Source organism: Lepidochelys kempii, chromosome 4 (assembly GCF_965140265.1).
Source record: "Lepidochelys kempii isolate rLepKem1 chromosome 4, rLepKem1.hap2, whole genome shotgun sequence".
In the NCBI taxonomy this organism is placed as follows: domain Eukaryota; kingdom Metazoa; phylum Chordata; order Testudines; family Cheloniidae; genus Lepidochelys; species Lepidochelys kempii.
The window spans coordinates 59700148-59819516 of record NC_133259.1 but is presented as its reverse complement, the minus strand read 5'-3'; the positions used below and the strand labels follow the sequence as shown (position 1 = coordinate 59819516).

At 40.3% G+C, this 119369-nt stretch overlaps 4 protein-coding genes across 8 annotated transcripts; 3 read left to right on the top strand and 1 right to left on the bottom strand.

Annotated features, from left to right (window-relative positions):
• The first annotated feature begins 12856 nt into the window (after window positions 1-12856).
• Window positions 12857-20435, top strand: FGG (fibrinogen gamma chain). Its single transcript, XM_073340071.1, has 10 exons — window positions 12857-12925; window positions 13020-13064; window positions 13571-13754; window positions 13857-13950; window positions 16206-16336; window positions 17138-17271; window positions 17399-17583; window positions 18397-18677; window positions 19693-19913; window positions 20244-20435. Exons 1-9 carry the CDS (start codon window positions 12857-12859, stop codon window positions 19893-19895), a joined length of 1326 nt encoding a protein of 441 aa, XP_073196172.1. The 3' UTR covers window positions 19896-19913; window positions 20244-20435.
• A 9895-nt stretch (window positions 20436-30330) lies between these two features.
• FGA (fibrinogen alpha chain) lies at window positions 30331-39207 on the top strand. Its single transcript, XM_073340070.1, has 6 exons — window positions 30331-30413; window positions 31910-32038; window positions 33540-33723; window positions 34828-34973; window positions 36919-38038; window positions 38421-39207. Exons 1-6 carry the CDS (start codon window positions 30363-30365, stop codon window positions 39128-39130), a joined length of 2340 nt encoding a protein of 779 aa, XP_073196171.1. The 5' UTR covers window positions 30331-30362; the 3' UTR covers window positions 39131-39207.
• A 5327-nt stretch (window positions 39208-44534) lies between these two features.
• FGB (fibrinogen beta chain) lies at window positions 44535-57383 on the bottom strand. Of its 2 annotated transcripts, XM_073341415.1 has the most exons (9): window positions 56627-57383; window positions 56338-56358; window positions 54884-55087; window positions 52736-52919; window positions 51738-51965; window positions 51067-51180; window positions 48398-48520; window positions 47924-48209; window positions 44535-45093 (listed from the first exon to the last, which is right to left on the bottom strand). In XM_073341415.1, exons 1-9 carry the CDS (start codon window positions 56699-56701, stop codon window positions 44865-44867), a joined length of 1464 nt encoding a protein of 487 aa, XP_073197516.1. In that variant the 5' UTR covers window positions 56702-57383; the 3' UTR covers window positions 44535-44864. The 2 variants fall into 2 exon arrangements, with proteins under 2 accessions (XP_073197516.1, XP_073197517.1); XM_073341416.1 differs by lacking the exons at window positions 54884-55087; window positions 56338-56358; window positions 56627-57383 and adding an exon at window positions 54748-54801.
• Window positions 57384-68038: 10655 nt separating this feature from the next.
• Window positions 68039-95734, top strand: PLRG1 (pleiotropic regulator 1). 4 transcript variants are annotated; one of them, XM_073341411.1, is made up of 15 exons: window positions 68159-68249; window positions 70672-70778; window positions 71878-72020; window positions 73140-73193; window positions 75019-75112; window positions 78622-78712; window positions 78964-79065; window positions 84599-84691; window positions 85542-85691; window positions 85781-85882; window positions 86693-86795; window positions 87810-87918; window positions 89727-89866; window positions 94149-94342; window positions 95533-95734. In XM_073341411.1, exons 1-15 carry the CDS (start codon window positions 68241-68243, stop codon window positions 95590-95592), a joined length of 1551 nt encoding a protein of 516 aa, XP_073197512.1. In that variant the 5' UTR covers window positions 68159-68240; the 3' UTR covers window positions 95593-95734. The 4 variants fall into 4 exon arrangements, with proteins under 4 accessions (XP_073197515.1, XP_073197512.1, XP_073197513.1 ...); XM_073341412.1 differs by lacking the exon at window positions 68159-68249 and adding an exon at window positions 68260-68429; XM_073341413.1 differs by lacking the exon at window positions 68159-68249 and adding an exon at window positions 68471-68606.
• The last annotated feature ends 23635 nt before the right edge of the window (window positions 95735-119369 follow it).

Sequence of the window (119369 nt, the reverse complement as noted above, 5' to 3'; positions counted from 1 at the left end):
CCTGTATGGGCATAGGATAGTGAGTTTTCCTTATTGCTGAAGAAAGTATGAGAAAATATCTTTTCAACATGTTTTGCTGGGTTTTTTGTTTAGCATGCAATTAAAAATCACAATTGCTAAAATGTTGTAACACAGTGTTCCACAAGCCAAACTCTCCTATCCAGTAATAAATTTTGCTATGTTGCCATTAGTGTTATTATCTGTCTGTTCCTTTCTGAAAGTACTACATCAATAGCTACAAACCTATAGTTCTGTTTATTGTACACCCTGGCCTCAGCTAATTACAAAATATTTAGCAAATATTTGAATTGATTTCTTATCTTATCATTACAAATTAGTGCACATTTGTGTTTAACAAATGGAGTTCACTACTCTTCTACTCAAGGTAAAGTATACAATGTAATCTCTCTTTTGAAGATACTCTGAAAATTAACCTCTTCTAAATGAACCAACCATCTAAACTGTTCTTTGTAAATAAGTAAAAAGCTGGAATTTGCAATGCAGCATTTTATAGAAAAACATTGTGTCACAAACTCCCAAAAGCAGCATACTTCAATGCTAATGCTCAAGTTGTTCCCAGCAAATCCTGTTGTGTTTAGGAATTTTAGCATATACAAATTTAACATTGTCACATGCTCTGTGACCCAGACGAACCCCAGCTATAACAGAGCAAAATAATAACATACAGTCTTTTGTAAGCACAAACTATATTACTCTTGTTGCCTTGTATCACATTTCCATTGTTATTAAAGCTATCTCCTCTCTTAATTGCTTGGGATTTGAATGGTACTTAAACAAAATCACTAGTGTTATTTATCATGTAAATGTGCAACTGGTTAAAAATGAATATGAGGAGACTTTTCAAAAGATTGATAATTCCTTCAAATCATCATGTTATTAAAAACCTGTTCCTAAGTTCTTTTATGCCTTTAGGATAAAATTTGCAAAAGTACTTTAGTAATTTAGGAGCTTAAGCCCCATTGATTTTCAGGCTCTTAAACCATTAGCTGCTTCTGAAAATTGTACTTCTAATACTTTTTAATGTCAAAAGGAGTATTGGTCATTGAAGGAGTACAGGACTGGGCATGTAGAAATCTTTATAATCTTCTTCCAAAAAATTGTAGGTACTCTTTAAGGGCCTGTTATGTAACTCTGTACAATTTTCAAAACATACTCTGCAGAGAAACTGTAGTTCTGTAGTATGCAGGAAAAGGCAAGTGAGTCCAGACATAGATTGTGGGCCAAATTCTGACCTGACTTACACCAGGGCAACTTCATTGACTTTAGTTGACTTCAAGGGGCATTGCACAGGTAAAATTGAGTTAGGAGCAAACCTACTCCTACCTCTCTGGCTGCAGAGGATTCCATCCTTGATAACATAATTGATGTGCTTGCACTGCCAAAGGGGGACAATGTTTTTGGAGGTCAACACTGAGGGGCACACCCATTGCACATCATGGAGCTCAGTTCCATGGTGGTTTTCTGTGTGTCAATATGCAGTGGTTGAATATGAGAGCAGAGACTAGAAGGGTCTCAGGGTCATAGGAGCTGCTGCTACCTGAATCCTTCCATCCTCTTTCCCCAGGGAGAAGATGTAGAAGCTATCTCAGACAGGCAACAACTTAGTGTTGAGTCTGCTGTCAGCACTCTAAACGACAAGATTATCAATTTTTTAGATATAAATAGACATTGAAATAAATATATGGATTGGAGACAGACCCTGCCTGATTTAAACTGTAAATGTATTTATCAGAGAACGGATATGGGAACATTGCCCACAGGCAGATCCACATTCACAGAATTGTCTAAACTGGCAGTGCTTTTGCTGTGTAAGCTGTGCTGTCCTTGTAGGGCAGAGATACACCTACACTTTCTGCTTGTTTGCTCTTCTCAAACAAAAATTAAAACAATCCATGCCAGTACTGTCCTTAGTTCATGATGGACAAGGTGTGTAGGGTACTATCTTTTATTGGACCAACTTCTGGTGGTGAGAGAGACAAGCTTTCAAGCTTACACAGAGCTCTTCTTCATGTCTGGGAAACTTACTCAGCATCACAGCTAAATACAAACTGGAACAGATTGTTTACCATAAGTAGTTAACACATATTCTAAGGCAGTGGTTCTCAACCAGGGGTCTGAGGTCCTCTGGGGGGGCCGCGAGCAGGTTTCAGGGGGACTGCCAAGCAGGGCCAGGCCAGAAAGCCAAAGGCCCGAAGCCCTTCCACGTGGGGTTGGAGCCCAGGCCCTGCACTCTTCCACCCAGGGCTGAAGCTGAAGCCTGAGCAATGTAGCTTTCCAGGGGCCCCTGTGGCATGAGGCCCCAGGCAATTGCCCTGCTTGCTACCCCCTAACATCAGCCCTGACTTGTATATGCTGAAAAGTAGTTATTGTGACATAGGTGGGCTTTGGGGTTTTTATAGCATGTTCAGGGGGGCTCAGAAAGAAAAAGGTTAAAACCCCCTGTTCTAAGGGACCATTCAAGGTGAAGTGGTCTCACAAACACCAACTTTCCAATATGCCGGGGGGTGCTTGACCCCCGGCTCTGCCTCAGGCCTTGCCCTCACTCCACATCTTCCCCCAAGGCCCCACTCCCGCCCCACCTCTTCCTGCCCCATTCCACCCCATCCCCTGAGCATGCCGCATCCTTGCTCCTCCCCTCCAGAGACTCCTGCACACCATGAAACAGTTGATCATGGCGGGCGGGAGGTGCAGGATGGGGAGGTACTGATCCACGGGACCCACCGTTGCGCAGGAGATGCTAAGGGGTGTGTGGGACCTGATGGGGGGCTGCCGGTGGGTGCTCAGCACCCACCATTTTTTGCCCGTGGGTACTCCAGCCCTGGAGCACCCACAGAGTTGGTGCCTATGAGTGGTCTGTTAACACCTCTGCAGTCATGGGACAAAAATAGGTGATTGAGTGAGTTACAGATTGTTGTAAAAAACCAATAGATCTAGTGTCTTTATTAAGACCATGATTTTAAGTGTCTAGCAAAGTTATGAATTTAAGCTCCCAGGGTAGTGTTGTGAAGGTTTTATTCAGGTTTCATTAAGAATGAGCACTGAGGGCAAATATGGCACGATCATTTTGTGAAAAGTGTTCCCACATGTTATATGGTGTTTTTGTCCTTTATAACTTTTCTGTGACAGTTCATTCAATTAAGTAGTGATTATCTGGCTTTGCCCACATAGTTTTTATTGAGACATTTAGGGTACTGGAGGAGGTACACCACATGTTGTGAGAAGCATGCGTAGAATCCATAGATCTTGCAAAGTGTGATGATATTTATGATTAGTTCATGATGGAATTCCTGTTAATGGCACTTAGATTTGCTTCCACAGATGGTGATACAACCCTTAGGCTCTGATCCTTGATTTCAGTGAATATATAGATATAGATATAGTCTTAAGAGATTTGAAAATATCTTTAACTAGTAATTTTTGTAACTTAGGTATATGCAGCTAAATGTATTATAAACTCTTTAAAAATGGACCAAACAGAAGCTGTCCAATGGCATTAAGCTAAGAAGTTTCACACTTTTAAAAATTTTATTTCAGACATAAATTTCCTATCTGAGTTTGAATGGAAGGGCACATATGCCATGCAGTCAATGTCTATTTGTAACATAAAGGGAGGTAACAGTTTCTTATTAGTAAGAAAGAGAAACATTTGACATCACCCATGGAGCCATGCTAACAGTTATTTGCTGATTCACAAATATTTCACATATTTTATTTCAGGAGACATGGGGCAGCATGTCTTCTGCAGGGAATGGACTATTGAATTATTTCACATATTTTATTTCAGGAGACATGTGGCAGCATGTCTTCTGCAGGGAATGGACTATTGAATTGGCAAGGAAATGTTGCTTTTTACTGCTTTCCCCTGATTTACATATTGAAACAGAAAGGGTACATTGGTGAAGTGACTCAGGAAACTTTTTTCATTTTCACTTTTTGTTGTATCAACCAGGCAAGATACTAACAAGCTTCAACAGGACTTTATTTTCAAAGTGGAAACCTCTTTACCAAGCTGCTGCTACACCCTCTGTAGCTCTCTCCATGCCTCTCAACTCCTCCCCACTCCTTCCTGTTTCCTGACCTTTCAGACTCCCAACAGCCAGTGCTCCCAATTCTAATAATTACAAGCAACATCTGAACACCACATTCCCTCCTCTCTTAAGAAACTCTCCCAATTAAAATAAACATTATTGTTCTAACCACAGGAACAAATATGAAACAAGTCACTATATTGTTGGCAGAAATATTACACTGAAAACACTGTAGATACTACATAACATAGTCTCTAGTCCAGGCAGGTGGTCATCTGGGTCTGACAGGCCATCTCTCAAGCCCCAGTTCCAGTGCAATGTCTTGTTGTGTTGGTACTATGGTGAAGTCATCCAGTGCAGCCTGGGTGTTGCCATAATCTCCTCTTGGTGCATAGGCAGGTGCAAGATAAGAAGCATTCCATACCTGCCCATCAGAAAGTCAATAGGTGTAAAGTCCCTTCTTCTCTGTGATTTTAAAAGGAGCTGTGAATTTATTTGGTAAGTGACCCAGGATTTTATGAGTGCTTCAGTCTGAGAGTCCATCCCTGGCCACCAATACAGATCCCATAGTAGTTGTTTGGTTCTGACAGTTCTGACAATCATGTGCCAGGTGTATGAGTTTTGACTGTAATTCTTCTGGCACAAGGAGCCGGTGTGTACCTCGTAGCACACAGCCATCAAACAAAGAAAGTTCATTCCGAACTCTAAAATAAGGCAGCAAAACTGGGTCAAGGTTTTTAGGGTGACTGGGCCATGTGTTTGTCAGAAATTCCCGTAATTTTTGTTGAATTGGACACGCTGAACAAATTTGAAATTGTTCTCTTGTAACTGCAGCGAGAGTGCTTGTAATAAGCACAACCACTACATCCTCATCCTCCGGTGGACCATCTGGTGAAGGCAAAGGCAGGCGAGAAAAGCAATCAGCGACCACATTTTGGTTTCCAGGCTTATATTCCAGTTCATAATTGAAAGAGAGTAGTCTTGCAGACCATCGAGCAATATGGTATCCTGCTCTTCCGAGTCCTTTCGAGGTGAGCAACGTCGTCAAAGGGCTGTGGTCTGTGCACAGCTTGAACGTGCGGCCCCACAGGTAAGTTCTCCATTTTTCAGTAGCCCAGACACAAGTAAGTGCTTCTCTTTTGACTGTAGAATATTTTCTCTCAGCATTACTTGAAGCAAATGCAACAGTCCTCTCTGTGTTGTCTTCATGCAGTTGTGTGAGAGCAGCCCCAAGTCCGTAATCAGAAGCATCAGTGGTTACAATTGTGGGCAATGCAGGACTGAATAGTGCAAGTACTGGACTATGTACAATCAAGTCTTTCACCATTTCGAAACTAGCTTGTGCATCCATTGTCCACACTAAGGTTGAACTTCTCCATAGTAATTCCCATAACGGTTCAATGACAGAAGCATAATTGGGAATGAATTTTGCATACCTGGAGGTAAGACCCAAGAAGGAGCATAAGGTTTGCAAATCTGTTGGAGGAGGAGCATTTGAAATTGCCAGGATATGATCTGGATCAGGTTTTAGTCCAGCCTGTGAAATTGTATGCCCCAGAAAGGAGAGTTCAGTTTGTCTAAATTTGCATTTGGACCTATTGAGCTGGAGGCCTGCTGTGCTGATGCAGTTTAGTACAGACAGCAGGTTATTGTCTTGCTCCTCAGAAGTATTTTCAAACACCATAATATCATCCAGATAGCACTGAACTCCATGTTGATTCTTCAGAATCAATGACATCATTTTTTGAAAGGCACTTGGGGCAGATGCGAGACTGTATGGAACACATTTCAAATGAAATAGTCCCTCTTGTGTAATAAATGCTGTGAGGTCTCTGCTATCTTCATGCAACATAAGCTGGTGGTATGCACTCTGCAAATCAAGAGTAGAAAACATCTTAGCTCCACAGAGTTCTGCAAATACTTCTTCTATGTGAGGAAGAGGATGGCTGTCAATCACAATTGCTTTATTTGGCTCCCTTAAGTCCACACAAAGGCAAATGCCTCCACTCTTCTTCTGTGTCACTACTGTAGGTGAAACCCATTCCAAGGAGTTGCTCTCTTCAATAATGTCCTTTTGAACAAGTTTTCTAAGTTCCTCTGAAACAGCTCCCCTCTCTGAAAATGGTAAGCGCCATAACTTCTGTCGTACAGGCATCACATTATTCCGCATTTTAACTTTATGCAGAAACTCATAAGCACAGCCGAGTTTCTCCTCAACCTGGTGTTGGGTCCCAGCTGAAACTGGTGTATGTACTGCAAAAGTGCTTTGCTGAGGAAGATCAATTCATCCATTAACTACCCTGAGATTTAAAGCAGCCAATAAATCTCTGCCAAGGATAGGAGTGCCTTTGTGGACAATGTAGAACTCTGCAGTTACACAGCAATCACCAAAAGTAACTATAACTGGCAGGCAGAAATATGGTTTTTCAAATAGCACAACAAGTGAAGTTTGGGTTCAGTAAGAGGCACATCTTTAAAGTAAGGCAGATAGATGGAATCAGGTAGTATAGATACCGCTGAGCCAGTGTCCAACATTAGCTGAAGAGAGTGTGGTTTGCCTGAGGGTATGGAGGAAATGTTTACAGTGCACTTTATCTGTTCTGGAATATGTGCAGTAGTGATTTTGTCCACACTCAGCACAGTAACATCTGGTATTGTAACAGCATGCACCTGTTGATTGAACTGGCTACTGCAAGATACGTTATTTAGCAAAATGTCCAATCTTTTTGCAATGATTGCACTGAGCTACTTTTGCCGGACATCCTGTGTAGCTTGCAAGGTGTTGTGGGGATCTACAGCAAAAGCATACTTTTACTGTATTTTGAATTTGCTGATTCGGTCATTTTTCATTAGTTTTCCTCTTGCAATTGTGTGTCTGCAGTGGTAGTGAACTTTTCTGCAAAGGAGTCACAGCCTGGACTGTGCCTCCTGTATCCATGCTCATTATTTTGGCTTCAGCTTTAGCTGACTCAATCTGAGTAGTAATGGTTATTGCTTTTTCTAGTGTAAGTTGTGGTTCTAGAAGTAAGCGTTCTCTTACATGAAGCATGGTTGTTTTCTCAATGAGCTGGTCTCTAATCATCTCATCTGCCATGTTCCCAAAGTCACAACTTACAATCAGACTCCCCAGGGAAGCAATATACTGCATTATAGTTTCTCCTGGTTTCTGCTCACGCTGGTGAAATCTGTAGCAATTAGCTACTACATCAACTTTTGGCACAAAAAAATCTTTAATGCAGTGCGTGCAGTCTCATATTTATCATCTGCAAGGGGAAAAGTGTAAAATATACGCTGCCCTTCTGCCCCAAGGCAGTGGATTAGCAGTTCTTTCTTTCTTACTTCAGAAATCTCTGTAGCACTGATTGCAAGCAGATAAGTCTCAAACATATGGATCCAGGTAGTAAAAGCAATTGGAGGCTCACCTGGGCTTTGCAGAAAGGGTGCAGGTGGTTTCAGAGGCAGAAGATCCATCCTCATTGCCAAAATGTTGTATCAACCAGGCAAGGTACTAACAAGCTTTAACAGGACTTTATTTTCAAAGTGGAAACCTCTTTACCAAGCTGCTGCTGCACCCTCTGTAGCTCTCACCGCCTCTCAACTCCTCCCCACTCCTTCCTGTTTCCTGTCCTTTCAGACTCCCAACAGCCAGTGCTCCCAATTCTAATAATTACAAGCAACATCCAAACACCACACTTTTAAATCGCTATTTATAAACAAAGTACTGTAACAGTTCAAATAAATAGGTCTGTAATACCCTGACTCAGCTTTGCTATTATGCAGTACTTAAATGACAGTCAATTAATTTTTAAAATCATCTTTACTTCTTGTCCCTATTACCAGTCTACACAGGTATCCAATTCTGCCATGTAGTAACTTTGACTTGGGACTTATGCACCCTTATTAGTACAAATTATTTGTGCTTCAAGCAGGAATCATGTATATTGTTGAGTGGTTGTGGGGTCAGAGGCAAAGTTTGCCAATCAAAGGGCCAGATTCTGGTATCCATTACAACAATGTGACTCTGAAATAACTACACTGATTTAATCTGAGTGCACTTAGTCTGGATTTACATGAGTGTGAAATCAGAATCTACCCCAAAATGTGGGCATAAAATAATACTGCTTCTGCACATTAATATGTGCCCACTTAAGTATATTTGCTTTTATGTTTGGTAGGAAGCTACAAATAGGCCTTTTGTAATGTGATGAGTGCAGCAATGATTAGATACTACAGCGATAAATGCTATGTAAAAAAATCTAAGAGAGATAGATAAGTAGAAGCTAGTTTAATTATTCCCAAAAGAAATTAAAATAATGTTCTAGATATTAGCAACTATTTCACAGTCATAGACACGGTTCATGGTTTTATTTTGTTCTTCTGAACATAAGGATTTATCACCAATAACAGGAAAGTGTTGGATAGCTTTCCAATGATCCTTTGACAAAACACACACACAAGAAAAAAGCCTCACAATTGAATTAAAGCTGTGTTTGCATAACAAATGTACCCAAATTCTGTCTGTCACCTTATCTGATTAATAAGTATTGAACTAGATTAGCAATCCTCCTTTAACTACATACTGATTCACCTTTGCTCAAAAAATAAACTCCATGGCAAAAGTAAACTGAATTTAAGAAATCTTCCTTCTGTCTGCATTACATTAATCATTCATCATTTCTTGGCAAATCAGTAAATAAACCACAGGAAAGGTAAAACTGCTCAAAAATCGATATAGGCAAGTTAAATTGGACACATAGTAGAGCACAAATAGATCTCCAAAAACATGAATCATCCATTCTCTAAGAGAACATTCAGTTTATAAATGGATTAACTCTGCTGGGGCCACAAGTAACACAAAGAAAGTGTCTCTTTAGGGAGGGAGTAAAACACCATAAATCCTTTATGCTAAGAACACATCTCATTTTCAAGTTTGGAGCCAGCAGAAAGCCAGGAATAAATAATTTCCAGGTTTATGCAAAATGAAAGCTCAAGAGGAGAGTGTAGGAAGTGGAGATACAATAGAGTTAGATCCAGATCCTCAACCATATTTAGGCACTTAATTCCCATTGGGCTAGATCATGACCACAGAAACAGTTGCAAAGCACAGAAAGGATGCATATTTCATGAGGTATAAAACCTGAAGCTCCTGTTGAGAGGGAAACTAGGTGCTAGTTGGGGATGGAAAATAGCAACATTTAAAAATGAAAGCGATACTTGACAATAATTATACAGATGGGCCAGTTGTTCTCTCCATCCATTTTAACTCCATAGACCTAATAATATCACAGTTGTATAATACAAGCAACTCACCACAAATTTGGTTCCCAAATATTCTGTGCTAGTTCTTGTGATATCATGTGCAGAACCCAACTTACCTATTATCTATGACAGTCAAACTCTTAGCAGTGGATGGTTCCTTAGTAAGGGTAGCAGAGGCTAGTTACTTCATTAAGAATTATTGCATTACCCTCAAAACCATTTTCAAGCCAAATGTTCTGGAAATAATACCTATACCCCCAAGGGGTACTAGTAGTTATCATCACCAATCGAGACTCAATATTTTTTTCTGAACCCTGAAACTTCCGCATAGAATAAATAACTCCTCCCACACGCTTGTCACTAATGGCTCCTTTGGGGGCCTCAAGCCTGGATAAAATCCCTTCTGTGGAGGAGAGAAGGGCACTTTCTCTAGTCCTGACAAAGTACAGAATATATCTATAGTTTGTTATATGGCTCACCCATCATACAGATAGAGCTTGAGCAGGAGGAGATATGGGTCAGGAGGCTTCTCCTGTCATCAAGTCCGTTTGTGAGTGCACAGTTATGACTCAAGTTAGTCCAGTTACTTTTCATAGGTGTTTTCAGTTTATACTGCCTAGGCATTGAACCACTCTGTTCAGTCTAATGGAAACATTGTAATCTGTGTTGTCTGCAAGCATTGAAACAGTGCTTTCTAGATGCCCCTGGACCCTGCATTAGTCTCATTCCAGGAGATCACCATGGCTTACAAATGATGTGCACCTGATGAAGCAGCAAGGGAGCATGTTGGAGCAGTAATGGTAGGAGACTCACTGCAAGACAAATGGAACGTATTATAGGCAAGATTCATATTCATATACCATAGCTGTTGTCTGCTTGACCATTTCTGTGTGAACAGTGCCAGTGAGGTGGTAGGGGAATACATAAGTCCTGCTTGGCTTTTACCCATTTTTATTTACACAACTTTAGGCGTCTAGAGAACAGAACAAATTAACTATAAGCTGGAGCCATATCTTTCATAACTTATTAAAGCCAGCAGAGTCAATTATTGATGAAGATGGCTAATGCCATTCTTTGGAAGCGAGAGCTGCCAGTCACTTGGCTGGCATTTTCAAATGAGCCCAAGGGAGTTAGGCTCCCAACTCTAATTGAATTTCAGTGCAACCCCTAGAAAGATGATCCCCCCCCACCTATGTACACAACTTTTATACCATCTTGTTGATGTCCCTCTCAGCTTGATTGATGGTATCATGGATTTATATATTATATTATTTATGTATTCCCTGCTAATTTTTGTGTATGGTAGGATCCATGCTGGGCAAGACCAATGTAAAATACATCATCAATACATAAAACTTTATCAGGATACAAACAAGATTTGATATTTACCTGCCTACAGTTATATTAGATAGGATAAAAATATAAAGGCTATAAACCCTCATGTTTTGGAGCATATTAGCACTGATATCTAGCATAATTTGTCCATAGATCTTGAAGCATGTCTCAAAGAAGGTAAGTGTCATTATCCCCATTTTACTGAGGTGCAAAGAGGTGAAGTGAGTTGCCCAAGGTCAAATAGTAGGCCAGTAGCAGAGCTAGATATAGAACCCAGAACTCCTAAGTCCCAGCTGAATGGGCCACATTGCCTCTCATCAACTAGTCAATTAATAATTGTACCTAGAGGCCACAGCCAAGATAAGGGCCCCAGAATGCTAAGCACTGTACAAAAACATAGTGAGAGACAGTCCTTCTAACATAAGATTTACAATCCTAATAGAAGAGATAAGCAAAGAGTGTAAAATAGCTATATTATTATCCCTATTTTACAGATTGGAAACTGAGGCACAGAGCAGTGAAATGGCTTGCTGCTGGTTATACAGGAAGGGGTAGATCAACAAAGGACTTAGGAGCCTACCTGCCATGTTAGGTGCCTAGGTCTAACATTTAAGCAACATCAAGAGCTTCAAAATCCCTGCTCAGGTGCCACACATCCTGGAACTGCCTAAACTCTGTAAGTGCCTAAATTTCCACCAGTAAAGACCCCTGGGCATCTAAGTTTCTGCTGGTGGGCATGTGCAAAACCACCTAAACCCTGATGCCCCCAAGCCACTCCATGCTTTAGCTCACACCTAAGCCCTGGCAAGAGTCTTAAATTAGGCGTTCCCCTGCCTGTCTCATCTGTGGGGCCCAAACAGGCCGCACACAAAAGACAGCTGAGGGCAACCTGACTGGGAATTTTGGGGGCTACCTGATATGAGTGTGTGTCCCAGAATACCCAATAGCTAGGGCACTCATCTGGGATGTGAGAGACAAAACTCATGTCCTTGCTTCTATGAATATTGAAAACACGTCCCCTAGGCGAGTGCCCGAACCAGTCGGCTATTGGCCATAGAGAGGTTCATTCTTTCTGTGGTTTTTCATGAGAAAGGGCTGACCTGGCTTCTATGCCTAACTCCAGGAGAGGGCACAAGCCTGTGAATCTCGAGCAGAGATAGGCAATTCCCTCTGGCCCGGAGTTAATCACCTAACTACCTTTGGCTGGCATTGCCCACTGGTTATCTTAGATGGCACCCTGCTAAATTGCTGGCTTTTGAGGATTCCTTCTTTAAGCACCAATCTTTCCCCATGCATTGTATAGGAAGCCTGGATATCTAACCTGGGGCTGTGAATTCTACTCGGGGGCAGGGCACCTAAAAAGTGGGTCCTGCAATGCTGAGGACTGGAACACCTAAGTGCTTTGCGGATCTAGACTGAAATCTGTAGCAGAGCTGGGAATGGAGCCTAGAGTCCTTGTTCAATGTCCGAACCACAAGATTGTCCTTTCTCTAGCCCTATTGGGCAAGGCACTGTACAAACATAACAAACAAGAGAGTCCTTGCCCCTAAGAGCATACAATCTTGCTTACAGCAGCAATGCGCTTTTCAAAGCATGGGTTCTGAACCAGTGGTGACTAGAAAGGAAAACACTTTGATTCTACAACTGACACATACAATTCCCCAGAATGGAATCTGTGGATTGTAAGAACATAAGTGCTTGAAAAATAGCAGCCTGTTGTTATTGAATAACCTGTGCCTCTTACATATAGTCCCTGAGAGTAATTGGGGCTTCTCCTTGAACTAAAGAACTAGGGCTCATCTCAGGCAGCATTCCAACATTGTCCAGAATCATATGTTAGTTTTATTACTCCAGTGTTACTGAAAGCATGGCTCTATGCCTCCCCTTACCTTTCTCCAGATCCTAACACTGCCCTGGCTGCAAAGGACATAATGTGGGCGAATGGGAAACTGGTACTAAAAGTGGGAGGAGCAGGAGTTTCAGTGCAAATTCTGGGAATCCAGGACAAAGGGACTGAGAAGTTGTTCTTCCACCACTGTCCCACCCCTACACATTGCATCACGGTGCCCACCCCCAGGTTCAGCCAGCTCCCTTAAACTGCTGCTGTGAAGTGCAGGAGAGTCAGGGAAGATTCCAGCAGCCCGTACAGCTGAATCTCTCAGTCACTGACTCTGCACACACTCTAGCTGGGAGCACACTTTGTTATAGACACAATGGTGCTGAATTTACATAGCTGGGCTACTGTGCATCTCCTGTCCTTACTCTTTTCAGCTTGCATGGCAGTAAGTGAAATTGTACAAACGGACCATTACTATGCCCCAAAAATACCATAAGGAGAAAAATAACTAAAAAATAATGTTGTTTTCTCCCTTTCAGTATATTGCTACCAGAGAAAACTGCTGCATCTTAGATGAACGATTTGTAAGTAGATGTGTGATTCCTTTCTTCTAAATTAAGGAGCTGAAGAAAATATTGTTCCACGTATAGTTAACAATCATTATTATTTTGTTTTAACATGCATTGTTATTTTCAATATCTATTGTTATTAAATGTAATATTATGCTTTACAGGCACTCTTAATAACAGCATTCATTGTTCTAAAATGTACTGTAAATTCCATTAATAACGCCATGTATTATTCTAAAGTATGCTATTATCAATAACATATGTTGTTATTTTTAATATTTAATAACAATATGCATTATCAGGACTGTCTCTACAGATTCTGCTTCTGCAGGCAAAGTAGCAAATACCCAGTCCTACCTGTCCACAATTACCTACATAAATGCTTATTGAATGTTGGGCTGCCCTTAATATTTTCCTGCCCTAAGTGACCATCTCTTTTGCCTCACTGTAGAACCTGGATTGGGCCTTTATTAATTAATTATTACTATTATTGTTATGTTTAATTATTCTTTTCCCTTTAGGGTAACTATTGCCCAACTACATGCGGCATTGCAGACTTCTTGAATAAATACCACCCTGATGTGGATAAGCAGCTGCAGGTCCTTGAAAATCTCTTGCAGCAGATCACTAACTCTTCTGTTGTAACGGAACAGTTGATCCGCCAAATCCGAATCCTCAGCCCCCCAGAGAAACAGACTCAGCCAAGTGAGAACATAAAGACAATTACAAAATTGAGAAAAATATGCATTAATTTGGTTTTCTTACTTTTACATGTAATTGCATTAATATATTATACCTGTTCTACAGATGTGATCGACGGTTTTACTCAAAAAACCAGGAAAATAATTGATGAAATTATCAGATATGAAAACACTATTGTGGAACATGAACATACTATACAGTAGGTATTTCCCACTTTTGATATTGTCTAACTATGCAGCTCTGTTCCTTTATTTTATTTTACCAGCTGCAATTTAATTTTTTTCACAGCACTTCATTTCTGCATATAAAGACCATTTTGGGGTCTTTTCACTCATAACTGCAGAATTAGGATCTGATCTTGCATTTCTTGAATACCCACATCTCCCACTGAAATACAAGATCTGGCTGAAAGAACATGGGAAAGTTTAACTGTTCTTTTTTTTTTCAATCAGTATTTTTGTTTAAGTAATTGTTCAAAATGTTTCTATTCATTATTCTTAGACTTCAGAGATTTTAGTAACATGAAACTGTAACATGGATCTAACCAAAGACTTGTTTAGCTAGCTGATACTTTTTTATTGGTTTTGCTGAACACCCATCATGAACACCAATTTCTACTCTCTGTTTTATTGGAGCGAATCCAGAATCGCTATTAAACTCAAAGGTGTTCATCTTAAGTCTATACTATTCTATATATTTGAAAACATATTTAACTTATCTAAATTTTAATAATGAATAATTATTTATAAATTGTAATTGTACTATTTAACTTTAAATGCCAAAGTCGCTCCTGTGATAACATTACGCCAGGAATCACTCATAATTGGTTAATATACAGTAAATCTCAGTTTTAGACATTTAGAATTAATGTAACTATATTTTATCTTAAATGCCTTTGACTCACCTGGCCTGAGAGCATTTTTTATTTAACCACCCACTGATGACAGATTTTAATTTTCATATTAGATTTAGGTTTATATTGTTTTTAATTAATATACTCTATATAATATTAGAATGAATTTCTCTCAAATGTATTTACTCTTTTATGCAAATATGCAATAGTTAATTTTCATAATATGTAGGGCTATGGATGCAGACTCCTGTTATTTTTTCACGGTATTTCAAGTTCTCATGATTTTACAAACTCCCAGTTTTATGAAGATTTCAAGAGTCCTCCAAACCTTCATAAAATCAGGTTTCTATTGTACTTTCTTGTACCTTACTATATACTTTACCTCCAGAACTCAGACCTGCAATTCTCACAAAAGAAAAATTCCCATAGAGCTTTGTCCATGTACTGACTGCAGGAATGGGCTTCACTGCGTAACGAGATACTGGTCCAAGTAAAACATGTCCAAGTTAAGCATGTGCTTCAGTGCTTTCCTGAATCAGACAATGAACCTGCTCAAAATTAAACGTGCATGTAAACACTTTGTTGGATTAGTGTCAGAGTGCTCAGTACATTGGAGGACTGACAAGGCAAAAGACATTCAAACAACAGGGAGGTAGTGAAGGGATAAGATCTGGAATGGTCATGTAAATACAATTTCAGCTCTGGATACATGTAATAAACATTGCATCAAAGCCAACATTCTAGAAAACATGTATATACATGGAAGCCCTAATAGGTATTTACAAAGGGCTGGAATGTGGCTGGCCCTTATGCAACAGCATAGTGAAAATGAGAGCGCAGAGGGAGACTACCCGCCTTGTACAGCCTTCCTATGGGCTACCCAGAACAGTAGTATTTGCTCTTAGGAGAGTGCAAAAGCTGCTGCCAAGTTGCTCCCACTCAAAAGCAACTTGCAATAAAGGGGGCAGATAGAGAAGAGGAGTAGGCAGAATCTTGGCTCCATGTTTTTGTGCACCAGCCGGCACTGACTGTAGCAAATTATTGTCCTCCTAGTGCAAATGGTTAGCTCTGGAAAGCAAAATGCCCAAATGCTTGTATGGGGTTGGGGCAGATCTGCACTGCCCCTAGTGTAGGACTGTAGCTAAATACCACACTGTAGCCAAAATGATTTACAATGTCTCATTAAATAAAAGCGGCAAAGAGTCCTGTGGCACTTTATAGACTAACAGACGTATTGGAGCATAAGCTTTCGTGGGTGAATACCTACTTCATCAGATGCATGTAGTGGAAATTTCCAGAGGCAGGTATAATTGCTTGCATATTTATTCCTGCCTCTGGAAATTTCTACTACATGCATCTGACGAAGTGGGTATTCACCCACGAAAGCTTATGCTCCAATACGTTTGTTAGTCTATAAGGTGCCACAGGACTCTTTGCCGATTTTACAGATCCAGACTAACACGGCTACCCCCTGATCATTAAATAAAGCAACACATTTTATATTAGTACATTAGATATGTAAGGCATATTTCAGGGATATATGTATTGTTCTCATTAAGAAAAACTGGCATAACAGGTCGTTTTTATGTTTTTATCTCTAGGCAACTGACAGATATGTTGATATTAAACACGAACAAGATTTCACAACTAAAACAGAAGACTAATCAGCTTGCATCACAATGTCAGGAGCCATGCAGAGACACAGTTCAAATACTGGATACAACCGGAAGAGGTACCTGAAATGCTTATTGTGTGGCTTAGATTAATTCTTAAGTGTTATCTGTCAACAATATAGTGGTGAGGGCCATCTGAGTACTTAAATGGGTGGTCCTGCAAAATTTCATTACAGGAGTTATTCTTAATCACATGATCTATTGATTTCTCTAAGAATTACCCCTGGGAATAAGGGACTCAGCATCATGACCAATATAATGAATGCTTTTCCATTTTATATTTTGTTACTGCTATTTTTATGGCTGTTTGTTTGGTGGCCAGTGCTTCATTTAACAGAAATACTCGATAGGTGTTCTGCATATAGGAAGTTGTGGAACAAATCTTATTTTCTCATTTGGTCATGATTAGCCAAGATTTGATTTTTCTCAGTAAACCCTATCTTTATTGTAGTCCATAGACCAGGCAAGTGCTTTTTGGAGTTATAAGAACAGAAAGGATACTATATTATAATATTTCTGCTCAGCCACACAGAGATAATTAATCTAATACATTAGACCTAAAAATGCCCTTTTTATGACTACAGAAACAAATAAAACTATTGTATTTTACATTCAGGTTATGCTACCTAGATATTTACTAATAGCAAAATCCTGCTCATCCCTATACAAGTCCTGTTAACTTCAATAGGACTTCCTGTGTGATGAAGACCTAGCCTACAGAGATAACTTTGCCATAGTAATTATTATATGTATTGTGTATGTTGCACTGTACTAGAAAATGATCAGATACTTTTAAAACCATGTTTAAAACAAGATAAGACTGTAGCCAAAATACAAACAATGGTGTTTGTTTATTGCAGATTGTCAAGACATTGCACATAAAGGTGCCAGACACAGTGGTCTTTACTTCATCAAACCTCTAGGAGCTAAGCAACAGTTCCTAGTCTATTGTGAGATTGACACATTTGGCAATGGATGGACAGTGTTCCAGAGAGTATGTAATTTGTAAATTCAGGTCATGAATAATTCTGATTATATAACAGTATTTCATTTACAAGGGCACATTGCTTTGGTTGACTTTCTTTCTTTCTTTCTTTCTTTCTTTCTTTCTTTGCTACCAGAGACTTGATGGGAGCGTGGACTTCAAGAAAAGCTGGGTTCAGTACAAAGAAGGATTTGGACACCTGTCACCAGATGATCAGACAGAGTACTGGCTGGGAAATGAAAAGATTCATTTAATAACCACTCAGTCTACTATTCCATATGCTTTAAGGATAGAACTGGAAGACTGGGAGAATAAAAGAAGGTATTTAACGAATGAGCCTTCTAAAAAAGTCAACTTAAAATACATACCTGTCATGTGTACTGATATTTTTGGTACAGCTACAGATATCTGTCTCTACTACCAGATATCAGACACCTGTCTCCACTACCAGATCAGTTTGTACAACTTTCAGAAGAATGGATGATGCACAGTCATCAACCTATTTGTTTCAAACTACCTTCTCTATCGGTTTATAAAACCATGAATATATTTGCAGTTGAATTTTCTCTCACTACCTGCAACTTTGTGACCAAAAAGGAAGCAGTATATGCTCATGAAAGCTCCATGTTGGCATCTTCCTTGGAAAATATAATTTACTCTGTAGACTGCTAGAAATCAGATGAGATTCCATTCAGAACCTGTTGTTGTCATACTTCACTATTCCGTAGAAAGAGATAGGTATTGAGTGGTGCAAGCCATTTTCTCCTTCCAGGAGCAATTTGCTCTCACCATCCCCATTTCATGCCAGCATGGACAATTGGAGACTGTGATTATTTATCTAACTCAGACCTCCTGAAAGCCATCACAAAGCACTACTCTAAGGCCACTGAGATGACCCACTTTACCTGTCTTTGACTACCTAAAATTGGGGGGGCAGAGGTATAGAAGGCTTCATTATGGTACATTAAAGTGACATATTATAACCTGGCAAGGAAATATCTAATTAGTTATTAGATATGTCTTCTAATTAGACATAGAGTGACACAGGAACCGACTCTAAAATGCTGTCATTTATAGTCTAATTGTGTATGTTTGGGGAATCCAGTGTACACAAATTCACCATTTTTTTAACAGTACTGCAGACTATGCTGTGTTCAAAGTGGGACCTGAAGCAGACAAGTACCGACTGACCTATGCCTATTTTGTTGCTGGCGGTGAAGCTGGGAATGCCCTCGATGGTTTTGATTTTGGAGATGATCCCAGTGACAAATATTTTACATCCCATAATGGCATGCAGTTCAGTACCTATGATAGTGACAATGATAAATTTGAGGGCAATTGTGCTGAACAGGATGGAGCAGGATGGTGGATGAATAGATGTCATGCTGGTAACCTCAATGGAAAATATTATACAGGTAATACATGCTTTGGGTACCTACTTCATATAAAAATAACTTCATGGCTTTACAACAAATTCCAGTGATGGAGAAAAACATTGTGTAGATTTTAGCTGTTTATTTATTTTTGGCCATCCCATTCCTTACACTTCACAGCTGATCTTTGCTGCTGAGCAACACAAGTTGATACTCTACCTGCCCTTATTTGTTACTCCAGGTAGCTTCTGCTGAGCCTGGGGGGAAGCATTGTATGCAAGAGCTAAAGCACAGGTGCTGTCTTCCACTGCTGCTAGAGGCAAACACAAGAAGTTTCTCCCTTTTGCTTTCCAGTTACAAAAGTATTGTCTCCAGCAGCAGAGTCCCAATCATAATCCCGTTGCAGGAGGACAGGCAAAAAACCCCAAGGCAAGGTGGAAAGATAAGGAAAAAAGGGTGAGGGATGGGGAATTCAGGAGAGAAATAGACCTGATAGTTCAGAAGTTTGTATGAATGGAAAAGAGGAGAGGGAATCTGCAATAGCAGTGTGTTTGGGATATATACATGATGATATGATGTAGTAGAAAGAGTTTAGAATAAGTTTGTGGTGGCTACATTACTCATAAATCATGTAGCCATGAAGGAGTTATGGAGGTCATGTCCATCAAGTACCAATAAAAACTTTATTCCACACCATACCATCATGGATTCTTGGCTGATCTTGAGATTTCAGACCTTAAACCTGTCACTCACGCAGGACTGAATATTGGCTATCTGTACTTAAGACCAGTGTAATTTGAGGGGAAATCTACATTTGGAGAGGAGAAGGAAACATTTTTCTGGCAGGCTGACATTTTTTTATCATGACAGCAGTTTGAAGCTGCTCAGAGATTTGAAATGTTAGAATAAATCCTGGGGGAGATAGATTAGTAGGTAGAGCCAGTCAATGGTGCATGGTAAGTATAGTTTAGCACAGGGATTTCATTACTACAGACACGCATGTGCATATAAATTATTTTACAAACAATTATATATTCTGCTGCAATTTATATTTTAGGAGGCACTTACTCAGCAAAAGAGGTTGGTCCAGCTGGATATGACAATGGGATTATCTGGGCAACCTGGCGTTCTCGGTGGTATTCCATGAAGAAAACTACGATGAAAGTCATCCCATTCAATAGACTTTCAATAGGAGAAGGACAGCAGCACAACTTAGGTGGCTCCAAACAGATTGGATCAGATGGCCGAGGCGATATTTAGAAAGATAACAGACAGCAGGTATAGTTCAAACAATACTATATTTATAGCTCCTCTCAGCATTCCAGGATAGCCTATGGAAGTTATCACTGTGCAGCATTTTCTCAGAAAACCATTTTTACTTTTATGTTAGTATATTTGTACAATTGTTATTTCAACTGACTGACAAATAAAGGGATATGCTCTTGTCATCAGAAATGACTCTTTGCCTTTATATATTCTGAGCACTGTCCCTTTTGAAATTCAACTAGTATAAATATGCATGACCACTATAAACATACCATCATAACCATACATAGTTCATCCTTTGGCAGAGGATATTACAATACTTTCTTTTTTCTTCTGTTGCAGGTTGGAGACATTTAAAGAGACAGTTTAACAAAGATTTATCTGGACAGGAAAACAAAATCTTTTACCTCTGGGACACTGACTTCATCTAAACTTGTTCAGTTCAGCTCTGGCTGTTAATTGATGCCCACTATTAAAACAAAATCATTCAATGCCCAAGCCTTTTTGTGTGAGTAAGGTACTGTGTCTGCTCTGTGTGGGGTTATTCTTCTGTATACACTTTCAATAAAATTGGACTACAAACAACACATAAAACTTGTCATTAATGATCCAGTAGCAAGCAAACAAATCGAAACAAACATTACAGAAGTTGTTGTAAAAATCTGTTTCAGTTCACCCATCCCAGGTTTATACACTGGTACTTTTCTGCTATTCATTTAGAGGCAAGCCACATGCAAACCATTAACTGTTTTTCTCACATTGTTATGGATTCCTCATATGCTGCCTTAACACATTTTTAACTCCTCGGGTACCTGTCAGAGGCAGGTACAGCCCACCCAGGATTTGGTTACACATGGTGTTTGTGATCCCATGAGTCATTGTTATTACTGTCCATTCCTCATCTGGTGACAGATTGCTGTAAAGCATGATGCCATCTCTCTTCTCCCTGAGTCAAGCCCAGTTTTTCCTCATTGTTTTTAATGAGATTTTTTGTCATGGTAAATTGTAGTTTGAGGAGTATCTTTCTTAAATTCTCTCATATTGTACAGGGTATTTGTGTGGCCTAGTGGATAGCACAGTGAACTGGGACTTGCATTGGGTTCTATTCCTGGCTCTGTCAAAGGTCTGCTGGGTGACCTTTCGCAAGTCACTTCATCCCTCTGTGCCTCAGTTTCTTATCTGTGAAATGGGGATAATGATACTGATGTCCTTTGTAAAGCACTTGGAGATCTGTGGATGAAAAGTGCTATATAAGAGCTAATTATTATTATATTTTGGACATGGGAGTAGAGATTGTCTCATTTTGCCCTTGGTCACATTGACTCCACAGACAGTCTCCTCTGGGTTTAGATGGGGCTTTGTGTCTCCTGACTTACATCTGTAGTTTCTGGTTACAAATCTGTATTTGGTGAGAGTCTGCCTTAGTTATGTACATTTCACTGTGGTGAGGTAGGCTGACAGTGGATTGGTCTGTAGCAGTCCAGCTTGATGCTCTTTTTGAAGTGCTTTTCCCTGTGACTTGTATAGTGGTGTTTTAAGTGCTGGTCTAGCATTTTGATCATCTTTCAGTTTTGGTTGCAGGGCTGTCCAGAAATCATGTAACATATTTGTGGTGATTTTCAAGACCCACCCATCCCTTGTAACGCTTTGTAAAACTGCAAAGACTATATCTTAACGCAAACTCACAAAGGAGCCTTATGAAGATTGCACAGGCAATCTGAATGGTGGTTTTTCTTAATTAGTGAGTGCTTTGTCCTGCAGTCTTAGAGATCTTTGCACATAGTTTTTTTTTTATGTGCCATTTTATGTATACACCTCTGTCTTGTAGTCTCTTTGAGCCTAATCAGACCACACTGAAGACACTGGGAGACTTTCCATGGACCTCAATGGGTTTTGGATCAGACTCCTTTTAGTGTTTTCTTTTCCTGCCTTTAACCATTTTGCTTTTCTCTATGCCTTTTCTAGTGTTGTTATAACATTTTTGAAATAGAGGAAACAAAATTGAAGAGGATTCAAAGTGAGAGTGTGCCATCAATCATAGTATTGCTGAAGTTAGAAGCTAAGGTCCTGATTTTTAATGGTATTTAGGCATTGCTGTGCTCAGCATTGCAAAGCCTAATTGATTTCAGAGCCTAAATCTCATTTTCAGAAGGTGTTTAGGATCCAAAATCCCATTTATAGTCTGTGGGATTTACATCCCTAAGTGCCTATATTCCTTTTGAAAATACGAATTACAGTCCTTAATCAGTTAGATGTTGCAACACAGAACACCACAATGCCTAAATACCTATAAAAATCTGGACCTAAAGAGTCTATTTGTGAGACTGATTTAATCTGATACCATGCTTATACATGAGGAGCCTTACATACTCTTTTCTGATGTAATCTGCCAACACAGTCATAGACTGATCTGAAATTTATGAGAATGCAGTTTAGGGATCATTTTACACATCCACTGCTGAAGCTAGAAGAGACTATTGAATCATATTACTATTACCTACAGACTAGACTTCAATAGAAAATTTTACCAAATGTAGCCTTAGGAGACATCTACAGTGACTCCTCACTTAAAGTTGTCCCAGTTAACATTGTTTCATTGTTACCTTGCTGATCAATTAGGGAACATGCTTGTTTAAAGCTGTGCAATGCTCCACTCTTACGTTGTTTGGCTGCCTGCTTTCTCCACAGCTGGCAGCCTTCCCTACGCTGCCCCCCACAGCACCTCCCGCCCGCTAGCAAACCCCACGGGTCAGCACCTTCCGCCTCCTTCTGCCCGGGGCAATCAGCTGGCTTGTGGTGCTTTGAAGGTGGGGAAGAGGAGCGAGGATTTGGTGTGCAGGCTCCCCCTGCCTCCCCTGCCTCCCAAATGCGGCAAGCCAGCTGATTGCCCCAGGCAGGAGGGAGGGGGCAGGGGCGAGGACTCGGCATGCTTCCCCCCTCCCTCCCCTGCCTCCTGCCCACAGCAAACAGCTGGCTTGCCGCATTTAGAAGGGAGGGAGGAGGAGCCTGCATGCCAAGTCCTCGCTCCTCCCCCCCACCTTCAAAACTCCGCAAGCCAGTTGATTGCCGCAGGCAGGAGGCGGGGAGGGGGGAGGCGCGCCGACTCCTTTTGTCTGGCAAAAAACAATTTCCCTGGAACCTAACCCCCCCATTTATATTAATTCTTATGGGGAAATTGGATTCGCTGAACATGGTTTCACTTAAAGTCACATTTTTCAGGAACGTAACTACAAGGTTAAGTGAGGAGTTACTGTATTTTCAAAACAGAAAAAGACAAGGTCCCGGCCTCAATGAACTTAAAAATAATAAATCAAACAGAAAGCAGAAAGACAACAGTGGAAGGAGGAAGATGTTGGAGGGTTCGCCTCCCCACCCCCCGCCAGGGCACCCTCTTGTGGCCAACCATTGCAAAATAGGCAAGTCCTGCCTCCGTTTCCCCTTCATCTCTCCTCCTCCTAGGGATGATTGAGTTGCACAAGTTTTTCACCATGGATCAGCTTGATGGTCAACTTACTCACCCAGGAAAGGAGTGTTCTCCTTCTTGGAGTCCAAAACAAGGCCTGCTTCCAGGCATAATTTATTAGAAATATTTCAACCTTCAACAAGTTCTCAAAGTAAGACAATTCTTCAAACCCCTAAAGTAAAGCAGATTAAAATGCAGCAGCCATTCAGCCCCGCACTCCAGGGTCACCATCTCCAGGATGCCCACCCAACTGTCAACAATCCCTCTTGTCCAATTCCTGTGTCACTGTTTTAGGGACTCCACAACTCCGGCAATTCTCCATTCTTCTTGCCGCTCTTCTCCCACAGCCCTCAACTTACATCTTCTGGCCCCTGCAGTGTTCCAGTCCTGATTCCCCTTTTCCTGTGAATCCTACCCCTCCTCATTCAAACTTCCCTCCAAAATCAACCCTCTTGTTCATGGGCTCAGCCTGCCTCTCTGAGCTAGTTCTTCCCTTTTACTTAGGGGCCTTTTACTCAGCAGGGTTTTTCCAGTCTGGTCAGTTCTTCCTGATAATTTTCATCTGCAGCACTCTCCCAACAGCTCTCAGCAATTCTCTCTCAGTCTCATGACCCGCTTTCCTGGCAACTCTCACTGGTCCCTCTCACTGGCTGTTCCTTTCTGTTCCCCTTTCTCAACTGGTTCCTGGGTCTTTGGTAGGATTCTCAGACTAGGTGTTCCCCTGACTATCTCACCTGGGGCCCTGATTCAGTGGGTGTGCTCAGACCACACCTGCTGGATTGTATTTCTACCAGATCAGGCCCCAGCCAAGAGTGAGCAGGCCAGTAATTTTTGTGGCCGGGTGTGTGCCCCAGAATACCCAATAGCCCCATAGTTAGGGCACCTAAGTTCCATTGGGCTGGTGGCTTGAACCCTATCCCTTCCCTCTGCATTTCACTCCTGTCTAGCTTTGGCAACTCCCTGCTCAGCTTGCTGGCTTCTGAGAATCTGTTTGTTAGATGCCCAGCACTCCTCATGCGTTGTATGGGCTGCCCGGATGCCTAACTCAGGGCTGAGAATTCTACCAGGCAGCAGAGTTAGCATCACAAAACCAAAGTCCCCTGAATCTAGCCCTTTGTTGACAGTCATAGGAGCAGCATGAAATGGGGCATGAAGTTAAGAATGGAAGAAGGAGACAAAGGATTCAGTTCAACTCCCTTTATTTCACCAGGGATTGAATTGACCCTTGGGGGAACAATGAACAGGAGGAGAAGCAGAAGCATAAGAAGTGAGAGGGTGAGAAGGGGAACATGAAAGGACTGCTGGATCAGTTAGAAGCAGTTATTACAAATTAAATTTGTTGCATGCAGTTAGCAGTAAGTTTTAAAATGCTGCTACAGAATGGCACACAGATACAATGGTCCAGCTTCAGTGCGGTGGGGATGTTTCTGAATGCTAGTGTGGTGCAATTTTAAAAACACAAGAGAAAGTTTTATTCACTTTCTAAACTGCATAATCCAACATCTGCACATGCTAGATTTTGTTATTTTGGTGACACTTGTTGTTCCAAAAAAGAAACGCTGTCAAGTATTTGACAGGCAGTACAATATTTACTTCTTTCCCCCATCCTTAAAAATTCTACCTTTTGTTTTGAAATAGCTATCATCATCATCATCATCATCTTTGTTTTATATTCCAGTGGCACCCAGAACCACAGCTAGAAAGACATGATTCATATATAGAAGAGTTCACAGAATAAGGTCACATTCCAGCAAAGACACATGCATATGCTCTGCTCTTAAGTTATTATGGCAGCTAATAATGTTCTGTCTCTTAACTGAAAAAAACAGGTCATTGCCAAAGATGAGTGGAAAAGATAAATGGAATATACATAAGTGAAGGAGAAACTCTCCTACTATTTAAGGACAAATGCAAATCTGTTATCCAATCTGGACCCCATTCTTTAATCCAGTAGGAAAGGTTCAGCCAATGAAGTTTATAAATACCACAAGCACAGTATTTCACCAGCAGAGTTTATAAACTCTGCTAGTGTGTTGGACTTACAGTTAAAATATGCTCATGTCTCTCCTCAATAAACAACTTCATATGAACTGATGAACCATCGTTATTAATTCTGTAGCAATCTCCACATGGACCGGATCTTAATAACTTTGCCAGGAGTCCTATGTGATTTATAAACTCTATAAGATTCCAAAGCCGTAAGAAGCAAAATATAAAAAAGGTGAACCAGTAAAAGCATAAATTCTAAATGAATATATTTTCTTTTGTGTGACAGCCAAAGCACATTTAATAAGACAACAGCGCCTTCATAGACCAACATCTACTGAATAAACAGACATGTTGAAAGAAATTTTTGTGCCACCAGGTTATTCGTTAAATGGGTTTCCTTGGTATTATTACACATATTGATATGATTGCAATAGTCACCATATCACGTACTACAGGGATTTTAATGGGATGTATTAATTCTAAAAATATTTCTCCTATGCTAAAGCTTCCACTTCATTCAAAATATGAAACTATGCACTAGTAATAACTACATTGCCATTAAATCAGTGATATTAAATAAGACTGAACCAATCCCTATTTCCCTAGCAGAAAAAATGACTTGAGAGCACCTAACCCTATCTCATAATATAGGACTGTTTTTATATTTTCTGTTCTTCATACTTTCCTTTAGAAATGTCTGGATCTTAAAGTGTATGGTCTACATAAAAGTGGGTGTCATTAGGAGATAGCTTTATCCTCTGTATTTGTTCCCAGCCAGTCAGAGGTCCCAAGCTGCTGTACAATTGCTGTTTATAAATCAATGTTTATTTCAAAGGAATAAAGTGGAAAACATGAGACAGGGGACACTTGCTCAGGGAAGATTTGGTCAGCCATATACTGAATCTTGTATCTAGTAGTACCGGTTGAAAACAATGGGAAAAGTTTCATACCCAACTTCTTTTCTTTTCTTTTCTTTTCTTTTCTTTTCTTTTCTTTTCTTTTCTTTTCTTTTCTTAATTTAAATTATATTTTAGTAGCCAGATAAAATAAAGCACGGGGATATATGTATTCCATACTAAGTAAATAGAGTTTAATTATAAAAATGTGTAAACAGCTCACTTTTACAACTAGGGTCAGCTCTTCAGTCCTTATTTGATGTCAGTGGGAATTTTGTCTGAGTAAAGAGCACAGGATGAGACTGACCCAGAATTATGAAAATGGCAGAGTTGAGCATGGGACTTCCATAAAAACATCTTTCAGTAATTACATCGATGACCATATATATCCTGAATTAACATCTGACTATGATCTTGCTTCCTTTACTGCAGTAAGTAGCCCCGTTGACTTGAAGTCTGCAGAAGGTAATCATGAAGAATTAGTAGGGGAAGCAAAAGTGGATGGGAACCTGGGAGGCAGTGACCATGAGATAGTCGAGTTCAGGATCCTGACACAGGGAAGAAAGGAAAGCAGCAGAGTACGGACCCTGGACTTCAGAAAAGCAGACTTTGACAACCTCAGGGAACTGATGGGCAGGATCCCCTGGGAGAATAACATGAGGGGGAAAGGAGTCCAGGAGAGCTGGCTGTATTTTAAAGAATCCTTATTGAGGTTACAGGGACAAACTATCCTGATGTGTAGAAAGAATAGTAAATATGACAGGCGACCAGCTTGTCTTATCAGTGAAATCCTTGCTGATCTTAAACACAAAAAAGAAGCTTACAAGAAGTGGAAGATTGGACAAATGACCAGGGAAGAGTATAAAAATATTGCTTGGGCATGCAGGAGTGAAATCAGGAAGGCCAAATCACACCTGGAGGTGCAGCTAGCAAGAGATGTTAAGAGTAACAAGAAGGGATTCTTCAGGTATGTTAGCAACAAGAAGGAAGTCAAGGAAAGTGTGGGCCCCTTACTGAATGAGGGAGGCAACCTAGTGACGGAGGATGTGGAAAAAGCTAATGTACTCAATGCTTTTTTTGCCTCTGTCTTCACGAACAAGGTCAGCTCCCAGACTACTGCACTGGGCAGCACAGCATGGGGAGGAAGCGACCAGCCCTCTGTGGAGAAAGAAGTGGTTTGGGACTATTTAGAAAAGCTGGACGAGCACAAGTCATGGGGCCAGATGCGCTGCATCCGAGAGGGCTAAAGGAGTTGGCGGATGTGATTGCAGAGCCATTGGCAGTTATCTTTGAAAACTCATGGTGAATGGGGGAGGTCCCGGATGACTGGAAAAAGGCTAATGTAGTGCCTATCTTTAAAAAAGGGAAGAAGGAGGATCCTGGGAACTACAGGCCAGTCAGCCTCACCTCAGTACCTGGAAAAATCATGGAGCAGGTCCTCAAGGAATCAATTCTGAAGTACTTAGAGGAGAGGAAAGTGATCAGGAACAGTCAGCATGGATTCACCAAGGGCAAGTCATGCCTGACTAATCTAATTGCCTTCTATGATGAGATAACTGGCTCTGTGGATGAGGGGAAAGCAGTGGACATGTTGTTCCTTGACTTCAGCAAAGCTTTTGACACGGTCTCCAACAGCATTCTTGCCAGTAAGTTAAAGAAGTATGGGCTGGATAAATGTGACTATAAGGTGGATAGAAAGCTGGCTAGATTGTCGGGCTCAACGGGTTGTGATCAATGGCTTCATGTCTAGTTGGCAGCCGGTATCAAGTGGAGTGCCCCAAGGGTCGGTCCTCGGGCCAGTTTTGTTCAATATCTTCATTAATGATCTGGAGGATGGTGTGGATTGCACCCTCAGCAAGTTTGCAGATGACACTAAACTGGGAGGAGTGGCAGATACGCTAGAGGGTAGGGATAGGATACAGAGAGCCCTAGACAAATTAGAAGATTGGGCCAAAAGAAATCTGATGAGGTTCAACAAGGACAAGTGCAGAGTCCTGCACTTAGGATGGAAGAATCCCATGCACCGCTACAGACTAGGGACCGAATGGTTAGGCAGCAGTTCTTCAGAAAAGGAGCTAGGGGTTACAGTGGACGAGAAGCTGGATATGAGTCAACAGTGTGCCTTTGTTGCCATGAAGGCCAGTGGCATTTTGGGTTGTATAAGTGTTGGATCACATTAAAGAAGTTCTGTATCAAAATCACAAATGAGTTTGATTCCCCATAGTTTAAATTCCAGGGTATTACTAATTAAGAGGTCTCTTGGTTTTTGGTACTGTTTCTCTCCCTCTATGTGTGAAACTTGCAAGGTGCTAATTGTGTTAGTACATTCTAAGACAGAGTCTGTTCTCAAAGCAATTCACAGAGAGAGAGACTCAAAGCAATACTCTAACAACAGAAACAGCACCCAGAGACTCCCCACCCTTTTGTTGTATTAACAATTGTGATTAAAATAGAGATAGAGGATGTATGTGGATGGATGCTTGGTGTGGATAATAACTGAATGATCAGGGAGGTGCCAGCCTAAGAATCCAGCGTCCATCGGCTGAAGAAGGCGTCAAGTGGAAATAACCAGAGGACCCCCCCCCCCCCCGAGGGCAGACTGAAATCCACCCAACAGCCTCAAGGATGGGAGAAGCAAAGAACAAGATAACATCTTGGAGCCGTCAGGAATGTGCTATCTGCTGATTGATTCAGCAACAGCATGATGAAGCAATTCCCATAGACTGGCATAGGAAGAAATTCCTATAAAAATAGACTCTAAAAAGTGAGAACTTTGGGGTCTGATTCTACAAACCAACTTCCAGGAGCATCAGATGAGCATCTGACAAGGCCCTGCTCCCTCCTCATGTCCAGGCCACCTGGCCAGTGGCTTGGCATGAGCAACTCTAAGGCTGGTAACTATGACAACAACTTTGCAGAACCTGTCTGTGTGTGTGTGTGTGTGTGTGTGTGTGTGTGTGTAAATGAATGTGTGAATAAATATGAGATTGAATGGAATGTTATAGCTATAACTAACTGCTTACTATGTTTCTTTCTGTATTCACAATAAATGTGGTATTTTGCCTTTTTCCCTTTAATAAGATCCTGCTGGTTTTTATTTTACTGGTATAACATAAGTAGGGGCATTGCCAGCAGATTGAGGAACGTGATCATTCCCCTCTATTCGACATTGGTGAGGCCTCATCTGGAGTACTGTGTCCAGTTTTGGGCCCCACACTGCAAGAAGGATGTGGAAAAATTGGAAAACGTCCAGTGGAGGGTAACAAAAATGATTAGGGGACTGGAACACATGACTTATGAGGAGAGGCTGAGGGAACTGGGATTGTTTAGTCTGCAGAAGAGAAGAATGAGGGGGGATTTGATAGCTGCTTTCAACTCCCTGAAAGGGGGTTCCAAAGAGGGTGGATCTAGACTGTTCTCAGTGGTAGCAGATGACAGAACGAGGAGTAATGGTCTCAAGTTGCAGTGGGGGAGATTTAGGTTGGATATTAGGAAAAACTTTTTCACTAGGAGGGTGGTGAAACACTGGAATGTGTTACCTAGGGTTGTGGTGGAATCTTCTTCCTTAGAAGTTTTTAAGGTCAGGCTTGACAAAGCCCTGGCTGGGATGATTTAGTTGGGGATTGGTCCTGCTTTGAGCAGGGGGTTGGACTAGATGACCTCCTGAGGTCCCTTCCAACCCTGATATTCTAAGATTCTATGCAATTAGGGACAAATTTATGATTTTATGATTGCTTAATTATGCTATTTAAATACCAGATTTGCAGCATGAATATCTTCCAGTGGTTAAGTATTGTTGGCTAATTTACATACGCCTTATTCCAAAATTTAGTTACCAGAAACTAAGCTGTAGACAATTTCTTTCCTGGAATATGGGTTCTACACCTCCCTGCCCCCTGCCCCCAGGCTGGCATTGCACAAATTTATCTAGAGCAAACAAACTCAGGAGCTTGTGCAAGAGGCCTCAGGTATCCAACTGGGGGCGTGCTGCATGCAACTCTTCAAACAGAAGAGAGCATAATGATTAATCTAAGCAGTTCAGGAAGGTTTAAAATGAAGCAAAAAGCAAGTGGAAGGTATCCTTTCTGTCAGACTCCTCCTCAGCCACTGAAGATGATACTGCTGAGGATCTTGTGCACATGGCTGTGCCTCAGCGTCGTCTGGGTATGTTTTCACTTTATTTGACTCTTTCGATATTTTGGCTTTCTCTTTTGTAAAAAGGGCATTTTATTGAATGAATATTCAGGTAACAAACTAAAACAAATGCTCTTTGGTTATGACATAGCTTGAAAAAGACACAGACACACACGCACACAAACCTACCCTAACCACTTCATTACTGGCCCTTCCCTCTTGAGTCTCTTCTGCATTTTACTGCCGATCTGGTTCCTCAAGAAACCCTGGAGATGAATTTTGCCGAAAGTACCTGGCAAAGTAAAGAAGATAAATCACCAATAATTAGTAGATTCAGAGGTGAGGCTGTAAGTCCTTAACCTATTCCATTGCACTTAGGTACAGAAGTCTCCAAGCTGTGCAGGATTTTAAATGTTATTAGCCAAATTCTATTCTCAGTTGCATCCTTGGATCCCAGTTGCCGTCAGTGGGATTCTCTGGGTATACATGAGACAGAATTTGGTCCCATCTTTGCTGTAGTACATAGGCACAGAATAAGAACATTGCCATTGATTTCAGAGGCAGCATTATCAGGCTGAAGGGGAGCTAAGGAGTAATATCTTTTTCAATAAGAAGAGTGGTAGCCTTAACTCCCAGCTATGCTAATTTAACCCTGTTGTTGGCTATTTTAAGATTCCGCCTATAATACTCTGGTAAATTCTTATATACACATTTCCTTATTATTCTTTTTGAAAGAAATGAAGAAGTCAGAGTGTGCGGGGGTGATCTGATCGAACAGAAAGGGTCAATTTGAAGCTATTACAATCTATCATGTATTTGTGTGTAAAGTCAATTTTTAAAAGCCCATGGAACATATTTAGGAACTTAATTTTTTTTTCTCATTAGATTAAAGATATGCATGGGCCAGATCCTCAGCTGGTGTAAATCAGCAGTAGTCTGTTGATTCCAACAACTTTACCCCAATTAACACTAGCTGAGGAGCTGGCTCTGGAAGCTAAGATCTTCCTCATCTCTGAGTTAATTTTTATTCTACTTTGATAATTTTTAATGTGGTCAAAGGAGCCCAGTGACACCTAGTACCTCCCAAAGACATCTGTACCATCCGTTAGAGAAATAGAAATATTGCTGTGAGCACTTCCCTGAACAAAGATTAGTATGCATATTCAAAAATCCTTATGACATTTTGATTTAGAATTAGTTGGTGAACAAGGACTTTTTCCTCTTTCAGGATTAAACAAAATCTTGGTATGTTTATTTCCACCCTCAAACACTGTATTATTATTATTTTCCTGTGCTTTTAAAGCTATGCCTTCCATTAAAGAGTTATAAACTTGTAGTTAACATACGATTTTGACCCCTTCTAATTAAAAACCACCAGAAATAATAAAGAGAGCTCACCACATAGCTTTTCTATGCCCAGTTGTAGTCTGAAGTGTAGACTCAGTGACTTCAGTTTTATTACTTCATTGTACTGCCGTCTGTGAAACTAATCTCATGTTTGCTTTTTCCCCTGGTCTGTATGGCAGGCAACAAATGAAGAAAGCACATTTTTGAAGGAGGGAGGAGGTGTGCGTGGCCCTAGGGTGATGGAGCATGGAAGCCAATCTGAGTGCAAAGAGGAAAAGAGCTGGCCTTTCTGTGCAGATGATGACTGGGTAAGAAAAGAGGAGGGAAGCAGAAAGCTCAGCTAATCACTGCTACTCAAATGGACCTTAGGTGCACTACACTTCCTTGGTGCCATGAACTTTTTCTAAAGATATCTTAGATCCGACATGGTATATCTGTAATGCATCAGTTGTCACAGCTATTTTACCTGATTTTCAGGGAAAACTGCTTCATGGGTCTGCAAAGTACTTGTAAGAGCATCAGAGTTGTGTTCATAGTTACAGTCCCACCACCACACCACTAGAATCCACTATATCACCAATAGTTCATTCATTATTGTATCTTCAGAGCACCAGGATCCAGGCTCAGTGAGTGCTTCAGGGTTACCCTTTGCCATGTGCCAAGGGAATAGTGGCACAGAGCCTCCCACTTCCAAGAATTTTGCGTGGAGAGAGGGAAAAGGAGAAAAAGAGATAGAGCAGGGAGGGTGAGAAGATTACAGAGAAATTAAAAATGAGCCAGTGAAAGAGAGGGAGAAAGGAAAGGAAAAAAGAAATTGAAGTAAGTTTAGAGAAAGACAGAATCAGAAAAGTGCCTTAAAGAGAAAGAACAGATAAGAGTGGGAAATTTTCAAGAGTATTGATACCCAAAGACTAAAGGGGAGGAATATTTACTGGCAGGAAAGAAACATGGAAAGGAAGAACAAAAAAAGTTACTTTATAGAAAATCTGATGGCAAAATGTTCAGTAAAATGTACACACTGTTTGATTGACTGGATGTGTGTTTGTATAAGCACTCAGTCATAAGGGATCAGGTCCTACACCATCTGATGTCAATGGGAGTTTTGCCATTAACACCAATAAGAGCATGAGCATCATGTATAGTCATTGTTTCTTTGAAAATAGTAATTTGCACTCCTCTGAGTCCTCTCAATCTTAATCCTCCTCTGGACACTTGCCATTTGTACTTTGATGTGTTTCCAAATCTCCTTGGATTTGTAGGAACATTTCGCTTTCCTTAGGCAAACTTCTCTTATAGAGGGGCAAATTCTGCCACTTTTCCCCAGCTTGAATAATGAATTTAACCTCACAGCACCTCTGGGTTTTTTTTTTTGTCATTATCCCCATTTTACAGATGGGGAACTGAGACTGAAGGCCTGATTACCCACTCCATCACAGCAATTTTACACTGGTTGAACGCCAGTGATTTTGATGGAATTATACCATTGTAAACCCGATGTAACAGGATGAAGAATCAGCCCCACACTAATTTTTCCAAGGTCACAGAGGAAATCTGTAGCAAAGCTAGGGCCTGAAAGTAGGCCTTTTGAGTCCCTGTCCAGAGTCTTAACCACAAGACCATTCCTCATCTACTGAAAATAATTGAACTAATAGTGCAATGAGTAGACTATGTAAGATAAATGAGGGAATGAGGCAGAATCTGGCCCTGAGCTCATTAGTGGGTTTCCAGGCTTGTACAAAACTTGGTAGTCATAATATTAAAGAAATGTGTATCATTAAGATATTTATCTTTCATTTTTGCTCATTTTAGGGTAGCAAATGTCCTTCAGGCTGCAGGATGCAAGGGTTGATTGATGAAACTGATAAAGATTTTCATCACAGAATACAAAGAATTAGGAACCTGTTGTTAGATAACGAAAACAAGTACAAACAATCTAACGTGTTAACTGTGGAAACAATTAACTTTCTGAAAGGAAATCTGGTCAGTGCCCAGGGTAAGTAGCAACATGCGCTGTTTTAAAATATACACCAGTGTTATGTTAACTTCTGCTAACAGCAGCCAGTTGAAAGCAGGTTTACTTTGTCCTTCTTATAAGATCACCATGACTTAACGATATTGGGCCTGACTCTTCCCTGGATTGCACCAGTTTTATGTTAGTGTAACTACATAGAAATTGAATAATACATCTTAAGGACCTATACTTTATGCCTTTCCTGCAGTTAATGAGATTTTTGGGTGTGCGAGAAATGCAGGATCAGGCCCTAAATCTATATCTGAAAGAAATATTTCAAAAGCAGGCCTGAGAGGAGAGATAGCAGCTGTTGGCTATGGCAGGTGCAGAATTAGAACTACAGTAGTATTATACAGTAATGATCTTCAAACACAGCAATTTACATGGGGCTGAATCCTGTAATCCCTTTGAAAGAGAAACTCTCATTGATTTTTTAATGTTCCTTTACCATAGTTTTGAGACTATTGCTGCATCCCTGTAGAAGAGAATGCTTAATTATTTTTGAAAACATGGATGTTTCCTTTTCAGAATTATACTTTTGCAAGAAAAATATTTGTGCAAAAACAAGATATATTTGCATCTTGTATCTAATTTCACATATCTAAAATCTTCATGATTATAGTCCGTTTGTTTCAACCACATAAATTCCATGTTTATTGCAATATTTTCTTTTTAAAAAACGGTAATTCTGTCCTTAAAAAGGAATCAAAATGTGCTTGTTTTCTTTCCAGCATAGCTGGACTAATGTTTCCAAAACACACTAGGTTCCTTTCCTGCACTATTTTGCACAACCAATTAATATTTAATTAAAATATATATACTACAATACTGCTTATTATCAAAAAGGCAGATCAAACATAATAATGACACTCTTAGCTAAAATAAAATCTTGTGCTAATTTCTACCTATCCAATATTATGATATATATATATATATATATATATTTTAAATCCTAAATGGATCTTTTTCCATGTTAATTTGGATCCTTGTAAATGTATTGCTGATTTTTTTTTTTTTTTGTATCTGCTATTCTTGTGGGAGAAAGAAATCTCCCATGCAGCTGACAAGGACATTTTTCTGTTCCAGAGAGTGACAGTAAATATGGGCAAGTTTCAGAAGATCTGAGAAGGAGACTTGTGACATTAAAGCAGAAAGTTCTTGTCCAAGTAAACAGGATTAAATCACTGCAAAACAGTATCCGAGATCAGGTTGTAGAGATGAAGCGCTTGGAGGTAGGTGACTGTCACATACTTCTGTTATTTCCAAAGCACAACTACAAAAAACAGGAACTATCAGTCCTGACATCCAGAGAAATTCTGCAGCTGAAAAGAAAATGGACCAATAATCTCACAAGTTCTGTCTTCAAACCAAGCTTTGCCTATATGAGACAGATGTCCCCTCAGACTCTGACAGGCTTAGTTTCTGCTAAGTCAGGCTCAGATCCTCCCATGTGAGATTCAGATGCCCCTGTGGCCTCAGCAGGCTTGTTGGCACCCTCTGAGTTATTGTCTGTGTAGTTGTTCCTCTTGTGTTACTGGGAGAGCTTCTGCCTACTGCCCTCTCTCGGGCAGAAAACAAGAATAGTTAGTGCTGTGTTTCCCTACAACTGGCACTGATTTGCCTCAGTGAGTGATACTTCTCCTTCTCAAGGAGCTGCACGCAGTGACTGATGAAAGACTTGTGAGCAGCTAGGGTAGGAGGGAGCACCTATAAAGGTATCTAATTACTCTTCTGGGCTCTCACAGCTGGAGTATAGTCCATCTATATTTGTACTAAAAGCTTTGGCCTTTTGATGAGCTAGTTGCACTGATGACAACACAAGGTGGCTGTAAGGGAGCAGTAGGATAGGCTAAGGAGCAAAACCAAAATGATGGCCTGCCAAAAATGTCCTGGATCACCAAGCAGTGCGAGCAACATCATTTTGAACCCTGATCCAGAGGCTAATTCTTCTTTTCATCAGTCCCTCCTTTGAACCAGTTATTCTCACTCACCATTGTACATACCAGTAGAGTTAGGGCCTTACCAAATTCACGGTCCATTTTGGTCAATTTCACAGTCATAGGATTTTTAAAATTGGAAATTTCATGATTTCAGCTATTTAAATCTGAAATGTCACGGTGTTGTAATCGTAGGGGTCCTGACCCAAAAAGGATTTGTGGGGAAGTCACAAGGTTATTGCAGAGGGGATTGCGGTACTGCTACCGTTACTTCTGGGCTGCTGCTGGCGGCGGCTCTGCCTTCAGAGCTGGGCAGCTGGAAAGCAGCAACTGCTGGCCGGGATCCCAGCTCTGAAGGCAGAGCCGCTGCCGGCAGCAGCGCAGAAGGAAGGACGGCGTGGTCTGGTATTGCCACCCTTCCTTCTGCACTGCTGCCTGCAGAGCTGGGCCCTCAGTTACCAACTGCTGCTCTCCAGCCGCCCATCTCTGCAGGCAGCAGCACAGAAGTAAGGGGGTGGAATGGTTTGGTATTGCCACCCTTACTTCTGCACTTTTACTGGCACAGCCCAGCCAACAGCCGCTGCTCTCCAGCCACCCAGCTCTGAAGGCAGCGCAGAAGTAAGGGTGGCAATACCGCGACCTCCTCTGCAAAACTCTTTTGGGTCAGAACCCCCAATCTGAGAAATGCTGGTCTCCCCATGAAAACTGTATATTATTGGTTAAAAGCACACAAAAGACCAGATTTCATGGCGGAAGACCAGATTTCATGGTCTGTGACGTGTTTTTCATGGCTGTGAATTTGGTAGGGCTCTAAGTATAGGCATGTGATATTTTGACAGATACTGTAAGTTCCCCTTCTCTACTAAGGGCCCAGTTCTGCCACTCTGCCTTGCTCTAAGTAGAACCTTACTCCAGGAGACTCCTACAGAAATCAGTGGGACCATACTATTCAGTGTGAATAAGAATGGCAAAAATTGGGCCCTTGCAGGGATGATTCTAGGGCTCCAGTACTGCCAATTATAAATGCTGTAACCTTCAGTGGAGCTTTGGTGCTTCAGATTTAGACTGTAATTTGGAGTAGCCCAAGTTCAATTGTAGGCTGGAGCACAGACAGTTGAATGAGAGGCAGTGGGCTCTAGTGTAACCACCAGAGTTCTCACTCTGGTAAAAAGAGAGAGTTGTTTAGAAGAGTCAGGGATCACCATCTAAACAAATGTATTTCTCTCTATCTCTTGTAAAGGTGGACATTGATATTAAGATACGTTCCTGCAAAGGATCCTGTGCTAAAAGTTTCAATTACCAGGTGGACACAGAGAGCTATGAAAACATCCAGAAGCAGCTCACTCAGGCCAGTTCAATCAATCTGCAGTCTGAACTTGAAACTAGTTCCTTGAAGGTGCTGAAAATGAGGCCACTGAAGGACTCTGCTGTTCCTGGGCATTATAAAACTCTGCGCCTGCCAGAAACCCAAGAGCTCAACATTCTTGAGAATATTAAACAGGTTGTGATGACTCTAGAACGGCCAGAAGGAGAGGCACAAGGCTCCTCAGTAGAGATCTCACATGTTTCAGTAGGATCAGGTGTAGGTGGAGGACCACAAGATGGCAAAATAGTGACTTCTGCTCATGAAAAGGAATCTGTTGGTTTGGGAGAAAGACCTAGTTCCTCTGTAATCCACCTTACATGTACCAGAACTATTACCAAAAAAATTATCACTGGTCCTGGTGGCCCTAGAGAAGAGATTGTTGAAACAATGACTTCACCTGATGGTTCTGACTGCTCCCATTTTCAAGATTTAGGGAGGGAAGATGTAGCAGGGCATGGGGGCACCTTGAATGTCAGAGTGACCTCTCAGGGTGAGAGTGGGGACTTGCCTGGCTTTGATAGCTTACTCCACAGCTTTGAAAAAAAATTTCCCCCAGGGTTTGGGTCCACTGGTAGCAAATTACATACCACCTACACAAGCTCTAGTGGCACTGACCATGGAACTGGACATTTTAGCAGTGGTGGAACTGCTACTCACACTACAAGTTTTGGAGGGTCGGAGAGTTTCACAGATCTACGGGAGGGGGAAGAGGATATCTTTGATCATCACTTTGACCCATCTAGATTCCCTTCCAGCAACGTTCAGAGTGGCAGTTCGACTCATTCCAAGACAATAGTGTCCAGCAGCAGTAGCAGCTCCACTAGTTTCAACAAGGGTGGCTCCACTTTTGAAACCAAATCGCTAAAGAGCCGAGCAGTGACTGAGGAGTTAGGTGGGTTGCAGCACGATGACAGTGGAGAGGATACCCCAGACTTTCGGGCACGCAGCTTGAGAACAGGAGGAGAGAAGCTTGGGACAAGCTACACTGGGACAGGTATCCATCCACATGACTGAAAATAGATCCTGCGGTAGCAGAGCCAGATTCAGTCCACAATCAAACTGACATACTGGTTACACTGCAATCCATTTAATTTGATTATACAATACAAGCAATGTGTCTGTTTGTTGCCATCTAGGATAGGTAGAGACAAAATTTTATATCAATAATTGGAAGCTAAATGAATTGCACAGAGAATGTTATCTGCAATTTAAATTGCATGTAAACTCTATTTTTTAATGTTGCATGGCACATTTCTCAATGTAGACCAAAATATGGTTAGCAAGTTCCCCTCAACATTGTTACTGTTTGGATTTCCATAAGCCTAGGTAAAGTTTTACTGATAACTTCTGTCAACCAGATCAACTTTTTTTTTTAGACTGTGATGATATCCGCCAGAAACACACTTCTGGTGCCAAAAATGGCATTTTCAGAATCAAGCCAGCAGGATCCGATAAAGTTTTTTCAGTTTATTGCGACCAAGAGACCACTTTGGGAGGATGGCTTTTGATCCAACAGAGATTGGATGGATCAGTGAATTTTAACCGGACCTGGCAAGACTACAAGAAAGGTTTCGGCAGCATGGATGACAAAGGGAAAGGAGAGTTCTGGCTGGGCAATGAAAATATCCACTTACTGACCCAGAAGGACACTGTCCTTCGAGTCGAATTAGAGGACTGGGCTGGCAATGAAGCTTATGCGGAATATAATATACATGTAGGTTCTGAGTCAGAAGGCTATGTCCTCAGTGTCTCTGCTTATGAGGGGACAGCTGGGGATGCACTGATCATAGGCTCAGTGGAGGAAGGTAGTGAATACACAGCACATGATAACATGAAATTCAGCACCTTTGACAGGGACAGTGACCAATGGGAGGAGAACTGTGCTGAAGTGTATGGAGGGGGATGGTGGTACAACAACTGTCAAGCTGCTAATCTCAATGGCATTTACTACCGAGGAGGCCAGTATGACCCAAGGAACAATGTTCCTTATGAGATTGAAAATGGAGTGGTCTGGATACCATTTAAAGCCTCGGACTATTCTCTCAAAGTTGTTAAAATGAAAATCAGGCCCATAGAAACCCAGTAGCAAACCACAGTAAGACAGGTTATTTTATTTTTGTTTAATATACCTCAAAATACATGGTGTGTCTTTACCCAATCAAACTGAAGGCAACTAGATACATTTATGCTTTTAAAAAAATAAACATTGTTTAATTGTAAAAGTATTTCTTCTGTCTTCTTATTCACAACCAATACAGCTTGCAAAAAAATGTCAAGTTTTATAAATCTTTATAAAGGATAATAAAACTATGATATTATAGTAAGGACAGCTATGATTTCACGAACCATATATTTCTGATGGGGAAAGTGTTTCTCCGCTGAATTTTGTTAAGTATTTTCACAAATTAAGCAAATACAGACACTTAAGATGATAAAGTCAAATAATGATTATAGCTTGCTGGTCTCTTCTACTCAATTACCGATCATAGAGTCATAGAATCATAGAATATGAGGGTTGGAAGGGACCTCAGGAGGTCATCTAGTCCAACCCCCTGCTCAAAGCAGGACTAAGCCCCAACTAAATCATCCCAGCCAGGGCTTTGTCAAGCCTGACCTTAAAAACTTCTAAGGAAGGAGATTCCACCACCTCCCTAGGTAACGCATTCCAGTGTTTCACCACCCTCCTAGTGAAAATGTTTTTCCTAATATCCAACCTAAATCTCCCCCATTGCAACTTGAGACCATTACTCCTTGTTCTGTCATCTGCTACCACTGAGAACAGTCTAGATCTATCCTCTTTGGAACCCCCTTTCAGGTAGTTGAAAGCAGCTATCAAATCCCCCCTCATTCTTCTCTTCTGCAGACTAAACAATCCCAGTTCCCTCAGCTTCTCCTCATAAGTCATGTGTTCCAGTCCCCTAATCATTTTTGTTGCCCTCCACTGGACGTTTTCCAATTTTTCCACATCCTTCTTGCAGTGTGGGGCCCAAAACTGGACATAGTACTCCAGATGAGGCCTCACCAATGTCAAATAGAGGGGAACGATCATGTCCCTCGATCTGCTGGCAATGCCCCTACTTATACATCCCAAAATGCCATTGGCCTTCTTGGCAACAATGGCACACTGTTGACTCATATCCAGCTTCTCGTCCACTGTAACCCCTAGCTCCTTTTCTGAAGAACTGCTGCCGAGCCATTCGGTCCCTAGTCTGTAGCGGTGCATTGGATTCTTCCATCCTAAGTGCAGGACTCTGTAGGTTTATTGAACCTCATCAGATTTCTTTTGGCCCAATCCTCTAATTTGTCTAGGGCCCTCTGTATGCTATCCCTACCCTCCAGCATATCTACCTCTCCTCCCAGTTTAGTGTCATCTGCAAACTTGCTGAGGGTGCAATCCACACCATCGTCCAGATCATTAATGAAGATATTGAACAAAACCAGCCCGAGGACTGACCCTTGGGGCACTCCACTTGATACTGGCTGCCAACTAGACATGAAGCCATTGATCACTACCAGTTGAGCCCGACAGTCTAGCCGCTTTCTATCCACCTTATCATCCATTCATCCAGCCCATACTTCTTTAACTTACTGGCAAGAATACTGTGGGAGACCGTGTCAAAAGCTTTGCTGAAGTCAAGGAACAACATGTCCACTGCTTTCCCCTCATCCACAGAGCCAGTTATCTCATCATAATTACCAATATTGTAGCAGAAATTAATTCATAAAAAATACACTACTATGCAGTGATTTTTTTCAGGGCATAGTTGGAGTTCAACTTGCTGATAATTTGGATGGGGCACGCTAATAGATAGATAGACAGATAGATATATCTAATATATATATAGATATAAATATAATTAATACATATATATAATCATAATTTCTGGGATCAATAGATCACATTTTAAATCAAGAATTACATTCAATCCACAGAAAAACTCAAATAAAATCAGAAGATGTAATTTGAACAGTGCTTTGCAATAAGTCAGCTGGTTCCCATAATAGTCACATTCCATTCCACATTCTTTTTAAGACGTATTATTTGATGAACTTAATCATTTACCTCAACTACATTGAAGAATTTTTTAAAAGTCACACAAAACTCTTACTGAAATATTCTAAAATGTTCCTTGAAAAGGGACACTTAGGAATGGGAGCTCTCCTTTAACAAGTTAGCAAATGAGTGGGTACCCATGCCCAAAATTATACAATACATCACTTACAATACAAATTTTTTATTTTTGTAATAGGCTTCCTTTCAGAATGAATTGTTAGACCAACACTGGGCCTTTTCAATGGTAAACCCACAAAATCTACAGTATCTTCTCATTTCCAACACATAAACATCCTTTACTCACAAGCAGGGCATCACATAAGTCACATGAGCAATTTATAAAACCTTTTCAATCCTTTACAAACACCCACTAAATTAAAATGCAATTATTGCTCTTGAAAGTCACTGTACAAATAGCATTGTTGGATCCAGTGTTTGCCTGTCAGAAACCCCCAACATAAAAGAAATTCAATTAGAGAGGAAGGTTGCTTTTGTGGTGAAGTCCCTGGACTGGGACTCCAGGAATGTGGGTTCAATCCCCTGGTTTGCTTCAGATTTCCTGTCTGACCTGTGGCAAATCTAAATGACTTGGCTCAGGTCAAACATGAAATCTGAAGAGTTCTGTCCCTCAGTTTCCCATCTGCAAAGCGTGGATAGTACTGTATTATTTCCTCTCTGTGTGTGTTTTGGCCAGTAGATTTGTGTAGGTAACAATTGAACAGTCTCATTCTGTGCCCCTTGATACCAGTCAGCTCTGTGTTTTTGGGGAACCATGGTACAGTATCTAGCCTGTCCGACACATGAAAGATACCCATCACCACCACCAGTCTCTTCTTGAACCAAAACTGATCAGAGAAAGGGCTTGCAGAGAGCAATGAAGGGCAGATGGGAGACACACCTAGAACCCTCCTGACAAGGGTGACAAGATTAAGACATCTCCATTACCATACAGAATGGAAAACAGAGACAACTCCCCTAGCCTCATCTGCATGAAAGATGGGACAGGGAGACATCTCAATTTACATACAGAATGAAGAACAGAGAACCGCACTGAACCCTGGGATCAGAAAAGCAGGGACACACTGCATCATGAGAATCTCTGCTCCAGATATTAATGAACCTATTCCTGAACACACCCAGCTCAGCAATTAACAGACCAATTCTAGTACTAAATACTTGATTGATATCCAAAATACTGAAACAGCCTAGTTGCATTGTGAGCTCCCTGGAAGAAAACACCACCCTGAGCCAAGAGGGATCAGCTCCTATTGTCTAGCCTGAAGAAAACCTTTAAATTATCAGTTTTTCCACAAACAAATCTAGTGTTCTCCCTTGAACCATTGCATTTTCTCTACAAAAACCCCTACCTATGCCCAAGTATGTGTTCTGATGCTTAGATCCAAACTATGCATCAGTCCCACTGGCACTCCATCTCCTGACTGATTTTGCTGGGGGCTCTGCCTGTCTCCAGCACTCAGGACCCTGAGCTACCACCATCATCTGGGAACCCCGCCCAGTTCAAGCCTCATGGAGTGGGTGAGATCCCCCTCTTTCTCTCTCTCTGTTTTCCTTTCTACCTTAGGTATTAACCTTTAATAATGTCTGTTATGTTGGTTTAGCCTTCCTTGTGTAGTTATCACTATTATTCAATAAATAACTTTTATGATTAAGCTGGTTGCTTCTCTCTCTCTCTCTGAACTTTACTCTTTTGTGTTTTTAGCTTCCCCCATTTACTCTGCAGCAACGCTTCTTTTACCTAAGCTAAAGATCCCTGTAGTGCCCAAAAATACTGTGGGGTTTGCTCATCAAGTGGGTTACTGCCAGTACAATTGTAACATGAAAGTGGGATAGGGACGTGTTAAAACCTGTGGCACATGGGGGCGGGGCAGCTGAAAGTGCTGCTCAGCCCAGCCTATTGAGACCAGGGGCACATAAGAGTGACAGCTTGAAGGTGCTGCTTAACCCAGCCCATTGAGTGCAGGGACATATGAGGGGATCAGCTTGAGACTGCTGATTGACCCAGTCCACTCAGACTTGCGCTGTTAGCGTGTGTGTGTGTGTGTCTGTGTGTACGTGTTCATCTAGTTCGAGGGCTAGAGGAACCCAGTCCTGGGGAACCTAGGTCCTGCAGGATAGCTCCAATGGGAGGGGACTTGCAGAAGGAAGGAGTAGAGCTCCATATGAACACACAAGTGACATACGCAGTACATTAATAGAATTACAGAACTCCCCCCCCGAAGAGTAACCCTAATAAATGAGCATACCCCAAAGTAACGGGCACATCTGGTGGCTAGCTCACCATAAATACTACAGTTTTAAAATAAGATACATTGCTGTAACTCACCAAAGCAAGGTTCCCAAAACAACCTTATTCAGAGTGTGGAAAGCATTTGATTGAAAGCCTCTACGGTCTGTTAGAGCCTGATTCTGCCACTTTTACTCATATTCAGGAGTACATTGCTGTGAGAGGAATCCCATTGACTTTAATAGGACTAGTAACAGAATACTCAGTGTGAATGGTTCATAATAGCATGCTAGGTTTAATGATACATTTTTTTCTTCATATGTTTCTTTCCTGTAGTGTGTAGCTAGGGTTCATATACAAATGTGCTATTTTTTATACAACAACATACCGATAAGAATTTTATTTAATCAAAAGCTTATCTGAATGGAAGAACAATTACATCCTGTGAGTAACAAAGATGCATTGTGCTTATCGTGGAGATGTGTACCTTTAAATTTAAAGCTAACCGACAAATATTTACTGTGCATAAGTTTTCTTTGTGCGACTGATAACTGAGAGTGTGACTGGACTCTCCCTGCTTCTAATCACATGGTTTAGCATGTATTGTAACAATATCTTTAGGTACTGACAAAGAGGTAATCATGGACACACTCTTGTAGTCCTCACTCAGTTCTTGTCACACTAACCTTCTTTGCTTAACATCAGTGGAGGTTTTGCTGAAGGACTGAGGTCCCCTCCATGATCAGGTGTGGACAGGAACCTGTGGCCATAGAAAGGGGGTTTCTGCCTCCCTATGGAGGCTGTAACAGAGCAGTCTGCCCCTCTATGGGCTAGGGGCCTGAGGCCAGGCAGCTCTGTCCAATTATCAGACCCAGCTGGGAAGGGGTCAAGTGATACTTATAGAGGGCTGAGAGAGGCCTGCAGGAGGGAGGTTTGCTTCTGGGACTGGTCCTGAAGGGAAGAGAGGGGTGCAGAGTGAAATGTCACTAGATCCCTATAGCCTGTGTTGGTCAAGGAAATAACTTTGTTTTGTGCTACTTTGTGCATTTTTCTGAATAAGAATACATTCTTCTGCAGTAGTAGAAAATATTTAATGAACATTAATATATCTTCTGCCACCTATTTGAACACATTTGCTTATTCACTGGTAACATATAAATAAGTATAATTTATAAGACACTTTTGGTTTAAGATTTTAGTTACTTTAAACATTTTCAGTGAAGCTCTCTCCTCATATCTGATTTTGAATTGTTTTATAAGCAAAAGGAATTGATATTTTCAGTTACTTCCATCTTGGGATCAAGTACAAATGGTACAAAAGACACTTGCAAGTTTTTTTTAATGGGTCAGACATAGGGTTGTATTCAGCATGACTTCTCCAATTCAAGTCACAATATAGTCAGACATATAAACTTTGGTATTTTTGATTCTCTTATGTAAAGGCAAAATCAAATATCATGCACTAAAAGAAGTTAACTTCGATATGGACATGAAAACATATGACGTTCATTTTAATGATGATTATTGTGGAAAGAATGGTCTAATCTTCATACTCATCTTCTTCAATGAATACCATGACCCTTTCCAGTTCATCCATACAACTCCATCATCTGTGCCGTGTTTTGCCATATCCCATGTGTACTGCCCTCCCCAATAGTATCTGCCATTGGGATTGGCTGAATGGCATCGATTGTACCACCAACCACCACCATCTTCTTTAGAACACTGTTTTCTTGGATCTGCATGAACCCTACAAGGTGTGGGGGGGGGTGAGAGGAGAGAAATACATAGTTAATAGTGGCACTGTAGCTAATCAATACAATACATTTTTACAGAATACAAAATTTTACAAAATACAAAATTACTAAAGATAGTTAAGACCCAGGCAGGCTGTGAAGAGCTACAAATGGATCTCTCAAAACTGGGTCACTGGGCAACAAAATGGCAGATGAAATTTAATGTTGATAAATGCAAAGCACATTGGAAAACATAATCCCAACTATACATATAAAATGATGGGGGTCTAAATTAGCTGTTATCACACAAGAAAGAAATCTTGGAGTCATTGTGGATAGTTTTCTGAAACATCCACTCAATGTGCAGCAGCAGTCAAAAAAGCAAACAGAATGCTGGCAATAATTAAGAAAAGGATAGATAATAGGACAGAAAATATCATGTTGCCTCTATATAAACCCATGGTACTCCTACATCTTGAATAATGTGTGCAGATGTGGTTGCCCCATCTCAAAAAAGATATATTGGAATTGGAAAAGTTTCAGAAAAGGACAACAAAAATGATTAGGGGCATGGAATGGCTTCCATATGAGGAGAGATTAATAAGACTGGGACTTTTCAGCTTGGAAAAGAGTCAGCAATGGGAGATATGACTGAGGTCTATAAAATCATGACTGGTGTGGAGAAAGTAGATAAGGAAGTGTTGTTTACTACTTCTCATAACACAACAACTAGGGGTCACTAAATGAAATTAATAGGCAGCTGGTTTAAAACAAATAAAAGGAAGTACTTCTTCACACAATGCACAGTCAACCTGTGGAACTTCTTGTCAGAGGATGTTGTGAAGGCCAAGACCATAACAGGGTTCAAAAAAGAACTAGATAAATTCATGGAGGATAGGTCCATCAGTGGCTATTAGCCAGGATGAGCAGGGATGGTGTCCCTAGCCTCTGTTTGCCAGAAGCTGGGAATGAGAAACAGGGGATGGATCACTTGATGATTACCTGTTCTGTTCATTCCCTCTGGGGCACCTGGCATTGGCCACTGTCAGAAGACAAGATACTGGGCTAGATGGACCTTTGGTCTGACCCAGTAGGGCCATTCTTATAGCTTATATTCTTATTTCTGTTTACATGAGTGTGTGTATGAATCTGTGTTTTCTGATCCTCAAGATGTAGTAAAAGTTATCTCTGAACTTTCCACAGATGATTGATCATCTAGAGTTTGTTCTAGACACTTCATCTAGGAATGTGTTATGCATAATAGCATATGGTCTGAGCCCCAACAGCCAAAGAATTGATAATGAAAAGACTAGGCTCAGAAGAAACATCCATCTACAATGAATCTTGAACAAGAGACCACCCCATTAGGCAATCTCCTGTTTTAAGAAATTATCCCAAAGAATTTGGAAACAAATTGTATACAATTATACTGCATCTTTTTTGAAAGATCACTTTAGTTTATCGGCTAATACCTATCAGTTCTGTAAATGGTCACAGGATAGACTTAATTACATTCCTAACTAAAACTTATATGGGGCCTGGTTTCAATAAGAGACTGGACAGAAACAAGGTGTCAGAGTGGGTTCATGCACTAGACTTTCATTTCTGGATACCTGGGTTCAAATGCAACTTTGGAAGGAATTATTCTGGCAATCTTATTCTAGTCTCTACTGTATGTTTGTTCACTCCATAAGGCTACCAGAGAATTAGAAAAATCTGCTTCAGAGAAGTCAAAGATTTATGTAACAGGGATGCCGGAGGTGCATTGGTAGAATTGCACAGGAAAATTTGCACTATATTTGATTCCTCATTCTGATAAGCATAAAAAATGGCACACATTTTAAAAATAACAAAGTGAAAAAGTGCTTATGATAGATCACTCCAATGCACAATTTTTCTGCATGTCTACATCTGAAAAAGATAGTGGTAGAAAAGAGAACTACCACACCAAATATTGTACAGCTGCCACTGGTACTCACTGCATAAGGCCATGCACAATAATAAGGATTCACCTATTGAATTTAATTAAAAACTAAGAAAACTGGCACACAAAGATCCTACAGTATGTTATATTGTATATGTTGTTTCTAATGCAAATATCATTGTAATTTAATGGCACCGAACAAGACGTACCATATGGATTTGCCAACACAAGCAATTCCTCTATTAGTAAATATTATAATAGAGTAAATGACTATGTAAAAGGGTTAGAAGGCATTTTAGCGATATAGTGCCAAAGAGATTCTAAATTATGCACTTTATCACTAACAATTGAAATTCTTTATTTTCTTGATTAGGTAGAATTTATCCTTTAGAACAGGATATTTTGCTAATTTCAGCAGTGGATCTCCTTCCTTTTTGGCTCACGCTGACTGAAGCCCAATGATCCTGCTCCCACTGACTTCAGTGTCAAAATTTTCCTTGGCTTCAGTGACAGTAAGATTGGGGCCATAACCTCATGAGTTACTGTGAATGATAATACACCGTCCAAAGGTGCCAGCCTGTGGACACTGATGTGATTCTTAGAACAACTTCAACCCACTACTCCAGTGTGCCTGCAGGTGCTTTGTATTTGATTCTGGTACAGCTCTAGTCTAAATTATCATTTCATTTGGTCAGATTCTGCTCTTGGATACTTCAGTGGTGCAGTGCATGCATTTGGCTGGTGACCAGCAGATAGTAAATTTATCCTAAGAGATTGTGAAATTTTGCAGAATTAGCACATATTAGCCTATTCTAAAAGACTGTGGAACAATCCATATCCAGATGCATACAAAGCAGTAAGATCTACAATTTGATAGCTTTATCTTGATATTTTAAAAAATTGCTAATGCAAGTACATACCATCCATCATTGTCTCTGTCAAAAGTGCTGAAGAACATGCCATTGTGAACTGTCATTGTTCTGTTCTCGCCATACAGTTGTGAAGCTCCATCCATAAGAGCATTGCCAGCCGTGCCTCTATAGTTACTAACTGATATCTGATACTTGTTTGCCTCATTTTGTATGGTGAATCCTCCATAAAGAGCTGAAACCTTTTCACCATTCCAGTCCTCCATTTCAATTAAAACTTCAGTTGGTCCCATTTTGGTAAGCTGGCTGATTTTGTCATTTCCAAGCCAATATTCACCTGACAACCAATAAAAGGAAACTCAGTGAACCCACTTTCAGAATATGTTTTAAGGCAACTTTACCATTTTCCCATAAATCTGCTACAGTTAATGAACATCCTTTGAATCAAGTGTGGACAGTTTTAAGAAACCTGAGAAAAAAGTGTTAATAAAAGAAGCGCTTTAAGGTTTGTATTCAGAATTTTACCTGGAGTATCACAGTATTTTTTCCCTCCACTTTTTGCAATATTTCCAAATCCTTTTTTATATGCATCCCATGTTCTCCCAAAGCCAACGCTGCCATCCTGGCGGTTCTGAATCACAGTCCAACCTGCAGGGGCAAAAATATGTGAATTAAAATGCAATTAACAAGAGAACAAATAGTGTTAGCGTGTAATCCGGCTTCTGTTTGTGTCAGGGGGTGTGTAAGAGGAGCTGGAGGGCCTGGGACTAGCCAACCCCGATTACTGAAAGAGGCACAACTCAAGAGATATCAGGTGATTACCCTAGAAAGAGCAGCTGAAAGCTGCAGTGACGGGGGTGGATGGATGGGTGCTCACTCCGGGAGAGTAGATACTGCTAGGAGTGCAGCAGGTTCCAGCAGAGTCCTGGGATTTGGGACTAAGACTCCAGCTAGGAAGGGCTGGGAATAGGCAGCTAAGGCAAAAGAGATCCTGGGCAAGCAGGGGGACAAAAAGAAACGGGCTGCAAAGCTCTCCAGGAAGGGAGGCCTGGGAGAGACCCGAGCAAGCAGGAAACAGAAAGGCCTCCCTAGGCAGAAAGGCCTGGGAGTAGGAAGAGAACTGTTTGTCTGTTGGACTTTGATATGGGACTGTATGTTTTATTTTTAGTTTATATTCTGTGAGTAAACCCAGACACAAAGAATGGGTATTCTGATCATAGAAAAAGCGTATGGAGTCTGTGTAAGGAGTCCTAAATAGGGGAAAACAGAGGCAGGGCACTGCAGAGTGACCTCTGACCACAAGGGAGCTCTCAGGAGACAGTCAACCCTACTAGAGGGAGCTGTGCCATTGACTTAAACTGGAGCAGGACTGGACCCTTCGGATATGTCTATACAGCAAAGAAAAACCTATAGCTGGCACGTGACAGCAGACTCAGGATTGCAGAGCTTGGGCTCATGGGACTGTTTCATTGCTGTGTAGACTTCTGGGCTCGGGCTCTAGGACCCTGCAAGGTGGGAGGATCCCAGCATGTAAGGGCCTAGTTCTACCACCCCTACTCACATTGAGTAGTACCATATACTGTGAGTAAGGCCGGAAGAGACAGACCAAAGGGACATGTTTGGTCCCTTATTACAGATGTGATCACAGCACTAATGAAGCAAGAGTGCAATCTTTGGAGTGTGCACTCTCTGAAATAATCTATAAACAGTTAAACTACTGTGCTGCCCTGAATGCCTATCTCCATGTCAGAAGCAAAGAATGCTTGTAATGTTTTCATACTTGGCTAGATATTTACTTCGTTGTGAGTTACGGGTGACAGGGAGCTGTGCTGCCCCCAGGAGGAGCACTGGGAGGCAGAGAAAGTCTTAGAGGCACAGTTATTCCCATTTTCCCCTCTTGCTTGGGGCACAGAGGGAAGAAGTAGAATCACAGAATCATAGGAATGTGGAACTAGAATGGATCTCAGTAGATCATCTAGTCCAGTCCCCTGCACTGAGGTAGGACTAAGTATTCTCTAGACCAGTAATACTCAGACCTCAGTGGTTCAGGAGCCAAATTAGTGATCAACATTACCTAAAAGAACCACGGTATGTGAATTCATTGTTTCATTCACTATAGTACTGTATGTTCATATTTAAACAGTATGACAGGGGAAATATTCAGTTTATATCTATGTTATTCTCACAGCAAAATGACTGATCACATATTATTATTTTATCAACCACAATTGGTTAATAACATAGTAAAAGCATTCTGATTGGTTAATAACTTAGATTGGTTAATAATTAAATCACACAGTGTTTTCATATCATGTGCTGCAAAAAGCGTAGGAGACACATTAAAGAGCCATTTGCGGCTTATGAGCCTCACTCTGAGTATCACTGGTCTCGACCATCCCCGACAGGTATTTGTCTAACCTATTCTTAACCTCCAGTGCCAGAGATTGCACAATCTCTTTAGGTAATTTGTTCCAGTGCTCAACTATCCTTACAGTTAGGAACAAATTACCCAGTGAGGTTGTGGAATCTCCATCACTGGAGGTTTTAATACATTGCAGGCCTTGAAAGCATGCAAGTTACTCCCCTCCATGCACCCAGCCAACTCCTCTGGCCAGTGAATAGGGCAGGGTGGGGAAGGAGCCAAACCTCCCCTATCTGCTCATTCCCTTCCACTTGGTTCAAATTGGGAGCATCTGGGGCTCAGTCCTTGCATTCTGCACAGGGCCTGGACCCAAGCTCCAGGAAGGCCTAACAAAGCCAACCTGGAGGATGTGGAGGTGGGGGCAGTCACACTCCCTTCTTGCTCCTGAGCACAGCTGTGATATGGCACTTCAATCTAGCCACAGTAAGATATACAATGATTCAAAATTTCATCTACCAAGCCCAGTCAGTGACTATACAACAATTCTTTCTCAACTTTATTAGAGAAAGATCCTACTATGTATGGGCCACCTTCCACTCCAGCACTCAGATCCCTCAGCACATAGTTCTCAAAACTTTCTGTAGATGACATTTTGCAATGGTTCACAAGCCATAGCATGAGAACAATTGCTTTAGATTAACTAATAATTAGTGCCAAAAGTTATAATCTCAGATGAGCACAAATGCAAAGAAATACAGGACCAGTGCAAATTCAGTTTTGTGAATATTTATAGTTATCCCTATCAAAGCGCTATAGTTTATCTCACACTTACCTCCTTTTGCTGTGGTCATATCACAGTAAACCTTGTATGGTCTGAAGAAAGCATCAGGCTGAATGAGGTACATTTCAGATGAATCACCTCCTTTTCTGATAATGTCTTCACATTCTGCAATCATAAATCAACAGTTTATGTTTCTGAGGGATCTATGAAATTCTAGTAGAACAATCCTCTGCATAAAGACAATAATTAACAGAATAGCTTTCTGTATGCTAATTATACAGGAATATCTTACAAACATCTAATTCTGCTCGATTTCACTTTGATTTAAATTATAAATTAAAATGACATAGAAGGGAATCACGAAAGAAAGAATAATATACCTGTATTGTCCCACTATCCCTTATAAGATGAGATTTTCAAAAACTCCTTAGTGACTTAGGAGCACAGGTCCCACTGACGCACAATGCCTTTTTGAAAGTCAGTGGGACTTCTGCTCCTAAATCACTTAGGTGCCTTTGAAAATCCCATGCACAATAAATAAATAAGACAGGTAATATATATATGATTTTCAATACTGGATCAGGTCAGTGGTCCATCAACTCTGGGCAGAAGTAGTGACTGGTGTCATATGCTTCGGAGGAATGTGAACTTGTGCCCATAATGCATCTGTCCAGTTGTACAATGATATAAGGGAGAGATTTCTATACCCCTAAATGAGTTACCTTTGCCTGACACCACTGGGATAGTACAGGAAACAATGCACGAAGAGCGGCAATTGTCCATTTGGGATGCTATAGCATTTTCCAGTTTTTGTATCTTTTTCTGTAAGGTATCCACAATGGAACGGAGGACTCGGAGGCTAGACGGGATGTTGTTGTCTATGTTCTCTCTGACGTACGTATAGTGCTGCTCTATCTCTGTGTTGTACTCAGAAACTACATTTTCATTGTCTAGAAAAGAGAATGTATAACAACTGTCACAATTTTCAACATGTTTTCCAACTAGCATATTCTAATCCAAATTATAAACCATGATCCAGTCAGTATTATTTGAGATTTTACTTCTGTTGTAGAAATGAAAAGAGTGCTCTGTGTGTCCTTTCCCTCTCTTCCCTGATTTCACAGTGTGCAAAGAGCTTTAGCTCCTGTAACAAGGACATACTTTGTATTATGGCTCAATATAAATGGACAAATTTCTTGCTGTGATTATATCCTGCAAAGGACCTGTAGTAAACACCCTCGCAGAAGTTTATTATGGCTGTCCAGGAGCTGGGGACATCTAGGGCATGTCTACACTGGAATAAAAGACCTGCAGCATGACTGTGGCTGGCCTTGATCAGCTGACTTGGGTTCACAGGGCTTAGGCTGCGGGACTAAAAATAGCTGGGTAGACATTCAGGCTCAGGCTGGAGCCCAGCAATTTTACAGTGCCGCAGCCCGAGCTCTGCAATTCTGAGTCAGCTGACCTGGGCCAACTGCAGATATTTCATTGCTGGGTAGACACAGGCCTAGGGGACCAATGCAACAAAAGCAGGATCAGGTCCTTGGCCCCTCAGGTAGGATTTTTTAGATATAGTTTTATGGACTTGTGACACCTAGCTACTTACACTGATGCTCCTATCTGTAACCTTTTTTAATAAGCCCTATATATTTAGTACTTGTAGCAATGCAAATTTGTCTGTAATACTGATTTACTGCAATGATGAATAACAATAATGTACCTTTTATTTGTTTCTGTCTTCTTGCCAATTTATCTTCTAGTGTATTCATATACTCATAGAATGTTGAAGAGGTTTCAGACTGTTTATCTATTTTGTTCTTTAGGTCCCAAATGTCGGATTTCACACTTTTTTCCTGTTTTACCATTGCAGTTTGCAGCTCACACCCGGTTGGACACAACACTCCCTAAAAAAGCGGAAAGGGGAAAGAGTCAATTACAAGTGCTGTAGATTGGGGCCAAGATTTATAAAACTGGGTGCCTAAAGTTAGGTTCCCAATCTCATATTTCAGCACCTAAACAAGTAACCAGATTTTCAAACATGCTGAGCATCTAGCACCTCTAAGCCATGTATTTAGTTGCCTCAATATGGTCTCAAAATACTTCAGACATTCAATTTATCGGAGAAAAAACTGCCATCTTAAATGGAGAAAACAGGCTCAAGCTCCAGTTGGGGATCCCTTCTGATAACTCATTAAAGTTCTGGGAGGAGGGAACCCCCTAATATCTGTGATCCACCACATGCTTTTGGCTAATTTTTCTGGACTATCAACTGTTCATAGTTGAACCATCTGCAGCTACAAAATTATGACTCATCAAGCACTACAGCCCTATTAGGTACCCAAAAATACTGAGAGATATTCCCCCCATAATCACAGAATTAAGTATTAACTTTATTCTGGTACATAAGCTATGAGTATCTTTCATGTGAGACAGCCATACACAAAAAGATTTAAAAAATTATCTCCGCAGGAAGCTGGCGCTAACATCAGTTACTATCCCTCTTAAGGATGAAAATGTTATTATAGCATCAGTCACTATTCCTCTTAAGGATGAAAATGTACCAAAATGGATGAAGAAAATACAAAAGCACCAAATTTCGAAGCAGTATGAGACCGAAAGTACCCAACCCACTAAAGGCCTCCAAAATAATCCTGTGTTTCTGATTAACTGAACTTTAACAAACTTGTTTGCGTCATCTCTAGTTAGAAGTAATAAGTTCTCAGATACTAAGATGCCTAGCAGTATGGTCACAACGTATGCTTTTTACTGGAGACCAAAACTGAGGTAATGTGATGCACTACTGGTTCAGTATAGGGAAGTTAGCATACTACTAGACATACTACTTGTTTTTGCAGACATTACCCACCTGAGGGAGCTTGGGATAAAGATTGACAGGCGAATGTAATGAATGTTTGAAGAATTTAAAATGTGGGGGATTCCTTTTAATACTGGACAGCTGGACAGAGCCATGCAGCACAGGATAGATGCAAAAATGTTTGATAGTGAAGATACCCTGGATAATGTATTAATATGTTAAAGCAGAGCTGTGCTATATCTTTCTTTCAATTAGGAATGCCTAAAGATAAAGATACATACTTCTGTCTTCGTTCCTTTCATTTCTAGGGTAATGAATCAGTGGGGGAGGGGGGAGTGAACCGTTGGCTCCGCCTACTCCACTACACCTCTCCAGTGAGTGGCTCCCCAAGTGGAGGGCAGCATCTCAGTTGCAGTCCCTATGCCTCCTCAACCACAGGTCTTGCACTTCTAGCCAGCCCTTTTGCAGGCCATGAAGAGTGAGAAGAGAGGCTCCTTATTTCTTCCCTCCCAATGCACAGCCATGTAAGTGATGGGGGGGGGGGGCACAATCTAGCTCATAATTATTTACATTCATCATTCAGGGCTCAGTTCCGCCTCCCTGCTCATCATAAGTAGGATCTGACTCAACAAGTAATCCCATGAAATCAACAAGACTACTTGCTCAATCAGGTACTACTCAACATAAGCAAGAGAGAGCAGAGTTGAGCTGTCAGTGAACTACAATGGTCACTTCTTGGTGTTTGATTGATTAAGAAAACTGTCTGTTCTTCACAGCTGTTAAAGAAAGAGAAAAATATTAAAGGGCACAACAGTTTAAAAAGATGAGTTCTGAAAAAAGAGTGATGACTGTAATGTTTCGGGAGGGGTATCATCAAAACACTAGAAAGCGAAGTGCATCGAATTCACTGTAATCACCTGAATGCTACTGAACATTCCAAGCACAAGATTCGGGCTGAGCTGCAGAATGTACCTTTGTGAGGTTTAGTACATTTCTGAAAGCAGGGATACTATTACTATTAAGTGCATCTGTCTCCACTGCAATTACACCTACTAGCTCATCTGATGCATGCCTGCAGCCTCCAGCATCAGGATAAACGGTTTTTTCTTTCTTCTGGGCCCAAGTGGGTGGTTTTGTTGGACGAGCCTGATATCCACCTTTACTAATGGGAGGAGGAGCTGGTCTGAGAGTTGGAGCTGACTCCCGTCTTCTATCTACTGGTCTGTGACCTCGAGCATCCACTGTTACGCCATTAGCCTACACAAAGCCAGAAGGAGAAAAAACCCTTTATAATTAGGAGCATTATTTTAAAAGCAGGTACATCAACTGTATAAAATATAAAAATAACATAAATCAATTTATTGGCATATTTTAGGTGTCATTTTGCCCTCTATCTCTCACATTTTAATCACAAGAAATACACTAATTCCATCCAGGAAAAAGACCTGAGTATCATTGTGAGTAGCTGAATGAAAACATCTGTTCAATGTACTCTGGCATTAAAAAACCGAACAAATTGTTAGGAAAGTTAAAAGAGGAAATTGAAACTAATACTGAAAATATTGTAACCCCCTTGTAGTACTAGCCCCCCATCTCAAAACAGAAATAGCAAAAATAGAAAAGGTTCAGAAAAAATAAATAGCAAGAAACTTAAATCTGATAAAAAGAAATAGATTGTTTTGCACAACTCATAGCCACTGGACATAGAGCTTCAAGTTATTAGTAGGATTCAAAAAAGAATTAGGCATTTATATGACTAACAATCTAAAAGGGATAAGGGAAATAGGCTAGACCAAAAAATTCAGGATTTTGGATCTGATCCTTCACACCCTCACTGTGAGTAGCCCAGTGAGGTCAATGAGACTACTCTCACAAGTAAGACCCATGTGTGCAATGGCTGCAAGATCAAACTCTTAGAAACATCAGAAATAAGCAGTGTGTACGTTAGAAAATGGCTGCAAAGTTATTTGGTAAAATAGTATATCAGAAACATATTCAATTTATAGACCCAATTATGCCACATATGAAATAATTTATCATTTTTGAACCTGGTATTCATTTGTTTAGGGATTTGTACAAGATTTTTTTTAAAAATCCAAATTTAAATCAAATATTGACTTTTCTTAAATTTCTTTCCTTAAGCAAAATTAATATGCCAGCTATAAACATTTTTATGCCTTAATTTTAGACTGGCCTTGGTGGATTTTTTTGTTTGTTTGTTGTTGTTTTTTAATTCTGTTGCAGAATGTTACCTCTCTCTTTCAAATTCCAGTGCAATATGAACTGGGAATCAGTTCCTTCCTTTTGTTGCTCATTTAGAGCCTGATTCAAAACCCACTGAACCAATGGAAATACTCATATTGACTTCAAGACATTATTTAACACACATTTTGCTACTCTTTTACTTATGCCGAGTTTGTTTCTCATGCTCTTAAATAAATGTTAAAATTGCTAAATAAACATCCTTACTTGAATATGTCTGAACATGTAATTAAATCCAATCTTACCTTGAAACGGTGGTCACTTTCCTACAAAGAGAGCGAGAGGGAAGAGAAGGAAAATACATCAGAAAACAGGGGGAAAAAACCCCTACAGTTTGCTGTTACTCATATGAGAAAAAAATTATTACAATTTTCCTTGAACACCTTAAGTTGAGGATGAATATGTTCTTGAGATAATTTAACATTTTATTTTTGTAATTTAACTAAATTAAAAAGTGCATAAAGTCATACATACAACTAAGTAAGATTAAGTGTTACTATTGTTATTATTAATTATTGTCATCACTACTACAACCTCATCATCATAATCTGTAGACGCCGTGGATTTACTTATGGAAACACAGAACAGACACAGCAATAACAGTTTCATGATGCTGGCTTGCTTAAACAGCTTGGTAACCTTCCCCTGCTGAAAGTACTGACAGTGAAAGGCACTTTGTGTTCATATATATACCAGAGAGTCTGAAGTCTCCTTGCTTCCTAATGATAGGTCTAACCAGAAAGAAGAGTTATCGTTCCTCTGTTAATATTTAATCTCTTTGTTCACTATGTGCCTGAACAAATTCCCCAGTTGAGCAACATCTACATGGAGATCTTATCTACATGTTACACATACCCCACATGTCTGATGGCATAGTTTAAATATATAAATCCTGAAAATCACTCTTCTTCAAATTACGTGAATTTAATATTTTCCTAAAAATCATTAACCTTTCGAAACCCCTGAAAAGGTGCACATCCAGCCAACTGAGGTGAGGAAAATAATGTCAAATGTCACAAAAGAGCAAGTTCCTTATCTGCTCTCTTGGAAGCCTTAGACTTCTTGAAATATTTCATTAAATATGTATCAAAATCATATAATACACAATGCTAAGCTATGTTGTACAGTCATGGGGTATTTGAAAAGTGTATACTTCAACATACAGTTCTATGAGTATCAAACCTCAGGAAGGCTATTGAGGCAAGTACATGATGCTTACAGGATACCTATCATTCTTACTGCAGCACTTAAAGGTCCTGATCAGGGGTTAGAGTTCCAGTGGGCTAGGAACCACACACATATATAATAAAGGTAGCTCTGCCCCAAACAGCTTACAAAATATAGCCCTTATCCAGCAAAGCACTACAGCATTTCAATTTCAATGGGACTACTCATGAACTTAAACATTCAGCACATTCTTAAGTGCGTTGTTAGTTTGGAGCCTATAGATATATAATTATTATAATTTAATTGATATAAGTTGATTCTTATCTAATATCTTAAAAATTTTTTAAAAAAGTCTGATTTCCAGAAATGCTCAGCACCCACAACTGGAGCCAGATTTTCAGAAGAGCTCAGCTTCCTTTTACTCACCTAAGTAATATGGCCAGATTTTGAAAACTGCTCAGTACCCAACTGTTGTCAGCAGGATTCACTGAATGTTGAGCCCTTTTGAAAAGCCATTAAGATGCCTAAAAGGAAGCTCATAATCTATAGCTCTCTCATAATCTAGCCCAGAGTTTACAATCTATACATATTTTAAAAACACAAAACAAAATTGGAAAACAAACCAAAAGTGCTGAATAAAAATAGAGAGAACAAACCTGTAAACCCTTATTTAAGAAAGTAGTCATTGGCATCATAGGGGCTACTCACCTGAGTTGACTAGTGCTCACAAAATTGTTGGCAGAATCAGACCCAGCACATACAACACAACTCCTGGGATAAACAGGAAGAGTGGAGTGCCAACTAGATGCTGACTCATAAGTGTCCTGGTTAATATTGGTGTTATTGGAAGAGATGGGGGGGGGGGTTTAATAGTAAGCAAAATATTTGAAAATCCATCACAGATGTTAGCACTACCCCAATGGGATCTGTTATATCAGAAATACAAACTTTGGCCTCATTTACCCTCGCTAAAACAGAATCCTTAGTAGATCTTTTTTCTCCAAGATGTTGTTTGTGTATCTCAAGAAATGTTCTGAATATATTCATTTTAACCATAAAACCTGACTTCATTTCTGCTGTTTGCACCCTGTCTGTTCTCCTGTCATTAACATTCCAGTAAACAATTTGACAAGCAGGAATTTTCACAGCAGCAGCACATTTTAAGCAAATATAAGAGAACAATCATAGAAGGATAATTATGAATTTACAATTGTCAATATCCACACTGGATTTTAAGAGCTGTACTTGCACAATCAGTAAACAGTCAAAATTAGCCAACAAAACAAGAATTTTGAATACTCCTAGTGACTTGCTCACAATCAATCTACAGATCAGAAATAATTTGTAGAAATTATAATTAATATGGTGAAGAAATTTGAATAGCAGTTAAGCTTGTTGAGGAAATTCACAAACAGAAAAGAGTCTACATTCATTTAATTAATAATTCACTGTGAAATAATTGCTCAGGTCTTAATAATAATTCAACAGGCAGATTAATAATTCAGGCACAAACAACATTCACTACTTCACATTACTTCAGTCATACTTAGATTTAAAAAAATAACATAAAATAAAAACAATTTATAATAATTAAATTTCACATATTTAAGTTACTCTTTCCCCTTCTTAACTGCAAAAGCAAATTACGTAATCAAAAGAAACATCTTATATTTGTTAATGATAATTAATAAAATAATTAAATGTGCATAAAGACATTTTAAAATAACGTATTGTATAGTTAAAGTGTCTTATTAAATGGCAACAATCACAACGTGTCAAAAGAGGCATTAAATGCCATTAACATAAGAGAATGTGTTTAACTTATTGGATGTGTAATTTATTATATTTTTAGAGAAAACTGTGGGAATCCTTATCTTGAAGCTGAATTGTATAAACACAGTGGGGATCCACATTTTGAGGTAATAAAGATTCAGTTGATGATAAGGGTTAGATTTTCAAAGACACAAATGGAAGACAAGTGCCTAATTCTCCTTGCCTTTGACAATCTCACCCAAAGAATACTATTCAAAAGAAGTTCCTTATCTACTAGATTCTGAATATGGACTTGTAACAAATACAGTGGGTATTTATCTTTTTGTGCCCAGATATGTGTGCATAATTCCTGCAAAGGCTAATGGAAGTTTCATACACATACTGAAGCAGAAAAAATCCTCACTTCAGTGTGTATACTATATAATATAAAAGCCCGTGGTATATCCTGTCACCTTCTACTTGACTGAAGGTCAGAACTCCCCAAATGTGTAGTTATATACCCTGCTAGTGGATGCCCTATAACAAGGTTCTCCATTTCCTACAGCTAGTTCTTCTTGAGTTCAAATAGTAGGGCCCTTTTTTAGGAGAAGATCATGGGTTTTATCCCCCTTTATTGTTTGTGTGGAGTTGAACTGACAACTGTGATTTCTGTATATAAATACAGCCATAGATTCATTACTCCATTGATTTACTGTTTACTCTCATTTTTTTTCCTAAAAAGACACATATATGGAATTTGTGAGCATGCATTTTATTAAACTAGATCCTAATAAATACTGTCCCACATTTGTCAAATGGGTATTAGAAAACACTTCCCAGTTATTCAAGATTCTCATATAGCCAAGGTTTTATCATACCACTGGCTATTTCCCTCTGTCATTTTCTTGTAAATTATGAATGAAATGAAGTATATTTTTCTGTAGTAATAAGGTAACTGTCCAGAAAATGGACATTTATAAAACAAACAGAACCAAAACTAAGGAACATTATAAAAAGGACATTTTCATTCTATGGTGACAGATATTTTTATTCACTCCAAAATAGTTTTGGGGATGAAAATAAGTTCCCCTGTAAAGACACATTTTCATTAGGTGGGAGTTTTAGTGAAAAACAAAGTTGGGAACAGATAAAGCTGCATAACTTAGACTCTTTTTCTGTATATGTACCATTATCAAAATTCCTGTAGACACAGGAAATATGGGAGCACAGTTTAACCTGACTGTGGACTTAATTATTAAACATCTTGGACTAAAGGCAGGCCTGGCCAAAGCAGGTGCTGCTCCATTGGATTTGGTCCCTTGTGCATTGACACCCATATCACTGTTACATTTGTACTGATTTTACTTGATTGGATATTACTAAAAGGCATCACCTAGAATCTATCCTAGGTATTTATATGGCACCCTTTACCATAGTATTTGAGCACTTTACAATCTTTAATTCATTTATTCTCACAACACCCCTCTGTGAAAAGGAAGTACTATTATCTCCATTTTACAGATGGGGAACTGTGGCATTAGAGAGGCTAAGGCTCAGATTCTCAGGTATTTAGGCTCATATCTCCAATTTAAATTAATGGGAGTTAGGGGCATAAATACTTTTGAGGATCTGGGCCTAAGCAACTTGCTCAAAGTCACATACAAACCTGCGGTGAGGCAGGGAATAGAAACTGGGTTTTGTGAGTTCCAGCCTAAGGTCCTATCCACTAGGCAATCCTTCCTCATAATTAAAGTTGCTAATAAATTTACAAGTTTTTAATTGTCTTCCACTTTGGTTCTTCTTTTGAAACTAATAATAGTCTTAAATACTTGGTACTTGTAATGTACTTTTTATAAAGATTAAATAAACTTTCATTCATTCCCATTGATCAAGAAACATGCAGTTGTGAGGACAGGATCCAGTCCCTACTGACCCTCTGCTGGATGGGGCATTGGTGTGAGAACCACAGAAAATTTCCCCATGTGGCTTCATTGCTCTTCCTGGTTGAAATTCAGTCTTTGACTTATCCCACCCTAGTATGTTCGATTGGCCTGTCTGGCTTCTCTTGTACTGTTGTCAAAATATAGCATATCATGATGTATTTGTTGTGTTTTTCTCGGGATTTACCAGGAAAGCACAACAAATTAACAATTTTTGACAATGTATATGATATTTTGTAGTTTCAAATTGCATATGCCACAGTACAATGGAGACCACACTATAGTTACTAGTAATACTGAAAACAAACTTTTTCAGAGCCCCCATCAAGGAAAAGTTTGTTAACACTTTATTTTTCATGTCTCCCACTCCTTATTCTCCATGACTTCAAAGGATAGAAACTTCTCCTGAATTACAGGTGTGATGGTACTGTTGTAAGTTTGCCATGCCAAGTATTTGTGATGACAAAATAGTAAACTCCATGGTGTATCAGGATCTCTACTTCCACTATGTCATATATGACACAAAAAGGATATTTACCATTAGAGTTTAAAAAATGAATGGATACTTCCTTCAGTAGCTGCAGTAGTTGTTCTGTTGGCTTGCCTGATCAATGGTACAATGCCCTTTAAACCAGCCCATGAAGTCAGACAAGTCAAGGGCATTGAATTAGTGACTCGCATATCAAAGATAAATCTGTTCTTGACATAAGACTAGATGTGGGAGGCAACAGGACTTTCTTAGGCCACAGATAAGCCATCGTGTTTACAGAGTTAATTTTGAAAAAAAGACCACTGTTGCTTAGCAACTGATTTAGAAATGTCTTTTTTAAACAAATGGTGTTGTAAGACTATATTGACTATGAAAACAATAGTGTAGGCAGATACTAATCTCTGAGCCCCTCAAATTGTTGTTCTTACTGGTAGCAAATATTTGTTTCAAAAGTTTCTTGTAAATGATAAACTAAATATAATGTTGTCACCTTACCTTGGGATCAAGCACGTTCTTAATAAAGATAAATGTGTGAGACACTCTTAACTGTTTACATCAGTCTTGTAAACAGCACTGCAAAATGTGTGCAAATGATAACTTGTTCTGAATAATGATTAATAAATATTTCTCCTGTGGTTAGAATTTCCAAAATTCCAGCTGTAATTGGTTTGCAGAAAATAAAACAGATTCCTGCATATTATTGTCAAGACACTGGCCTGTAATAATTACCGCTGAACTGATTTTTTTTTAAAGACCTGGGACGTAATTCATCCTTAATGTAAATTTGCTGGAACAAATGAAATGACCAGAGATGTGAACTTGGCCTTTGGTCTTTTAAAGCTACAGGAACAAACTTTGGCCTTTTGAAAATTTGCACCTTTGTCACAATGTTTGCATAGTACTTCTTCGTGGGTCAAAAGAACATAAGAATGGCCCTACTGGGTCAGACCAAAGGTCCATCTAGCCCAGTATCCTGTCTTCCAACAGTGGCTAGTGCCAGGTGCCCCAGAGGGAATGAACAGAACAGGTAATCATCATGTGATCCATCCCATGTCGCTCATTCCCAGCTTCTGGCAAACGGAGGCTAGGGACACCATTCCTGCCCATCCTGGCTAATAGCCATTGATGGACCTATCCTCCACGAATTTATCTAGTTCTTTTTTGAAACCTGTTATGGTCTTAGCCTTCACAACATCCTCTGACAAGGAGTTCCACAGGTTCACTGTGCATTGTGTAAAGAAATACTTCCTTTTATTTGTTTTAAACCTGCGGCCTACTAATTTCATTTGGTGATCCCTAGTTCTTGTATTATGAGAAGTAGTAAACAACACTTATTTATCTACTTTCTCCACACCAGTCATGATTTTATAGACCTCAATCATATCTCCCCTTAGCCGTCTCTTTTCCAAGCTGAAAAGTCCCAGTCTTATTAATCTCTCCCCATACGGAAGCCATTCCATACCCCTGATAATTTCTGTTGCCCTTTACTGAACCTTTTCCAATTCCAATATATCTTTTTTGAGATGGGGCAACCACATCTGCACACAGTATTCAAGATGTAGGAGCACCATGGGTTTATATAGAGCAAACATGATATTTTCTGTCATATTATCTATCCCTTTCTTAATTATTGCCAGCATTCTGTTTGCTTTTTTGACTGCTGCTGCACATTGAGTGGACGTTTCAGGGAACTATCCACAATGACTCCAAGATGTCTTTCTTGAGTGGTAACAGCTAATTTAGACCCCATCATTTTATATGTATAGTTGGGATTATGCTTTCCAACGTGCATTACTTTGCACTTGTCAACATTAAATTTCATCTGCCATTTTGTTGCCAAGTCACCCAATTTTGAGAGATCCCTTTGTAGCTCTTCACAGTCTGCCTGGGTCTTAACTATATTTAGTAATTTTGTATCATCTGCAAATTTTGCCACCTCACTGTTTATTCCTTTTTCCAGATCATTTATGAATATGTTGAATAGGACTGGTAGCAGAACAGACCCTTGGGAAACACTACTATTTACCTTTCTCCATTCTGAAAACTGACCATTTATACCTATCCTTTGTTTCCTAACTTTTAGTCCGTTACCAATCCAATCCGTGAGAGCACCTTCCCTCTTATCCCATAGCAGCTTACTTTGCGTAAGAGCCTTTGGTGAGGGACATTGTCAAAGGCTTTCTGAAAATCTAAGTACACTATACCCATTGGATCCCATTGGTCCACATGCTTATAGATTGGTGAGGCATGATTTTCCTTTACTAAAACCATGCTGACTCTTACTCAACAAATTATGGTCATCTATGTTTGACAATATTGTTCTTTATTATAGTTTCAACCAGTTTGCGCGGTACTGAAGTCAGGCTTACAGGCCTGTAATTGCCGGGATCACCTATGGAACCCTTTTTAAAAATTGGAGTCACATTAGCTATCCTCCAGTCATCTGGTACAGAAGCTGATTTAAATGATAGGTTACAGACTACAGTTAGTAGTCCTGCAATTTCACATTTGAGTTCCTTCAGAACTCTTGGGTGAATACCATCTGGTCTTGGTGACTTATTGCTGCTTAATTTATCAATTTGTTCCAAAACCTCCTCTAATGATACCTCAATCTGGGACAGTTCCTCAGATCTGTCACCTAAAAAGAATGGCTCAGGTTGGGAATCTCCCTCACATCCTCAGCCATGAAGACCGATGCAAAGAATTCATTTAGTTTCTCCACAATGGCCTCATCGTTCTTGAATGCTCCTTTATTACCTTGATCGTCCAGTGGCCCCAACTGGGTGTTCCTGCTTCCGATGTACTTAAGAAAAAATTTGCTATTACTTTTTGAGTCTTTGGCTAGCTGTTCCTCAAATTCTTTTTTGGTCTTCCTAATTGTATTTTTACATTTAATTTGCCAGTGTTTATGCTTCTATTTTCTTCACTAGGATTTAACTTCCCCTTTTTAAAGGATGTCTTTTTGCCTCTCACTGCTTCTTTTACTTTGTTGTTTAACCACGGTGGCTCTTTTTTGGTTCTCTTACTATGTTTTTTAATTTAGGGTATACATTTAAGTTGAGCCTCTATTATGGTGTCTTTAAAAAGTTTCCATGCAGCTTGCAGAGATTTCACTTTTGGCACTGTATCCTTTAATTTCTGTTTAACTAACCTCCTCATTTTTGTGTAGTTCCCCCTTCTGAAATTAAATGCTACAGTGTTGGGCCATTGTGGTGTTTTTCCTGCCACGGGGATATTAAATTTAATTATATTATGGTTACTATTACCAAACAGTCCAGCTATATTCACCTCTTGGACCAGATCCTGTGCTCCACTTAGGACTAAATCAAGAATTGCTTCTCCTCTGGTGGGTTCCAGGACCAGCTGCTCCAAGAAGCAGTCATTTAAGGTGTCAAGAGACTTTATTTCTGCATCCCATCCTGAGGTGACATGTACCCAGTCAATACGGGGTTAGCTGAAATCCCCCATTATTATTATTGAGTTTTTTATTTTAATAGCCTCTCTAATCTCCCTGAGCATTTCACAGTCACTATCACCATCCTGGTCAGGTGGTCGGTAATATATCCCTACCGCTATATTCTTATTATTAGAACATGGAATTTCTATCCATAGAGATTCTACGATACAATTTGATTCATTTACAATTTTTAATTCATTTGATTCTACGCTTTCTTTCACATACAGTGCCATTCCCCCACTGGCACGACCTGTTCTGTCCTTCCGATATATTTTGTACCCTGGTATTGATTATCCTCTTTCCATCAAGTTTCTGTGATACCTATTATATCAATATCCTCATTTAATATGAGGCACTCTAGTTCGCCCATTTTATTATTTACACTTCTAGCATTGGTATATAAGCACTTTAAAAACTTGTCTCCTTTCAGCTGCCTATCGTTGCACAATGTAATTGAATGGGACTCTATTTTATTTGACTGTTTCTGATCAAACCCAGCCTGTATTTTATCATTTTCCATTCTCTCATCCTCACTAAGACATAGAGATTCTCTGTTAATAGATCCTCCCCTAAGGGATGTCCGAAACGTGTTCCTCTGCATCTGCCGGCTTTCCCCCAGCCCTTAGTTTAAAAACTGCTCTACAATCTTTTTAATGTTAAGTGCCATTAACATTAACAATCTGGTTCCATTTTGGTTTAGGTGGAGCCCATCCTTCCTGTATAGGCTCCCCCTTTCCCCAAAGTTTCCCGAGTTCCTAATAAATCTAAACCCCTCCTCCCTACCCCATCATCTCATCCACGCATTGAGACTCTGCTGTTCTGCCTGTCTAACTGGCCCTGCGCGTGGAACTGGGAGCATCTCAGAGAATGCTACCATGGAGGTCCTGGACTTCAATCCCTTACCTAGCAGCCTAAATTTGGCCTCCAGGACCTCTCTCCTATGTTATTGGTACCTACATGTACCATGACCACCAGCTCCTCCCCAGCACTATACATAAGTCTATCTAGATGTCTCAAGAGAACTGCAACCTTCACACTAGGCAGGCAAGTCACCATGCGGTTCTCCCAGTCATTGCAAACCCAACTATCTATGTTTCTAATGATTGAATCGCCCATTACTAATACCGGTCTCTTTCTAATAGCTGGAGTTCCCTCTCCCGGAGAGGTATCCTCAGTGCAAGAGGATACCACAACATCATCTGGAAAGAGGGTCCCAACTATGGGATGGTTTCCCTCTGCTCCAGTTAGATGCTCTCCTTTCCTGGGACTTTCATCCTTCTCAACAGCACAGAGGCTGTCAGACTGGGGGTGGGACCGTTCTACTGTCTCCCGGAAAGTCTCATCTATGTACCTCTCTGTCTTCCTCAGCTCCTCCAGTTGAGCCACTCTGGTCTCCAAAGCCCGTATATGGTCACCAAATACATATTTTCCCTGGAGTGCCACCATGCAGAGGAACTGTCTTATAGCAGGAATTTCAATTCCTGAGGATTTTGGCAAAACAGCTGAGATTGTAAATTCCTTAGGGTAGGGGGCTTGTCTTTTTATTTACTTGTATGACTATGGTGCTATATGAATAAATAATAATAGTAATACATGACCATTAACAAGATAATCTCCCCCCCCACCTATGACCCTAGCTGACTTTTTTGGATTCTTTGGAGAAAAACAAATACTCTATGAGTTTCAAATAAAGGCTTACTTTAAAAAAAAATATTTAGTGTTACTAGGTGTAATGAATATAGTATCACATAACAATGCAGTTTTCCTTTCAAAATTGCTTATTGTGATCCTGAGATTAAAAACACTTCTCCCTGTCCACATTACTCTGGCTTGTTTCATACATAAAGTTTAATATATTACAACTCCTGTTAATTAGAAAAACTCTACTAAAATATTTCTCTGCATTCTACAAGAAGATTAGAAAGTTGGATGAAGTTTTATAAAATCAAACCTAAACTCAGAAACCAATACTCCAGAGACATTTCTCATTTTGGAATTGTCAACATGCTTTTCAGCATTCTGATCCTTATGACAGCTGCTCAGTGAAATACATGTATCTTGTAGAAAGCTAACTATTGCACTCTTCTGTTCAGTATCTGTAATTGCAGTTGCTATGTTCCCATGAAGTGAGCTGTAGCTCAGGAAAGCTTATGCTCAAATAAATTTGTTAGTCTCTAAGGTGCCACAAGTTCTCCTGTTCTTTTTATGTTCTGAGGGTTAATAGCTCCATGCAACAATTGTTTATACAAAGCATCTGTGCCATCACATGGCTAGGTATATTCATCAAGTGATCCCCGAAGACTGAGGAGTGGAAATGACACAATGTAGCCTGGCTAAAACACGTTGCACCATCCGTTAAGTTAAAGCTGCCTAAGTGTGTATCTTCTAAACAGCCTTTTTCAGTTGTTTATTACACTTTTTTGTTTTAAACCATCTGGCTGAAATGTTCAGGCTAGTCTCTAAGCGTGTGCGCTTTAAAGTTTCACACCCTGGGGTAAAAGAAAGTGTGTGTGGTCTTACTCCATGGCAAGTGGAGCGGGAGCCGTAAGAGTCAGACTTTGATCCTATATTACATTGAAGCTGCTTCTCAACCTGTTTTGAAGTGATCTGTAAAAACTGCCAACACGTTTGCAAAGCATCGCTCCCCTCAAGAGCTTCTAACACAGGCTCGGGGTGCGCATTTCAACCGGCTGGAGCTTCGCGGGGGCAGGCGTTGCTCCGTCCCAACGAGTCCCGTCCAGCCCGGCGGGCAGGGGAAGTCCGCTGGCCCGCGGGGGCGGGTTCCAGGAGCTCCGGGGTGTGGGGCGGCAGAGGGCGCTCCTGGAAGCTCTACCGCCCGATCTACAGGCCTCGCCGACAGCGGCTCGCTCCGCAGTCCGCAGCGGGCTCGCCCTGGGCCCAGCACGCGCGGCGAGCGCAGTGCCGCCGCAAGGGGCGCAGACAGCGCTCGGCAGGCCAGGCTCACCTGAACTCAGGGGCCCTACACCACGGCCCCTCGCCGCGAGTGTAGTTTGCTGTGGGCTAGAGACATTCATCCATTCGCAGCGCCCAATGCCCCTTGCCGTGTCCAGCGCTCTCGGCGTAGCAGCGTCAGAAACGGATCCTGACACCTTCCACCCCCCGCTCTGGGCACCACGCGGGGAGCGGAAGGACTCGAACCCGTAGCTCCCCAAGCAGCGCGATCCGCCCCCGTCCCCTCAGCGCTGCCGGGTCTCGATCGATGGCGCATGCGTCTTTGTCAGCACGTCAGTTCCGGGGCAGTCGGGCAGGCGCCGGAAGTGTCTCCATAGCGGACCGGGCAGGCGGTGCGCGGCCACTCTCTTGCTGCGGGCAGCGGGCACCATGGTGGAGGTGAGAGAGCGGTCTCGGCCCGCCCCTGTGGGTGGGGCTGTCGGGCCCTCGAAACCCCAGCGCCCAGGGTGAGGGGCTTGCCGCTGCCGACGCGAGGAGCGCCCGGCCCGGAGAAGCGGGCGGGGGATTCCGGCCTCCCACTGCCCCTGAAGCTGCGATTAGCCCCCTCCCCCGTTTCCGGTATGCCCCGAGGTGGGGTTTGTTCCGCCCGGCGGGGGGATGAGCTGAGCCGCAGGCCGAGGCGTGGGGGCGAGGCTGGGACCCCGCATCCCCCGTGGGACCGAACCCGCCCGCCGCCAGCCTCGCGCAGCAGTGGCGGTGAACCGGGCTCTGGGGCAGCTGCCGGTCGCCCTTGTGGTGCGTACAGTAACGAGGGAGGGGACCAGTGTGTTGGGTCCCGGTCGGGGGGGGTTGCCCCTCGCCCCAGGGTACCGTCTGCACGAAGCGAAGGCGCCTCGGAGGCCGCTGGTCGCTGGCAAGTTACAGCAGAAAACGTTCCCGTTTTGAACCCTTCGGGGAAGGTGTCGCCGCCCTGCTCCTTGGCAGCAATGCGAGCACCCCTGGGCTGCCCTGTCAGCTTTAAAACCGACAACGAGTCTGCCGGTCTCTCTGGTCATTGGTCTCTGTTGACATTATCAATGGGTTTGACAAGTGGTTAAGATTATGCTGTGGCGTTTATATAGAGGTCTTGCAGGTGAAACTGGACAGAAAGCCACTCACTTCACATAGGTCACATCATCAGATAATAAGTATTAGCTGCCATAGATCTCAAAGTACTTTACAAAAGCAAGTATCATCATCAAACATAGGAATTGCAGTACCGGATCAGACCAGCAGATTATCTGGTTAATCCATGTTGTAGAGTTATATTTAGGCTTGGCAGAATTAGATTTTTGTTCCATCATTTTGACAGATAATATCCATTTTTTATTTGTATTTCATTCCTATTTTTATCCATATACATTTTCACAGTTCCAGGAAATTGTGGGTGGAGAGTCAGACAATAATTATTTAATGACCGTAGATGTTGATTCAAAAAGTTAAAGCTTGATAATAGTTAAAACACACATTGTCAACATCACATGTCAAAATATAGGAAGTAATATCCTTAAATCACACTCTAATAAATTCACAAGCAGCATTTTTATTTTGCCTATCTATGACTTTTTTTTTGTCAGTATATTGTGCTTCTAAACTAAACAGTCCTAGACTTTGCAGTCTATACATGCTTTTAATCTGTTCTGTCCATCCATCTCTGGGCTCCTACTTCTATATTTTTTGAGGTTAGGTGACAAGAACTGAGCCCTTTATTCAAGGTGAAGAGTACTGTCAGTCCCCATTTTACAAGTGGGGCACATGAGAAAGATTGTAATTTGTCCCAAGCTAAACATCGGATCAGCGAGTGAACTAGGAATAGAACTATAGTTTCCTGACTCTGGGTCCATGTTCCTCTCATTGGACTATAGTTACTCCAGTATCTATTATAATTCTTGTTTCTGTTTTTAGTTTGGTTTCAATTCCCATAGTAAAAGAAACTAATATATGCTTTAGTTGCCGTTATTTTCATAGCACTTATAAAGGACACATTTCTTAAGTGTTGATGAAAGAGAGATATAGTGTAGATGGTACTAAGCACGTCACTCAGACATTCCTAATGTTTTTGAATCTTGATCTCTGTCTGCGAATCATGGCCCTCTTCCTGGGTCTTCGGGGAAGAGAAAATGCTAATACAGTTGTGGTAGAAAAACTAACATTTGATATTAGAATTACCATTAAAGTTTTGTTAATCTGTTTATGAGTTCTTGTTCACAGCTCAATAATGTTCTAGACCTTTTCTTTTAAAAACAAAACACTTTGATTAATTAAATGAAAACAAGTGCTACTGATTTTGAGCCCAGAATAACACCTCTGTACAGTTTTCTGATCAGAGGCATACACAAAGGTGGCATAATGTACATGGCACTTTATAAATCTTTTTTTTCTTTTGCTTGTTTATCTAGGCAATAAAATAAAATTTATAGGGAGTTCTGCTCTGTGACTCACTTGCTTTTTGGCTGCTTATAAAAATGGAGCTGGCAAGCATGAGTGAAAAGCTTTTTTGTTTGTCTTCATTAAATTCACCTATGTGCCTATAGTTGGAAACGCAGAATGTTGATCAGAGTTTTGGCTAGCTATTTTTGATCATCACAGTATCCCATGAAAGGGAGAAGTAGTTAATTATTGATTTAAATTTGGAGATGAAACTCTCTCTCACCAAATTATATTTTTTAGCACTCAAGCACAACTGTGTACTTTAGCAAACTAAACAGAGTCCATTTCTTACATACAGAAGGCAAGAATCACTACTGCAATTTTCATTGCCATTTTCAGGTTTTTAATTAAATTCTTGCCACATGTATAATTAAATGTATCTTCTCTGCAGGAAGTGCAGAAACACTCTGTGCACACATTAGTGTTCAGATCCTTGAAGAGAACCCATGATATGTTTGTGGCTGATAATGCAAAGCCTATACCATTAGATGATGTAAGGTAAGAACAGCCATCATAAAATAATTGGTATGTCTAAAAACGTTAATGTGAGGCAGGCACTCCTTTGCAACTGTTTCTAGCGCTGGCTGAAACTCAGGATTTCCAGTTCACTTCAAATTTGGTTTCATTTAAAAATTTTTGAATTTGGTCCAATTCTGATTTAATTATAAACTGAAAATTCCCCTAAAAATTAGTTTTGGAAACACCTACACATGGTGTTTCTAAAACAAAATATGAATCTGGGGAGAGGCAGCTGCTGTCTGAAATTGACATTTAGTAGTGCTGAAACTGACAAAAATATCATTTTCAGTCAGCAGCTGCTGGGTCTGTAGTTCTGGGGCTGCTCACCATGAAGAGTGCCCTTGGACCAGTGACCTCCGGGCTTCCAGACTCCTAGCCAGCTAGCCTGAGAGTCTGGAAGCCCTGGGATTCCTGGTCCCAGGGAAGTCTTCATGGTGGGGCTCCCCAGATCCACGAAGTGTGGAAGCCAGTACCAGGACCTCCAGGCTCCCAGCTCCATAGCAAGCTGAGGCTCCCAGAGCTTACAGGTTCCCTGCTGTGAAGCCAGGAGCCTATGTTCTGAGAGCCATCCTGGCTAGGTCTGGAGCTTACAGGGCTGTCTGGCTCTCAGCTCTGTGACAAGGACTTAGACAGCCTTGCCATGGTGGGGCTGCCATGGAGTTGTGGACCCTGGAAGCCTGGGATCGCCAGCTCTGGGGCAGCCTGCATGGCGTAACTGCCATGGAGCTTCAGACTGTGGAAGCTCAGGGACCCCAGCAACTGCCAGATGAGCTGGTGGGGAACCAGGCAGATTTCTGTAAGAACCCTTTTCTGCAAAAGGTAGTTGAATCTGGTTCACTTCTGTAAGACATTTCAGGCTTGGCAAAATAGTTTCATTGAAAAATTTCTGACTAGCTCTAATTGTCATCCAAGTCTGATAGTGTACATTCAGACTCTTGGGCAAAACTGCTATCTGGTGATAATGAAAGGAAAATATTAGCATAGCTAATATTTAAAAATATTTTAAAAATAAACATTTTTAAATTAATAATATATTAGAAGATCAAGATTTAATATATTTTGTTGTTTTCTTAAACAGCCACAAATTAAAGATGTCAATCAAGCTTCGCACAGATTATGCTTCTGTGCTGCACATGCCTATTCTGAAGGAAAATTTTAGAGAGAAGGATTCTCCGAATACAGGGGATCTCTATGGACATAAACAGTATCCTGCAAATCAAGGTTAGTGTGCCATTACTAGTTAACCAAAATTAAATTTCAAGATCGCTATGATATAACCTGAGGGAAATATTTGTAAGGAAAACCTCTATTTTTCATTGTCTTATATTCTACTGGCGTATGTCCATACAACATAAACTGTTTGGAACAGGGAAGGTGTTTATCTGTTTGTGATACAATGTTATGCAAATAATAAGATTCAAAAACATAATGGGTATTTCATGTAGGTGGCAAAGAGAAAACAAGACTTTGTGTTCTTCTAGTTTGCCACCAATGGTGGTGGTAAAGAATGTGTGATAAGAGTGATATAGAACTTTTTCAACTGCCTTTAGATATGTAGGTATCGAAAATATCCTATATTTAAGTATGAATTACTCATTGAAGGAGGAATCCCTTTTCCCTTTCTGTTAAAAACTCTTCTAGTGGCACATGAAATGTTCCTTAAGATTTTTTAACTTCTGGTTGATCCCTTCTACTGTGACATGTTGCTCTTTTCTCAAGAGTACCTCACATCTTCATACTGTAGTTGTGATTTTCTTTTCAAAAGATCTTGCTTGAAAACCTTCTGAGAGAGTGACAGGTAGTGAGAGAGGCTGGCATGGTGAGGACTCTCTTAAGAAGAGAAGGAAAAAAAAGATTGTATTTGCCTTCCTTTTTTTCGTTCTCCAATCTCATATAAATTTCATTGTCTTAGCTTAATAACCTGATTAACTCTTCTCTAAAATTCTCATACATTCCAGGTGGAACATTCATTTGTTGGGTAACAGAATCTTTTTTCTTGCTGGTTGAGCTTCTCTAATGCATCCTTATCTGTATGAAATATACTTTTTAGGTTTTTTGTGAGGGACTAATGTTCCTAAAGCGAAGTCATTGTTGGTAATAAGCGGTAACATCAGCATTTCAAAGAATGGTGTTTTTCTGATCAATATCAGGTATCTTACTTACACAGTGGAGAGTAAAAGAAACAAAGGGAAATAGGGAGCACTCAGGTACTGCAGTGTTATAACTTAGATGCAACTGCCATTTTTGCTGGTTGCTGACATGCTACGATTTTTGTAATTGATAATTTATTTTAGTGTTTACAACAAAAAGCAATAATTAAGAAAATATTCTGTTATTTAGGACAAGAACTTGAATATTTGATAACAGGTACACATCCATATCCACCTGGTCCTGGTGAGTAAAATTTTATATAAAAATATCTACTTTTCACACACAAATGATATAAAAACTATTTAAAAATTCAGGAAATTCAGAGTTTGTGCTGATGATCTAGACTGGATAGGTTTAGCTTCAACTGTGAATTTTATTGATAAATTTTAATAAGGATGTTCTCATTTGGGTGTTGATGAAACTCTTCTGACTGGCTATATTAGAAGAAAGTTATGGAGAACATTGGTGAGGCCTCATCTGGAGTACTGTGTCCAGTTTTGGGCCCCACACTACAAGAAGGATGTGGATAAATTGGAAAGAGTCCAGCGAAGGGCAACAAAAATTATTAGGGGTCTGGAACACATGACTTATGAGGAGAGGCTGAGGGAACTGGGATTGTTTAGTCTGCAGAAGAGAAGAATGAGGGGGGATTTGATAGCTGCTTTCAACTACCTGAGAGGTGGTTCCAGAGAGGATGGTTCTAGACTATTCTCAGTGGTGGAAGAGGACAGGACAAGGAGTAATGGTCTCAAGTTGCAGTGGGGGAGATTTAGGTTGGATATTAGGAAAAACATTTTCACTAGGAGGGTGGTGAAACACTGGAATGCGTTGCCTAGGGAGGTGGTGGAATCTTCTTCCTTAGAAGTTTTTAAGGTCAGGCTTGACAAAGCCCTGGCTGGGATGATTTAATTGGGGATTGGTCCTGCTTTTGAGCAGGGGGTTGGACTAGATGACCTCCTGAGGTCCCTTCCAACCCTGATATTCTATGATTCTATGAAAAATAGATAGGCAGTAGCTATAAAATATTTTCTACTTTGCGTATCTACAGGATGCCTCAACTATATTGACTTTAGTGGGAGTTTTGTTTGAATCAGGTCTGTGGTATCATACCCCATATATTTTTACAGTTTAAATGGAATGTTTCAGAAAGTGGGCCATCTTTACTGTTCATAGAATTGGAAAAGTATAGTTTCATTATCAAAGTATATGCTGTAGGAGACATTGAAACTGTCATTTTGATGTAGGAAAAATTAATTTAATCTGAATGCTAGTGTCCAATACTTAAAACATTGGTTAAGAGAGGTGGAACAAATTCTCTAACCTTGTGCAAAAGCACAGTAAAAGCATTTTGAACAGGTATGCCTTAAGGGAAGGGGACAGAATCTCACTCCCAACCCCTAATATTGCAATTTATGGAGGGCTGAAGGTTTTATAGTTCCTACACTACCCCTACAGTCACAGCCAGTGAGTTTAGAAAGTCATGGGTTTTCTTGCTGTCTCTTCTGTAATTTACCCCAAAACAGACTCCACCCATGCTGGGTTCTCTGTTCCACAATGTCTAGGGGAAGGGGTTTGCACACTGTCTCTATGTAGGCATTTCTTGTCTCTTGTAATAGAGCCGTACCACTGCCAGTCAAGCCCTGAATGTGCCCCTGTACATTGTGTTGAGTCACCATGCAAAGGATTTGGACCAAAATGAACAATAACCTTATTTTATTTAGCTTTGCAATATTCTTATCTGTCAGCTATGTCAATGAATGACAAAGATTTCTTTGTTACCAAAATATTCAGTTATATGTAACAGTGGAGATACAAAAATGCTAATGACAGGTTTCAGAGTAACAGCCGTGTTAGTCTGTATTCGCAAAAAGAAAAGGAGGACTTGTGGCACCCTAGAGACTAACCAATTTATTTGAGCATGAGCTTTCGTGAGCTACAGCTCACTAGCTCACGAAAGCTTATGCTCAAATAAATTGGTTAGTCTCTAAGGTGCCACAAGTACTCCTTAAAAATGCTAATGGATCTCTGACCAGATTTATTTGTGCTTTTTGTAACTTTCTTTTATGAGGTGTGGCTCTGACAGCAGACACTAAGATCCAGAGAATGCCCAGTGAATCAGCTGCTCAGTCCTTAGCTGTGGCACTTCCTCCTTCTCAGTCCAGGTACTGTTAAATTATTTTCTTAAACATTTTTTTAATAACCTGTAACCAAGGTAAAAAACATAACCTGGATTTAATGAAGAAAGAATCTTTCTTCAGACAAGAACACCCCCAAATGATCTACTTTTCTTTTTAAATCAATAAATAAAAATACTAACATTAGCTTGGAAATTACAAATTAAGATTGCATTTTGCAGTTAAATGCTAAATCACTAGAGAATATTCTCATGCAAAAATTAATGTCACCCAAGCAATCTTAATTTTGCTCCAGTAGTGTCACACATAGCAATCAGATTATAGTATGCTTAGCCTTCCACTAAACAGGTTTTTTAAGATTAAGAATTTATTTTTTTGTGGTGGTTAGATTAATTTGTTTGGATGGAAGAGTAATGTTATCACAGAATCCGGAAGTAGAACTATTAGGAAGAATGTGGGTGACTATAACTGCATTTGCATATATTTTGTTTTTCTTAAGCAGAACCTTTACTTGGAATGGCCAGGCTTTTCAATGCTTGTGGGTTTTTTGAGAAAAGTATTGTGTTCTCAAGATGATGATGATGATTATGGTGGTTGGGAAGACACTAAAGTGGAAAGCAGTCTTTTGGTCTTAACTCTGAGCTAATTTCTTTTTTGCTTGCAGTAACTGATTACATATCTTTTTCTGCAACCTATAAGTTTTAATCCAGCCCCATAAGCAGTGTTGTTCTTTTAATATACAAAAAAATTCTACTGTGCTGTTTTGCAATCATCACAGTTCCTACTCACATGGTTCTATGTCTGATTTGTAATTTCTCTCTCTTTTGGCCCCAGTTCCAATGCAGATTCACAGTCATTTATATATTCTCTGTTCTGTACATCTCTAATCATAATATTTGTTCAGTGTGAATAATAATCTTCTTTCCAGTTTTATTGTTTGTTGTTCACACAGTAACTCATAATAACAACATAGGATACCCTACTTCAAGCAAAATAGTTTTATTTTTTCATTGCTGGTATCTATTAACTTTTCATGGAACTTAATTGTTCATAAGAACAACTTCTTTCTTGATATGCTATACAGAAATCCTTGATAACTTTCGATCTACCTTCCGGCAATCAAAACATGTGATAGTCAGACATGGGCTTCACATTTAGTATATCTTTAAAGGGATACTTTCCACTTAAAATCACACCTTCCTGAAGTTTTTTTAATTTTTTTTTTTTTTACCTAGTCTTGGTAAAAGTTAAATGCTGAAGGCTGGAATGTTGTTGCCATGGTAACACTATCCAGGGGTTGCTTGGCTGTTACAAGTGCTTAGTGCAGTGCTCCCCAACCTGGGGTGCGCACCCAGGGGAGTGCAGAGGAACATTCCGGGGGAGAGCACAGTGGGGCTGGCTCTAGCCCCAGTAGGGGACAGGGAGGGAGCACCATGCTTCCAGTCCCACTCTGTCTGCAGTCCAGCTCTGCCCTCCTTCCTTCTTAACTCCCAGACCAGCTCCGCCTCTGTCCCCGACTCCCCTATCCCCAGTTCTTCCCCCAGCTCTGCCTTCAGCCCAAGCTCAGCTGCTGAGGAAGCTTGGCTGTCCAGTAATGGAGGGGGAGCATGGACCGTTTCTGTTAATGGTAAAGGGGGGCCACGACTGGAAAAGTTTGTGCGCCACTGGCTAAATGCTTCCATTTGAGGAGTTCTGATGTTATTAGCACCAGCAGAGAATGCAGCCTGCTAATTCAGCAAACCTTGATGTTACTCATAATACAGACAACAAGCTCAGTTCAGTAATGAAGATGCTTGGTCAATTTATTGTTGATGAAGCACTGTCCTAGCACCCCATAGAAGCTACAGGTACGCTAACAAATGTATGTCTGTGAAATGGACCGGCTCAGACAGCAGTTGGAGTCTCTACTGTCCCCTAAGCTGGACAAAGGTGCCCCTCCTATGGCTTCTCCTTTTGTTCATTGATACAAACAAGTTATATATTACACTCCCAACATGGTTAGTTACCACCCTTATCCTTGTACGTGCTAGTTTGAGTAAAACATCCTTTGCCATTAGCCTGTCAACCCATCCTTATCTTACGAGCAATCGGTGTGTTCCTGTACCATCTCTTAAGAATGTGTTTATGTAGTTATTTGAAAACTCTGGGTGTTCTTGTACCATTCTCTCCAGTCAGGAATGCGCTTACTTGGTTAGCCAATATCTAGTGTGTTATTTTGCCAAGGCCAGACCTATTGTAGTTCACAGCATTTGGTTCACACTGTTAGTTATGCCTAGAGCTCCAGCAAGGCTTACAAAAGTAATACCTGAGATTAATACAACAGGAGGGGTGTGTGGAATTTCCCTGTTAATTCAGTCTGTTTACTTTCTTATGTTTCACAGCACTATGTATATCACCAGGTTCTGCTGTTAGTTTGTAGTTTTTTCCCCACACAGTACCAGAGAAAGAAACAGGTTTAAAAAAAAAAAAAGGTGTGGGGGGGTAGTTTTAGATTCTACACTGGCCTTATGAGTCTTCCTGACAATTTTTTTGCTTTTCCATCACATTTCCCTTTTAAAAAAAAACTTTTTAAAAAAAATGTAGTAGATTCCAAGTGATCATTTACCTTAATTTCATTACTGATCCTGAATAAGAGAAGCTGGTGGCTGCACTATGTACTTTAGCACCAGATATCTAGAGCTGGGGAAATTATTTGGATCTCTTGTTCTCTGGAATGGAATGAAATCTCTGAAGCTGGAACTTAGGAGGAAATGGCTAATGTTTATTACAGTAGTGCCTCCTGGTGTCGGATTACTCTGTCAGCATTGGTATTGGGGGGGAAACAGTGCTTGCCTTGTGCACAATAATGTTTGGGGCCTCTCTATACAACTTCCACTCCTGCCCCTGTGCTTTAAAAACCCCTTAAGCTGTGGTCGTTCCTCTTTCATCACCAGTTTGTAAGAATCCACATTGTAATTCTCTCAGCTGGCTTCAGACCAGATGTTAGATTTATGGAGAGCCCAAGCTGAGCAGAGATCTGCAAAGAAAAGAAAATTCTTCAATAAAAATATTTTGAATGCTTTACAGATTTTAATTTAACTTTTGAGTAAGGCATATTAGAATAGAATAGAATTCTAGGACTGGAAGGGACCTCGAGAGGTTATCTAGTCCAGTCCCCTGCACTCAAGGCAGGACTAAGTATTATCTAGACCATCCCTGACAGGTGTTAATCCAACCTGCTCTTAAAAATCCCCATACACAACCTCCCTAGGCAATTTATTCCAGTGCTTAATGACCCTGACAGTTAAAAAGTTTTTCCTAATGTCCAACCTAAACCGCCCTTGCTGCAATTTAAGCCCATTGCTTCTTGTCCTATCCACAGCAGTTAACATTTTTCTCCCTCCTCTTTGTAACAACCTTTTATGTACTTGAAAACTGTTATCATGTCCCCTCTCAGTCTTCTCTTCTCCAGATTTAACAAACCCAATTTTTTAAGTTTTCCCTCACTATTTTAAAGTGTTTCCTATTCATTGTTCAGAACTTCTTTCTCTATCCAGGTTAGAGGGAAATCGTACTGCTGCTGGTGTGGGTGATATTTACAGACATGCCGGGATTCCGGAGCGTGCACAGCCTCCTGGTTTGTCCATGGTGAGATTCTTATAATACATAACTCTTCTAATATTGATGATGTAATCTTTTACTAAATGGGGTTCAGATTCTGTAATTAGCTCCATGTAGCAGTCCTATGCAGTCATCTTGATGGAAAGAGGCTGACCAAAATGTGAGGCCTTGAGAGGAAGGTGCATCCTCAAGGCTTTGAAAGGGGTGCAAGAAACTCCAGAGTTGAGTGGAGAGTGTTTGTCATAGAACATAATAGTAACCTTCTGTTCAATTTATAGGCTCTGATGGAAGCAGGTGGGAACAAAAATTCTGCGTTGATTGCAAAGAAAGCTCCAACAATGCCCAAACCTCAATGGCATCCACCATGGAAACTGTACAGAGTAAGTTGGAAACATGCAACAAAATAAAAAGGAGTATTACATTTTCTATAGATATACTCAAGCCCATATTTTAAAATTTTACTTATCTTACCCCAAAAAGGAATTAAACAGACAGTCAATTTAAAAATCAAGCCTCTGTCTGAAATGTGAGTGTACCTCCAGCCTATTAGAGGTATCACCTGAAAAGAGAAATTAGAATAAACTATTTTAGAGTTTTTTCCCATTTTGTTTACTTCATACGTTTGGCAGCATATTGTTTATAAACATTCATTTTCCCCTCTTGTTTGTGTGGGTCTTTCACTTTAACAGTGAGTGAAAAGAAAAGAGAGAGAGAGAAACTTAGAGTGACTCCTGGACAGATGTAATACCTGTGTGACCGGATTCCCAGGGAAGCCAGCCGAGGTCACTCAATTAGGGTGAACTGCAAAGAATGGGGCAGACAACCCCATAGCTGGTGGCTATTTTAATACTTAGGTTTACCAAGTCAGCACTAAACAGCTTCTGTTACACCTTACTGGTCACTTAGAAGTCCAAACCACAGTTCCCTTAAAGTAACACAGCCTCAGGCCTCCACCTGGTTACCTAAGTCAAATACGATTAAGATGAATGAAAATCTTATTCACCATATAAAAGAAAAGGTTCTACCAATCCCAAAGGATTGGACACATTACTTCCCAGATTAATGAATATTTCAGATCTTACCCAAATACATACTTATAGCCAGTTCTTCTTAACTAAACTAAAATTTATTAGAAAAGAGAGAGAGTATAGGTTAAAAGATCAATGTACATACAGACATGAGTTCAATTCTTGAGGTTCAGATACATAGCAGAGATGACAGGTTTCAGAGTAACAGCCGTGTTAGTCTGTATTCGCAAAAAGAAAAGGAGTACTTGTGGCACCTTAGAGACTAACCAATTTATTAGAGCATAAGCTTTCGTGAGCTACAGCTCACTTCATCAGATGCATATCGTGGAAACTGCTGCAGACTTTATATATACACAGAGAATATGAACCAATACCTCCTCGCACCCCACTGTCCTGTCTCTAAGGTGCCACAAGTACTCCTTTTCTTATAGCAGAGATGGTGAGCTTTGTAGTTGCAAAGAGTTCTTTTAGAATTTAGTCCATAGGTTATAGTCCAATGTCCAGTATCATATTCAAGGTGTTTGCAGCTGAACTGGGACCTCAATATTGCGACTCAAACTTCCCGTGATGAAGTTTAAGTAGATCTTAGTTAAAAGGGATTGGGACCCAAGGATCTTTTATACAATTTCAAGTCTTCTTTGACACCTTTGGGAACAATAGGTAATTAGGGCAACTTTGAAGTAGTTCATCTCATTAGACTGACTTCACACTTGGTAAGGCAACTCGCATCTTTTCATGTATTTATACCTGCTCCTGTATTTTCCACTCCATGCATCTGATGAAGTGGGTTCTAGCCCACAAAAGCTTTTGCCCAGATAAATTTCTTAATCTCTAAGGTGCCACGAGGTCTCCTTCTTGTTTTTGCTGGTACAGACTAACATGGCTACCACTCTGAAACCTGTCACGGATACTTAGATATACAAATTAACATAAGGCAATTGCCTGTTCCTCCACCATTCACAGGTGATTTGCTATACATTTCAAAGAGAGATGAATACAGTGATATCCCTTGTTTACAATTCATTTAGAAGCTAGGATGTTCTTTTGATATCTGAATTATCAGAATACAGCATAGACAGGGACTGTTGATTACATTGTTGACCTTTACCCACATTTATGTAAATACACAAAAACACAAACATTATCTCCCCATATATTTTTAAGGCTTGAATTTGAGTAAGTTATCCTGTAGGATGTTTAATGCTTTCTGGTCATGTCACAACCTGAAACTACTTTTAACTAATTTTTTAAAATTGACTATATTTCCAGTAGGCAACCCTGCAATTGCTGCTCTAACAGTCTTCACAGATCATAATGAAATAAAAACATTAATATAATTTTTAAATACAAACACTTTTGGAGAATTTTTCAGTAAATCTGACCAGTTTTACCTAACGTGAATACTGTCTAAACACTGTTGAATTATCACTTCATTTAGAACTGCTTGACCTGTATGTGCTTGAGCTCAGTCTAAATGTTGCATTAATGTTAATTGTTGCCTTAATTTTATTCTCTCAGATGATACCAATTAGTATTTCTCAGTTATCACCAAGGTATCTGAATACCTTGTGAAATGAGTATATGGAAAAATAAGCATGAAGGGGAAAAATTCTAAAGGTATATGGTAGAAAAAACAAACTGAAAACAATGAAATACTCCCTTTAGATAAACACATTACTTAAAGGAAAAGTTTACATAATATGAAACTCAAGTAGCTTCTGTGCTCAGAGAAATGGTCTGGTTACTGAAGGAAGATCAGACTTAATTGTGAGAGACTGGAAAATCTCACTAATGCTAAGTTACCAGAGGAGTATCTTATCTTGTTAGCACAGTTCAGCTAGTGTATAGTGCCTTTTTATGTACACTTGACATTTTGTAAATATTTACTGAAGATTTATTATCCATGAACCTATGGTTAATGTAAAGAGAAGTCTTTTTGAAAAACAGTTGAGCACAAAGGAATGTGTAAGAGTATGATGTAAGATTATAGCTCTGCAGCAATTCAATTATAAAAATTAAGAGGCACATTTTATTTTTGGTGCAACAGAGTCAAAAAAGGAAACAAGTGAATAGTGGCTGGGACAGTTTAATAAGGAAACCAGGACTTTAGAAAGAATAATTGTATATAACTGAAGGTGACATGGTGGAAGGCTGAGTACCGTAGTCTGCCTGCAGCTCCTGATCAGTCATGGCCCAGCATTAGCTGTTAAAACCCCAAAAGGGAGCAAGGCTGGTTCACCAGATACATTGAACCCATGTGTACAGGGGAGCCTTGATTGGGTTCAGTTTCTTTTAGCACTCTGGCCCTGATTCTCCACTACGCTGGAGCTGCTCTCTGATATAGTGGAGAGTGATAGCCACAGAAAATAGAATGTGGCTTCCAGATCCAGCGCTGCCCAGAAAATAGAGCAACAGGACGATGAGGTTTAGTGAAGCTCTGCTTTACCATACTTCCTCTCATGCCTATTCACAGAATGCCTCTGACATGCCCACAGTCTCCCCTTATGCTGGGTGGGGGATGTGGGGAGTGGTTAGTTTAGGAGGCAGCAGCGCTACCTCCACCAGCGCTCCACTGGTGGAAAGTTTTTCCTATGCAAGAGGAATTGGCCACTGGTGGTTTCCAGCTGTTTTAAGGCCACTTTGAACCAGCAGGCCTTAGGACTTGATCACTGGTCTCTGGTCCACTATCTATTATATAATATGTGCTCTATAGCTATGTATGTATTTCTTGCAGATGTTACTATCACATAATTCAATGAAGAATGTATTCTTTAGAAGACGTGGCCTAAAGCTATGGTTATGGAAATACAAATAAAGATAGCCTTTCAGTTATTTTTTTCCTTCATGTTCACGTAGCCTATAATTTTACTGGATTTTTTTAAAAACTGATTTTTAATGCTTCTGTAAGGTCCTTGATGGATTACCCTGGAAACTGAAGTTCTTGCTATTTACCCTTGCCCAGGTGCTACCTGTTCTGTAATGTCATTTTCTCTCACCCCACAACTGAAAGAGCCAACTTTAGGGAGGGCATATCACAGTCTATTCGCTATGCCCTCCTGCTAGCTGTCCTAGGGATTAGCTCCACCAGTGGGTGCGCCCTCTTCCGGTGGTACGTCTCCTGTGATCGGCTCCACTTTCAGACCTTCGTCACTCCACGAACCGCAGCATCATCTTCGTGAGTCGGCCCTCCAGCCTTGGGTAGTATTGCTGATTGGGGATGGGTATCACTGTCCGTAGTCCACCACTTCCCCAGTGGCTAATGGGGTGAACCCAGGCCCTCTCACTACTGCAGGTCCCAACTCAGGGACACTGTAGATAGCAGTCTCATGTGGCACTTCTTTACCTTCTTTCTGTCCTGCTACAATTCCCTGCGTCACTTCCCCACAGCCTTGACACCTTCTTAGTACTCACCTTGTGGCCTTCAGCTGTCCAGTCTCAGCAGCCAGCCAGGAGCTCCTTGCTCCCCTGGTTCCTGCCAGCAGTACTCCAGCTCTCTCAGCCTGCTAGAGACACAGTCCTCACTCCTGACTCTGTCCCTGCAGCTCCTTTTATGTAAGCCCACTGGGCCCTGATTGACTGCTCCTTGCAGCCTCTCTCCCATTGGCTTTTTCCCTTGCAGCCTCCCCAGGCTGCTTGGAGGACTCACCTCCACTTCTCCTCTCTAGGACAGGGTATGATTAATCCCTTCCACATCTGCGTGGGGTAGACACCCCATCACACACCCTCCCTCTCAAGCCTGAAGCCTTCAGGGTGAGATATGGATACACCCAGCCCTGTAGCTACCTAACTTGTGACTGCAGATCATCCCTCGCTTTTTCTATTTCCCTCAACTGGAGACGCACATTTTCCTGTTCCTCCATAACATACTTGAGCCATTCGCTTTGGAACACTAAGTCTCCTTCTGCTGTTTGCAAGGCCTGCTGATCAGCTGCCAGTTTGTCCTGAAGCTCCTTTATTTACCCTGCAGGGTCCTTCAATGCCCCCTTCATTCAGGGTCGGTGTCCCCGCAATAGCCTGTTGTGCCACTGTGTACTCCAGCTCTCTCTGCCTTCTAGGGACACAGTCACCTCTTCTTGAGCTCCCACCTACCCACTGACTGACTCTGTCCCTGCAGATCCTTTTATGTGAGCCCGTTGAACCCCGATTAACTACTCCTTGCAGCCTCTCTCCCATTGGCTGTTTCCCTTGTAGCCTCTCTAGGCCCCTTAGAGGACTCACTTCCACTGTAGGGCAGGGCACAGTTAATCCCTTCTACACCTGTGTGGGGTGGACGCACCCCATCACAAATGGGATGGTAGTTCATTCTCGGTATCAACTCATTAATTGGTGCATCAACCCAACAAGGTTGCTGGTTAATTCCAGTGGTGATGGATTGTATTTTTTTTATGTGCACACACCTATCTGGGGAGAACTGGACTGAAATTGCCAGATTTACTTCCCTGCTATGATGGTCAGTCAGCTGATGACATCTTTCTGTAAATGTTGTTGAATGAGTACTGGTAGTTCATGTAAACTGTATGGGAATATAGAAGAGAGGCAGCCAAGACATGGTCCTTGCCTGAGGAATCTAAATGGTAATCTACAATAATTTCTGACCTGATATGGATTTGAATCAATGGTGAAGGTTTCTCTCCCACTACAAATCCCCAGTTTCTCATATTTTGACACTTAAGTGTCCATTCTTCTTCTTCTGAAAATGTTGCTTCTATTTCAGTCAATATTTAACTTTATTTTCCAAATCTAATTTTAGATCTCTGATTTTATTGTGAAGCCTTATAATTCTTGGGCTAATATTGATGGAAATTCTGAAGTAGAGTTAACAACAACTATGTCAACAGATGTACCTTCATTTTGATTCAGGAGGCTTTTATTATTATTTCTAAAGGTTATCAGTGGTCACCTGGGCTGGGTGAGATGTATTGCAGTTGAACCAGGAAATCAGTGGTTTGTTACTGGCTCTGCTGACAGAACTATAAAGGTAAGGAATGGAAGGAAGGATTGGCGAATTATGGTTCCAGTTTAACTTTACTTTCTCACTCGCTTCTTAAATGTTTTCAGCTGTTGGAAATGGTTTCTTGATTGTCATGCACAGAACAGTCAGCTCTAAAACACATTTTCTTTCACTATCCCGCCACTCATCATCTTCTGGAGGATTACTTTCTGTGTGAGATCTGATTCATCGAACATTCCAAAATCAGGATTAGCATTAATATTGAAACCTCTAGATGACTGATACTCAGAGCTCAGTGATTCAGGAGCCAAATTCGCGATCAACATTAACCAAAAGAGCCACTGTATGTGAATTCATCGTTTCATTTACGAGATAGATATAGAGATAGGAAAAAGGTGTATATAAATTATTTATAATTATTCTCCGCAAAATACTGACCAAATATTTTATCAACTACAATTGGTTAATAACAGTAAAAGTATCCTTATTGGTTGGTTAAGTGTTCATGTCACGTTCCCTGTCAGTATCCGACCAGGTCAGGAAGCTAACAATCCAACCAGTGGACCAAATTCAATGATGAATCTTGGTCATGTTCCAGCTGAGGCATGTTGCACATATACTAAGAAGAAGAATTAAATCACAGTGTTTTAATAACTTGTGCTGCAAAGAGCCATAGGAGACTCATTCAAGAGCCACTTGTGGCTCATGAGCTTTAGTCTGAGTATCACTGTTCTAGACCTGATGATGCTAATGAGATAAGGCTATGTGCTAATTTAGTTCTTAAACCTTAATTATGCATGATAGATTTGCCTAGGGTATAACTATATAATGCTTTGATATCTGGTTAACTTACAAATATTTGTATCTATCAATACAGATCTGGGACCTTGCTAGTGGCAAATTAAAATTGTCTTTGACGGGGCACATTAGTACTGTACGAGGGGTGATAGTAAGTGGAAGAAGTCCGTACCTCTTCTCTTGTGGAGAAGATAAACAGGTGAAGTGCTGGGATCTTGAATATAATAAGGTAAGTTTAGACTTCTTTGGTCAAGGCACAATGAATGAAAGATTGTCCTTTTAAATATCCAGTTAACTAAAGTCTATTTATCTATCTAGGTTATAAGGCATTACCATGGTCATCTAAGTGCAGTTTATGGTTTGGACTTGCACCCGACAATAGACGTGCTGGTAACATGTAGCAGAGATTCAACTGCACGAGTACGTAAAACAGTGAGATTTAACTTTGTTACATGTCCACTTTTATAATTTAAAAAACCTGTAAGCATACAAAAATTAATACATAAGTAGGAAAGTTGAATTATCTAAATGAACTCCTTTACCAAAAATGCCATACCTTTTGTACCTTCACTTATTGCATTAAGTCCCTGCCCTGGTCAGACAGAAACCTGAGTGAAAACCACAAGTTGAAGGTCAACACACTTGGGCTCTGACAGACCAATGAATGAGCAAAAATTCCAGTATTGAGAGCTCCACCAAGAGCACTCTGCCTCCAATTTCCAGGCATTTAAATCTAGGAACTTCTAACTCTTGAGCTCCTCTGCTAATTTCAAGTCCTACAATGGCTCATGGAAAGAGGGGTTGTTTTGGTAATCAGGATCCAAATCATGTTGGTCTTTATAGATTAAAATTGAAGCCTTGAGTTGTGCTCAACAGTGTATAGAGGGCTAGTGGATTCTTATATATTACTTACAGCTGAGTCCACTAATATATATTATTTAGACAGTTAAGAACCTTTAGTCTTTAAAGTTTTTTGGCCTGAGAGAGTAGTACAGCTTTATGGTGACTGGCTTTAAATAAAGTTGTCCTGATTCCTTAGAATACATTGAATGGCAGCTTTTCCATGTTTTTTTCAACAGCTTGCATAGTTCTGTGATGAATTTATAAGTCAAAAGTATGGTAGTTTCATTTTTCAGGATTGTGGCATGTAAGCCATGCAATAAATGATAGGACCTAAAAAATGATGAACATATGTTTTCTTGACTAATTGAATTTACTGTGCTCTCATAGATTTGGGATGTGAGGACAAAAGCCAGTGTGCATACATTAGCGGGACACACAAATGCAGTGGCAACAGTGAAGTGCCAAGCTGCGGAACCACAGATTATTACCGGTATGGTATATGTTGTTTCCCAAATTGAATTACTCAAAACCAGCTAACTGTGCATATAACTCCTCTATATAAGCACACATTCATATCACTGTTACCTTCATTGATTAATCCCAATTAATCACATTTGGTTTTCCAATTTGCTGTGTCTTGTATTAAATTAGTTGGTAAGCTGTTGGAGGCAAACAAGGACCATATATTGTGATGTTTGTGCCGGGCTCTGGTCTCTTAGGAGCTAATGTAATACAAAAAAACCCTGCAACATTAATGCAAAAATATGGTTTTGTGTTTAAGTACAAGTCAGGTGATGCAGAAGTAAAGGTTCTGATAGTAACACTGCACATATATAGTATTTCCAATTACTAGTTCGCCTGTTAGTAATGTGCCTAATTATAGGTAGTATGTATTATTCAATGAAAACTTCACTTTCTGCATTTCTGGACTCTTCTTGTGCTTTAAATATTCTTACTTTTTTTTTTTTCATTTAATATGTAAAATGATGTTTGGGTGGTTCTTTTCATGTCCATGAAATCATGCAAGGGGAAGAGTCAATGTAAGTTTAAATAATACTGTGTATTAATACAGTGTAAATAAGAGGAAATACAAAAAAACTAAAGGGAAGAATTTCAGATTGTACAGTTAAGTGTAAAAATGAGGTGTCAACCCCAGTATACCAAAAGCCATATATGGTCAAAATCCAACTTAGTTGCATGATGACAACTTGCATTTCTTTCTAGTTTCAAACTAGATCAGATAATCTTCATTCCTTCTCTTAAATATTTATAATGTTGCTATAGACTGTTAAAAGCCAATATGTTTTACTTCAGAGGTGGTTGTACATCAGTATTTACTAAAGATCACTGTATCTAGTTGGTATGTTTGTCAAGCACTTTTAGGATGAAACATCTTGTTTTAATTTATTAGCAACTCCTGTATATCAGAATTGGTTGTCCAAACAAAAGTTGGTAGTGTTTATAGTATATACTGTTTTTGTCTTTTTTTTTTTTAAAATCACAGGAAGCCATGATACCACAATACGACTGTGGGACTTAGTGGCAGGAAAAACTCGTGTCACTTTGACAAATCACAAGAAATCTGTAAGAGCAGTTGTATTGCATCCAAGACAGTAAGTTTTCCTCGTTCCGTTAGCCCTTCACAGTTTGTAATGTGTGACAGGAGAAGCAAGCTAACATTAGATATGTTGTAGAACATTAGTTTTATATGTACTACCCAGTCTAGCAAATAAAGAGTTCAAAAATATATACTCAACAGGAAACCATTGCATTTAAGGTATCTGAGAAGCAGTTATTAACACCGATTCAGCTCCACTGGGGTTAGCATTGCTGTGGAGATCTGTTGTAGATTCTTAAGCACCAGGGTTAGTTGACACTGTACTTCCACCAGTGGCACTAGGACTCCCAATGTTGAAGGAGCTGAATCTTTATTGAAAGAAAATGGGAAGGTTTTGCAAATTTTCTTTTGTACACAAGCCCTGAGTTGAGAGTAGTTAATACCATGGTGATGGGCTGTCAGGTTTAGTATCCTGTCTCTGCATTTGCCAGTATCAGATGCTTCTAAGGCAGGTGTAAAAAAAAGCCCTGTAGTAGGTAGTTATGGAATAATCTGTCTAGTAGATAATAATAGATAATCTGCCCATTCCTAATCTCCCTCAGTTAGCAGTGTTTTATGCATTGAAGCATAATTCCCATAAAGAATCCTAGGATACCTGCCCTATTAATGATTTAGAAAAGGATGACACATGATTATGATATGGCTGCATCTGATTCCTTTTAATTTCAGTCTCCTCCTTACAAAACTTCAGAATCTGTGTGAAGTGAATTGGTTCCAGTCCAGCTCCGGTACTGAACATTTTAAAGAGCCACCTCTCTTATCATTATTAGGAATCTGAGCAGAGAATCTGAAGATGTGTTGAACACAGACTGAACTACCCTCTCACACCTAGAGAGCTTATATTTGTTTGTTAGAAAACTTTCAGCCCAAGGCCTTGTCAGCTGTGCACCTTTCACAAACTCTAAATTTACTTGATCTGTCCTTTATCTGGATTAATTGACCGGTAACCCCAGTTCGGTATGACTATTTCTTTTAAAAAGTCAGTGAACTGCTTTGAGGATGCCTGATTAAAAATATTCTAAGATGCTTTTAAACTTTGCTGCCCAGATCAAATATGTGAAGACTCATTTGAGAATGAGGGAACTAAGTTATTTAAGGGTGATTCAGCTATTCATACAAATTAGCTTTTGGAAGTTAACTGTTTCTCTGTAGAGGTGCCTTACACAGTGTTGCATAGATTTAGAAGAATGACCATCTTGGCAGTTTTTCTTGGTCTTCAATATTCTCAACAAGGAAATCTGCAAAAGTGCACTTGTCCAGTAATGTGAGAGATCTTTTGAGAATGCTGTGTCTCTTAACTTTTCTGATAGTACTTCTGTGCATGAGTATTGCCAGAATAAAAATGCAAGACAGTTTAAATTTGGGATACTGTAAAAGCTAATGTTCATGTGTTCTTATTGAGAATTACTATTTCTCTGAAACTTTTATCTTCATTACACCATTAATGCATACCTGAAAACAAAACAAACAAAAATACCTTTCATGTGGTTGTGTGGTTATGTAATCCAATTAATAAAATGAAAAACAAACGTAGTGAAACATAGCAGAGTTACACAACGAACATTTGCATTATAAGAAAGTAATGTATATAAATGTATGTAAATATAAAAGTTTGTTTTTATAAACTGGCTCTTTTGGAAAAATGGTAATTTAGTGATAAAGTAGTTTTGGAAGTAACAATCAGCATCTGCCATATACAACTGTAGCTTTAGGAGTGATGTGCTACTCTGAAATGAATTATTAATAAAATGATATGATTTAACTATTTTTTAACTCTCCTTTACTGTGCTAATCTTGTTCCAGTTATACATTTGCATCTGGTTCTCCAGATAACATTAAACAGTGGAAATTCCCAGATGGAAACTTCATTCAAAATCTTTCTGGTCATAATGCTATTATCAACACGTTGGCTGTGAATTCTGATGGAGTGTTGGTATCAGGAGGTAAATTTAAACATCCTGATTTTTTTCTATGTGAATGCGTTTAAGCCTAAATCCTTAGCCAAAGATGCATCTTAAGTAGGTGGGCTAAGTAACGCCTGGAGAGCAAGAAGAGGAGTCCCTGTCCTCTCTCTTACCACTTGCTGCTATGGAGTGGCTGCAGAGTCACCCTGTGGACCCCACTGCACTCTTGAGCCTGATGCATCCATTGCCTTCTTAATATGTTGTCTATAGGTGTGGGTTGGATTGGTCAAATCCATATAGCAGTAGATCTCCCTGGCCTACTTCTGCCTCACTCCTACCCACTCACTGCATGGTAGTGCGCATGAAGTGGAGCTCCGCAAACACAAGGTGCATGTGTCCCTGCGAAGCCCACCAGATCCTAACCCCTCACTTCATATGCAGCAGAAGAGCGTTTGTTCTGTTTCCTGAAAGCGCTTTGCATATCTTTGATATCATGGTGATACTGAAAGCTGGATAGGCAGTATTTGCCCCTTAATGAATACACTAGAATCTACTTGGCTCAGCCTCGTGTATCAAAGTCTGTCTTACTCTATGTGTGTGTATGTATGTATATATTTTAAACTGAAGAAAGTAACCACATTGCTGTGTTAACATTTCACTATTTGTTTCTCCATACATTGAACCCATCTACCTTTTTTGAAACTACCTCCCATCAAATTTTACAAATGGTGTATATTATTTAATTGAATGCTGAGTAATTCCTAACTATATCTGTTACTAGTTAATTTATTAGAACATTGATTAGCCCAAGTTGATGGTGACTTTTTTTCAATAGCAAGGTTAATCAAGTACTGCAGTATAAATAATTTTGATGTAAAGATGTACTATCAAAACTATATGTTTATGTATTGTGACAAAGTTCCTCCTCTGCCTTGGTAGGTCCTGCGTTTATTGGCAGATTTGCTCGCCTCAGAGGTTCACAGCAGCCCTCAGTTTGGCCACTTTCATGGCTCAAATCTGCCATTCACTCAGTTAGCCTCATCACTGGCCAGCGTGGGGAAAAGGAAGATGAACAATCCCCGCAGTCTCTGCTGATCCACCTAGTGGATTGGGGAACAGGCCAGAGACCTTCCCCTCTGGTGGAACCCACAGTCCAGGTCAATTCCCCCAGTATCAAGTAGGGAGTTGGAGGGATGGGGGGAACCCGGGCCCGCCCTCTACTCTGGGTTCCAGCCCAGGGCCCTGTGGATTGCAGCTGTCTACAGTGGCTCCTGTAACAGCTGCTTGACAGCTACAACTCTCTGGGCTACATCCCTATGGCCTCCTCCCAACACCTTCTTTATTCTCACCACAGGACCTTCCTCCTGTTGTCTGATGATGCTTGTACTTCTCAGTCTTCCAGTAGTGCGCCTCTTGCTCCCAGCTCCTTGCATACACACCACAAACTGAAATGAGCTCCTTTTTAAACCCAGGTGCCCTGATTAGCCTGCCTGTCTTAATTGATTCTAGCAGCTTCTTGATCGGCTGCAGGTGTTCTAATCAGCCTGTCTGCCTTAATTGTTTCCAGAAAGTTCCTGATTGTTCTGGAATCTTCCCTGTTACCTTAACCTGGGGCTCATATATCCACCTTCTATCACTCTCCTGTAGCCATTTGGCCTGACCCTGTCACAGTATATATATATGTACTCAGTCATGTCTAAGTAATGAGTAAAATAAGTAAAGTAATCAGGGAAGCTCCTAGAGGTCCCAACTGAAATCAGGGCCCCATTCTGCTAGGGTACAGTACAAACATATTGAGAGGGTAGTGTATGACTTTAGACAGCTAGCAGTCTATAGATGAGGCAGATGAAGGGTGGGCGAAGGGAAATATTATCTTCTGTTTGCAGACCAAGAACTGATTGTCATTTTGCCCAGGATCACATAGGGAGCCAGAGGCAAAGTAGGAATTAAATTCAGATCTGCAGAGTCCCAGTCCAGTGCCTTAACTACAAGACCAACCTTTTTTACTTTCTTCTTTTTACTTCTGATAGCATTGAAGAACCAGTACAGCTATGGGAGAGTGAACTGAGATTCTATTCTAGTTTATGCACTACTCACAGAATTATTATCTAAGTTACAATTGCCGGGGCAAATTCTGCCTTTGGTTTCACTTGGGCAAATCTATTGTACACGTGTAACCAAGGGTAGAATTTGGTTCACAGAATCATACCTGAGCCAGAAAATGCAGCTTTTCCTTCCTTTAATGATGAGTTTGCAGAAAGACTGTTAGTGATAAACATTTTTTTGTTTGTAAACGGAGCATGTTTGCTCTGGAAGTCATTGAGAGAAATCACTTTTCAGAGGAGAATCATACTTTATTTAAACACCTAAATGTTAGTTATTGACACATTTAGTGTAGTGTTAAGCATAGGGGGTCAGTTTATTCTGATTTTAAATACAGGTAAGTGGGCTTTTTTTTTTTAAATATAAATTAAATCTGTATTTGTCATCATAAATAATAGTTTATAGCCTTAAGGATTTATGCAAATTGTGTCGGTAAAAGCTTTTAAAAATGGGTTCTTTTTTATTTAATTCTAGATGATTTTGAAGGATAAATTCTGCAAGGGCCTTGTAGGAGCATTTGTACTGGTTTTAGTATGAAACTGGCCTGCTCTTATTCTGTAGGCGGCTCCTTTGAAATAGCTGAAGCTTATGGAGAAACTAGTTTCTTTCCACAGATCAAAACTGCTGTTCTAGTCAGAACTATATTTTAAAGACTTCTTTAAAAAACTGGGACCCTACAAAAACCGGTGTTCTTGAAAATCAGTGCACAGTCTGCCACAACTTCAAAGAAACTAACGCTGAAATAAGATACATTAATGTTTAAAGTCTTACCTTAGAAAAGACACTTCCTGAAATGTCTGGATTCCATATCTGGCTGGTATTAGTGCACAAATTAAACTCTGGTTTGACTAGGTGGCACATGTATCATAACTGAAACATTGCTTTGATAATGGGTCTTTCCAAACATGGATCTCAGATCCATGGAACTACCCTTAAACTGACGCTACTGGCAGCGATATTGGCTCTAGTTTAATCTGAAGGCGCTTCTATAAACTTTACATAAGAACATAAGAATGGCTTTACTGGGTCAGACCAAAGGTCCATCTAGCCCAGTATCCTGTCTTTCGACAGTGATCAGTGCCAGGTGTCCCAGAGGGAACGAGCAGAACAGGTAATCATCAAGTGATCCATCCCCTGTCGCTCATTCCCAGCTTCTGTCAAACAGAGGCTAAGGACACCATTCCTGTTCATCCCGTCTAATAGCCATTGATGGACCTATCCTCCATGAATTTATCTAGTTCTTTTTTGAACCCTGTTATGGTCGTGGCCTTCACAACATCCTCTGGCAAGGAGTTCCACAGGTTGACTGCATTGTGTGAAAAAATACTTCCTTTTATTTGTGTTAAACCTGCGGCCTATTAATTTCATTTGGTGACCACTAGTTCTTGTGTTATGAGACGTAGTAAACAGCACTTCCTTATCTACTTTCTCTACACCAGTCATGATTTTATAGACCTCAATCATATTTCCCCTTAGCCGTCTCTTTTCCAAGCTGAAAAGTCCCAGTCTTATTAATCTCTCCTCATACTGAAGCCATTCCATGCCCCTAATAATTTTTGTTGCCCTTTTCTGAACCTTTTCCAATTCTAATATGTCTTTTTTGAGATGGGGCGACCAAATCTGTACACAGTATTCAAGTTGCGGGCGTACCATGGATTTATATAGAGGCAATGTGATATTTTCTGTCCTATTATCCATCCCTTTCTTAATTATTCCCCGCATTCTGTTTGCTTTTTTGACTGCCGCTGCACATTGAGTGGATGATTTCAGAGAACTATCCACAGTGACTCCAAGATCTTTCTCGAGGGGTAACAGTTAATTTAGACCTAATTTAAACTTATGCAAGGTCCTAATGTTTCTAATTAATTCATAATTGAGTATAGAAATACCATCCCATTTGTAATGCCATATGCTACCAAGTGGGGAATTGGAGTTCAAGATTCCGGCATCATTTATCTGTTCCCAGACAGACTAAGGAAAACTTAGATGAACTCCAGAGGGAGCTGCAGCCCTCCCTCTTTGTTGGGAAGGGAACAAGGAAACCAAAAGGAAATGGGGAATCTACTGAGATGCAATAAACTATTCTAATTGAGTGTTTTGGCTAACCAGTTCAAACCTGTGGATTTCCTCATGCCTTAGTCAGAAGTTCAGAGTACTACTCTTATAGAAACGGTGACAGAAATGGATTTAATGACATACTGATTTTTCTCTCTTTCAGCTGATAATGGCACTATGCATCTTTGGGACTGGAGAACTGGGTATAATTTCCAGAGAGTACATGCAGCTGTACAGCCTGGTTCTTTGGACAGTGAATCAGGAATATTTGCTTGTGCATTTGACCAGTCAGAAAGCAGATTGCTCACTGCTGAAGCTGATAAAACCATAAAAGTGTACAGAGAAGATGATACTGCGGTATGCTGAAGTGTCTTAATTGCATTTTCCTGAAGTCCACAGTTTCAAGACAAAATTAACAGTCAGGTTTTCTGCAGAGCTATTTTATTCAGGTTAAGGTTGCAATATTTCTATCCAAGAGGAAAATAGTAGCGTGTCTAATAATATGTGGACTGTGGCTAGCTTCTGCACTAGTTAACTACTGTTATACTACTGTTAACTGTAGTATAGCAAGCCTGTCTAAAGGAGGTCCATCTATTCAAATACAGAACTCCCCTTGTGATGCAGTGTGGGGCTATCTTATTCCAAAAAGAGTGTACATTGCAAATTGAGGCCAGTGTAGTGGTGTGCCTGATAGTAATCTTCAAGACAAAGATGCAGTTTAAAAGGAGTATATTACTCTTCTTTATATGATACCCTATAGAATAGTTTATAAGGCAAACAGACTGGAATCTAGTGTAGACAACTTATTTTCAAAGTACTACACTTTGTTAAAAGTGTACATCAAGGAATGGGATCAGTGACTGTATAGTCGCTCTATATAATAAGTGTGTGTAATACATGGAATCTAATCATAGTTTTTGGACTTTCTGGTCTGCTAGGCACTACTATAGTACAAATAATAGATATGAATAGGGTTAGATAATGTTACTTTGCACTTACATGGTGCCCTCCATCTGAGGATTGAAGGGTGCATCACAAATAATGAATTTGCAGCTCAATATCTCTTGGAGGTAGCTGTTTTCCCCACTTGGGAGGAAATGAGGCACAGGGGTTAAAGAACTTGCCCACGGTCACATAGCATATCAGTGGCAGAACTGAGTAGAGCCCAACTCTGGTGACTTCCAGTCCTGTGCCCTGATCACCAGAACATTCTTCTTAACCTGTCATTGACCTCTCATGATCTTGTTTCTCCCACCCAAAATATTCACAAAAACGAGATTCGTCCAGGACTTCCAGTGGTGGGAAAGGGAGGAGGAACAGAGTTAATGAGTATATGAAGCCACTGAGCATTCTTTAGTAAAATTCTAGCTAAAGCAAATACATAAACTGTTCAATATTATAAATATATGAATATAGTGTATCTATGAAATTTATAGTATGTTATGTGTAACCAATCTTTAAACCATAAACTAATTATAGCTTAGTTTACAGTTAAAAATAATTTTACTACAATTTCAGTCTTTATTTTTGTTACTTTTTTTTTCCAGACTGAAGAAACTCATCCTGTCAGCTGGAAACCAGAAATTATCAAGAGAAAGCGATTTTAATGAGGCAACATCTGCATAGTTATGCTATCATTTTGTTTTGTCTTTCCTGAGAGCATTATGCTCTGTATAGAACTACAGAGCAGGAACTCAGCTAAAGTCATTGCTGTTTCACCTTGTTTTACAATAAATTTTGTTTCTATTAGGGTTTTGTCTTTTTTTTTTTTTTTTTTTTTTAAATCCTGGAAACCAGCTGCAGCTGTTAACTATTTGACTTTGTCGAGCATGTATAGTTCATGAATAGGATAGTCGTACAGGTGGTTATTTTATTATATATTCACTGTGTGCAAGAGCTCTGAAGATAGTTTGTTGAGCCAGTTTTTCTGGAATACCCTTATTTGGCTCCAAGAACTAATGACAAGCTTATACATAGAGGTCATTCTGCAGGATTTTTCTTAGAGAATGAGATTTTTAGAGCAGTATTGTTTACCCCTTATTACGGTTAAATTACTCTGTCACTGAGTAATAAAATCATCAAGGAGGCAGAGCTGTATGACAGTTATGTGCTTTACTTCATGAATGTGAGCCACTGAGCATTGCCAGAGATTCTACTATTTGGTGAAACTGAGTTTAAAGTCAGTTTTTTTTCCATTAGAAAAACTTTTACCTTGTACCTAAAATTTGGGTAGTAAGGTATGAAAGTAAAATCTGTTTGGACCCTTACAGTGAATATTTTATAGTTATATTTTAAAGTGTCATTGTCAAGATGTTCAGGACCAAATGACTTGTCTTGTTTAATTATATTTTGTCTTTAGCAATTATCAGAATCATACATGATTCCTCTTATAAAACTTTTTAAACCGTTATTTTGGTGCTAAAACTCTTCTGAATTAGATTTGGAGGCTGTGAATCATATCTTAATTAATCTTAATACTTACCACTGCAGTATTGAGACATTTGTAATATTTGAAAAATAACTTAATATTCATGAAAGGTGATGCCCCTAGAAAGGCAAATCTTTAATCTGTTTACAGAACATTCAAGTGATGGGCAGTGGAAGTGCAAGTAAATTTATATCATTTTGTCAGTGAGCTCAGTCCTGTTCTGAAGTAATTTCACAAAGGGGAAAAAGTATTTGCAATTGACCCTGACCTTGGCCTCAATCCTTGGTTTTCCAGGTGATACTGTTAACAAAGACAGTTGTGATGGTGATGGTACATATTGTGAATATGTACCTGTCCATTAAGAACTTTGCTGTGGCCACTAGTTGTATATTAACAACTTCTAGTTGCTGCAAACTTGGCTTTGATATTCAGAGCTGTGAACTAGCGGTGGGAGAACTGCCAGTTCCCGGAGCCCTCTGTTTCAGAGAATTTTTAAATTTTGGGTAATTTGTAACGCAAGTAAGTATGTTAACGTTGTAAGAGTAGTTGAACATTATTTAATGCTTTCTAAAAGATTTTAGAAGGAACACAGTCTTGTATACATCCTTTGCTGAATACTATATCTAAAAATAATAGACTGGATAGTGTCCTTTTAAAACACTCCATGCAGCTTAAAACAGTTGCACTTTGGTTTAAGACTATTACCTAAAGTGTTATGTCCACAATGTAGGAAGTTTTATACATATAATTGCAGTAATTTTGTTCAGTTGCTATACATCAAGTTTTATTGTGTTTCATGTCAAGGTACTTCAAGGTATGAAAGAAAAAAATTGGGAAAGATAAGTACCATTTTCACATTTCTTCTTCAAAAGAAGACATGTTTAAAAGCAAAAAAATCTGAAACACTGTCAATATTAAATTTTGGGTTAAAGCTGCTTTGAAAATAAATGAACATCCCACTTTTAAAGGGATGCTTCTAACTCTAATCTTTTGAAATTTGTCTTTCTTTTTTAAATGCAATTTTTAACAACATCCTGAATATTAAAAAAAAAAAAAAAAAAAAAAAAGGTCCCGCCCTCTTTTTCCCTCATTCCCCTTTCTGCACACACCTTGACTGCAGTCAGTTTTGTTGCTGGTACTGGTAAACATTCCTTGCAGAGCTTGGGGAAGAGCGTGCATGTGAACTCCCCTAAGAGCAATCCCTGAGCAGTCGTTTCATGCTGGTATGTAAGGTGGGTAAATGCATTATACCATCAACAAATCATGCATTTGATTATACAGATAATTTGGGTCCTTGTAAAATATATTAATGTCACTGTATTAATATGTAAAAACATTACATACTGGTAACTTTTACATAAATTATTTTCATTATTTAAATATACTTCAAGTGGAATCCTGACTTAAAAAGTTAAGTAATCAGTAAAGATTCAGATGCATGTTGCTGCTGGTCAAAATTACTGACAATCAGGGTAGTAGGTGCCATACGATTTAAGTCAATATTATTTCATGAGTACTGAAGTTGTGGTGCTCTCAAGAACAGCTGTCAGCCATTGTAACCTCAGTTATATGGAAAATGTGTTGTATTCTTGTGTATTGTATTTCTGTAAATTTATTATGACCTCAAACTCTTTTGCAAGTTTGGCATCATGTGTTGCAAAATGTTCAGATTGGGAACAAAGCCCTCTTTAGGGAAAAGGAGTAGGGAGAAATAATTTTTCCCAAGAAAATCTTAGATTACTATTGAAACACCTTAGTCTCCTTTATCAGGATACATACATTTGAAGTAAAAAGGTGAAAAAATTAGATATTTGAGCTCATGATTCTTGCCTGTCCTTCTGGGTTAGCTCCTTCTTCCTTCCCTTAGCAGCTTCTGTCATTGCACTGCTATACTGCTTTGTGAAGATGGATGAATAGTGCACTGCAGGACCTGTACTTCTCATGTGCAGGTTGGCAGGACACCGGTAGCATGATGAGGCAGCACCAAAGATTTAGGGTCATACTCTCTTTTCAGAAGTGCATGTACATAATTCCTATTAACGCACATGAATTGGTTTGCAAATTAAAAGGTGTGTAATCACTTCTGTTTGGCCTTATAGTTTTCCTTTCTGGAAACTGTATAACGCAGCTCTCCTTGCTTTCTTAACATTTGACCTGAGTGTTAAATTTCTTACCAGCAGTTTCATTTTTTCTATTAATTTTTTCAATAATGTAAATATCATTAAACCTGATTTAGTTCTAATTAATTATCTATAATACACCAAGAATGCAGATTAATTCATTTTTAAATGTTCCGCTATTGAAAGGTTAGTTTAATAAGTAGCTATAGACAATTGTGGTGATCTTCCCTATAGATGTACAGTGAGCATCTTAGACTTTTCTTGTACATCTAAATAAATCATAAGATAATGGGGCAATACAAGAGGATAAGGCTCATAGCTTAACTTCCATGTTGCTGGAAAGTATCATGCTACAATTTGTTATAGTAATTTTGGACTGGACTCTATCTGATACATGGATAATTATTGCCAAGTATCTTATAAAATCCATTATTGCCTCTGTGTGTGTATATATAGTAAAATCATACCCATTTCTACCCACAAAAGTTTGTTTTGCTTTTTACTGTACATAATTACAGAAAAGTGAGAGAAACTGTTTCTGATTGTAACATAATTTCAAAAATCTGTAATTGGTAAGGGTGATGTGATTTTATAATGTTATGCTGTACGGTAAAGCATACAGTGTAAATTAAAGAGCACTAGAAAGTTGTCATTAGATGGCAGTATGAAGGCTGGGGCAGAAGATTATGTATTTTGCCTGTTTACAGCATACATAAATGAGTCTTTAATAATCTCTTTTGGTTCAGTTCCTCTAGAAATAAAATTGCTATGCCTAACTTTTAAGTGACAGGAATTTAATCACCAATAAAATTTTAAATACAGAATAATGATTCCAGTCATTTTCTCATATTCAGTTTGTTCTTCTGGTATGATAACACAACAAAACAAATGTAGTCCGTGAGTGAAGGTAAGGCAAGATAAAACAATGGGTAGCATCACTTAGTATGTGCTGATTTCCTTTAGTACAACATGAATATTTTTTGCTGATCATGTGTAACAGAGGGATGAGGAGGCTAGGTTCCTCTGTCAGGTGATTCAACCCTGCATGAAGGTGCAGTAGAACTAATGCGGAGTTAACAACAGGTGGATTCCATTAGCCTCAACAGGGACATACAAAGGATTGAAGCCTCTCTGAAGGAGATAAACATAGGGCCTGGGATATGGAAGTCTCCATCCAGAACCTAGGAACAGCCAAGCTTGTGGAGAAAGCTTAGGTGACAGTTTGTTTTTGGTTGGGGTTTGAGTTACCAATAAAATGAAGGGGATATGGCGGTGGTGGTGGTGGTATTGTTCTGTAGACAGGATGAAATCCTGACTACACTCAAGTGAACAGGAGTTTTGTCATTGACTTGAGTGAGGCCAGGATTTCACCCAGAGCATAGGCTAGGAATGCCACCTACTTCTGGGAAGAATTGGCCTGGAACAATTTTGTCTTGATATTCTTGCCACTTACAATTTTTTTAGAGATCTTTTTAATAAACAAAGATGTCTGAGAGTTTATTTGTACACAAAAATTCCAGTGATTGCGTTATTGCCTTCAGCTGAAACCCAGAAGCCCTAACTTTTCATTTGTGTGTACGAGTGAAGGAACTACTAAATTTTTAACCTTTCTGAAATTCAAAGCCTACAAAAAATTCAGGTATTCTCCGAATATTAACATTTTCTTTCACATTGTTGCAATATCTTGTATGCTGTTCAAACATGTTTGTTTCAAGATAAGCAATTTTTATTAAGCTTTCGTTTTCACTTTGATACAAACTAGAGTCAAAGTTTTTTGGACCAGAGGTTACAAAACAAACAGGCCTCATAGATACATTCTTCTCCAGGATAAAATACTATCATATAACATGAGATCTCTGTATATTTTCAACAAATGTAGGAATCTAACTACTGGTCTTTTACTTCTTTGCTTTATTAACTAATAGAGAGTTTTGCCATGTTACTGAAGCATCCAATTAGCACAGTATGCAATTCACTTGAAAACCATTTTATTTATACAGATTAATTTGTGAAAAGTTACTGTTTTGAATTGATGAACAAAAGTGGATTCAGCATTGTTTTCTTTTAGAGAAACAAAAATAGTTCAAGTTCAAAGATTGCTTTTTGCCTTTTATTATGGTATAGTAGATTCTTTACACGTTAACTGAGGTTTATAATTGTATTTTAGGTGAGTATCTTGGAGGAAGCAACAAAAGTAACTGGATGGTCTATCATTTAAATGCTGTTTTGAACACTAAAAACAAGATATCCCTGCAAAGAATGACAACTGAAAGCATGCTGTTTTTTAATAGCAGTTGTCATTTAAATGGAATTTGTAGTTTGTGGATCAACTTTTTTTCTTTGAATATAAACAAACTTCTCACTGAAGTGAATTAGACTGTGATGATGAGAGAAGAGATATTGACTCAGTTTATCTATAGCTACAGAATTTGACACGAGGGGAACTAAATAGATCACTATTACTGATGCAGAACTTCTCACTTCCAGGTCACTGCGTTAATTTGAAGCTACCTTTTGGATAGTGATCAAGAATAATTGTCTGGTGCAGAGGTGGGCAAACTAAGGCCCGTGGGACTGTCCTGCCCGGCCCCTGAGCTCATGGCCTGGGAGGCTCGCCCACGCCCCTCCCCTGCTGTTCCTCTTCTCCCGCAGCCTCAGCTCACTGCTCCACTGGCGCAATGGTCTGACCCAGTGCTCTGTGCTGCGAGGCACGGCTGCCTGTCCTGGTGTAGCCGTGCTGTCAGCCACCGGTACTCCAGGCAGCGCGGTAAGGAGACAGGGAGCCGGGGGGTTGGATAGAGGGTAGAGGAGTTGGGGGTATGGATAGGGGTCAGGGCGGTCAGAGGGCGGGGAACAGGGGGGTTGAATGGGGGCCTGGGTCCCGGGGGGCAGTCAGGAAGGAGAGGGGGTTGGATGGGGCAGCGGGGGGCAGTCAGGGGACAGGGAGAAGGGGTGGTTGGATGTGGCAGGGGTCCTGGGGGGGCAGTCAGGAAGGAGAGGGGAGTTAGATGGGGCAGTTGGGGCAGAGGGTCTGGGGGTGGTTAGGGGACAGAGAGCAGGGGGTGGATGGGGCATGGGTCCCGGGGAGCCATCAGGGAACAGGCGGGTTGGATGGGGCAGGAGTCCTGGTGGGGCTGTCAGGCCAGGGGGTGAGAAGCAGGGGGGGTCAGATAGGGGGCCGGGGCCGGGCCATGTCTGGCTGTTTGGGGAGGCCCAGCCTCCCCTAACCAGCCATCCATACAATTTCAGAAATCCGATGCGGCCCTCAGGCCAAAAAATTTGCTTGCCCCTGATCTGGTGGCTTTCTGGTGGCCTAGTGGATTTAATCCAGTGCCTAGTATGCACAGTTTATGTAATGAGCACTATGAGAATTGGCTGGCACTTTATTAGCAGTCTCAATAGAGAGGTCAGAGAGTGGGTATGGAATGTGGGCTACCATCTTACGTCTAGAAGTGGTCTCCGCAGGACAGTGTTGAGGCACAGTGGTTTGGACCATCTGGAGAAGTTTTCATTGCCACTCCCTGTGCTAAACCTGTTCTGGGATTAAGCTCAGAGCTTGTGATTCCTTTCACAAACACATTTTTCAGTTATGTTCATGATGATAGAACAATACATTTCCCTATGCTTTCTTTAAACAAACAAACAAACAAAAAAAACCCCACACCTTTGAGATTGGTCACTGACAACATTATAATTTCCATTCAATGAGTTTAAGGCATGTGAAAATGAAAAACATTAGAACAAGCCTTCATGAAATAAGGCTTTTTATGTTGGAAAAGCATGCAAGCCTTTTCCTACAAAAATACCATATTGACATAATCAAGAAGACGTTTCCTCTCATAACGGGCAAGTATCCTAGCAACCACTGAATAGCTAAGTCTTCAATTCTCAAAGGTACTATCTAATAAGGGCAAGAAAAATATACTTAGACCTCAGCTTCAGCCTACCTTTGGTTTCCAAACATAGGACCCAATTCTTCAAGCTCTCTGTGCAAGAAATTCCATTTGAAGTCAGTGACTTAAATGGGAGTTTCATAGAGCAGCTGCAGGGTCAACCATTTGGTATTACTTTTTCTCCCAATACTTCCCTATGCAGAAGCTATTTAATACTTGCTTTTTTTATCTGTTTGTAATGCTTAAATATAAGTCAACCTGGAATTCAATAGCATTTGAATTTCTCTAACTGTATTCATTATTACATGTATATTGCATTTTATTTTGCAATGGATTCTGGACAAATTTATTGCCTCCTTTAGGTTCCTTGGATGCTATGAACGTTACTGACAAGCTTTCACCTTTACCTCTTCTATAGCAATGGAATCTTGATTTGGCTTTGATTTGGCAAGAACAAATCATTTCTTGCCACAGTGGGTTTTTAAATGTAATGCCCTGCAAAGCTGAATTATTTCTCTCAGGTGTGTGGATAAGCCACTCATGGCTTAACTAGGTCTGTCTGCAATCCTGGCAATTTAGGCAATAGTTCATCTGCTATTAGATAGTGATGGCAAAAATCATGTGAACAAAGAGACAGTGGGTTAAAATGGAGAAGGTCTTACATTTGTGCAAAGTAGGAGAAACTCTCCTATAAAACTGTTTTAAAAAGGAGGATCACTTAATGTGTTTGCATCCATGAAAATCAAAAAATCCAAATATGAAATACTTTGGTTTTGTTTGTGGTTTCTTCTGTGAGCATTTTATTGCATAGTCTCTTCTCCTTGTCATCTTTGGGGAGGGATAAAACTCCTGAGAAGGGATGTGTTCCACAGCCCATCAGTTTCCTTCACTTTTTCTGTTGCAGTGACCAGTTTTGTTGGAAGAAAGGTTTGGAGCCTTTGGGTTTGTTCATCATTGCAAGGTTGTTAAAAGTCCATTCAGATTGTGGCTGATGAACCAACTGATTGGTGGTGGTGATTTTAGAAGGGTTTGAGCTTGGCTGACAGTGTTAAATTTAGTGCCATTATAAACAGAAGTTTAAATATATCAAGCAGCTGATACTGGGCTGGAGAAGAACTCAATTTCATGGGCATGAGAGATAGGAAAGAGTGCAGTTCTCAATGAAAAGAGAAGGTAGGTGGAAGAGAAGGATAGAAGGTAAAGAGTGATATTTAGTTTTGAGGAGCGTGAGTTTGAGACGGTGCTTTGACGTTGTGTGGAATTGTCTGGGATTGAGAGATGCCAGACTGAACTGAGAGAGAGAGGTCAGTGATAGAGTAGGGAGGCCTCACCAGCATAGAAATAGTAGTTGAAGGCATGGGAGAAGATGAGTCTGCCTCACTGCAGAACTGCACATCAGGTTTGGTATTAGCCATTTTATTGTTCAGAAGGAAAGCTGTTACCATGGGCTTTTTGGGGTGTGTGTTTGGGGGGGGGCATGTTTCCAGCATTGGAAATAATCAGCCATAGTGCTAAGATCTGGAGTTAGGGTGCAGCTGTTGGTATGGAGGCTTGTATGCTGAACAGCTAGGGCAATGGCAGCTACATACATAAATTTCCTTGACTCTGTCACTGGTATATCCTCAGTATATATATTAAAAATATTGGTACCCGGACAGAGCCCTGAGGGATGCCCAAGTTAAGAGTTCTTGGTTTACTGATCTGGCCATTAAGGTGTCCTTAAAGCATCGGTCCCAAGTCATTGCTGCCAAGAGGCGAATCATTTGCCGGCAGCGAACGACGCAGGAGATCTTGAGGAGGAGGCCTTGTCTCCAGACAGTGTTGTATGCCAAGGACAGATCAACAAGGGTGATTCCTGTCTTCAACTTACATTGGAATCCTGCCTCAATGTGACCAGGAAGTGAAGCTACTTGGCCACAGCGGTTGCTTTTAGGATGAAATCCTGCCTGCTCCTCTGGGAGGATACCTTTGATAATATCAGACAGATGGTGGAGCAGCACCTGTTCCACAAGCTTGCTGGTGGTTGAGAGGAGAGAGATGGGGTGGTAGCTGGTTGCCAGGTTTCCCAGGCTTCAATAGGGCAACACTGCCTTGGTATATTCTGCAGCTGAATATTGTGTGTCAGTGTGGTCTCACAGCTGTCACACTACTCAATAATGCTATGCACGTAGTGTTGGGGACACTCAAATCGACTCTAGTTGACTGGCTGCTGGTCCTGTCACACATCCAACCTCCACAAGTTAGAAGAGCTGCTCAGACATCTCACTTTCTTAACCATGTCAATGTAAAGTGAGGATCCCGCTGCACCATGACCTGTAGAACCCACCAAAGACTAGATTAAAATCCCACAACCTTCCGTGGAACCCTATCAAGACCCTTACACCCAACTTTCAATGCTGAGGCCCAATGGACAGTCACATGGAGCATTTTGACCACTCAAATCAAAACTCTCAAATCAAAGATCAGGGTGTCTCAACAGGATCAATGACAAGCTGCCTGTTTTATGTCGGCAAGATGGGTGCAGATTGCCTCATTTTTCCATTTAAAGAGGGTTTGTCCACATTTCCCATGAGATGTCCTGATGTGATTCAAACACCTGTATGTGACTGTGGTCACCGGGCAGAAATGATGGAGCACATCATATCTGAGTGTCCCCTTGGTTCTTTTGCCGGTGGTCTGAAGGACATTCACCAGCTCACTGCTGCAGCAATGTGCTGGCTATTGAACTTAGATATAAATTTGTAGTTGTTGCTACCTACCCAAGTCATACAAAGGAAGAAGACTGAAAACCTTGGCAAATGAGTTATTACTTTGTCACTCTAAATCAGCATCTCTGTTCTCTTAGGAATTTTGACAATTATTAGTAAATTGAAGCTACTATATGTAACAAATAATTTTAAACAGAAGTGTTCTTTCTGATGATCAAAGTTCATACAGTACAGTGCAAATTTTATTCCTGTTCCTAAAGGAAAACCTTCGTTAAACTGGACTTAAAGATGTAAATGTCTATCAGTTGTTTAAAAGGAGGGGAGGGGGCATGAAGGACTGCATTTATGCTGCGGTTTGTCTGTAGCATTAAGAAAATGTGGAGTATGTGGTCTTGGTTTTGTACCTATATGTCTGATACGTAAGTATGGTACCCTGCCACTCTGCACATCAGATAAATGAACTAATTTTTGGTCCAGCCCTTAAGTTTCATAACCCAAATAATAGCTCTTAGTCTCACAGTATAACAGTACTTCCACATTACACCTTTGGGGAATGGACCTGAATTTGATCCCTTTTGATAGATACAAAAGCCAGTTGTTTTTCCAGGAACTACTTTACATGCCACAATAAAGTGAAGTCCAGTGCACTTACCTTTATAAGCTAAAGCAGCATACAGTCTGTCAACACGAATAAGGTGGTTCAGTAAAGTTAGACTGTTTTCAGTCACTGATCCAGTGAAGTTGGCTGAGTATAGAATTGACTCTTGGTTTTTGGTTGTTCTGTAGCTGATGGATGATACAGTGGCAGAGTTGAGGTAACTTAGGTGACAAACTTTTCCATACTTCGTAAAGTTTGCTTTTTTTAAGCATTGCCCCTTTCTCCTCCCGCTTAAAATTTCCATAATGTTTGGTGTTTTAGGCAAGTACAACCTTCAAAGGAGGAGGAATTGAGTAACTGGAAGATATTGACAAGCTTTGACTTGATGAAACATTTTAGCTGTGGAATCCTCTGTTTAGGAATTCCTCAGAGACAAGGTGGGTTATGTAGTATCTCAAGCAGAGGAGTCCCTGGTGTACCCTGCAAGCTGCTCAACAGCTCTGGGGGAGCTTAGCACAAGACTCTTAGAATTCACAGCAGGCTTCTATCAGTCCTAAATATGCTTTCGCACCCAACACTCCCCACTGTGAAGCCATAGAATCCTTTCTATGTTTTCATCAAAACCTGTTTTTCATATACATCTCTTCTCTTTCCCAAGCTCCTAACCTTCCAAATCAATGGAAGTCACACCATTACTAGTATGGCTTGTACATTTACAAAGCCTGTTAATATCATGCATATTCATGGGTGTTCCTCAATATAGTATGCTAACTCCCACCATGGGGCATTTTGCAGTGTATCTATATCATTTTGAATATTTCAATTCTCCTGTTTTAAATCAGGGTGTCTACTCATTAAGGCCTGCACATTTAAATGCAATAGTGGTAGGAGTTGATTTAGCAGTACCAGTAGCTCAGACAGCATCTGTCAGAGGGGAATCAGTTGATACATTGTGGATCTCATTCTGGAGAACTGAAAAAATTACCTTGTCTCCTATTCGGGTAACCTTTCTTGGAACTAAGTAGAACATTGGCCAGCTACAATAATATGTTTATGTCCCATATTTGAAGTGTCCAATCCAAGAAGTTACACAATATTTACCTTCTCCAGCCTTCGCAACCTTGGCTTGGCCTTGTCTCCATTGCCTCAGCTATACTGTGCAATTTTGGGTTTCCTTAGCCAAGGTGAACCCACATGCCAGCAATGTGCTCTGCAATAGATCACAATGACATAACCAGGTACCACGCCTTTTGGAACAACATGAGGTGTCTGGCGCTTTCCAGACCCCACCGCACACATCCTTACCAGTATCTGAGGATGAGTGACCTATTCCTTTAAGATACAACCTGCCCTGGTAGGTTCCAACGTATCTATGGACAGGCCACTAACGCTCTTAATGCCTCACTTAGTCCTGTGGCCACTGGTACTGCTAGTGCGATAGGAAGGCTTTTTTCCTCAGCATTATAGACTCTTGAGTAATGCCTCACCTTGCACCAATCTACTTTTATTTTTGTCCATTGTTCCAGTGTCTTATTTGTTATGAACCCAGGCACTTCCCCACGTTGAATTTCATTTAGTCCTACCTGTAGCACCTGTATTAGGAAGCTGCCATGCTACAACCTGGTAATCGCTTTTGATACATTTGGATGATTTATTGTTTTTCCTATTTCATTGATTGCTATTTGCTGTTCCCTGTTATCCTTGCAGCCTAAAAACCCTTGGAAGCCCCCCCCCCCCGCAAGTCTTAATTCTGTTTAACTTTTTAGCAGATTTTGTAACTGAACTCTCATTTTCTGATTTTCTTCCCATAATACTGAGATATCCATGTATTCCATGCTGGTATTCCCAATGCCCCAACTCCTAGTATTGTTCCTATATCTCTTTTATCTCTCTTCTCCCTGACTCTTTCCCTTCTCAGGCTACCAATTTCCCTCCAATTCCACCCCATCCATTGAGTGTCTGAAATGTAGCACCACTTTTGCTATCATTTGCATATAGAAGCACACACATTTTGCATGACAGAACTGTTGTAATTTGTTAAATTCAATACTATAGGTATCATTTGGTACTGTATAATATTCTATATAATCTAATGTTCATGATTGTCAGGTCCTGCTTCCATTTCTGAGCATGGTTCATCGTCTTGCTTCAACTCTAGTGTTAGGAGGCATTGTTACTCCAGTATGTTCAGGAGTGGTAATGGTACTCTGCCAACCCTTAATCATGTTCACAGACAAGGTCAAAGTCTCCGACACCTTCCTAGGACAATAGGTTGACTCCTGGACAGTAGTCTGATGATTTTCTGAAGTAACTGTAACATTTCCAGCATATATTAACTGCATGCTATGGTTAGGGTAGCCATTACCTTCCCATTTAAACACACCACCCGCACAACCTCCCCCATTCCCTGTCCCTGCTCCTGAGAGTTGCCTGTGTTGCAGGATCCTCCACCTTGGCTGCTGTCCAGTCTGTACCTGAACACTGTAAGCATTCCCACATGGTTACCGGGAACCGTGAGGCTAAGGTGGCAGTCATCCCCTTGTGCACTGCCCCCGCTTTGTTCCTCTGCTGTATCCCGAATGTCACAGACCCCAATGAAGTGCATATTATGCCTCCCACGGTGATCAAGGTCTGAAAGAGAAAACAAATATTCTTGGTTCCCTCTTTTTACATTAGTTGACTCACTTCTGTCCTTCCCTTTGTATGGTTTCAGCTGCATAGCATGCTGTCATCAATTCACCACCCCTTTTTCATCCCTTACCTGATAGACTAGTCTTGTCCTTTAAATAACAGGGATCCTCTCAAATGGCTTTTGGAAAGGGCTTTTTATCTTAGACGTACTGCACGAGTGCCAGATCTCCTACTTCATACTCCTTGTCAGAAGCTTGGCCATAAAAATATTTTTTCATTTTTCACTGGACTTCCTCTAAATTAAACAGCTCACATTTCTAAACTGCAGTTTTACTTTTGTATTTCAGCTCTGAATATATTTTTCAAAGGTGAGAACTTTTTTTTTAAATTTTTTTGGCCTGTTAAATGCTATATTTTAGCACTGTTCAGTTTTACTGCCACTTTTATTTCTTTACTCTTTTCTGCGTCTCATCCAACTTAGATATCTGCACCTCTGCTGCTACACTTAAACGTGTTCTTCTGGCAGACAGTCTTAGCTGCTGTGTTGTTCATTTTTCTTATTGAACTTACCAGGTATTCTCCTCGCCCCTTTTCTTTAAAATTTAGACTTTTTAACACTGTAACACTTGCACTATCCCCAAATGTCTAGTCCCTTCCGAGCTCTGTAGTGTTCTTAGAAGCTGTGCAAACCTCCTTTCAACTTCACCTATGCTTTTCCTTAAACCACTCAGCTTCAGTTTTTAATTGTGAAATAGGACATTTCCCAAGGCCTCACTAGCTACTACATTCTTGGGGTGTAAACGTTTTACCTTTTGGCTTGGAGTGACCATTTTCAGCCAATATATCTGGCAGCTTTAAGCTTATCTCGATCTTTTATTCTCATTTTTCAGCTTAGCACATTTTGTAGCTGTGACCGCAAAGCTGTACTGCATATACAGCCCTTTAAGGACAGTTGCTTTTTGTTGTCTTAGGTTGTCAATAACCACATGACTAGAGTCCATTACTTCTCTAGGGTAAGAATAGCGTTACTGGGGAGGGGAATCCTGTCCCACACCTGGATACACACTTCCATACACTCACATGCAAAACTTCAAACAAAAACTTCAGGAAGCAGCATGCACAGTTCCAGAACCTCAGCATCTATCACGTGCTCCTTCTAATTTAAAGAATAAATCCCCTTAACTGTAAACACTGTGTGAGCCATTGATATGGACATTGATATGGCCAGTCAAGGAAACACACTGTACCTGTAGCTCAGTGATCTTGTCTTTAAGTTCTTGTCTCACCTTCTTGCATTTCTTTAACTTGAGTTTCATATTTTCTGCATTCCAATTTCAATGCTTCATTTTGTTTCATAAAAGCTCTGTCACTTTCAAATCCTGAAAAAAAACCTGTGGCTTTTTACCCTTTTCTTGGCAACCTTTTGGTTGCCAAAAAAGTTACTTTCCAGGAGATTAGCTGCTGCTTCAAGTGGATTCTGGGTTGTGAGGATATCCACCTCTTTATGAGGACCCCCCACCATGTCAGGGCCAGATATTTATCTACGTATTTTAACAGTGACTCCATTGTCCCTTAAAAATGCCTTAAACCATCAATTCTCTTAGGTTGCAGTCCCTAAGATATTGGCTGTTAGCACAATCTGCAAAATGGCTGACTCACCAGAATGTTGGTTTGAGATTCACTTAATCAGCAGATGGGTCTGGCAAATCTTTATGAAGGCAAAACATTCAGCAAGTAGTGATCAGTTACAATCGGGAAGCTCATCTGCACGATATCATCATAGTCACTTCCAGCACCAGCTAATACAGCTTCAACCTCCCTTTTTTTACATAAACTTATTTATAATCTTTTCTTATACATATGTGTTAGTTTCTCATTTTCATGTTAACTCTCCTCCACTGTCAGTAAAGGTTTAGTGTTAGTTCAAACTGGTCTTTTCTAGCTTTTTAGTTATTCTTTTTATTTTTCTGCCGTTTCTTACACATGCATGGGTCTGCTTACGCTATTAAATGCAATCAGAATGGACTCTTTGACATTCGTGGCAGGCTTCTGTCATGTCTAAATATGCCCTTGCTCCCAGCTGGTGTTACTGTAGCATGCCTGGGGATGAGGAGTGTGTCACTATGAAGACTCCCCTCCTAAGGTTTCATTTTCATGTCAAAGTCTCTTCACTGATGTTTTCTCAATATCTGGCACTTTGAAGATGTGCATTTGTTTTCCATTAGTGCCTGTATTCATTTGAAGAGTTTGTTACTTCAAATTAAAATTTTAAATGAACCCTCAAAACCTCCAGAATGGCTTGTCAAATTATTGAAAGATAAATTGCTCAATAAAAAGTTCAAACTTCTCTTTGGTCTTTCCTCTCTTCTCTCCCACCTACCTTCCTTTCCCTCGTCATTTTCCCTCCACTTCCTTCCCTGTAGATTAGCCAAGGTGGTCTTCCCCCCCCCAGTAAGAGTGATGGATTTTCATGTACTTTGTGCTTTATTCAGAACTTAGAGGAGGAAGCTGAGATTCTTCCAATGTAAACAGACATATGATAGGTGGAGGAAAGTCCTGTTGATTTGTAGAGAGGGGGTGGAAACTGAGGTGTGAGGTTAAGGGGAATGGTAGAAAGGAAGGGCAAATTAGTTTTAAAGGATTTTATCATTTTCAGAAACAGTCCTCAGCTGTCTGACAGATCCCCTTTTTAAAATTTATTTTTTTATGTATTTTTCATGTATGCTTGGGGGCTTTGCTGTTTCAGCAGGAGGAAGTGAAAAATCAGAGTACAGGAGTAAATGAGTGCTGAGAAATAACTATAGCATGATTATAGCTTTGTTTTTAATGTGCTCTCCAGTGGGGTGGGTACACATGCACACTCAATAAAAACACAGACTTGGCCCTTCCAAATCCCCAGCAAAAGGCTTTACATAATCCATCCAGCTATTCATCCCTCACTCTTCCCAAAGGCCTGGCCAATAGAGAAGTCTTGCAGCTGTGAAGGGGAATGGGCTGTGAAGGGGAATGGGGATCAATTTTAGGAATTTGCCAAGGTGCCAGTTAGATTTTAAAGCTGAAAACTAACAGACTAGATTAGCCAATTTATTATGTGCCGTAGCCAATATTGGAATGGAATTTAGGAAGGATAACTAAATAGTTTACTAGTGTTAGCTTACAAGGGTTAGTTTATGAGTTTTAATGCTAGAATCTTTTCAGGTCAGCTTTGACCCTGGACAGGATTTCTCAAATCAGGATACGTGGTGCTCATAACTAATCACCAATGTATGTATTCACCCAAAAGCACAGATGTATGTACTCAGCATTTATAGATCAAGTTTGGCTACAGCAAATCTTCAGCCATATAGTGAATACACAAATGTGGTCTTGCAAGCACTTGCTCTAGACTAGGGTTGAGGCTCAACAGTTATATAACAATACAAATTACCAGCATTTCTTATTATATTGATTTACAATCATCAATCATTAGCAAGGAAGTTAAATTACCTCTATACTTGGCACTGGCGCACCTGCTGCTGGAATACGGTGTCCAGTTCTGGTGTCCTCAGTTCAGGAAGGATGGAAAAATTGGAGAGGATTTAGAGAAATTATTAAAGGACTGGAAAACATGCCTTAGTGATAGACTGAAAACACTCAACCTGTTCAGCTTAATAAAGATGAGTAAAGGGTGACGATTACAGTTTATAAGTACGGTACACCCTGGCTATAATGAACCCCTGGGGAGCCAAGTAATTTGTTCAGTATAGCCAGGGGTTTGTTATAGTGGGGGAGTGGAGAACAGCTCCTCCAGCCCTGGGGCCGTGGCCAAGACAGAGTGCTCCTCTGGCCCCGGGGCGGCGACAAGGACAGGAAGCTCCTCTGGACATGGGGCTGGGGTAGGGAGACACAGCTCTTCTGAGGCCGCCGTTGGGGCACACTTTGCCCTGCCACAGTCCTGGGGGCTGGAGGACCCATTAGCCCCCTGCTGTGGCCCTAGGGCTGGAGGCACTGTCAGGTCCCCCTCCTTGCAGCCCCGGGGCTGGAGTAGCTCTCAGCCTCCCACCACAGTGGCCTGGGCCGGAGGTGGGATCCGGGGACCATGTTCACTATAGCCCAAGGTTCACTATTGCAAAGGGCGTTATTGTGAGGGTCTTCTGTACCTACATGAGGAACAGAAAATTAATAATGGGATTGTCGAACTGGCAGACAAAGGTATAACACAATTCAGTGGCTGGAAGTTGAAGCTAGACTAGTTCAGATTGGAAATTAATTAACCACTGGAACAACTTACTAAAGTTTGTGGTGGATTCTCTATCGCTGGCTTTTAAATCAAGATTGGATGTTTTTCTAAAAGAGATGCTCTAGCACAAGCAGGAATTAATTCAGGGAAGTTCTATGGCATGTGTTAGGCAGTCGGTCAGACTAGATGATCACAGTGTTCTGTTCTGGTCTTTGTAATCTATGAATCTATGTGGGGGGAATTGCAAACATTAGTTAATTTAGCCTCACAACACCCCTGTGTGGCAGGGGAAAATCGTATCTATTTTATAGTTGAAGAACTGATCAACAGAGATTGAGTGACTTGCACAACTTCACACAGGAAGTCTGTGGTAGAAATTAGCTATAGATCTCCTGAGTTCCAGACTAGCACTTTAATTACAAGACCATTCTTCCTCTCCCAGGCTGTACTAACGTTTCTGCTAACTCCCTGTGGAGATTTGGATGCCTGTTATCTGAAATAATTTCATGTCCTCAGGTGTTGTACATCGAGAATTCTCTGTTACCTGAAGCCTCAAATATCTAAACTTATGCTCTGCCCTACTCCATCTCCCTGACACTTGAATATTGATATTATACTGTAAGAAACAAATTCTGCTATATTTTCCTTTTGCTTAACCTTTCTACTTTACTGTTTATTCTTTCTTCCACATTTGACTGTGTTTGCAATTGGGCACAACAACACATTATATGAGTGGGAAAACACAGGACAAGTCCCAAACTGTGGTGTTACACACTATTAACAGCAGTGCTAGCAGCCAAAATGATCACTTGATTTGCCAAATTATACAATACAGATAATGAGTCTTTTGCATTAGTTTTGGAAGAAACTGTTCCAAGGAACATTTTCTAATGGGGCTGAAAGGGAAGAAAATGTTTTGGTGTAAAGGAATGCTCTGAAGTACCTGATGACCATTTAGTAGCATCAGTGCTATAGCATGATAGGTGCTGTGTTGCCTAAAGTCCAAGGAAACCAAACATTTTGGAACATGATGGGTGAAATCCTGGCCCTATTGAAGTCAACTGGAGTTTTGCCATTAACTTTGTTGGGGCCAGATTTCATCCTATGTGTGTGTGTGTATATATATTTATAATATATGTATGTATGTGTATATATATGTATATAGGATGAAATCCTGCCCCAGCAAAGTTAATGGTAAAACTACTGATGATTTAACTACCCTACCCGCCCTCTGATGGTAAATGTATACCTCCACAGAGCTGCTTCTTGTCACCCTTCTGGTTTAATGTGTATATGGGGTCACTGGGAGGAGACATGGGTTACTGAACCTTCAGTATATTAATAGTACTCCATTTTATATCTCTGGGTCATCTGATCTGGCAAACACGGGAGATTACCTTATCCAGAGATTGATTGAGAATGGGGCATGGATGGGAGCAAAATGACTGAGACTGGATCCACATAAGGCTGAAGCGACACTAATTGCCTGGGGAAAGTAATCAGAAGACAAACTGAGAATAATGCTTTGCTCTTTGAAAATGTGTCTGCCTTAGGTTGTTCCAAATTCACAATCCAGGGGGCTGGTTAGATTTCCAGACAGATTCTGGTTGGAGTCCTATATCAGGTGCATCAGTGGCCAGCATGTTAAACCAGCATTCCATGAGCTGCCCTGGCTGCCTTTTGGCTTGATAATTTTAAGATGTAGGTTTTGGCCTGTAAAGACCTACTTAGGTGAGAGACCTGTACTCCTGTGCCAGACTACAATCATTGCTGTACTTAGGCTGAAGCCTCCTTGGTATAAGGGGTGGCGGCTACTGGGAAGGCATTTTCAGTGAAAGTCCTTGGGTGTTGGAACTTACTCCTGCCCTTGATCTGAAATAATCAGAATGGATTGACCTTTAGGGCATGCTAGGAAACCCATCTATTTCCCCTGGCTTTTGGGAAAGGGGGAGAACTACTAAGGCAATAAGTGCTTTGAGTCTCTGTATGTGTGAGAGTAGAGAAGGTGAGGTTATTGTCTCTAGTAGTTTCTGTTGCTAGGCTATTGTTGGTTGGGGTGGGTAATTGTGAAGTTATCTATTACAATAACTATATTTTAAAATGGCTATGGGCTCATACAGTTATGGTGAGGTGCTGTTTTATTTGGGTATATGAAAATAACTATTTTAAAAATGAATAAAGAGATTATTTTATTCATTGCACCAGATTAGGTTGCATGCTGTTGTTTTAGTAACCTCATGATGCGTAATTCTGAGTGGTGTGGAGAGCACACCAGTGTGCCTTAGTTTCTAGCTGATACCTCCGCTGTAACTTTTGTCAGGCAATTAATCTAGAAAATAATAGCATGAAACTGATGCACTAAATAAGCATTTCAGATAAGTGCTTTAGTGCTCAGGAGTTGAAACCTGTAGGGATAGTACAGATTTTTCTGATCTCCATCAAAGATAATCTTGGCCACAAAGCACCATTAGTTGTGTTTACATATATGTATTTTTCCCTGGATAGCCCACACATAAATTCTTTTATATATTGCATTCTCAAAATAAACTCTCAGTGTCTTTGCCAATGTTGTGAATTAAGTCCAGTCAAAGACAGAAGGGAGGAATGTGGCCTAATATAGCAGTCTGAGAACAGATCTGATAATCATAAGTTTTATTCTATTTCTTCTGTTGACACAGATACTGATCCAAAGCCCCCTGAAGTCAGAGGGAGTCCTTTCATAGACTTCAACAGGCTTTGGATCAGGCCTTTACTGTATGACCTTGGGTAAGTCACTTACCTTCTTTGTGCTTTGGTTTCTCCATCTAGAAAATGGGTTTACTCAACTTACTTATTGGACAGGGTTATTGTGAGGCTTAATGCATTGTAAGTGCTTTGGGATCTTCAAATGAAAAAATATTTCAAGTACATGGTTTATTTCTTTGTGTGTCCCATGCATTACCAGCAATCTGTTCCATGCTCTGAAATCCTTTCTGTGTCAATGAGTGAAAGTAGACACAGTGAGAAAAGTGAAAGAGACAATGGACCTGAATTATGCACCTTATAGGGAATCTGTTAATTGAAGGATTTCATTCTCTGTTATAATAAACATTGTGACAGTAGTTTCAGTAATCCTTCTCAAAAATGTGTACATTAATTTGAAACCACTGTCATTTTTTCACTTCTTTGCAGTATAAATTCCATCCTGATTCCTGACGAAGAGTGAGATAATATCACACGACTGAGCTGCAGAGAAAATAGCAAACTGTTCCAACTATAAGAGCCAAAGTGAGTGTTGAGAAAGGGATCACTATGTTATGAGCTCATACTGGCAACGTTATTTGGTATGGGTGTAAACTGAGCGTTGAGCCTGAGAGGGAAAACAGATTGAATCTCAGAAGAGCACTTTAATGTGTTTTGTTTTCTTTAGTATCAGAATCCAATTTACAAGCTGATCTCAAACTGAAAATTATAAACTAGTCACCAGTGGATCCAGCTCTCTGACATCCCCCTCTTCTATCCTCCCCCTTGAAGCAGCAGTAAGCATGAAGAGGTGTTAAAGGACAGAAGTGTGGAAAAAATCATTGGGTTTTATTGTGGGCATTATATCATCTTGTAGCCATTAAATGGTCAAATGGTCATCTTCATATGGAAGTCTAAAACAACCCATATGGATGAATTTTGTACTTGCCCTTTTTCTTTTAAAGATGCTATTGTGGCAAGGTAGATTACCTAAAAGTTGTAGAGTTTACAAATAGAACCATCAGAAATCAGGTGTGATGACGACAATGATGCAGGAAGTGAAATGATCAGGTAAAACTAATAAAAGGGAAAAGACTATTTTTCCACTTCCTTCTATGCTGCCACAAGGTGGCAGTGTTTCAGAACACTACTTATGGTTTCAAGTATCAGGGGGTAGCTGTGTTAGTCTGTATCCACAAGAACAAAAAGGAGTCCAGTGGCACCTTAAAGACTAACAGATTTATTTGGGCATAAGCTTTTGTAGGCTAGAACCTACTTCATCGGATGCATGGAGTGAAAATTACAGATGCGGGCATTAGTATACTGACACATGAAGAGAAGGGAGTTACCTCACAAGTGGAGAACCAGTGTTGACAGGGCCAATTCAATCAGGGGGGATGTAGTCCACTCCCAAAAATAGATGAGGAGGTGTCAATTCCAGGAGAGGCAAAGCTGCTTTTGTAATGAGCCAGCCACTTCCAGTCCCTATTGAGGACCAAATTAATGGTGTTAAATTTGCAAATGAATTTTAGTTCTGTGGTTTCTCTTTGAAGTCTGTTTCTGAAGTTTTTTTGTTCAAGTATGGCTACTTTTAAATCTGTTATAGAATGGCCAGGAAGATTGAAGTGTTCTCCTACTGGCTTTTGTACATTACCATTCCTGATGTCCGATTTGTGACCATTTATTCTTTTACGTAGCGACTATCCGATTTGGCCAATGTACAGGGCAGAAGGGCATTGCTGGCATATGATGGCATATATAACATTAGTAGACGTGCAGGTGAATGAGCCTCTGATGGTGTGGCTGATGTGGATGGGTCCTCTGATCGTGTCGCTAGAGTAGATATGGGGACACAGTAAGCAATGAGGTTTGCTACAGGGTTTGGTTCCTGGGTCAGTGTTTTTGTGGTGTGGTATGTGGTTGTTGGTGAGTATTTGCTTCAGTTTTGGGGGCTGTCTGTAAGCCAGGACTGGCCTGCCTCCCAAGGTCTGAGAGTGAGGGATCATTTTCCAGGATAGGTTGTAGATGGTTGGTAATGTGCTAGAGAGGTTTTAGTTGGGGGCTGTATGTGATGGCCAGTGGTGTTCTGTTATTTTCCTTGTTGGGCCTGTCCTGTAGTAGATGATTTCTGGGTACCCATCTCACTCTGTTAATCTGTTTCCTCACTTCCCCAGGTGGGTATTGTAGTTTTAAGAATGCTTGATAAAGATCTTATAGATGTTTGTCTCTGTCTGAGGGATTGGAGCAAATTCGGTTGTATCTTAGGGCTTGGCTGTAGACAATGGATTGTGTGATGTGTCCTGGATGGAAGCTGGAGGCATGTAGATAAGTATAGAGGTCAGTGGTTTACGGTATAGGGTGGTGTTTATGTGACCATCACTTATTTGCACTGTAGTGTCCAGGAAGTAGATCTCTTGTGTGGACTGGTCCAAGCTGAGGTTGATGGTGCGGTGGAAGTTGTTGAAATCCAGGTGGAATTCTTCAAGGTCCTCCTTCCCGTGTGTCCATATAATGAAGATGTCATCAATGTAGCGCAAGTAGAGGAGGCGTGCTAGGGGACAAGAGCTGAGGACGCGTTGTTCTAAGTCAGCCATAAAAATGTTGGCATACTGTAGGGCCATGCGAGTACCCATAGCAGTGCCTCTGACTTGAAGGTATAAGTTGTCCCCAAATCTGAAATAGTTGTGGGTGAGGATAAAGTCACAAAGCTCAGTCACCAGGCATGCCGTGGCCTCATCAGGGATACTGTTCTTGACAGCTTCCAGTCCATCCTCATGTGGAATACTGGTATAAAGAGCTTCTACATCCATGGTGGCCAGGATGGTGTTTTCAGGAAGATCACCAATGCATTGTAGTTTCCTCAGGAAGTCGGTGGTGTCTTGAAGATAGCTACGAGTGCTGGTAGTGTAGGGTCTGAGGAGAGAGTCCAAATAGCCAGATAATCCTGCTGTAAGACTGCCAATGCCTGAGATGATGGGGCATCCAGGGTTTCCAGGTTTATGGATCTTGGGTAGCAGATAGAATACCCCTGGTCGGGTCTCTGGGGGTGTGTCCGTGTGGATTTGTTCCCGTGCTATAGCAGGGAGTTTCTTGTGCAGCTGGTGTAGTTTCTTTTGGTACTTCTCAGTGGGATCGGAGGATAGTGGCCTGTAAAATGTGGTGTTGGAGAGTTGCCTGGCAACCTCCTGTTCATAATCCGACCTGTTCATTATGACTACAGCACCTCCTTTTTCAGCCCCTTTGATTATAAGAATTGTTTCTGAGGCTGTGGATGGCATTGTGTTCTGTACGGCTGAGGTTATGGGGCAAGTGATACTGTTTATTCACAATTTCAGCCTGGGCACATCTGTGGAAGCACTCTATGTAGAAGTCCAGTCTGTCATTTCGACCATCAGGAGGAGTCCACGCAGAATTCTTCTTCTTGTAGTGTTGGTAGGAGGGTTCCTGTGAGTCAGTGCATTGTTCAGTGGTGTGTTAAAAATATTCCTTGAGTCGGAGATGATGAAAGTAGGCTTCCAGATCACTGCAGAATTGCATCATGTTCGTGGGGGTGGTGGGGCAGAAGGAGAGTCCCTGAGATAGGTCAGACTCTTCCACCAGGCTAAATGTGTGGTTGGATAGATTAACAATATTGTTAGGTGAGTTGAGGGTACCACTGCTGTAGCCCCTTGTGGCATGTAGGAGTTTACTGTCCTTTTTTTTCTGTAGAGAAGTGAAGTGTGCATTGTAAATGGCTTGTCTTGTTTCTGTAAAGTCCAGCCATGTGCAGGTTTGTGTGGAAGATTGGTTTTGTATGAGAGTCTCCAGTTTTGAGAGCTCATTCTTGATCTTCTCCTGTCCTCTGTACAGGATGCTGATCAGGTGGTTCCTCAGTTTCTTTGAGAGTATGTTATGGTTTTTAACTACTCACTAGTTTTCCATTTTTATTCATACAGGAAGGTTAGCAATAAAATTGTGATGGAAGTGCAAAGTGTGTTAAGATATAAAATGGAACTGGCAGCACATTTATTGTATATTGCTCTTTCAAAAAAACCCCCAAATCTTTAGTACCATCTTACAATGGCGT

Excerpts from the sequence above, each read along its gene's own strand:
- FGG (XM_073340071.1), top strand. The coding sequence starts at position 12,857 with ATGGTGCTGAATTTACATAGCTGGGCTACTGTGCATCTCCTGTCCTTA. Across the intron at positions 12,926-13,019 it reads TCTTTTCAGCTTGCATGGCA|TATATTGCTACCAGAGAAAA; the intron begins GTAAGTGAAATT and ends TCTCCCTTTCAG. Across the intron at positions 16,337-17,137 it reads ACTGGATACAACCGGAAGAG|ATTGTCAAGACATTGCACAT; the intron begins GTACCTGAAATG and ends TGTTTATTGCAG.
- FGA (XM_073340070.1), top strand. The coding sequence starts at position 30,363 with ATGATACTGCTGAGGATCTTGTGCACATGGCTGTGCCTCAGCGTCGTC. Across the intron at positions 34,974-36,918 it reads TAGAGATGAAGCGCTTGGAG|GTGGACATTGATATTAAGAT; the intron begins GTAGGTGACTGT and ends TCTCTTGTAAAG. Across the intron at positions 38,039-38,420 it reads GACAAGCTACACTGGGACAG|ACTGTGATGATATCCGCCAG; the intron begins GTATCCATCCAC and ends TTTTTTTTTTAG.
- FGB (XM_073341415.1), bottom strand. The coding sequence starts at position 56,701 with ATGAAACTGTTATTGCTGTGTCTGTTCTGTGTTTCCATAAGTAAATCC. Across the intron at positions 48,210-48,397 it reads AAAATACTGTGATACTCCAG|GTGAATATTGGCTTGGAAAT; the intron begins GTAAAATTCTGA and ends ATTGGTTGTCAG. Across the intron at positions 45,094-47,923 it reads GACAGAGACAATGATGGATG|GGTTCATGCAGATCCAAGAA; the intron begins GTATGTACTTGC and ends CACACCTTGTAG.
- PLRG1 (XM_073341414.1), top strand. The coding sequence starts at position 68,119 with ATGGCGCATGCGTCTTTGTCAGCACGTCAGTTCCGGGGCAGTCGGGCA. Across the intron at positions 79,066-84,598 it reads CACCATGGAAACTGTACAGA|GTTATCAGTGGTCACCTGGG; the intron begins GTAAGTTGGAAA and ends TTATTTCTAAAG. Across the intron at positions 89,867-94,148 it reads TGGAGTGTTGGTATCAGGAG|CTGATAATGGCACTATGCAT; the intron begins GTAAATTTAAAC and ends TCTCTCTTTCAG.